This window comes from Protomyctophum bolini (assembly GCF_963924005.1).
Source record: "Protomyctophum bolini genome assembly, chromosome: 7".
Classification (NCBI taxonomy): domain Eukaryota; kingdom Metazoa; phylum Chordata; class Actinopteri; order Myctophiformes; family Myctophidae; genus Protomyctophum; species Protomyctophum bolini.
Window position 1 is genome coordinate 39349241 of NC_137868.1, and position 144179 is coordinate 39493419.

General features: G+C 44.2%; 6 protein-coding genes across 16 annotated transcripts in view; 4 read left to right on the forward strand and 2 right to left on the reverse strand.

Annotated features, from left to right (window-relative positions):
- Positions 1–13980: 13980 nt before the first annotated feature.
- LOC308318063 (serine--tRNA ligase, cytoplasmic-like) lies at positions 13981–15606 on the reverse strand (the record flags this gene model as incomplete). The annotated part of the gene is made up of 2 exons (XM_080767439.1): positions 13981–15192; positions 15280–15606. The coding sequence occupies 2 exons, from the start codon at positions 15604–15606 to the stop codon at positions 13981–13983; spliced, it is 1539 nt and encodes a 512-aa protein (XP_080623565.1).
- A 2143-nt stretch (positions 15607–17749) lies between these two features.
- cops7a (COP9 constitutive photomorphogenic homolog subunit 7A) lies at positions 17750–32743 on the forward strand. 3 transcript variants are annotated; one of them, XR_013964434.1, is made up of 9 exons: positions 17750–17842; positions 22818–22940; positions 25057–25132; positions 25898–25986; positions 27363–27565; positions 28584–28689; positions 28935–29104; positions 31810–31962; positions 32070–32743. XR_013964434.1 is itself a non-coding variant. In XM_080769042.1 (8 exons), exons 2-8 carry the CDS (start codon positions 22818–22820, stop codon positions 32107–32109), a joined length of 807 nt encoding a protein of 268 aa, XP_080625168.1. In that variant the 5' UTR covers positions 17750–17842; the 3' UTR covers positions 32110–32743. The 3 variants fall into 3 exon arrangements, 2 of the variants coding, with proteins under 2 accessions (XP_080625168.1, XP_080625169.1); XM_080769042.1 differs by lacking the exon at positions 31810–31962; XM_080769043.1 differs by lacking the exon at positions 31810–31962 and having other exon boundaries at positions 17774–17841; positions 22810–22940.
- A 20827-nt stretch (positions 32744–53570) lies between these two features.
- LOC308319230 (uncharacterized protein) lies at positions 53571–72154 on the reverse strand. 2 transcript variants are annotated; one of them, XM_080769181.1, is made up of 13 exons: positions 71752–72154; positions 69729–69847; positions 68410–68699; positions 66492–66612; positions 65146–65267; positions 63467–63553; positions 62491–62580; positions 60338–60426; positions 57701–57917; positions 57090–57212; positions 55680–55845; positions 54186–54274; positions 53571–54027 (listed from the first exon to the last, which is right to left on the reverse strand). In XM_080769181.1, exons 1-13 carry the CDS (start codon positions 71848–71850, stop codon positions 53933–53935), a joined length of 1707 nt encoding a protein of 568 aa, XP_080625307.1. In that variant the 5' UTR covers positions 71851–72154; the 3' UTR covers positions 53571–53932. The 2 variants fall into 2 exon arrangements, with proteins under 2 accessions (XP_080625307.1, XP_080625308.1); XM_080769182.1 differs by having other exon boundaries at positions 71936–72040.
- A 317-nt stretch (positions 72155–72471) lies between these two features.
- Positions 72472–86061, forward strand: LOC308319231 (uncharacterized protein). Of its 4 annotated transcripts, none has more exons than XM_080769183.1 (12): positions 72472–72566; positions 72673–72897; positions 74195–74262; positions 74898–75129; positions 75798–75914; positions 78617–78780; positions 78865–78944; positions 79882–80106; positions 83329–83496; positions 83889–83967; positions 85003–85161; positions 85648–86061. In XM_080769183.1, the coding sequence occupies exons 3-12, from the start codon at positions 74197–74199 to the stop codon at positions 86044–86046; spliced, it is 1689 nt and encodes a 562-aa protein (XP_080625309.1). In that variant the 5' UTR covers positions 72472–72566; positions 72673–72897; positions 74195–74196; the 3' UTR covers positions 86047–86061. The 4 variants fall into 4 exon arrangements, with proteins under 4 accessions (XP_080625309.1, XP_080625310.1, XP_080625312.1 ...); XM_080769184.1 differs by having other exon boundaries at positions 72673–72873; XM_080769186.1 differs by lacking the exon at positions 79882–80106.
- Positions 86062–87608: 1547 nt separating this feature from the next.
- gnl1 (guanine nucleotide binding protein-like 1) lies at positions 87609–111457 on the forward strand. Its single transcript, XM_080768681.1, has 12 exons — positions 87609–87803; positions 93191–93347; positions 94566–94702; positions 95653–95804; positions 97697–97768; positions 99222–99414; positions 100746–100844; positions 101965–102147; positions 102673–102851; positions 103995–104205; positions 105566–105706; positions 107582–111457. Exons 1-12 carry the CDS (start codon positions 87731–87733, stop codon positions 107854–107856), a joined length of 1872 nt encoding a protein of 623 aa, XP_080624807.1. The 5' UTR covers positions 87609–87730; the 3' UTR covers positions 107857–111457.
- A 14260-nt stretch (positions 111458–125717) lies between these two features.
- Positions 125718–144179, forward strand: part of ddr1 (discoidin domain receptor tyrosine kinase 1) — a 69895-nt gene continuing 51433 nt past the window's right edge. For 4 of the 5 annotated variants that reach the window (XM_080767661.1, XM_080767663.1, XM_080767665.1 and 1 more), the window contains exon 1: positions 125718–126160. The gene's annotated coding sequence lies outside the window, so the exon portion shown is untranslated. Of the gene's footprint in view, positions 126161–132804; positions 132890–144179 lie in introns of those variants that run through there. The other variant, XM_080767662.1, reaches the window with a different exon arrangement.

The following is a 144179-nucleotide window of genomic DNA, read 5'->3' on the forward strand; positions in this document are numbered from 1 at the left end:
CGTGTTGTGACTGTGAGACTGTATACCAAGTAGACCACCACTAGACCTACTGCACATGTAAACAGAATCTTAAATCTGAGTTTTGTTTGTATACTATTTAAATAGTCTTGAGATTTTGTTTTTGCTATTTGTCCCAAAGTGACTGCAAAACATCATTGCTATTTGTTTCAAGCTTTATAAACTGTATAACATTAACAACACAATGTGACAGTTCTGTCTACAAAATGCAGTACCCCCTCCACCTGTATACTTTTCCCATTTTCAACTGTTTTTATTATATTTTGACACTTGTTTTGGCAATGTAAATGTATGTTTTCTCATGCCGATAAAGCTCCATTGAATTGAATTGAGACTATTCATGTCGAAGAGATAAGGGTGTAGAGTAGACTAGGCAAAAAGGGAGCTATAGGGCCTATACGCGGGGGACTCCGGACAGAGAAGTATATAGCCTATATGAGCTTTAAGTGGTTATGTCACTTCTTTCTTTCTTTCTGTCTGCATTACCCACCTGCCTGCCTCCTTGCCTCTGATATTATTGTCTGCTTTTACTGAGCTGTTCACACTGATCTGTCTGTCTGCTTCAATGCCTGCGTACAGTCCTAAAACGTCCGTCTGTTTCTATCTTTAGTTCAAACTGATTGTGTGCAGACCTGTTTTGCTTGGGTCCGCCTGGTTCTGATTCTGATATTGACTATGATTCTGACTCTGAGACGATTGGGGTAGAGATAGATAAAGGTACATACGGTAGATCTCTCTCATTTCCTGCATCATCTTCTACGTCTTTATCTTTCTCCGTCACGCTATAATAGCTCTCTCGCTCTCTCTAATTACTCTTACTTTATTTTTGTACTACGTGTGCTTTGGACACCTATAATTGGCAATAAAAAAGATAAACCATTCTCTGTGGTCCGCTGGGGGTCATCACATTGAGAAAGCACAAAGTCTATAATTGTGAAATATTCCTCCTGCAGGAGTCGGAGTCCCTGGCAGCCTGGCCAGATAACAGGCTCTTGCTGGTAGGGATGCTCCCTCATTTAAAACAAACACTGCCGGGAGAGTCCTTGGATCATCCATCACCACGCACGAGTATTCGCACGCATGTCACACACGGATACACACACATGTATACATGCACGCACACGCACACACTCACGCTCACGCTCACACATAGACACACACACACAAGCACACACACGCACATGCACGCACACACACGCGCGCGCGCGCGCGCACACACACACACACACACACACACACACACACACACACTGATCGTTTCTTTATCCTCTCCCTGTTACTTTCTCTCACATGCTCAGTCTTTCAGACTATTTCTCTTGCTTACACGAGAACACGCGCAGCTGCGCACACACACACACACACACACACACACACACACACACACACACACACACACACACATACGCATACAGTATGTTCTATTGTTTTTGGTCTTTAGAATGTTTTAGAAGAAAACTTATTTCATGAAGGAGGAAAAAGGAGATGTTATTATTAACCCATTCACTGAAACCATTATCGTCGTTGCCTGTCGGGCAGAAACTAAATGAAAAAGTGCTTCTGACTATTACCTAACTCCAAATCTCCACATGAATGGTTAAAAACCTCCTAACTCCACTTGAGCTGGGTAAAGTCAAAGTGATGATAATATAAAGACATTCAAGTATCTGACAATGTACAAAGTCACCTTACCAACTTTGAGGCATTAATGTGTTGTTCTAAAAACGTTTGGTTTCTGCCCAATAGCAGAGATATAAGGAATCAATTTAGATCTAATTATAGTATTAATTAAAAGTATTAATTACATGACGGAATAAAATATTCCTGCGCACATTACAGAGTTCTATGAACAAAGATTCACATCTCATTTTGCATTATATAAATCTGTGAACTACTGTACCTTTACAATATATATATATGCTCAAAACTAGCGGGTGATATAGATATTTTAAGTCTCGTAGCTGAATTTGTTCTTGAGATTCACACCTCAGATGTGAAAGAGAGTGGATCAGATCAGATAACGCCAGCACCACCAATACTTGCCAAACACGCCTGTCCTCCAGTCCTGGCACTGTTACAGTACATTTGACAGATCATTAAAATAGAATCAAGAATTCTTTATTTCCTTTCATTTATTAAAAGTTGGTTTAGCTGCAGTCATTTCTTTCTTTCTTGCTTTCACACTTTTCAAGCATGGCGTTACATGTGTAGGAATTGAATACAGAGCTTCTGAACAACCACCTTTAGAAAGTGGCAGGCCTCAAAGCTGCATAACAATCATGGACAAAAATAGCAAAAATAGCAGATCTACAAGCTCACAATGCATCGTGCTGCGACTGTACTGTACTGTACCAGTAAGACGCGCAAACGCGGGAAGCGAACGCAGCTCGTACATATTTGGGTTTTGGACGTATAGCTGCTTTGGGGACTCCTTATATGGTTATGGCTGAGTCATGGTGACGTAATCACTCAGCTCCATATATGGGCACAAAAGCGGGACAGACAGACACACACACAGACAGACAGACAGACATGATCTGCTAGGTCTCATAGTTAGTGCTCACTGCGTTCGCAACAAGCCCTCCCTGGCCTGTGTGTGTCTGTGTGTTAGGCTGTGCAACAGTGACACTTGGTGGTGAACAAACGCTATAGCGCTATTTTCGTGCTTGGACAGACCCAGGGACCCATGGGACAGACCCAGGGACACACATAGCTGTCTATGGGAGTGGTTGCACCACTCAAATGTACTAAATGTACTTTGTCAGAAATATACATGCCACGCATTATGCATAGACTTGTTGGTGTAGGCTACTACGCAATGGCATTTGGCCTGGGTCCTTATTGGTAGGTTAATATCCACAGTTTCTCTGTAGCGGTCCGCAATTAACCTATTGTTCAAGCTTCACACTCCAAGATCATATAGGCATGGGGCTTGGGCACTATACCCTGCATCTCTCTATATCATTTGATAAAGGCATATTAAAAACATGACTTGTGCACCCAATGAAAATATAAACTTCACGGAATATATACCACTTCGAATTATAACAATCGGTTGAAGATTATCTGAATATCGCACAAGTAAAATATAAATGTCTTTGCAACGGCCAATGCACTGAGCACTGGCAGTTTACCTATACTTGTGAGGACCTCTGCTTGGACTCATGGTGAGTGTGGCACAGACGATCTGCAAGCTCACAACGCGCTGCATGTGGACGCAACACTTGGAGCTTGTATCCACGGCTTGCTAAACCGTGTATATCCACGGATATCCCAAGCCGTGTATATCCACGGCTTCCGTGACAATTACCTAAACATGAGAGAGATGTGCCATATGGCACGCAAGATGATTCCATTCACACCTCTCTCTCTCTCTCGCTCTCTCTCTCCTCACATGACCATGAAATGAAAAGCAAAATACAGCACGATATAGTTTCACATGCCACGCATAGACTTGTTGGTGTAGGCTACTGCGCAATGGCATTTGGCCTGGGTCCTTATGTTAATATCCACAGTTTCTCTGTAGCGGTCCGCAATTAACCTATTGTTCAAGCTTCACACTCCAATACAAATGAAACTTTTTGAACAAAGGTTGTACACATCAGTGAAATTAACCTCTGGGAAAATCCCTATAATTGAGAGTGTAGGCCTATAGCAAGCGCACCACAGATCATATTGCCTACTGTAGGCTGCATGGCTAACAGGGCTTGGGCACTACCCTATAGTAGGCTACCATCTCTCTATATCATTTGATAAAGGCTTGTACACCCAATGAAAATATAAACTTGACGGAATATTATACCACTTCGAATTATAACAATTGGTTGAAGATTATCTGAATGTCGCACAAGTAAAATACCATGCAATTTCTTTGCAACGGGCCATTGCCAGTGGTTTACCTATACTTGTGAGGACCTCTGCTTGGATTCATGGTGAGTGGGGCACCGACGATCTGCAAGCTCACAACGCGCTGCATGTGGACAGCTTGTAGATCCAAGCCGCTTCCGTGACAATTACCTAAACATGAGAGAGATGTGCCATATATATGCGCACGCACGATGATTCCATTCACACCTCTCTCTCTCTCTCTGCACCCTCTCTCTCTCTCTCTCTCTCTCTCTCTCCTCACATGACCGTGACCATGAAATGGAAAGCAAAATACAGCTCGATATAGTTTGATCTACACAAAGTACAAAGTACATTTTGCAAATCAGTTCACTAGCCTCTGGCTGCATCCTAGGTTTACAGTACAGTATGTGTCTTCTTTGATAGTTTGAAACAGCAGCTGTTGCCAAGTATAGCACTTCAGATTAGGTTCACTTCATCAGTGTCTCTCATATTGATGCTGTTTATTGATTTGCCTTCTGGACACATGCGCAATTTTGTGTGTGCCGTAATTTGTGTGGTCAATGCAGGAATACACAATGCAGCGACTGAACTTGAAATAACTCATTGAAAAATGGCTGTCTGCCTCATTCTCATCTTTAGTAATTCCTTAGTTAAAGCGAACAAGGCATGGGTCTGATGGCTCGAGGCGAGGTAAAATATTTCAAAGCCTACTGTTTCCAACTTGGAATGTTATTATACTATACTTTTACAGCACTGCAACCCTCACGATCCTTAAAGACCACATGACAGTAAAATCAATGTTTTCTTTCATTTAAAGTAAACGCTTTTCTTGTGCTTCACTTGGCCATCTGTCCACAGAAATAAAACGTGTATAGATCGGGTATTCTTTAGCAGAAGAAAAGATTTTTAGAAAACCAAAGTTTTACTTTTATGTAACCGTCTTATGCCTTTTTATGTTAATGCTTTGATGTTTTAATTGTGTTTTATCCGTCCCTATATACACTTGTAGTCCTTGTTTTTACTTTGTTGCGACTGTAGGTCGCAGATTACTATGAAAACCTGCAAAACCCGTCCGTCCGTCTATCAGTCAGGTCACGCCTCCATATATGGTTGTCAGTCCACGCCTTGTGACATCACAAGGTCCATATATGTGCATTCCCCAACGATGCCCTTATAATACAATCCCTGTTAGGCCCATATATGGAGATCCCTGATGTCATCAATAGTAAGCCCATATATGGGAATGTCAATATATGGCCGTATTGTGACAGTCTCATTGCGAACGCAGTGAGCACTTACTATGAGACCTAGCAGATCATGTCTGTCTGTCCGTCTGTCACGCTTTTGTGCCCATATATGGAGCTGCTTTGGGGACTCCTTATATGGTTATGGCTGAGTCATGGTGACATGAGTGTGATGGCGTGGTCCAACTTGTGCCCATATATGGAGCTGCTTTGAGGACTCCTTATATGGTTATGGCTGAGTTAAAAACTTAACTTAAAAATAACTTAACTTAAATATGTACGATCCGCGTTCGCTTCCCGCGTTTGCGCGTCTTACTGGTGGTAACCAGTGTGGGTTGCCGCGACGCGAGTCACACTTGCAAATGAACCAAGTTGGTACAACACATGGATCTCCATATGTGGAGCTGACTATCACACACACACTCTCACAGTCATACAAACACCCACACACAATAATATTGGACAGTAAAGTACCATATATAAAGAAAATAAATAACATCAGTTACCATCCCATCTATGGGGTCACCCTCTAGAAATATAAGCATCTATGTATCATAAACATGAGTATTTGTGTCAAGGATTCAAGGATCATATATTTTGTTTACATTCAGAGAAAAATAACAAAAAACAAAGCAAAAAAATTAAATAAAAGCCAAACATTCTGGTTCCTAGCTCACCTGTTGTTCAGTAGTATAATCAAACCATTTTTCCCATTTGTTTTCAAAAGACTCTCTCTTCAATCTGAAATTAGCAGTCATTCTCTCCATGTCGAATATTTCTGAGACTATCTGGAACCATTCATCTATGGAAGGAGCTAGCTACCTGCAGCCATTTCCGAGTAATGGCTTTCTTCCATGCAGCCAGAAAGATTTTCATCAGATATCTGTCACTTCCCATAAACCAGCCATACTTAATGAACTGGTGGGCATGCCCACATAAAAACAACATTTTAACAAATACTGTACACCTTTTTGAAAAAATTATACCTCCTTATATAACAATAAGACCTGATGATCATGTTATATAGGCTGGAAAAACATCACGGCACTCCATCTTTAACCAACCAATCACATAAATGTAGTTGTTCATGAGATGATGTATGATGATGTGATAAGAGCGCCCCTCACTTAACGCAGGTGTGATGTTTGAGGGGCGCTAGCCCCTCCTATATATAGCTTTTGTCCTTACACGTCTCAATATTTGAAAGGAGAAATTAGGTCAAATGTCCGCCAAATATGACATACATTTTGAAAATGTACGTCATTTGTAGACGAGCAAATCGTCTAACCAATCACATGAATGATGTATGATGATGTATAATGATAAGAGCGCCCCTCACTTCACACAGGTGTGATTTATATATATATATATATATTCCATATTGAATATGCAGCGTCTTTGTGGAGGCTCCCCACATGGTGCCAGCTATACGTCGTATCAGTGCTGCACGGGCGGTGGTCTTTCCCTAGACACTGTCCAGGTGTTGTTTAAAGGACAGTGTTCTGTCGAGCTTCACTCTAAGGTGTGTCAGGGAGGACTGGGACTGTAGCCGGGCATCGTCAACCATGATGTTCATTTCACAGGTTGCTTCCTTGTTGTTGTATAGAGGTCAACAACGGTGGCCCCAGAAAGAAGAATCAAAGAAGCATAAAAAACACTGCTTCCAAGTCATGCCTTCAGATAGGGGAGGAGGACGTGGAAGGAGGAAAAAAGAGCCCAGACAGTGTGGGAGGGAGGGTGGAGGGGGGGGTGGGGTGCGAAGGCGGGTGTATGCAGAGGGATGTGTATGTGTATGAGAGACACGAGGGAGGGAGAGAGAAAGAAAATGCGACCGCTTTCGTTGAGAGCAAGCAAAAGAAAGACAGTAACTCGACAGCGGTGCCCACCAGCTGTAGGAGTGTAACTGAGAGTCGTGGCGGTCCCTGCAATCAAAGATGTTTGAGAACCCAACAACAACAACACGTCACTCAAACATCCTCCTGATGAGATTCTTGGCTAACAATAAGTTGGCCTTTCTTCCACCTGTCGCACGCGAAGACGACCGCGACCAGGAGGATAACCACGGCCATCATGGCAAGGAAGGGCCACAGGGCGCTCGGGTCGCTGGGCCTCCTGAGCGGCAAGGGCAGGGCCATTGTGGTGGGCACCATTGTTGGGTCGGCTGGGCCGCTGGTGGGCACCGCGGTGGATTTACTGTCTGGGGCCACTGCTGTTGATCTTTGACCGTTGGTCGTGTCGACACTGGCCCGGCAAATGCACAAGATGAGGACAAGGACTGTCCAGCATTGTAGCTTCATCATCATTAAATACTATACTTAAATACTATACTACTTACTCTAAAGTGCAATAGAATATGTATGAAAGAGCGGAGAGTGAAATAATGATTGGCTCTGATGTGTTTCGTTTATACTATCTGATCGATGTTCGATCTTATCATCACGGTGAAGTCACCTCGGGAGTAAAGCCATGCCCCAAATATGGGAGTCCGAGGTCATGCGGATGGTCGCGTATATCTCTGTGTAACATTTTTGAGGGGCCCCTCCTAAATACAGCTTAAATGTCCACTAAATCTATATGTGGGTGGTGCTATACGGGCTAGGAGTGTACTGTGTAACTACTAGACAGTGCCTTGTGAAAGTATTCACCTCCCTTCATCTTTTCCACATTTTGCTTTGTTACAGCTTTATTACAAATGGATTAAATAGCTTTTTTTGCTCTGAATTTTACACACAATGTTGCATAATGACAAAGGGCTATTTTAGAAATGTTTGCAAATGTGTTAAAAAATAATCACATGTGCATAAGTATTCGGTATTCACGCCCTTTACTCAACACTTTGTTATAGCACCTCTGGCAGCAATTAGAGCCTTAATTCCTTTGGAGTATGAATGCTACAACTTGGCACACGTATTTTGGGTCAGTTTCTCTCATTCTTCTTGTCAGATCTTTTCAAGCTACACCAGGTTGTGTCGGTGCATGCATGCACAGCCATTTGCAGATCTCTCCAGAGATGTTCAATGGGGTAAACGTCTGGGCTATACGGGGTGAACCACTCAAGGACATTCACAGACTTGTCCTGAAGCCACTCCTTGGCTGTGTGCTTATAGGCTGTGTGCAGTCTGAGGCCCAGAGCGCTCTTGAGCAGGTTTTCATCATGGATCTCTCTGTACTTTGCATAACATTTTTTCCCTTGATCCTGACTGGTCTCCCAGTTCCTTTTTACTAAAAAATATTCACTCAGCATGATTCTGCGACCACTGCCTGCTTTTGTCCATCATCGTGCGCATATATGGCACATCTCTCTCATGTTTAGGTAATTGTCACGGAAGCCACGTGCACTTTCAAGGTAAATAAAAAGCCTTCAAGCCGTGTATATCAATTACAATTACCTAAACATGAGAGAGATGTGCCATATATGCCGACGCACGATGATTCCATTCACACCTCTCTCTCTCTCTCTCTCTCTGCACCCTCTCTCTCTCTCTCTCTCTCTCTCTCTCCTCACATGACCATGACCATGAAATGGAAAGCAAAATACAGCACGATATAGTTTCACATGCCACGCTGCACCTTGTCAGTGTGGAGAGCGCTCTCCGTGGTGCTGAAACCTTTTTCCTGTTGTATTCCACTATTCCAGGAATTTCCTGAATTGTAACGTGTGAGAGATCTGCCACGGGGCAGCGGCAGCCCCTGCCCTTAGACTCTTCTTCATTGAATGGGGACAACAAATGCATTGGAGTCTATGGACTCGCACGAGTACATGAACCACGTGACCGTGCTGTTTTCTGCCCCCTCAATATCGCAACTCTTCTATTAGATGGCTCTGGCTCTACCCCGCTGGGGGGGAGGTGTGAAAGCCTCTGGAGACATTAGCCAATAACATTGCAGGACAAAATTGGTCTTTTTGACGTTAAGTCAGGTGGCCTTATACTTCAGTCAGTGTTAATGTTTGTGTAGGACAAAGTTTGCACACACACACACACACACACACACACACACACACACACACCAGAAGCTGGACATAGGAGGGGCTAGCGCCCCTCAAAAAAAGGTGCAGCCTTAGAATAGGCAAGGGGTGCAACTATATGGAACATCAGACTCTAACTGGGTCTCATTATTGATCACAAATCAGTGATTATTATACAATCAAATCTGATCATTGGGTGCAGCTCTACAAACAACAAGCATTCTCATTGAAGGTGAGTCCCGGAAAAGCAGTGTTTTGAGGGGCGCTAGACCCTCCCATATGCAGCTTTTGTCCTCTCACGTCTCATATTTGCCATTGACAATGACACTAAGGAGAAATTAGGTCCAATGTCAGCCAAATATGACGTAAGTTTTGTCCCCACACGTCTCATATTTGCCATTGACAATGAAAGGACAAATTAGGTGGCATATTCTCCCAAATATGACCTAAATTTAACCAACCAATCACATAAACTCAGTTGTTCATGAGATGATGTATGATGATGTATATAATGATGAGAGCGCCCCTCACTCCAGTTTAGGACACATTTTATTTGGTTCTTGTTTTAATGCTGTGTACAGGCCCCAGGAAGACAAGCTGGCCTTTACGTGCTATGGCAACAGGCCCAGGGATCCTAATGAATAAACAATTAAACTAAAAGGTAATTAAATTTCAGTTCAGCAGATAGATCTGAAGCCCCAACCCCAAACCTACCCATAGATGGCCACCTATACCCTTCATTGTGCCTTCAGTGACATGAAGGCACAATGACGGAGTAGTTCACCCAAAGAAATACTAATATTCTATCTTTAGTTTACACCATGCATGAAGCCTTGAATTCATGGAGGATTTTAGTTTTTGTCGCATTCCTAAGCCAATATGTTTTGTATGACCGTCGGTCATGCATACCAGAGACATTAGAATGTTTCTGCCCGTCTTCAAATGTTACTTTATTTTACTCCTTTTGAACCACTTGAAGCCTTAAGTATATACTTAGATGACCAGTGTCTCCCAGGGCTTCCCTTGTAAGAGCGGAGCCATATGATGTTTAGCATTTTAGTACTCATTTAATGACGTCACCATACAGGCATGGGAAAGACCCAGATTCACTGCATACAGTGCAGGCACACTTTAGCATCACGAAGATGCCAAAATCCGCTCGTGGCAGGCGTCTCTTCCTAGTTTTTAGACAGCTGGTGGATGGAAATGAAGCTCCACCCACGAGGCAACATGCAGCGCAGAAACTCTTTGCAGACGCTGCAAGTTGCCGCTTGGGTGGAGCTTCATTTCTATCCACCAGCTGTCTAAAAACTCGGAAGAGACGCCTGCCGCTCACGGCTTTTGACATCTTCGTGACTCCACTGTCTGGAAGCACCCGTAACCCGTTGCTAGGGTATTTAATGGGCACCCAATCAAGCAGCAGGTGTTGCTGATTGGCAGAGGCGCACTGTTTTTCAACTGCGTTTTTGTAAGAGCTGTCGTCTGTACCCGACGTAGTTTAGCATAGGGCTTTGACACTACACCCTTCCCTTTACACCAAATATCTTTCACAAGTTTACGAGTGTAAAGAAGTGGGTGATTTTATATTCATGTGTGCTCCATCATTTGTAGTTTATTGTACCCATGGTCAAGACGACTTGCTGCAGTTCAAACTGAGCATCAGAATGGCATGGTTGGTGATGTGACCAGCTGCTGCAGTTCAAAAACTGTTGATCTAATGGGATTTCCACACCTACCACCTAGAAATAAAACATTTTGTTCTTCCATATGCCTCACAAGTTGATCACAAACATTTCGGCTGCATATTACACACTGATGGATAGTCGAAATGTTTGTGTATATAAGAATAAAGTTATTTATTTTTTCATCAACACCTCTTCCACACACTGTCAACACCATTAACTTGCCTTTAGCCTTTTTTGCTGTTGCTAAAATGAACTGACAATTTCAATTTCTATGTCCAGAAAGATTAAGTGGTGGCCTTCATTTTCACAACAGAAACATCACATTGCAACTGCATTGACCACTTAAGCTTTACAGAAAATGTCAAAAACAGCTCAAATGTCAGATCTAGATCTGTGTATATGCCACATACTCACACAACCTCAGTGTTTTACACAGAGTGCAAAGCTTTAACCAAACAGACCCGTATACATTTGTACACTTTCTGTCACAGCTAATGATAAATGAACACATGATGATTTTATTGTGTGCATACATTACAGTACATACATTCACTCTTTATGGTATAGAGTTTAGTGTCTTTTCCCAGTCTGGTTATATTACATTATCTGTAGGGTTAGGCCACTCATTCAGAGTAGTCTTATCACCTTATTCAAATCAAGACTGAATCACCCCCTGTGAGCATTGCAATTCCCATTGCCAAAATATGCATCTCATCAATGAGCAAAACTAAAAACTCTGGGTTACATTCTTGCACTTTTGATCGGTATAATGCTTTGCATTTACATGACTTTTTGTACTGGATATACTGTATTGTGGCTGCCAGAAGGTCTGTACTGTCATACAGTATGGCCATACTCAGAGCCTCTGCAGCTTTTTCTATGTGAGAATAGTTGTCTGACACTTTAATTAGATGCATAAGCAATGGGTTTTGTTGCGCTAGGGCTAGGCTGTACCCTGAAGACCCTCGAATACCAACGTGCGTTGCCTGCTATCTTTGTCCGCTTCTAAAGCTGGCATATTTCTCGCTCCAGAAGAAATATGTTCAATGCACTGAACTACAGTTATGGACAGGTGAGTAGAACAAAGAGACTTCCACAAACTATATATTTTCTTGAAATTAAAATGATAATCAGCCCTATATACAGCATATATAGGTTTTCCTTCTATCTAACTCGTTTGTACTTGTAGAGAGGAAAAAGTAGGATTCAAGTATTTCCCAACCCACCAAAAGCAATTTTGGCAGCCACTGCCATAAAGAGATAACAATCTCATCCAGTAGTCTGGCTCAAGAGAAATTACTACTTGGGTTGTGCAAGAACACACAGAAAGAAGTTTGTGCTCTCTGCAGTAGCAGTAACTCTGAAATGGCGTAACCAGAGCACTCGATCCTCCAAACCATGCAGCACAGGTGTTGAAAGTTCCTTAATGAGGCTATACCTCTGCAGGAAGCAGAAGTAAGTTAAGGTTAGGGTAGCCAACGTCTGCAACTGAGGAACACAATAGCCCAATAGTGTGTGTGTGTGTGTGTGTGTGTGTGTGTGTGTGTGTGTGTGTGTGTGTGTGTGTGTGTGTGCGTGCGTGCGTGCGTGCGTGCGTGCGTGCGTGCGTGCGTGTGTGAGAGAAAGAAAGAAAGAAAGAAAGAAAAAGACAGACCATGCATAGCTTACAGTATGTAAATGCTTATGCAAATGTTTGTGCAGTGGATTTATTATGTGTGTAATATGGGTTGGTATAAATGTGTGGTAGATTTGAACAAAAGTTTGTCTGTTTATGTGTATTTGAGTGTGTGTGTGTGTGTGTGTGCGTGTGTGCGCGCGTGTCCGTCCGTCCGTCCGTCCAACCGACCGACCGACCAATTGGTGGCGAGAGATTGATGGCAAGATGCAGAGTTCTGCCGCGGTCCAGTGTCAGACACAAGGATAACTAGTTGCACATTCTGTTTCCTCTGTCTGTTATAGTCAATCAGTGTGCAAGGTGGATGCTCGGCTGGGTGAGCTTGGCTTGGAGCAGAGCTGTTGCTGAAAGCAGAGTTGAAGTCCACAAACAGGATTCTGGGGGAGTCAGGAGCTATTGAATGAAATAGGTTGGCTTTTTGCCAATGTTTATGTACTGTACTGTACTGTACTGCACACAGGTGATTAGCCTATGCAGTTTTACAAGGGCCCTGTTAGTCAGCATTACCTGCATCTGTCACGATGAGGATGTACTGTATGGTTATTATTATTTATTTAAGATATTTTGGTGGCTTTTCCCCCTACTAGACCGGTGCCCACTGCCCTGCTGTAGAGCACAGAGTCTGTAACGATGGATGTTGGAGATCCATGCCCCACCCGGCTATGCAATAGCCGTTGTACCCGTGTCAGAGTACCCGTTCCACCCATTTGTCTGTGTCCCTTTTATCTATTGAGTGTTGTGATGTCAGAACAGGCCAGCTCCATATATGGACCCTGGGCAGAGAGCCTGTCCAGAGTCCAGACATAGGCCTTTTGTGGCGGTTCTGGACAACCATGGGTCCAACCGACTCGACACCGGGCACTGCACTCCCTGTGGGGGTGTGGAACGCGTGTGTCGAATTTGAAGTCGGTGGGGCTAGTTACGTGCATTACAGCCATACACAAGTACGTACAGACAGACGTAGAGAGACATGGTGCATTTATAGATTGATATAGCTTTATTGTAGAGATGGACATGAAACAGGGCGAGAGCAGAAAGACATGCAGCAAAAACCGTCAGGAACGGGACTCAAACCTGCAGTGCCGATTTTGAAATGCATGTACTAGTAGCCTTGATAAATATCCAGACCCATTGGATTCTGAATATTTCTCATTAGTCATTTTTACGGCATGGTTCCTATGGTGCAAATGCATCTAGAAGAGGAGCTTGTGTTGTTAAAGGGTCATTCTACTCATTTTCAACATTTTACTATACAGTATGTCATTAATATACCTTAGAGCTGTTGTGTGGAAATAATAAAAAGTCCCTCCATTCTGTGTTTCCTAGAACTGGGGATCTGAAAAAAAATGAGATTTTTTTCATACTTACAGTTCTAGGAAACACAGAATGGGGGGACTTTTTATTATTTTAACAGTTCTAAGGTATATTAATGACAGAGTAAAATGTTGAAAATGAGTGGAATGCCCCTTTAATGCCAAAGTTCTTGTGCACGCTGCCAGTAAATACTTATCTTACTTTTTAGAACTTTTTAGAATTCCTATTATTTTAGTCATTGACAGACATGTTCTCCATGGCATCCCGCAGGCCATGGCCTCCTCCCTGCTTCTTCATTATTCCATCCTGTAGTTTCTTAGCCTTCTGCTCAACGGGGCTGGCCTTCACAAACTTGATCATCTCCGTCATACCGGGGGGCATGAAGTCCCTAAGCTTCTCTGGAATGACAATGCCATCTTCTGTCTGGTAGTTCTCTAGGATGGCACACATCACACGTGTGGTGGCGCACATTGTCGCATTCAGCATGTGAACAAACCTCGCCTTCTTGGTCTGTCCATAGCGAATGCGGAGGCGTCTGGCCTGGTAGTCAGTGCAGTTGGAGCAGGACACCAGCTCCCTGAACGCTTTGGAACCTGGGAACCAGGCCTCAAGGTCAAGCTTCTTACTGGCTGCGAGATTTAGGGCCCCAGAGACAATGTTGACAATGCGATATGGGATTTCTAATGACTGGTAGAACTCCTCTGCCGTTGCAATCATCTCATCAAACATCTCCCACGATTTGTTGTCATCTGGAGAGGCCAACACAAACTGCTCAACCTTTTGGAACTGGTGCACCCTGAAGATGCCACGCGTGTCTCTGCCATGGGCGCCCACTTCCTTTCTGAAGCAGGTGGAGAGTCCCGCATAGCGAATAGGAAGGTCCTCAGGATTGAGGTGTTCGTCTCTCCGGAAGGCAGCGATGGGCTGCTCCGAGGTGGCAATGAGGTACTTCTCATCCGCGCCGTTGTCTTCCGACTTCTTCTCGCTGCTCTTTCCAATCACGGAGTAAAGCTCTTCATCGAACTGGCTCAACTGAGCCACCTCCTGCATGATCTCCTTCCTCATGAAAAGGGGCGGGGAGAGCATGGTGTAGTTCTTACCGTGAAGGATCCGGAGGGCATAGTTGATCAGAGCCTGCTCGAGGAAAACCAGGGGCCCTTTCAGGAAGAAGCCTCTGCTGCCGGCCACGACGGCTCCTCTTTCTCCGTCGAAACCGTCGATCATGACCACCAGGTCCACATGGGAGTACTTCTTCTGCGTTGTGCAGTCTCCCCAGGCGCGCTCCACCGTATTGCCTGCATCCTCGTCGTTGCTGACGGGTACAGAATGGTGCAGGAGGTTACCGATCTCTTTCTGGTACTCAGAGCGCTCTGCCTCCAGCCTTAACCTTTCGCTTTTGTTTTTCTGCACCGCCTCTTCCACCAGCCCTTGCACCCGCTTGATCTGGGTGACTGACAGCACCGATAGTGTTTGCCTTAACTCCTCGCTTTTGTTTTTCTGTGCCGCCTCCTCGTCCACCAGCCCTTGCACCTGCTTGATCTGGGTGACTGACAGCACCGATAGTGTTTCATCTGTCACAGCCTCTAGATTGTGTGCCTCTTTGGGTAAGGATTCATCCTCCCCAACAACTCCGACATCCGACTCCTTTTTCTTCATCTTCTCTCCAATGCATTCGCTGCATAGATTCTTTGCCCTTTTGAGGTAGTTTTCAGTGAAGTCAGATTTTATCCATTTTGTATCTGCGTCGACGAGTTTGTCCACCAGAGTAACATCTTTAAATCTCTTTGTCTGATTCTCACGAATGACCTTTGGATCGTTGCCCCTGTCGCTTCGAAACAGGTCCAAATCTAACACCATTGTTTCTTGCTTGGCTGTTGATTAGTTCCTCTGCATTTGTAAGTGGGGTGTCTTTGTTGTTCAAACTGAATGCTTTGAGTTCTGTGGGGGGAGTTGTATACAGGTTATTTGGTGATGTAGCGTGAAATCACCAGCTGTCCAATGTCAATGCTCAACACCAGACCAGAAATCTCCATATATGGGGACACATGAGTTGTAGGTTATTTGATGATGTAGCGTGACATCACCAGCCGTCCAATGTCAATGCTCAACACCAGACCAGAAATCTCCATATATGGGCATAAAAGGGATACAGACAGATGGTTGCAGCTGGTACAGTCATTGCATAGCCGGGTGGGGCATGGATCTTCAACTTCCATCGTTACCGACTCAGTGCTCTACAGCCGGGCACCGGACTAGTATCTGCAAATATGCCATAAGTACTGGATATAGGTATCGTTACTAAGGCAACGGAACATCAGTGCAAATCGATGTTGTTAGGCAATGGTTTCTGTTGTGACGTCAGACCGGAGCTCAGTAAGGTTGTGCGTGCTTGTTTGCATTCTTGCACGTGTGCTTCCGTGCACATCTTGGGAAGACTGGAGTTCAGACCATGCTGTGTGGAACAGTGGAACTGTTATGTTAGACGGCCTATCGAAGACATGGTTTGATGTGTCGTATGACCACATCTACAATCATCTATGTCTCTGTCAGATGGAGGTCATTCAGTGCTTGACAGGATCACCATTGACCAAAGAACTGAAAAACAAAACAATTACTGGAATGTCTGAAAACTAGAAACGAAGGAGGATTCATGAGAGGGAATGACTACCCACATATAGTGAAGGATGAACATTTATGGAGACAAATGAAGAGCCATTGCAATAGTCCAGGCTGTACTGTACGCATATGAGATTTCAGATCAGATAATAGGCCAATGTGAAAAGGCCAAAAGGGTGCCATTTCTTCTTACGCCGTGGATGATTTGAGGCATTTTTTCCAAAAATGTGTTTTGCAAAAGTCCACCTGTTGGTGGCGCTGTAACAGGCCAATGTGAAAAGGGTGGGATATATTCCTCAGCCTTCGGTGAACGATTTCACGTAAATTTCACGTAAATTGCACGCTGCGTTCATGATTTGAGGCTTTTTGTTCAAAAGGGGCCAATCCTGCAAACATTATAATAATAATAATAATAATAGCTTGAATTTATATAGCGCCTTGAACCCAAGGGCTGGGCGCTTTACAAAATGTACCAACAACAATCAAAAACTAAATGCCATAAGCCTGAGAGAATAAGTGTCTTTTCAAGGCATGCAGCCTTAAAAGAAAGTGTTGGAGCATGGCGAATCTCTATTGGAAGAGAGTTCCATAGGGTGGGGGCTGCCACACTGAACGCTCTGTCCCCGAAGGTTCTTTGAAAGCCAATGTTAGGATGGAATATGAAATATCGGACAGATCCGTCTTGAACACATGAATATAGAGATACTGTGTAATGTTGCGTGATTTTTTGACAGAATCTGGAGGAGTAATATCCAAAAATGTGTTTTCCAAAAGTCGGCCTTCTGGTGGCGCTGTAACAGGTCGTTCTGGAAAATTTGGGGCAGAGGTTCATCGTTGGCATCCAGGGAGTGTGTGTGTGTGTGTGTGTGTGTGTGTGTGTGTGTGTGTGTGTGTGTGTGTGTGTGCGCGCAAAATTTGGCATGACCGGGTTAGCGGTGCCGGACATTAGTTGACGGAGATTAGCTGATGGACGGACGGACGGACGCACGCACGCACACACACACGCACCACACACACGGACGGACGGAGTGCAAAACATACTCTGAGTCTCTCCCCATGCCTTCGGCCTGGTGGAGACAATAAATACTGAAACCAGATATAATCATTAAGGAAAGTTTATGCATGGACTGCATGTAGTGTGTACTACATTGTAAGCTATACATTTCCCTTTTCCAGTCATTCAGTTGCATTTATTTATTTTTTAATAATTTGGGGACCCCCCAAAATAATTTCGGGACAACCCTCCGGCCCCCGAGGGGTCGCGACCCCCAGGTTGAGAACCCTGCAGTAGACGACATCACCGCAGGGAGGCACTATTAGCAGTATTCCCCTGACTGGCAGCTAACGCACCCCGCCCCCATTCCACTTTAGTCCAATCAGAGAGCACGCTCTGTTGTTGTTGTCAAACGTGCAGCCTGTGACCGTCGTGACAGCGGAACCGAGATAGAGGCTATCAACCACAAACAGACAGAATAAGGTAAAAAATAATATGTTTATCGTCCTCTCTGCATTATATGTGTTCTTTTGAATAAAATGTGCATCCGAGCCACTATCAACGGTCGTTTATACAATACAGCGTTGTGAATATTACCGCTAGAAAAGCTTAAAGAGAGAAGAGGCCCAGCCTTTTGGCTCAAGCCTTTGCGGTACTTGTTAGCCACCGGGCTAATAGGTAGCGTGCATGACACATTAATATATGCACGACTAAACTGTTTTCTGTGAATGTGGATTTGTTACCGCGCTCTGCCTTTTGCTGGTACATGCCTGTTGAAGTCGTTTATTTGAGCAACGTTTGCCAAAAGATATTTCCTAGTACTACTACTACTGGCACGTAAACGCCGGGCAGGGGATTTATTTGGCTCAGCAACACTCACCGAGTCATACATACACCCATACACGTCTCATTTAATTTGACTTCAACGTTCTCTGTGCTCTTCTTGACCATCTGTGACCACTTATTGCAATGGTCTGTTTTTATTTATCAAACTTCACACATTAGCTTATGAAAATGAAAATTAAATGAATGTCTTGGAATCCTGCCACAAATGCTCTTTCAAGATTGCTCTGGTGGCACAGAGCTATATGAATAATATACACTATTAAACTCCACATTTAATGGTAGAGTTTCTGCCTCACATTGTTGCATGCTGATTCGTGGTGGAAATGGAATAAGGAATTGAGTGTAAAATTGCAACTCTATTATTTACATAGTTACACAGTACAGTACACCTCTGTATTGTTTGTTTATTTATCATAATAATAAATTCGCAGTTATTCATTTCTGGAGACTATTGTACTGCTCTTTTACCCTCTTGGCTCTTACACTTACACCATATGCAAATTTTGTTTATCAATATGACACTATGTTATCATGCACTCAGCACTGGCATTCACACTTTCAACTGTCTGTATTGTACTGTATTACCGGTATTTATGATTGATAATAGTAAATCATGAAATTAGACAAGCAATGTACTCATTGTGAGTTTGGGACAATGTAAAACTAACAGCATCACACCCACAAGGTAAGGATTCCAGATTCTGTATTTGATTACTGACTTGGATGGCATATTTTCCTCCTCAACTAAACAACTACCACTCTTTGCATAATGTTGTTAGGACTCTCAGCCAGTCATGCATTTCCTCCTTAATGGGGTTGGTGTCTTCCAGGATGATATTAAATAAGGGCCATTCAGGCGGCTGCCCCAGTGTAACCACAGTGTTTCCAGTCCACTGTTTGAGCAGTTTGAGTGTTGTCAATAGAGAAATACTAGAGAATATACTACCGACCATGACCATGTAGGCCCATTAGGTCTCTGTTTGATCACAGTATGTAGAATGGGTACATTTCAACGAAAGTACAGGTCAATACAAAAACTGCTATGAGGATAAAACCAGAAAAAGCACCAAGACTTGTTTACATCAGGGTCCTCCATTTTTAAGTCATTGAAACATTTAAAGAAGTACAAATATACACACAGACGGTTAAAGAAAGTAAAAGGGAAACACATGTACAGTATGGACTTTTTTACAGGGGCCAGTTTCGAATTGCAGGCATCCGTAAGTGCTCTTTGAGATTGGTAACCTCTTAAGCCCCAATCCCCCGCCGGCAGGGGCAGCGGCTTTCCACCTCATGAACAGCTCTCAGCGGGTAAACGGGGCTGGTCAAGGTCTCAGGTTCCAACTCAGATATTTTTGATTTTCCCTCCTGGTCCCCCTGGGGTTTAAGAGGTTTTAAAGGAGTCTTAGGGATTCACATGTCTTAATGGCTGTTGGTAGGGAGTTCCACATTTTAGTGGCGTAGGAGCGAAATTAATTAATAATCCCTACCCTTGTTTGAGCCTAATCTGGGTTGCACGTTGTTTGTTGGACCTCCCTCTGGTGTTGTGATTGTGGACTTCATTGACAGTAAGGAAGTATTGTGACAGGTAATGGGTATCTTAGTGCAGTGGTCTAGTGGATCTCATAAACCAAGCCTACATGCTTGCACTGTGTGTGTTTGTGACAGGCAGAGACTGTTGTGTTGGTGTACATTGTTCATGAGCCTGGTTGCCGAAGGAAAAAGATGGCTTGAGGCTGCTGTAGAGCTTGCTGTAGCATCTGAAACGGTTCAGGGTTGGAATGGTGCAGTCTTTAATAATCCTATGGGCATACAGTGTGTTGTTTATTTGTATAGCGCTCTTTGAAACAAGGTGACCGGAACATAACAAAGCTGTAACAAAGTTGTCTGGGCTGCAGAAGGCAACAACAACCAACCCCTGGATCTCGGGCTGTGCTCAGGTTCATAGGGCCATAGAAAAGTATGTGCTCTTATACTCAAGGTTTACCAAAGAGTGAGCCAAGTGCAAGAGAGGTCAGCATAATAGTCCAGTAAACAGAAGAAATCATCCTCACACTGACAACATTCTGACGCTCTTTAGATACAAATAGAGAGATGGCTGTACCAATGTACCATCCTTGTGTATTTTTCATAATGGTGTGTGTGTATACTTGTGGAGCTGCTTGCTCCAACTATTCATGGAGTAAGTCTAGATAACTCTTCCATAGTCAGGAGATTAGACGGGAAACGAGGTGGGAGTATAAGGGCGTGAGTGACATGAAGCAAATGGTTCGCCGGGAACTCTCTGCCCGTGAAGCATCATCAGAGCCTATGTAGCCTCGGTGGCTCGGTCCCAGGCTTACTCATCTGCCAAGAGAAAAGCCTGGTCACAACCTAAGGCTGAGACGCTATCAGCGGAAGTGTCTGGACGGAACATCCGTCAGATGTATTTTCCCCGGATAGTTACGAATATATTTTTTCGACCAATCGCAACACTTGTTTCATTCTCGGAGATGTAAACAGATTTGTAAAGCGTCAACGTCATTTCCTTGAGCGGTACTAACCCCCAAAATCCCACAACTGCCGCCACCCCAAAAAATGATAGCGTCGACTCTACAGCGTAGGACGGTGTTGCCTATGTGATGTGGTACTATGCGCTTTAACAATTCGACTGTCGGTGCCCATGAAGCCAAACTTTCACTAATTGTTGATATGGCAATGTTGGATTTATTCCAAATGAATTACTCTATATAATTACTGTATATAATTCCTATATGGATTGGATATGGATTAAACGTAATAACGTATATGTACTCGTGGAGTACGTAGAGAAATCAGTCATCACGACTGATTTCAATAATTTGTATTCCATATGAGCTATTTTCAGTGTGCAACATAGCAGACATGCTCTGCTGTGTTGCACACTGAAAATAGCTGATCTACAAGCTCTCAAATATTAGAGCATTTTAAGTGGTCAAACTAGCAATATGTTCAGAAGCATCTTCCATAAATCTTAACCTACTACTACCCACCTTTGTGTGAATTTGCATCATTTGGATTTTTGCCTCTTCAAAATAAGAGTTGAACAGGGAAGAATTCTGGCAGTACGATGTGAAGTAATTAATGAATCCTGGCGGGTAGTGGGTTATTAGTATCGGATATTTCGTAAAAGCAAAGGTTGAAGCCTCAATCTGTGATTTATTTTCACCTGGTATGTAGAACAACATCATAATTGTACATACTGTGTTAATTGTTTAGCAATCACAGCGCCACAGCGCCAGTGTGTCATACTGTTTCACAAATTGCACATTAGGACTTGGTCATCCAAACATTTTCAGTCATTTTATATTGCATTAATCCATGTGTACTTCTAGAACCAAGCATGATGTGCATATTCCAGTTTAGGCTTTCTTGTGACTTTCTATATAATTTGAAGGTAAAAAGAAAAAGACCTTGGCATTTAGGATTTAATTGTCTGGCATCCACTACATTTGACAGTACGTAAAGTTTAATTTAGTAGACATCAGGGCAATTTTAAGGTGAAAATGTGCATAATGGAAAGAGTCGAGTGGCTCTTAATGTTTCTCTGGTGCATTAACTGAATTCTACAATATGTGTTTTAGTGCTGTCTAAGCTAAGGTCTGGCCTTGGGCTCCTTTTCCAGTGTCCTTTTCTGCAGGGCATTAGTGGTTGTTCAGTGGCTTGGCAAGCATGAAAAAGTTATTACTCACACAGTAATAACTGGGACAGCACACAGTGCTGTCCCAGTAAATCGATATACTACTCAATTGAGGAGTTGTTGGATTGTAGAATGGCTTTTCATGGAATCTCCCATTTTAAGAAAATGTTAAAATACAATAAAACATTAAAAAGTGAAACGGAAAAAGAAGCAGGCTACTTGCGTAACTGGCTTATGGCCAGCCTAATTAACAGTGGATTGTGCCTTCTGCCTGCACTATTCATATGTTTTAATTCGTCATTTTAATGCCAGTAGAAAAATCCGTGATATACACACTAAATCTCATTCTGACACGCAATCCTCACTGCCGTCACTGGTGGTCACAGATTCAGTTGCCACAGTAATCAGAATGGCCATCAACACAAAAGCCATTATTTTCAACCTCCTGCCTGGAGTTTGACATAATGGCTTTCACTCTAATGTGTTACTCTAATGTTTGGACGGATAATCATATGCTATGTGTACTGTACTTTAAATATGTAGATATTTTGTCATTTTTTTATTCCTTTTTTTCCCCCACTTGTCCCCCACCTCTTCTTTTCTTTCTCTTCCTGGAAACGATCAACACGATGGAGCTTGCGCAAAAAAACTAATTTCACCCACTGTTGTGACAATAAAGATGATTCTGATTAGAAAACTGTTATTTCTTCCCCACCGTATTGAAAACCAACACGTTTTCTCGACAAGCTCAACAAGAACATGGTGGAAAGAAAACAGAAATGCCAAGTTTAAAGTAAACCAATCAAGTTTAAACTTGTAATGTTGTACCATAGAGAATATGGCTAGTAAAAAATATCAATCTAACCTCTGGTGGGTTAGCCCGTACAGTGCTGATACAATCTAAGCTGTTATGGTGTATCTCTCTCTGTCCTCTGTTTACCCCCCTGGTGTCAGATGGAGGGCGAGCAACTCTTGTCTCTGTCTGGCCCGGCTCTGGCCCAGGCTGTCAGCTCTCTGCTGGAGACTCCAGGCCTCTACGTCTTCTCCGACATCCTGGAGCTGCCCAATGTCAGAGAGGTGCAGTAACACGCACACACACACACACACACACACACACACACACACACACCCTCATACAGTCATAATCTCCTTCTCATACACACTCGCTATTACTCCCACCACTACCACACACAGTCTGACACACACTCCATTTTCTCGCACACCACTGATCTGTTACTCTCTCTCACACACACACACACACACACACACACACACACACACACACACTAGGGATTGACCCATTTTCAGTCCAGTGTATATAGCGGTACGCATGTATAAAGTGAATGGCAAATCGAGTGGCAAAGTGAGTTTAACATTGTTTAACGTTGGTTAATGCAATCAGATAGGACTTTTCTGTTTGGATGCATGGGCTGTGATTAGGATAGAAACTAGAAAGTAGTTTGTTGCCACTCGTTAGGCATTCCTGCATAAGTTCCGAAGTGCCGGGTTTCATGATGACGCATGATGCGCATACCCTCTATTATTGGATGTAATATTCAACAGTTGTGTAATTATCAGAATCTGCAAATACAATCATGAAATTGTCAATTTAGTGATGCATGCACTCGTACAGCAACCACTCTCTGAGAGAGAGAGAGAGAGAGAGAGGGAGAGAATGATTTAAGTTTTGTGGGTTGAGACTCTTCACTGGTGCAACTCTTGAAAACATGATATCCATGGGCTCTGTTTTCTGGTTTAAACCCCAAACAACCCCAAATAGACAATGTCACAACAAACGGTCTAATGAGCTAGCCTGGCCTTAACACATTTTGACCTGAGATCAGATTCTAAGAATGTCTTCTACATCCTGACAGTTCTCTGAAAAAGCTATGTTTCTATGTCAGTCGTTCTTCGATTTTTCAAAAATAGCAGACCTACAGTACAAGCTCGTAGCGTGCCACCAGCTTGTAGATCTGCTATTTTTCAATAGCTAAAGCATAACGTAATGCTTACACCAAAAGGGGTTCCCGCCCAAAATGGGTTGAAGGAGAATTCCATGCTAGAAGGCTGTCTTACCTTTATTTGTAGTTATGTCTCCACCAAAGAGGTCCAGGTGTTATTTTGTGCAAAAGCGCATTATTGGCTATTTCCCCTACCGTAAGCCCTGAATGAATTGCATTGAATTGCATTGAATTGAATGGGGTATTGGGGTGTATAATGTAAATGGTATCCCAAGCAGCACACTTTACTAATTTCGATGGAAATAAGCGAATTGGCACAAAAACCCAACCCCCATTGAGGGCTTATGCTATGGTATGGGAAATGGCCAATAATGCACTTTTGCACAAAATAACACCTGGACCTCTTTGGTGGGGACGTAACGACTACAAATAAATCTAAGAAAGCCTTCTAGCATGGAATTCACCTTTAAGATAGATTGACCTGGAGGTGGACCGGCAATTATTAAGTGACAGTCAGGACTCTCAGCCTAATGGATAGCATGGCTGTTGAGGCTCTCTCATGTTCAACAAAGCAAGGTTTTGGCCACATCACACAATAAAAAACAAAAACTGGTCTGCCTGGACAGCTGGCATAGGGGACCGGTCATCTAGGCTTCCAGTCCCCATCCTGATGATCTATCGATTGCGTGTCACTCCCCATTTCCTCTTAGTCTACTGTATACTACCAAATGTAGGCCGAAAAAGCAAACAAAAAAAATCTTAAAATTCAAAAACTATTAGGTTTTTTTATACTGTAAAATGTATTATCGGTTATTGGTCTCTTTGATCACTAGTGATCAGTATTGGTATCGGCCCTGACCAAAAAACTGTTTAACCCCTACCCCACACACAATGTGTATATAATCACATCCCTTGTGTCCCAGATTCGAACAGACTTACGCGTACATACACTCTCTTTCTGTCCCTTAAAGTTCTCTCAACCAGACTCGTCCTCGGAATCGAACACGGTGGTCAGAAGATAAAACCATCCGTTCTGCAGTGACCTGACACTGACTGTGCTTCTCTCCCTCCCTCTCCCATCCCTTCTTTCTTTTCCTTGCCCACTCCCTCTTTCTCGTTCCCCTCTCTCTCCCTCTATCACACACACACACACACACACACACACACACACGCACATCTCTCTCACTCTATCCCTCCCTTCCCTGTTTCTCCCATTCCTCTCTGGACCCCAGTTGGAGACGGGTCCCCATGCCCCAGTGTACCAGCTCCTCAACCTCTTTGCTTATGGAACCTATAGCGACTACAAAGGTATGTCAGTGGCACCAGCAGCACAGTGTAAATAAGTAATAGTGTGGGGACCTCCGCAACATTTTTTCGTATTTTTTATTATTAGCTGTGTGTCTCTATGGCTGCCAGGCAGGGGCACATTGTCTCCGAGGTACCAAAAAGCAGGCATCTGCTGAGATACCCGCAGCCAGGTAATTTTACAGAGCCAATCACGGGTGGGTGGGTGGGGGTGGGCAGGTCATAACTCAATGAGTTGTCACCCAGTTGGTTGAGCCGAAACGAGGTGGCAGCACCCCCGAAGGACAACAAACTAATCTCACTGCAGTGAAACCGGTTTCGATATAATATATCATGTAGCTTCAACAGGACTCGGGGTGGGTTATTATTTATAGCTAACTGTATGCTGATAATAGCGATAATAATAATAATAATAAAAGGTAGCCTGGAGGGGGAAAAAAAAGAGCAGAGTGTATTTTGTCGTCCCCCCGCCCAAAAAAAAATCACGCCAACAGGGAGCACATTAATTTTACAACAGCGTGTTGTAGTAGAGCCCAAGAGGAGCTGTCAGAGCTGCCTCCTGGCCTGCTGCCACCGCTATAGTCACTAGAGAGCCCCCATGCTCCCTGACAGCATGCATTGGCGCCCGCGCCCATGCGCGTCGTCATTATTTAATGTCATCCCCTCAAAGCGACGGCCGCCGTACTACTACCGCTGGTCACGTGTGACAGCTCGACACCTCGTAACATATAGCCCGGTCTCTCTGACAGTCTTCTCTCTTTGCTCCAGAAAGGGCCGCCTCTCTTCCTGAGTTGACCCCGGCACAGAGGAACAAGCTTCGCCACCTGTCCATCATCAGCTTGGCATCCAACCTCAAGGTAGGCATGGGAGCTGGCCCAGCGGTTTGAGTGACAGGCCTCTGTAATGGAAAGGCTTCTTTTTGAGGTTCAATCATCGCTGCAGCCCTGTCAAAATGTCCTTGAGGCACTAAAAATACAGTACTCTGAGCATATGAGCCAACTAACTGCCTCTAGGTGTAAATAGTAAGTTAATATCTTCAATTGTTTCTCTGAGTGGGAAGTGTTTCTCACAGAAAATCGATGGGTCTCATCTAAACTCGTTTTTGTATGAATGTTGCGTTTAGGCTTTTTATTTAGTTTTCTTTCTTCTTTTTAGTTTTTGTTTTCAGAGAATAATAAATGTTTCCCAGCAGAAAGCACACATCAAATCCCAATGTGGCTAATGAAAGGCATCGTTATTATTAATGATGCAGGAAACTGCTGTATGTTGCCTTATGAAGTATTCTCTTGATTTGTGTTACCGTTCAAATTAAAAGGAAAGGAATTCTTGTGAGCTCAAGCTTATGATGTCGGCACTCTCTGCTATTTTTGTATCGGCTTGATTGGAACCATGGCGACGGGACTAACCTTTCCTGTCAAGAACCGTGTCTTGGAGGGGGAAAAAAAGAAAGCCAACACGCGCCTTTACTTCCTCTCGTGGCGTCCTTTCTCAGATCTCCTCGTTATCGGCACCTATTCCATCCTGTGTTCAAACACTCAGATCGTTTGCCATGCTTTTTCCTCCCGAAAAAAGTCTTTGTTCTCATCCTCCTCCTCTCTCTGCATTCCCTCTCTTCTCTTGCCCCGCTGCTCTTCTCTTCCTCGCTTTTAATAATTGATTCATTTATTCTCTCCAGCTCCGTCTCCTTGCATCACCTTTAATCTAGCCTCTCCACCAGCGGCCTGCCTCCACCCTTCCTGTCCTCTGTTTTGTTCTGAACATCTCCACATCTTTACATTTCCATGCATGTAGACTCGTATTCCTTAATTGCCCCAATAAGAGCTTATTACATTTCAAAGTCTTTCCTACAATACCCCCCCCCCCCCCACACCCAAACCCATCCCTTTCGGCCCTTTTTCTCTTCGGCTCACTCACTCTCAATTCAAACATACGTTTACTTTGCCAGAGCAATGTCTCTCTCTCTCTCTCTCTCTCTGTCTTTCACAGTGACATTTAGGCAAATGAGCAATTTCACTGCAACAGTTTTATCATTTTCCCGAGGACCCCTCGGAATATAATCGAATTCTCTGCCTGTTTACCGAGGCAATAAAGAGTGGATGGAGATTATAGCCTAATCGTGTCACTTTTTCTGTAGTATGTGAACGCCCGCTCTATGTGCCCGCTCTTCTGTTCGTGTGTGTGTGTGTGTACATGTGTACACACTCGCTCACTTGTGCTTCCCCTGTGTCTCCAGTGCCTGCCGTATTCTCTGCTGCTGCAGCAGTTGGAGCTGAAGAACGTGCGCGAGCTGGAGGACCTGCTGATTGACGCCGTGTACTGCGACATCATCCAGGGCAAGTTGGACCAGCGCAACCAGCAGGTGGAGGTGGACTGCAGCGTGGGCCGAGACCTGGGCCCCAATGAGCTGCCCAGCATAGTCAACACACTGCAGGAGTGGTCAGTGTGTGTGTGTGTGTGTGTGTGTGCGCGTGCATAGACCAACATTTTGTATACAAAGGCTTGTGTAGTCAACACGATTGGTCAGGAACCTGTGTGTTTAAGGGAGAGGAACTGTGTGCCTGTACTGTACTATGTTCAATGTACCCAGGATTAGAGGTTTACATAAAAGGTAACATATTACCAATCGCAAACACAGACAAATCTGCTGTCAGCAGAGTGGAATATTTCACAAAAGAAAACCAACTGTAATAGCAAACTATAATATTAGAAATTTTCCAAAATTCAAATGCATAATCTAGGCTAAAAGCAACACAGTTGGGCACCTACCAAATGCTGGGAGGACGGCTGGCAAGAGAATTCCAACCGTGTGAACGTGTAAATTAATAGGCTTAATATCACGTTTATTTATGTAAGAGGTATAGATTATTTTCCGAGAGAGTGTTATCTTTGTCAGCTTCTTGAGGTGTGAGCTTTTGGCTGCAAGCAATATCAAAGCCATATAACTGTGGTTTTATATACCCATATCATCCTACTACAGAGACTGATTTAGACACTGAAGCCTTAAAAATTGTATTAATGTATTCTTATGGCATTTACAGTATGACATTTATAGCCCTATTCCTTGAGCTGCAGCCCTGGCAGTGTAATACGGACTTGGGAGCAATGTAAAAGCATAATTCCAAGCGCTAAGTAGGCTTATTTCCATATCTTAAGAATACAACAAGTGAAAGGCTATTGTAGGATGATATGGGTATACAAAAGCACAATGAAATGGCTTTGATATTACTTGCAGCTAACCTATCGGTTAGCTGCAAGTAATATCAACTCACTGAACCTACTGACTGCACATCACGGCCATCGTGTTTATCGCTTCAACCGTATATACTTTGTTGTACATCAAATAGCTGAGATAATAGCAAATTCTACGCCTGGTACTTTCACAGACTGTTCACCCAATTTGCTCCTATTATGATGCATGTTTAGCATCTGTCTGTCTCTCCCCCACCCATCTCAGGTGTACGGGGTGTGAGGCGGTGCTGTGTGGCATTGAGGAGCAGGTACAGAGAGCAAACAGTTACAGAGAGAGCCAGCTGAAGGTCAAGGTCCAGGTTGAGACAGAGGTCAGTTCCTTTCTTCAACATCGTCCCCCCAGAGGAAATGCTTGATATAGTGCTAAGATTTTCCCCTCTTCCCTCTCTCCTGATCATTCTTTTTTATTTTTTATTCTCGCCCCCAAGCTACACATGGTATTTCACTTTTCTTCCCAACTTGAAATTGCCTCTTTTTCTCTCTCTCTCTCCCTCTGCTAATGGTTTGAGGGCAAACTGTAATAAAGCATCATGTACCTCGTTCTCTCCTCCCTCAGGTTTCTAATCTACAGAAAACGTTAAAGGCCAGCTCGGCCTCGCCGTCTTCCGGGCCCGCCCCCGCCGGTGCTGCGTCCAATCAGGATGCAGACCAGCCAGCAGAGCCACGGGACCCCGCCTCCTCTCAGGAACCGAGACAACCAGGCAAAAAGAGTTCAAAGGTCAAAGGGTAGGTGGTGTGAATATAACTTAAGAGGATGTGAGCGCTACTCGAGTTTCTTCTAGTGATTTTACTGGGTGCATATTCTAGAAAAGTTCTTTATGAAAGGGAAAGTGTTTCCATTTTCCACTGTATAATGCTAAAGCAAGTAATGTGCCAAAATGCCTAATCTACAATGTTCTGTATGCTGCCTGTGCAAACCAATAAAAATGTCATGATGCATTGCTAGCTTGAACAGCAGTTCTGTGACGAACTGTATAAATGAAACTTTAGCAGCACGATTAGAAAGCATCTTTGACCTTGGCCCTGGTCAAACTACCTGTTGTGTCGGCGCTTCATTGCATAATGTCACTTCAGTACTAAATCGGATTTTCTGTGGCAGTCTGAGGCCAGACACTTCTCATTATTCATTATATACAGTACGTGTCTCTGAATTGAAAAATGAAAACAAAAGACAACATGAATCAACAGTGACGGCTCGATAAAGGCCGGGGGCCTAGACACCGAATTAGAGCCATTTAGTTTGATGTGCTCTTGGAGTGCAATGTCAATTCAACCACAAATAAACATTAAAAAGCCAGCTGCCGCCATAAGTGGTTTATGCAGGCGTGAGTCCGCATAGCGTCGCTTCATTATGAGACACTGCGTGGCTTTGCAGTGGTACAGTAACCCCTGCTATCAGGGTCCATCTCGCTCCATTACACTTTTATCCAGCGCCAATTGCCATGCGTGAATTTCACATCTGTCCTAAGATGTCACTGGGTACACGAACAACTTGCGTTTTACCTAAAAGAATCGTTTCCCATTCTGGTGATTCAATTAAATGATTTGACTGTCAAGTTGTTTGGCTTTTGTTGTCCTCATCACTGGGTTGTCGATAAGAGCACACAGGCTTTTAATTCCCGTTATAAGTAAACACTTGAGGCATCCGAGATGATAAAATTCATTATAGCTTGCCTTAAAAGGCACGTCACCCATTTTCTACCATCTTTTTTAAATAATCGGTCTGTTCTCACCAGAAACACGGTCATTATAAGATGGTGCCATTTCTGTCTATAGTAGTGTCTACTCACTCCGTCTTAGAGGTAGGCTGTGGACAGCTCCGAAAACTGCCTACCGATGACATCATTGGCGTTTGGCCATTTCAAACAAGATTTAAGAGATGCAAGAGAACAATGGCCTCTATTTCAGCATGCCTACTTTCCAGGAAAAGAAAGGCCCATTGATGATGTCATTGGTAGGCAGGTTGCGAACCGAGTAGTCCCAAGGTCTTTTGATCTCGATTACAACGTTGTAAATGCAATCGATACTCAGTTAGTTGACATTCTTCTTTTTTTTTTATATATAAGAGAGTGATGTCAAAGCACAACCAGGGCACACTGGTGACATCATTACTGCGAGACTCGGGGAGGGTAATGGTGCTGCAATTACCAGCATGGTGTACAGAATGGATCCCACCAGACTTAATGGCACTGAATGATCGATCAGGCTAGGTGTAGACTGTAGAGCACTTTGAACCTAGTCGTATCCCAAACCTGAATGTTCTTACAATGATATTCTGTAAGGATAAAAAACATGGCATCTCAGCCTAAACCATCACACAAAATGTCCTTCTAGCTCCAACTGACTTGAGAAAGTGCGTCTCTGTCAGACTGATAAAAAAGAAAGCGTTGTAATCATCACCTCCAACTCATTATGCGTGGATGTCATCCTGAAAACACAAATGTTAATGTGCCACTCTTTAAACTTTTAAAGGAATGATCAGGGAACAAAAAAGGGCTGCATTATTCCTTCTAAGAGTTTCTTCAATGCCACCTCCTCCATCGTCCAATCGGGGACCTGTCGAAACCTGATTGGCAGCTGGTTAATTGGTACATTGTGGCAAACGTAAAATAACAGGATGTCATGCATAATGAGTAGATTGAGCAGATTTCAAAGCTTCCCTATAATCAGACTGACAGAGACAACACTTTCTCCAGTCAGTTTGAGCTGCACAACTCAAACCTGGGGGTCACCAAATTATTGCAACTGAATCGCTGGGAAATGGAAATTAAGAGTTTACATAGTACTTTCTGGTTTAGGTATTTATTTATGATTTATTTTCTATAATTATTAATAGATTTCCCACACTAGGGGGGCGGGGGTTGCGAGACATGGCCAAAGCATTTCCGGGGGGTCCCCAGCCAAAAAACGTTAAACCCCTGGATTTATAAGTGGACATTTTGTGTGCCGGTTTAGGGCGCGGTGCTATCCGTGTAGCACACATACTCTAGGTTTAACTTTCCTTCTGGTTAATACGACATTGAAAATAGCAACACTCGGCACAATCTTTTTATAGAAGTGTGTTATTGGTGTGTACTTTTGTATTGGATGAGCTGTGTGTGGCCGGGTCTTGTGCGTGGTGCAGCTTCAAGTGTATATTATACAGTAGCCTACACTACAGTATGTTGTTCAGTGCTCTATATGGAAATGTTCTGCAACTAATCTCGCCTTAGGGTATGTTGGTGGTATTGCCTCATAGCAGGTTTAGATTGAACTGTTTTGTATGCTATATCATCACCCCATGTCAATGTCATGTTGGTAATACATAATACGTTTGAAGATGTTTTTATAAACGGTGTTATATAAAGACACATGTTGTCTTATGTCTGCTATGATAAATGTAGCCTGCTGCGTCACTTTTTATTTTTGTTTTTGTTTTGCCACCCCTCTAGTTTTTTCTGAAATGACGCCTCTGCAGGACAACATCTTCTGTTGTGGTCTGGAAGACGTATCTCCCACTCTACCCCGTCCCACATCTACATCTGCTCACTCTACTGTACCCCGTCCCCAAATTAAACCCCACTTTAAGTGCCTTTAGTAACAAGGTGAAAACAAACTGTTGGCAGAACATGGCTCTTGTAATGATAAGTAAACAAACGCAGGCATTTCCTTTTCGCTAAACTATGCGTGTCTTTCTGTGGTTTTCCGCCAGGCTGCGCGGCAGTGGGAAGATCTGGTCCAAGTCCAACTGAAGATTTTTTTTTTAAAGGGACACCCAGAGATGAGTCCACTGGTGGACCGGACACACTCACTCACCAATTAACGGACAGACCACCGTCATCCTAATGGATGGACGCATTAAAGAGAAAAACTGATTAATGTGACCAATGTTCAGACGCACACACCCACATGTGCAAAAAGGACAAGGGACACTTCCCCCGGGAACTTACTAGTCATTACCTCCCTCCCTGTCTAAATCACTCTTTATCTCAATCAGATGGATACGCATGCATGCACGCACACACACACACACACACACACACGCACACAGTGGACTCACGCACTTGTCCATAACCTGGCATAGTATACATAAAAAAATAGCCTTTCCAATGTGTACACAGAATGACGAGACGAGTAGAACAGCTCCACAACCACTGTCATCTGGAGAATCACTATAGTCTTTAGCCAGGAGACATTAAAATTAGCAGCGGGTGGATGTTTTTGATGAGTATGTTTGTATCGGAATAATTTTAAACGATGCTTTCTTTCTCTTCAGTGTGAATAACTTGTTCAGTTGTAATATTTTCCTTTTCTTCTTCATTCTCTTTGCTGAGGTGAGATGTGTATAAAAACCCAGGATGTGAAATAAAGCCCCTGTACTTAATGGCTCTGTCACTGGCTTCATATTTTTCTATTAAGCGCACCTCAAAGTGCATCTCTGGAGGGTGCGCCGCTAAATGTTAACTCGGGGCGGGGGGGCTCTCCGTTAGGAGGTCAAGCCATTAATTAGGGCACGTCCCCAAAGAGACTAATGTATTATAGAGCCCAGACTTCCCCTGTGCTCAAGCGGCATGGTTACACATTACGCACACACACACAAGCACTCACACATGGCTGCGCATTGATTTTTCATATCGGTATGTTTTGGCCAGAGCTTCTCCTTCGATGTTAATCACTTAAGCCCTATATACTACTTAGTCGTACGACGAATGGCACAAATGGCTGATTTACAAGCACACAACTGGCACCCTCCCTCGTCCCTTCATCATGCAGCTCCAAATTGCCGCGGTCTTGCCTGCCCCCCCCCATCTATCTCTCCATCCTCCGCTCGGCTGTGTCTGTTCTGTGTCACTACCCTCTCTCTCCCCCCGTCTGCATCTATCCTGGGTGACATTAATGGTGGCAATTAGCTCACCGGTAAAGACAAGGCCAGAGACGGGGAAATTATGAGCCTCTTACACTCCCTCCTCCACGTCCAAGTTCCAACCCCACCTCCCTATCCGCTTGCCCCTACCTCTGTATCGCCCCCTCCTCCACGTCCAACCCCACCTCCCTATCTGCTTGCCCCTACCTCTGTATCGCCCCCTCCTCCACGTCCAACCCCACCTCCCTATCCGCTTGCCCCTACCTCTGTATCGCCCCCTCCTCCACGTCCAACCCCACCTCCCTATCTGCTTGCCCCTACCTCTGTATCGCCCCCTCCTCCACGTCCAACCCCACCTCCCTATCTGCTTGCCCCTACCTCTGTATCGCCCCCTCCTCCACGTCCAACCCCACCTCCCTATCCGCTTGCCCCTACCTCTGTATCGCCCCCTCCTCCACGTCCAACCCCACCTCCCTATCCGCTTGCCCCTACCTCTGTATCGCCCCCTCCTCCACGTCCAACCCCACCTCCCTATCCGCTTGCCCCTACCTCTGTATCGCCCCCTCCTCCACGTCCAACCCCACCTCCCTATCCGCTTGCCCCTACCTCTGTATCGCCCCCTCCTCCACGTCCAACCCCACCTCCCTATCCGCTTGGCCCTACCTCTGTATCGCCCCCTCCTCCACGTCCAACCCCACCTCCCTATAGCCTCTTGCCCCAACCTCTTTACCCCCCCCCCCCCTCCTCCGATCCTTCATTTGTCTCCCTCTTCCTCTTGTCTATAAATAGACGTGTTAATTTCAGTCTGTGTGATTGAGCTTTAGTGCTTCAACAGATTGCCCCGTTGTCAGCGCGTATGTGACCTGTGAGTTGGAGCAGATGTACACCTCATGAGTGTTTGACACGGACAGAGGTGTGCTGGGAAAGGTGTGTTTGTGTGTGTGGTGTGTTGCATGCCCAGTTTAAGCGTTGTTTGCCACTCTCTCATCTGTGATGGTTTATATAGATCGGAGCTGCAGCGTCAACTGGTTTGTGCCTCATAACCAGGCAGTCGTTAAAACTTTAAGAGTGGACTCCAGCCAATCAATTACTTTAATTGATTAGTAAAATGCCCGGAGGAGATGGAAACCACTTGCAGCAAGCCTGCCGAAGAATCTCGATGCACTCAAGTGGCTTTTTCCAGCCTCTCTCACTCATCAGCTGTATTGACGTTATGTATGAGACACAGGAAATTCTTGCTCTTCTGCACACCGTTATCTCTGTTTTAGAGGCGCAGCAAATGCGAATGAGGTATGGATGGAGATAAGGAAATGTAACTTGCGGTAGCTTCCTTATTCATCCTAAACCCTCTTAAAGCTCAAATGTGATTGCCGCATGCACGGCTGAACCAATATATGTTTCAGGCAAACGAGATTAGGACACCAGGTAGCTGTTGAAATGTACAGCAGAAAGAAACCTTATCCTTTTCCATATCCTTTTCCATGCCAGGGGATTCCCATCAACCAATTGGTAAATAAAACGGATGGACACGGGGGACTCAAACATCACTGTTAATTGTCTTTTTATTGAACTTTGCAATTGGTACAGAATAACAACATGTCTACAGGAATGCTACTAAAAAATATCACAATACAGTGTATTGCTGGAGTACTGCACCACCTATATGCATGATGACGTCACCAGCACTGTATAATGGGAATGTTGAGGTTCATATTTCAAAGCACGGGGAGGAAAATGGGTTGACGTTGCAGAACACAAAGAGAAAGTTGGCTTTGGAAGAACTCACTGTTTTGGATATAAAATATACATTTTAAAATAATATTGAAGCCACTTCTATTTTCAGACTCTTATTCTTATACAATATATGCAGAACCACAGGGGCTAGACGGGGCCATGAGTGATCTACCATTTCCTTTGGTACGCTCAAAATGGCTGCCATAAAACATTGGGTTTGTGCATTTTTTTTTACTCACTGGTTGGACAGCACAAGTTTGGAATGTTCATCACAACTGCGACAGCATTTCATATACTGTACGTAACTGTCCAAGGAAACGATGCTGCTGCTACTGTAATACTCACAACGGTGTCTCATGAATTAATTATTCTCTGTGATAATAGCATAATGCTCTCTATGACAGACATGTTGTGCGTCAACCATCCTTTCTGCATTTCTGTGTGCAGAATATTTCATCTCTACTGGCACTTCTATTTAAGTGCCCACCGGGTAAAAATGCCCGGAGGCGTGCTAAGTCCAAAAGCTTAGCACACCTCTGTGCAATCCAATGGCATTAAGACGGTGCCCACAAAGGCACAACAAAGAGGTGAACGTCAAGCCAGATGATTAAGGGGAACATGTGGAGAAATACAAAACTGAGAAATAGAACGCTGCATCTCTGAAACACGTGCAGAGCAAAACAAATCTACACTATTAGCATTTTGGGCGCCCAAAGCGGGGGAATAAACAGCAGTTTTTGGAGCGTGACGTGTTAAACACATTGCCTGCTGGCTACTTCCCCGCGAACCGGCTTTGCGAAATTCCCCCTCCATTCACTGTCGCTGCATGAGAAAGGCTTCTTAACCATTTAGAATCCAAGAACACATGACATGATTCATGGCTGCACAGTGTGGTAATTTTTCAACGAAATAGCTACAGAAGAGAATCTCCGCAAAGGTGGTTGCCGGTTGGGTTTGAGTTTGGATCTGGCATCTCCGGGCTGGTTGAATGCTGTGTGTTAAAGCTGCAAGCTGGAACTTATTTGAATGAATAAAACCTTATTTTTTACCAATCTTGTCAATGCAATATAACTATCGCATCTGTAGTGGTTGGAGGTGGTCCCCCAACTCTACTATTGAAAAATGCATTATAAACCCTGGTGTTGTGTGTAGGAGGACACTTACTGTAATTAAGTAGTACCGCCTGAACCTCATACCTTGTGATTATATGTCCCCTGGCCAGGTGGGGGAGAGCCTCTTTGATGAGTGACCTCTCATGCGGGAGACCAGGCTTCACATTCCGGGTACGACAAAAAGTTCTGTATTGCAGCTTTAAGACTTGCTCACCAGTGAATTAGTCATAGCAGGTAGAAGCGATGGGAGCAGGTTGGAGTTAAGCTGGTCTGTACAGCTCGGGGGCAGTACAGAGGAGACGGAAAACGAAAGCGCAGGGTTACAATGACGGAGCCATATAAAAGGGAGAGAGATTTAACACTGCACTGAGAAGGGGAAGGAGTCGGAGTGAGGGAGCAGCAGAGTAGAGAGATGCGTTTTTTGGGGGGGGTTTAGGCCTCAGGGAAGCCAAGGTGTGCTGCTCACGATGGCTGGATACTTGGGATCCCTGATATCATTTCACAGTCTGAGAAGGAAATAAAAGTGCACCAGGGGCGCTGCCGGCGGGGCTGGCTGTTGATGTTCCTCCCCGTTGCAGAAAATGTTTATCAAATGGAGAGAACTGTCAACTCAGAGGTTCACAACTGGAATCCTGACAGACAAAGAAAGACAAGAGAAAGACACTTATATTTGTGGAAGAGTTCCCGTTTACAGTTTGCTTACACGCTTTTCTTCAGCGTAAGTTGGCATGTGTATCCGTGTCGTATTTTTAAACTGACAGGCAGCGTTGCAGGAATGATAGTCACAGTCATGCCAACAAAGCTCCTTGGAATTGGGTTGAAATGTGAAAGTGGGAAGAGAGGGAGAGAGAGACAACTTAGACAAGGTGGGGGGTGCGCTAAAGCCAATGAATAGAAACGGGAGGAGGAGGAGGAGGATGGCACTGGATACGAGGCAAGACACCAGCAGTACCGAAGTAGAGCAAAAGATGATAGACAGACGGAACACAGGGAGAGAAAGAGGGACAGTGAAAGGAAGTGAGCGGCGGGAGGGGAGGCTTGGGGTGGTGGAGGGAGAGCGAGAACACGGAGAAGAGGCGAGGTGGGCGAGCGGAAAGGGAGGGAGGTGCCAAAGAGAGCAGGAAAAGTGGAGCAGGAGACAAGAGAGACACACACGGGAGGAGAGAGACACAGGAGAGGATTGGGGGAGATTACGGTAAATATGACCACGTTGATGGGAGGGGGTGGACATGGGGAGAGAGAGAAGAATAGAAGTGAAACAGACGAGAGACTGAAAGGTAGAATGAGATTGAGGTGTGTGTGTCTGTGTGGGGGGTGATAGGAGGCTACAAGTGGACAGGGATGGCCCAGATGGGGAGAGAAGAGAAGAGAGGAGCAACGGGGGCCCTAAAACGCAGCCAAGGAGAGAAACTGTCGGGGAGGGAGAGAGAGAGAGAGATAGCAGAGAAGAGAGAGGAAATTGAGGAGAGGTGGAGTATAAAAGCCTATAATTATCCTGAGTGAGATTAACTTGAAATCCCCTCCCATATAAATACATCATTTCATGGATGGTACTCAGCGGTGCCTTTCAACAAACGGCCCCCCCTACCCCGCCCCTAGTGATGACTCATCGTGGGGGGAGGGGGGGGGGTTAAAAAACACTGATCCACGACAGTCCCAGTACAACAGTCCGAACCGTGGCCTCCTGTATTCTACAGAGTTACACTACTGTCCAATTATACTCCAGTCCACACATTGCCAGCACACTGGAGAGATGGGATGACGCTGAACGCAAACGTGCACTCACACACACACACACAGAGATAACGCAAAGTGTGGCAGCTACAGGTAGCTAAACCTGGATTCAATAATGCAGAACCAGTCATATAGTATACTGTACATGCTCATGCACGACCTCAATCCGATGCATGCCCGTGGAGTCTCATTTCTCTCTCTCTGACACACACCCACAAACTTGCACAGCCACAGCCAGTCAAACTTGAATTGAATAGCACACAGAAAATGCTTAATGTTCAAATTTTCTCACACATGCACATACATATAGTGTGCATGGACACACACATACCTAAAATATTATGTGCACAGGTATCCAAACTTAGATGTTATAGTGCACGCGCGTGCGCGCACACACAGGAAGTACACTGGTGGCCCAAATTGAATTAATTTGTGCGCAGTATTAAATAGGCCTACACTCATATGTGTGTGTGTGTGTGTGTGTGTGTGTACACTTTGCGGGGCTGCCCGAGCGTCTCATTACCGTACCTCTCTCTGTCATTGTAGGGGCTACTGTGCAGTGTCTGCCGACTGTCCTCCGAAGCCAGAGAGCGAGGGAGGGCGAGGGAGAGGGGGGGCGCCACGCCACGGGAGAGCGGAGGCGGATGATGGGAACAGCTGCGATCGTAACTGGAAGAGAGAGAGAGAGAGAAAGAATGAGAGGGAGCAAAGAAACGAGGAACAGAGGGAGAGAGAGAGAGAGAGAGAGAGAGAAAGGGACAGGTGGGTGGAGGAGAGGCCGAGCGACAGAAACAGATTGATTGATAGAAGGAAGGAGCAAGGCAGAGTAAAAAAGCATCAAGACAGAGCGAGAAGGGGATGGATGGAGAGAGGGACGAACAAGATTGGGGTGCAGAGCACAGACAGAGTGCAGGTCCAGAGAGAAGGAGAGAGTGACGGAGGGACAAAAGAGAGAGACAGAAAGGGGGACAGAGTCGGGGCACATCACGAGGGAGAGAGAGAGAGCCAGCCATAAGCTCCAGTGAACGCATTACTCTGCCACTGTATGAGAGTTAGAACACTCATTGGACTCATTAAAAGCACTGTCGGGGGTGTGGGGGGGGATGGGTGGCTGGAGAAATGAGAAGTCAAGAGAGACATAATAGATAATAGCAGAGGCAGAAAAGGCGAGGGGAGATGGACGGAGGAATGGGAAAGGGTGGGTGTGGGCCTGTGGGGGAGAGGGTGTAATGAAAGCTAGGAGAATGGATGTGGATGTGTGTGGGGGTCGTGACTCGTGTGTGGGGTGACAGAGGCGTGCGTACAGTACATGGCAGACATGAGGTGAGGTGGGAGGTTATTTTCTAGTTTGTGTGACAAGAGACAAGCGTGACAGTATACACTACAGCACCGGAGATCGTCAGGTAGATTATGTTAAGGAACGCGACAAGAGGTGGGCAATAATGTCCTGCACAATATCACAAATGCACGCAGGGCACTGGAAGTGGGGTGCTGAGGGCGGGGGGGTTAGTTAGTTTTAACCGGCCACGTAGTCAGTTGACAACGGGTGTCGTCGCTGGTAGCCGTGATCAAGCGCACAGAATGCAGTCTACTGCAGTCCTTTGTGCTGTAGTAGACTCTACTGAGATCTGGCAGGTCAATAGACGCGTCTACTGGAGCAGTGAATGCTCTGATTAAACGTGATTTTGTCCCTTTCAATGCATTGATGGCATTCGAAACGGGTGCGATAAACACTTTCTGGCCTTTACAGTCCATTGTTAAACTCACAAAAAAATGCAGCTGTACAGAAAGCTTGAATTATCCTCTTTCTATCTGCAAGGTTTTCGTTTCATAAAAATCCACCATAGACATGTTGGGCGCGTTCGGAAATAGCTGAGCGCTATTTCCTGGTCACCCCATAGCAATGATTTGATTGGCTGTATTGAAGATAAAAGGGCAGAAAAGTGAAGACGGAAAAGTGAGGACGCAAATTGTGATTGGCCAGAATGAGATGATGTATGATGATAAGAGCGCCCCTCACTTCACACAGGTGTGATTTCTTTTGAAGTGTATATATACACATATATATCTATTACAACAATGTATTTAACTTTGGGGAATAAAATAGATGTTGAAAAAGGTGTTTGTGTGTTTTGAATAATATGGGTGTCTGTTGCTCAAGTGGTAGGAACCTTTGTAACCGGTATTGCGTGACACAGGAAGGAACCTGTTAATGGTTGCACCTGTGTGTTACAAACTATTGCCCTGTTGGATTAATTCATGGGGAAAAGGAAGGCACTTTCTCCCAAATATAGGTAAGACATACATTATTGTTAATTGCTGCTGCTGCTTCTGCCGCCGTGCAGAAATAGGGTGTTAAAATGTGTGAGTGTTGTGTGTCATTGACCTGTGTATTAAACTAATCACAGAGGCTAGAGTCTAGCCTCTGTGATTAGTTTAATACACAGGCTTTTTCATTTCCAATACAAGTAACTGTAAAATCCAACACAGACTGTTGGTGAAATAGAACACTGTCTTTGTAGTGTGTGTGTGTTGTGTGTTTGTGTGTGTGTGTGTGTGTGTGTGTGTGTGTGTGTGTGTGTGTGTGTGTGTGTGTGTGTGCATGCTGTGTAACGTGCTAAATAACAATTTTTTACGCCATTGTCTGAAAAACAAAGCTCACTCCCCTTGCTATAAATGCCTTCCTGTGTCCCTGGCATGCATGCACGCATGCGCGCGCGCACACACACACACACACACACACACACACACACACAAACTGTCATATCTTTTTTTCCTCATCTTGTTCACATGCACACACAACATAACCATACAGACAGATAAACACTGCCATGCTCTGTGTGTGTGTGTGTGTGTGTGTGTGTGTGTGTGTGTGTGTGTGTGTGTGTGTGTGTGTGTGTGTGTGTGTGTGTGTGTGTGTGTGTGTGTGTGTGTGTGTGTGTGTGTGTGTGTGTGTGTGTGTGTGTGTGTCTCTCTCTGTCTTTTTCTCATCTTTCTTACTTGCATTCACGTTGACGTAACTAAACACACAGTACACAGACAGTCATACAAAGAGGCAGACAGATAAAGACACACACACACACACACACACACACACACACGCACACACGCAAACAAACGATAACATTAGGCACACTGATGATTGTAGAGCTTGGGAAATGGGAATCACACGGCACATTATTCTGCCTTCCTATAGTGAGTGCATAGTGGAACTGGACCGCGGCCAATTTCCACTATAGCCTATCATTACAGTCCATCTGTACACCCAATAGCCCTCCCATTCATTCCGCAGCACTCCCTGGATGTAACACATGGCGTTATTTACACATTTATGACACCCAAGCACATGCCAATCGATAGCTGCTACACGAGGGACTGCCAGCCGCCTCTGTCATTGGATTCCCTTATTCAATCATGCCCTGAGGTTTTGATCAAAATAGCATCCATCCTCCAGCAGTGGACTTCCATGGGTCCTTCACTGGACTCGGGTTAATGAACTGGCCCCAAGAGATTTCGATCATACTGTATGGCCCAGAGCAGTGCTTCGACTGCGTGGGTAGTTGGCAGTCGGGAGACAACTTTGCCCAAATGTGTAGTATAATTGTGTAATATAATACTTTTGGACGGCTGCTGCAATAACGGGTCAAATCATGGTCATTTCTCTGTTGAAGTCGGAGTGCCACAGGCCTCTTAGATAATGATCACTGGGTATTACTGTTGTTAAATATCCTGTGTTGTTTTTGAGTGGTGCCTCTGCTACATTAGACATCTATGTGTGTCCCCCACGGGGAGCCCCACGCGGTAACTCCGTCATTTCTTGACCGTTTCTGACGCGGTAAGGCTCGCCCCCCCCCCCCCCCCCCCCCCCCACCCCGTTGCACCGCTCAGTTCACACAGGTGTGATCTTTACATGCGCGTTAAAAAGTTGTATTTCTGTGGACCCAACCAACTGCTCATTACTGGATTTAACAGGTTCTGCCCACTCACCAAAGCACTTCTCTCCCTATCCGTCTGGCTCCCTCGCCAAATGGAAAGCAATCTTTTTAAACACTTCTCCTATTAATTAAAAAACTACTTCACAAAAGCAAGGCTGGTGTAAATAATTACATGTAGCTGCAAACATTGCTTTTATGTGTGGATTTACACAGATTATCATCTCACATTATCTTCACTTAATTTACCTGATGAATAGGGAAATTTATGTGAATTTAGTGTGTTTGTCACATAATTCCAGCCAGCAGATTCGGCGCACTGGGGTGTCAAACTCGCACCGGAAATTCTGTGAAATAACATTGAGAGCTGGCTGGACAAGCTTATGAACAAGCACTATTTCTGAACGATTGAGACCTTTATAAAATACTCTGCTCAGGAAAATAAAATAAGTCACATCACACATTGTTTTCTGCTGTGTTGCTTTTCGTACAGTTTTGTACACCGTGTAATTTTATGGAGGTATATAATATAAAGAGCACAAAGTACGTTTCGCAATAGCAAGACTGTGCACCGTTTCCTATCTGGCCACCAAATCTCGCAATACCTCCAAGACAGAAACGATACCTGCCGCTGTTTAGATCCTCAATAAAATGATGTACTGTGTGTGCACATTGAAAAAGCAAGTGATTCGAAAACAACCTTATATTCCTGAAGCGACAAAGTTCGCACTCGTTAATAATTAGTGTTTTTAACTTCACAAGCCGGTCCAGCTGGCTCCATTCACTGCCAATCTGCCATGTATTTCATCAAACTCCCGGTGCGAGGCTTGCCACCCATGAAGCGCCCATGAAAGCGCCATGGTGCATCCCCAGCGTCCAGAACGAACTTTCCTTCAGAATGAGCTTCCTAGCTCTGAAGTGCTGGCCATATATCTATGGTAGTCTGGCGTTGCCAGACTGTTGCCTCTCGCAAATGTTCAAATGCTTCCATCATACAGTCTGGAGAACAGAAGCTCTGATCATGAGCAAGTGATAAAGCGGAAATGTTTGTATTTAATTGCATGTATTGACATTTATTTGGAAAAACATTGATAATGTAGATCAACTCATGGTTTGGTTTGCCTTAGTTTGAGTTAATTGCAACAGTAAGTAAGTAGCCTTGCCAAGCCATGTTGAGGCCCATAGGGCAGGAGCCTATCTCCTGTTTCTGTAGCGTGAGGCAGCTTGATGTACAAGTACACCCCCTGGACATGACGCTAGTATGTCACAGGGACTTAGCCCCAATCCAACCCTTGATGCTGAGTGTCAAGCAGGGAGGCAATGGGTCCCATTTTTACAGTCTTTGGTATGACCCGGCCAGGGATCGAACCCCGACCTCCCAGTCTCAGGGCGGACACTCTGGCCACTGAGCCTACTGTCGGCCAATTGCGACAGTAGGTCACATTTACTATGAAAACCTGCATCTATTTATTTTTTTAGGCTTTCGCCTTTATATTTATATTTTTTATGGAGGGACTGACAGGAAATGGGGAGAGAGATGGGGGGTGACATGCAGTAAAGGCGGTCAGGATCGGGAGTCGAACCCGCGGCCAGACTGGTTTACCAGCCAAGGTGCCTGGACCGCTGAGCCACGGCCCAGGCCGAAAACCTTCATCTCTGTGTATTAGTCACGCCTCCATACTGTATATAGTCGCACCTCGTGACATCACGACTCCATATATGGTCATGCCTCGTGACATCACGGCTCCATATATTGTCACGCCTAGTGACATCACGCATCGTGACATCACAACACTGACCTCATAACCACATGGAGAAGACTGGATCATCACCTAGATCTCCATATATGCAACTCTACATCTGACCTCAAACCCTTAGATCTCCATATATGGAGCTGACCTGTTCTGACATTCCATATGTTGATCTGACCTCAAACCCTTACACTCAAGACACCTGACTCAAAACCCTGTACACTCAAGACACGCTCCATATATGGCCAGTACAGAATTCATTCCATATGTTGATCTGACCCCCCCCCATGCCAAAGCGCCAGCGCTCGCCCAGCAATCTGCCATCACACAGGTGGATGCGTGCACAGGGCGTCCTTACTGGTCGATACAAATAACTAAATCATGGTGTTTGGTTTGTCTCACCTTCTTAAACTGGAGGTTGCTGGTGAAGCGAGTTCAGTTTGCGGCTTGGGGTTAGTGACTTAAGGGATAGAGCTGCTAGGGCCTTAGGCGGTTACAGTTTCTTAAGTCTTGGTTTGTTGTTTTTCTTTAGTTTAGACAGAGCATCAAGGATTTATTTCTCATTTCCTATTTGCTTTGCTATCGTCCAGTCTTCCATTTATTTTTGTATTATTTTATGCCGGCTTGCACTGTTAATAATAACAACACCAAAAACGGTATTTGTGGACCCGTCTACTTTTAGGATTCTTGAGCCATCGGCCACAACCTCAATTATTTTTCGGACTATACAATTAAATGTTCAATAAAAGGTCTATATCGCTTTGCGCCGAACAACCATTATGGGCGGCATTGGGGACCACAGACAGAGAGAACAGGGCTTATCGTATAGCTCGCCAGGCAAGCCGCCCTGGGGAGTATCGCTTGATCTAGCAAGAACCGACAGTTCTGCCAGTGGGAGATAGATAGGAAAAAGTAGCAATGGGGGCTGGGGGAATTGTATATAAACGACAATGAGAAACAGTGAGAGACAATGAGAGAAACAGCTACGATGATGCATGACTAAATAGAAAACTAATAGAACCCCAAATAAAGGAGTGGATTGTATGGATGTGTGGAAGGGGAGCGACGGGGGCTGACAAAAGTCCAATTCCATGAGTCAGTATAAGAAGAAACGGCGAGAGGAGAGGAGATAGAGTGTGTGCCAGTAGAGATAATGTGGACAGCGCGCGAGTTCAAACAAACCCGAAATTAAGAGAGGGAGCAGAATTGAGCTAGACAGAAGGAGACGGCGTGAAAAGGGGGGACAGGAAGGAGACCAAATTATACAGGGAGTCAGGGGGTGAGAAAAGAGAATTGTAGTGTAAGAGAAGGCGGACGAGATGAGGAGATAGGAGAACCGGAGGGAGGTAGAATAAGAGGATAAAGGGAGGGAAAGAGATGATTAGGGGATGGGGGAGAAAGAAGGTTGGATGGGAAATGTGAGAGTGAGTCAGTGAGTCCCCTGCAGCCCTGGGAGAGAACGAAAGACAGGGAAAGCGCAAGAATGATTAGGGGCAATGGGAGAGAGAGAGAGAACGAGAGAAAGCCAGAGAGAGAAAGATGAGCAAAATAGAGTCAGTCCCCACGGTCAAATAAACAAGGTGGTTATTGGTTTGATCAGCAAAGCGTGGGAGCGCTCCACTACATCACACAAGACGCCCTGCCGCTTGTAGCTAATGGCTGTGCATGTGCGCCAACGCACATCGTACGAACCGGGACACTTGTCATAATGTAACAACGCCACGAGGGTTCCCAACTCCATGCCGTTTACATGCTCCAGGAGGTGTAATGGCCGGGACGCTATTAGTGCACATTAATGCTTCTGCTGCTGCTTGTGTTAAAGGAGCATTTTATATTCACGCACATACAAAAACATTACTCAGCGGCATACCTCCACAAATATAAACAGACTTCCATGGCGAGTTAATGAGAGATAATAGCATGCATTTGTTCTCCCAGTGATGTCATTTAGGATGACATTTATTGCATGTAAAGTTAATTAGAACCCCTGTGAAATAATGAAAATAGAAAAAACAGGAGCATGCCCGAAAGTCCCAAAGGGATGCTGCCGGGTTACAGGTTGCAAATTACCAGCTTCTGTGACATGGCTTGCTGTGAAGTCGAGTCCATTTTATTTACGTAGCGCCGAATCACAACAAAAATGTCATCTCATGACACTTTAAGTAAAGAGCAGGTCAAGACCGCACTCGTTAATGTGGATTCACTGTGACATTGCTCCCCTGCAAAACGGATCTTGTATCTCAATGGGATTTTCTCCCATATACGTTAAATAAAAATGAATAATTTAACGGAGACTTGCTCGTGGGAGAAATACTCCCATTAGCGAGTGCTTGACACGGCGGCAAGGGAAAAGAACTCCCCGGCTTTAACAGGGAGAAACTTCGAACAGAATCTGGTGCTAGGTGGGCGGCCAACTGCAGTGACAATCTCTCAGGAGGTTATAAATGATGTTGCCGACTGGGCCAAGTGTACGGTTCAGACGATGAGCAGATGAAACGTACCCTTCAAGATGCTCTCGCACATTTCTGTTGTCGCGGTCTACTCTTTGGTATGCTTCCTGATGTCGATGTTTTATTCGTGGTGATCTTAATGGAGCTGAAATGACACGCTGGCTGTGTCTGCTGTGTCTTTCAGGCATTGTTAAGAAAGTCATTGTTGAAGCAGTTACTCTGCGAACAGTTTTTGGGTGAATATTTTATTATCTCCGCTGTGAGATAAGCCGAAATGACAAAGACATGCACACACAGAGACAGACACACACGCACGCACGTGCGCACACACACACACACACACACACACACACACACACACACACACACACACACACACACACACACACAGCCTTGAAGGGAAATGTAAATGATTGAATCTCATGCTTACTGAAATGTCCTCAAGGTGTTGTTACGTTTCACGTTTTGAAACCAAAAGGTATAACTGAGATCAATGTAGGCTACAGTCTTTTCTACAAGTGGAAGTTGTGGAACCGCCATTCATGCTTTATTTTCATGGAGCATACATTCTCCTCTTTAGCCATATAACAATAACCCTGTTTGACGTGTGGAGAGAGAGAGTCAGCCGGTGGGGTTGGTAGCCACTAGCCTATGTGACCAGATTTGACTGGGAGCCTGCCAGAGAAAAACTGAATTTATTTATATTTTATCAAAAAAAATAGCACAGGCAGAGACTCTTCACATACTAAATTGTGTTTGTTGTCATGATTTGTCACGACAAGAGTTGGCTTTGTACGAGGCTTAAAAGGTCTTTAAATAAATACTTTTTGAAATGTCTATGAGGAAAATGAACGGAGAATCATTTCCTGGGCCCTGGTAGGGGCAATTGTAAGATTACTTAAAGTTGGGGGCCGCAAGACAACCAAAAATAGGTATCTAAAGTTGCATTGTATATATTTTCGGTTACATAGAAGAGAGCACAACATGAGTTTGGAGTGCAGTTCGCCCATTACCATTACATGCCATCTCCCTCTATTGTAATAATTCTCCATCTCATCCATTAGCTTTGACACCATTGTGTGTTTCATCCAATAGTTTCCCAGGCTGAATGTCACGGTGCCCTAACTCTCAACTGATAGTTCATGAAACATCGTGATGAGTCATAAGAGCCTGTTGGCTTGTTGGCCTTGTAAAAAAATATATAATAATTTAATTAATTCTATTATAGAAACACTTCACCATGTCAGCCTGCCCCAATACCCTTCTTACGAAGACGCTTCCGTGCCATGGACACATTGAAAGACCTACTTCCTATTTTCTCAAACTCAAATGCCTGTGCATGAGATGATGAGAGGAGAGGTGAGAAGACGAGAGGTTCTATAGATCAGATGTTTGTGCTGTAGGATATAGAGAGGAGAGGTGAGGTTCTACAGATCAGATGTTTGTGCTCTAGGATAGAGAGAGGAGACGAGAGGTTCTATAGATCAGATGTTTGTGCTGTCGGATAGAGAGAGGAGAGGTGAGGTTCTATAGATCAGATGTTTGTGCTGTAGGATAGAGAGAGGAGAGGTGAGGTTCTATAGATCAGATGTTTGTGCTGTAGGATAGAGAGAGGAGAGGTGAGGTTCTATAGATCAGATGTTTGTGCTGTAGGATAGAGAGAGGAGAGATGAGAAGAGGTTCTATAGATCAGATGTCTGTGCTGTCGGATAGAGAGAGGAGAGGTTCTATAGATCAGATGTTTGTGCTGTAGGATAGAGAGAGGAGAGAAGAGGTTCTATAGATCAGATGTTTGTGCTGTCGGATAGAGAGAGGAGAGAAGAGGTTCTATAGATCAGATGTTTGTGCTGTCGGATAGAGAGAGGAGAGATGAGAAGAGGTTCTATAGATCAGATGTTTGTGCTGTAGGATAGAGAGAGGAGAGAAGAGGTTCTATAGATCAGATGTTTGTGCTGTCGGATAGAGAGAGGAGAGATGAGGAGAGGTTCTATAGATCAGATGTTTGTGCTGTAGGATAGAGAGAGGAGAGGTGAGAAGAGGTTCTATAGATCAGATGTTTGTGCTGTAGGATAGAGAGAGATGAGAAGAGGTTCTATAGATCAGATGTTTGTGCTGTAGGATAGAGAGAGGAGAGGTTCTATAGATCAGATGTTTGTGCTGTAGGATAGAGAGAGATGAGGAGAGGTTCTATAGATCAGATGTTTGTGCTGTAGGATAGAGAGAGGAGAGGTGAGAAGAGGTTCTATAGATCAGATGTTTGTGCTGTCGGATAGAGAGAGGAGAGGAGAGGTGAGGTTCTATAGATCAGATGTTTGTGCTGTCGGATAGAGAGAGGAGAGGTGAGAAGAGGTTCTATAGATCAGATGTTTGTGCTGTAGGATAGAGAGAGGAGAGGTGAGGTTCTATAGATCAGATGTCTGTGCTGTCGGATAGGAGAGGTGAGAAGAGGTTCTATGGATCAGGGGGCGTAACAACCACAGAGAACTATTGATCCGTGCTTGTCCCGACCAACCCAATGTAGTAATTATTCATGATAATGAATTGACCATTAATTGTACGACTGCTGACTACAGAATGTTTTTAATAATTCATCGCTAACGTCCGTCCCCCCCCAGTGCACAATAATAAGGTCATATCTTCAGGCAACATGTTTCAAGGCACAGTCAAACTAATGCCTGCTCTTAAAAGTACATTACAAACATTGTATGATTATCGGCTAACCGGGAAAGCATCTGTGTCATTTTAGATTTTAGCGTCTGCTATTAAAACATTTACATCTACAACAATCTTAAAAGTGATTGATTTAAAGGCATGGATTTAAAAAAGAGAAATTACTTTTAGTTTAAAAGTGCACATTTAACTAAAATATGTTTTTACTTCATTACCTGGTACATGTATTCACATTGCCATTTTTTTTGTTCTTACACATTTCTTTCACCCAGTTGTTAATTATCTAATGTAATCCTGGGTGCTACACTCCCTCTGCCAGCCTGGGGAGAGCAACGGACTGACCTCATGCTTCCTTCAATGCATGCATTTTTTCACCTGACAGGGGGGAGTTTCCCTGGTTGGACGTAGCGCGTGGTAGGAACACGTTATTCCAACCAGTCCCTTTCCCCTCAGTCGGGCATGTCGGGAGGCAGTGTAGAGACCAGGATTACTGCATGTTTGGGTACCGTACTACATGCCCAATTCTACAACCACCAAACACAGTTTGGCTCCTGAGTCTGACCCACACTGTCACTCCCCACACTGTCACTCCCCACTCCCCACACTGTCACTCCCCACACTGTCACTCCCCCCATTGCGGTTCATTGTCTATTCAGGAAGACTTTCCTACCAGAGTTTAGCTGTTATGATGACTGCAGTCAGGATGAGCAGTGAGGAGATGGTCACTGTGACATAGAACTGAGGGTCCACTGTAAGACAGACACGCACACACACACGCACGCACACGCACACACGCACACACACACACACACACACACGCACACAAGTTATCTTTCGGTTGTGACCATATAATTTCTAAGAAAGTCATCAATAATGCATAGCACGGAACTGTAAAACTTTAAAGGATAAATCAAGCCTCCAACACCGATACTGTAACTCCACTCATTGGATTACATCATCCAATGCCTCTATATCTCTATGTGCAGCACGCTCGCGCACGCACACACACATGTATTACTAGCACACTGTGACCACGGCTACTGTGTCCTAAACAAGTGAGTAGTCGTTAAAGTGAATTAAACATGACATTAAAAGTGGCAATTGGAATATACAGTTCCAATGGCATCATCCATTCCATTGTGGTCCCTGCACATTAAAATCCTCCTCTGAGCGTGTAAAAGTGGACCCGCTTGGACCCTAATACACTTACAGGACGTCAACAGTGTTAAATGAACACTGAGGATGTTACCGAGCATGTTTGGTCTGTGTGGAATGACTCAGCCCACCGATTCTCACGACTGATGAGAATTTTATTAAGCCTTCGTCTGACACAGCAGACATGGTGGGGGGGGGGGGGCGTCTTCAATCTCTCCCTGGTGACAAGCTAAGCTCCCTCAGATAAGAGGACTTCTGGTGTCTGTGTGTGAGAGTGGATTCACGCAAATCGTAGCTTGTGATGATCTTCCCATCGGTGTTGATTTCGTCGACTAAAACTAGAGGAAAAATGGTGTAGAGGAAAGAAGTTTGGGAACCAAGTATAGACCCCTGGGGGACTCCGGGTAACTTAGTATACACAGGGTTTAAGTGGTTACTGTGTCCCGTCTCCAGCGGTGGCGTAGTTTTCCACACCCACATGCAGGTATAGCTCGGTTCTCACACGGAATCCTCTCCGTCCACTGTCCCCCTTTATCGACATTCTGCTCACCTGCCTCAATAGAAAAACAAGAAGACGAAGTGGAAGTGGACTCAATGAAGAAACACAAAATCATTTAATGTGTCCATCGATGGTGAATAGGTCAAAGCCCTCTGTCTCCGAATTGATCCTATATATGCCATCGTTGCTGATCCATGTGATCCAAACCTGCCAGTGGCTTCTCTCCCTCCCCCCCCCCCCCCCCCCCCCCCCCTCCCTCCCTGTGCTTCCAAATGTGCTGTCTCACCCTCACACGCTCTACTTTCCAAACTGTGAATCTAAACAAGGGGAAGGAAATGTTTATTCATAGCGCTGCCAACTGTCAGTCATTTGGTAGGTAAAATCCTTCACAGCTGCAGGATTTAAGATTGAATCCTGCCAGCCGGTTCCCTTGTGTTCCATCATGTGCCTCTCGCTTGAATTAGAGGAGAGGACTGGACTTAAAGTCGGTTTGGAAGAAAAGTGAAAAGTAAATCTATTACTGCATATTTTGTATCCCTCCTTTGACTTCCATTCCAAAAGATATAAAACGTGTAGAAAAAGAGAGCGACTTCCTTCGGCACTGATTCCTAAAGAGCCACACTATACAAATCCATTCAAGTGCTCAAGGCTGCGTCCTTCCTTCCTTCTTTCCTTTCTCCTGTGACCTTGTCTGTACCCCCCCCCCCCCCCGTCTGCCTTCTTCCAGACTGTCCACATAAAGAAGAAAAAAAACACAACAGAACACAAGTGATACCACCTGCTACCCCTCGTTATAGAATAAATCCGGTTCCCGGTAATAACAGCGCCCCCCCCACCTTCCTCCGGCTCGCTCTCCTCCGCCCCCGTCCCTCCTCCGTCCAGGTCCAGGTCCCGGGCGTCCACGATGGGCTCCAGGACGTGCTGGGGCTGGGTGGCCCCCGGCGCTCCCTCGGGGTACAGCCAGGCCTCGGCGGAGGACGCCTGCTGGGTCCCTCCTCCTCCGCCGTGCAGGTGCCTCTCCGTCTCCTGGCTGGACGGGAGGTGATGCGTGGTCTCGTCCTCCAGCAGCTGCGTGGGCCCCCACACCACGGCCCAGAGCGGCGTGGGCGTGGCCTGGGCCGTGGCTCCGGACTGCTCCGAGGCGGGCGTGGCGGCGGTGGCGCCGAGGGGGTCCCCGGTCCCTCCCCCGACGAGCGACACCTGGCCCTCCTCGTCCCGCCTCCCGCCGCCGCCGCCGCTGTCGTCACGGTTACAGGTGGAGGGCCGTGTCACCAGGGCAACCAGGAGCAGAGGGAGAAGGCAGCCAAGGGCGGTGAGTCGTGTGGCAGGAGAGAGGGAGCTGGAGGAGAGAGATAGAGACACAGCGCACATTCCAGAGAGAGGGAGGAGAGGAAGGAGAGAGAGAGAGAGAGAGAGAGAGACAGTCGAGGAGACGGAGACAGGTGGAGAGCAGCGATCATGTGAGGACACACAGGTGGGAAGGAGGGGTGAGGCAGGTATGTAGAGGATGGACGGGGAGGAGGAGAGAGGGACAGACGTGCGAGAAGGGCAGAGAAGAGACGAAGTTAACAGCGGGAAATGCATTGTCTTTTCTCCCTCTTCAATCTCTCTATCTATCTCACTCCGTCTAGCTCTAACTCAGGATGGCCCAGAAAAGCTCCCCAACTTGACCCACGTGCCAGCAAATCAGTCCCAATGCCAGTCCGTGTGGCTGCAAATCAGTCCCAATGCCACTCCTGTGTGGCAGCCGCCCATATATCCCTCTCACCTCCGATTCCATCCATCTTACCATCTCTCCATCGCTTCGCTCTGTTCACTGAGCATCCACACCTCCGATCATCTCTCTCTCTCTCTCCCTCCCTCTGGAAGAAAGGACACTGAGGGGGGTGGTTTGTTGGGTGGGGGGGGGGGGGGTGATAGACAGAGATAAAGAGTTAGCGATGGATAAGGCGGCAAAAGAGAGATGAGATGAGAGGCTGAGGGTGGAGGGAGAGAGAGAGAGAGAGAAATGGGGGTTGGTTCTAGCCTTTTATACGGGCAGATAAAGAAAATGTAAACATAGTTGGCAGCGATGCAATTGGCAGATTTACCCCCTACCTTCTCTCTCTCTCTCTCTCTCTCTCTCTCTCTCTCTCTCGCTCTTTATCATCCACCTTTTTCACATAGACAAACACACACACATACCGCTGCAGGCATGGGGATTATATGGTCAATTACACACCACATGGTTATACAGAACACAACACACATCTGGCATGCGTGTACGTACACACACACACACACACACACACACACACACAGCAGAGGAGCACACTTTCATGCTTTTTCTCACCACATTAACATCAAGGCACACTTTTTCCTCGCAGGCACAAATACCAAAGCACTGTGGTAAAAGCGCTCTCATCTCTCTCTGACACATGTTTAAACACACACACACACACACACACACACACACACACACACACACACACTGTACACCTGTGTATAAGACATCATTGTAAGCATCATGCACAGAACCAACAGGCTAAATACAACTTTCAATGTAAAGTGCTGACACAATTCCACTAAATGTCACTTCGGACACAGACACGCAACGAAGCAGGCACGGACACAGGAGTGCGTGCTCGCACATAAACACATGCAGACGGACAAAATATGAGTTCGTATATGCCTACCTCTGGCTGTGGAGAGAGGGAATGAAAGAGGGAGATAGAGAGAAAGGGGGAGATGTAGAGAGAGCGCGAGTGGTAAAAAAGCATTGGTTGCCTTAGCGACTGAGACAGTCGGAGAGAGAGTGAGAGTGAGAGGGAAAGAGAGAGGAGGATAGCGAAGGGAGGGGGTGGTGGTAGGGAGGGCAAGAGACTGTAGGAAAGAGATTTAAATGCTAATTATGTTTTCTTTTTTCTTTTTTTTTGAGGGAAAAAGAAACCGCTCAATTAAATGGATGCAAAGAGGAGGGGAAAAAGAGATGGATTTGCAGATACAAATAAGAGGAGCACACTGTAGCGGGGAGGGACGACATTAATACGCTCATTTTGGTCGCGCTCTTGACAGCAGAAATAACTCTTCAATTATGTTGACCAGAACCGCAAAGACACCCCAGAGAGAGAGACAGAGAGAGAGCAAGAAAGGGGCGAACGAGGAGAAAAGGGACGAATTACATGAAAGAAATTACATTAAGATAACATTGACATTTTCTTTAACAGCATAATGTCCCTCGAAACTGCAGCGGGTCAAGTCAAAAGAAAAGAAACACACATTATTCAGAAAGTGAGAGAGTCACACGACCGTGACAAGCTTTTTATTACAACATACTGTACATGTTAAATAACATTTACACATAGGGAAAACGACAGTGTGTGCACTCTCTCGCTCTCGCTCTTGCACTCTCTCTGTCTCTCTCTCACACTCGCTCTATTTTCCTCTCAATTGCTTCCCGGCGCCGTATGCTCTCTCGCCGTCGCTGACACTCACTCAATCTGTCACTCTCTCTCTCTCTCTCCACCACCACCACGCAGCTCTCTCTCTCTCTGAGCTGTCACTCCCTCCTTTCCTCTTCTCTTCCTCCTCATGGCCGTGGGGCGTCTTATAGTCCGTGTGTGTGTGTGCGTGTGAGTGCGTGCGTGTGCGTCTGTGTGTGTGTGTGTGTGTGTGTGAAAGCATGAGACTGCCGCTCACTGAAGAACACAGCGGAACCAAGAGGCAGACTCCGCTGCATTGTGGGATTGGTAGTCTTTTCCTTCATCGTTGGCACCATCCTCATCGGAATCTGGGTGCAGAGGATTGTGGGTGTGAGAGTCGGTCACACAACACACAACAACACATATCAATCAATCACCTCTAATCATTTTTCATTTGGTAATGACAATCACAGCTCGGACATTGTCGGTGTGTGTGCGCGCGTGTGTGTGTGTGTGCGTCCTATACCTTCATCACTTTGCTCCTCATCTTCAGTTTCGCCCTCTGACTCTAGTAAGTCCTCCAATCGGCTGTCTCGACTTACCGTGACATCACCCCTGTGACAAGAAGACACAGTTAATTAATTACAGACTAAATATGTTGTTGAAAAAACAAACAAGAGAACAATAAATGCATTTTCCCCTTGACCCATTAATAACGGGGAAGCAACTGTGTCATTTTACATTTCAGCGTTTCAGCAGATATACAAGCTCACATCATGTCACTTTGTGCCATGCTGCGAGCTTGTGCATCTGCTGCTATTTTTTAACATGTTTTGAAAATGTTACATTTTTGAGAGGCGCTAGCGCTCTGATGCATGGCTTTTGGAATTATGCAGCCAAGTTTATGGACTTCGTTTGTTTCTTTAGAGCATTTTTAACAAATGTTGTTTGCCAGCTAAATCTATGGTTTGTTTAGGGCACTAAGTCCCTCTGGGCACATATGAGCAGACAGCCGTGGACAGAAGAAGCTGCGTTTTACGTCATTTCCGAGCTTTTAGACAGCTGGTGGATGGAAAAGAAGCTCCACCCCCGCGGCTGACTGCCGCGACGGACAGATTCCCGGAAACGCTCTCCTCCGCGACACCTAATCATAGCAACACGAGTTACACTTTAACTCACTTCACACGGGTGTGATTTCTTTTTTACATTTTGAATAACTTTGTCTTGAATTTCTTAGTGAAAAACGTTTGAGAGAACATTGCAGTTTCCTATTCTAGTTAATTGGATTCAACTGCTATCAGAGGTTTTAAGTTATCCCCTCATCATAAAACTAGATTGAAAAGCAGCAGCAGTACTCTGGCCTCCTCAGCCCTGGAGTGGAACACCACGCAGATGAAGAGGATTCACTTTGTAAAATATTCATCATTTTTCCAACGGAGGATTTGTTTTAAATTAACCACTTAAAATGAAATCAAATAAAATAAATAATTGGCATTGGGTTCATTCACGCAACAAATACAATTACGTGCTTCTTATTTTGGCAAATGGGACGTATCCTATTTTAGAAGCAAACATTCCCCCAAAGGTATAAATGAGCACAAATTAACCACCAGTTAACCCATTTAGGACTGAGACCAATTAAAAGAAAAACGCCCTCTAAATCATGACCGAAAAACTTCAAATATTTATTAAAGATTTACAAAACATTTATGTTGCTATATAAATATATACTGTACCAAAATTGGTTCCCTTGAAAAGGTATGGTTACAAAAAGGGGTTTCCGCCCATATGTGTACATACAGTACAGCTATCATGATGATTTCTATCTCTAGAATGACATATGGAATCCAATCTCGCGTGTGGCTCCTATGAACCGTCTCCCTCTCCGCTGTCTTACTTATCTATTTATGGCCTCAATAAATAGGAAATACCACGGGGCTGCTGTTGAGTGCCTGTATATTAACTATATCATATATATCCGAGAGCGTAGAGGTTGACGGGTCATTGGCGCGCCGCCCACCTCTGTTTGCCAGATTTGGGAAGCTGCTCCCACACGATGAGGTTGTGGCCCCCGGTGACCCAGCGGTGACCTCCGCTCGCGGTGAGCCATGCCGCAAAGCAGAGGATTCTGGGAGCTTCTGCGCTGGTCAGCGAGGCCAGGTACCTGCACTGAGGAAGAGAGAATACTGGAGGGCGAGAGAGAGAGAGAGACAGCAACAGAAATAAGTACAGAGGCAGAGAGAGAGAGAGAGAGAGAGAGAGAATGACAGGCAAAATTATGCGTGGGTGAGATGAGAACTCAGCTGAGAACAATTCTGTTTGATTTTCTCGTGTCGTTGTCAGTTTGTTTGTGAGAGATGTTTGTATAACTAAGCCCCATGGGCTTGTAAGGGAAAGTCTGAAGCCATTTGTATCTCATTTCCATTACTGTGCACTTTTTTTCCCCTGGTTTTATTTCCGTGTGCTCTAATATCGTTCGAACTTAGATAACTCCAATGTGAGGTAGTGTAATGACCCGTGTGCTGGTGTCAACGTAATGGAAGCAGTGTTGCAGTGGTACTTTTAGAAGTAAAAAAACTTAAATATTTTAGACATGGCGTGTCCCCCCGCCCCCCGACTACACCACTGAATGAAAGCACAAGCCCACAAGTCACGTTGCAAGCTTCTTATAACTACAAGGGCGGCCAAAGCTGAATGGCTAGAGGCCATCTGAGAATCAGAAGGTCCACGGTTCACCACCCAGTCCGCTTAGTTTAAGTGTTGAAGTGTCCCTGAGCAAGACACTGAACCCCTAACTGCTCCCAGAGGCCTCTGTAATAATAGCATCCACTGCTCCTAATGGTTTAGCATGGGTAAATGCAGAGGGCACTTTTCACATGTGCCAAATGTACAGTGACAACAAATACCCCCAAATGAGTGGGGACTAAATCATGAAATAAAACAAAAGTTAACGGTTTTGGACATACGTATATTTTTGAAGGTTTCCGCCCAACAGGGACACTATTGCTTCAGGACAAGAGTTCATTTACAGTTTACAAAAAATAACAGTGGAGGGAAACAAATTAAGGTGGTGAACTTGGAGAAGGTCCAAGGCAACTCTGTTCAGTTCAAGTAGAAAATCCTTTCGTGTTTTGGCCTGAGGCCTTCATCAGGGGACGCGTAGGTCTACAGCGTTTCTAACTCTTGCTTTTTATGGAATAAAAGGATTTTCTGCTTGAACTGAACAAAGTTGCCTTGAACCTTCTTTGCGTTCACCACCTTCATTGTTTTCCACCGTGATTTATTACCAAAGAAATTGGACTCTTGTCCTTGTCCTGTTTACCGTTCTATATTTAAGGACCCACAACACGTTTCTTCTTCTTTTATCTGATCAGGGACAATATTGTGTGTTTAGACTGTGGCTTATGTTGGCTTACTCTGTCCTACTCACAGTTCAGAGCGCTCTCCCCATTGGTCAGATCGTAGCAGGAGCCAATCAGAAGGCCTGCAGTCTGATGCACACAGTCTGTTACCCCGGTGTTACTGCTGTGATTGGTCAGTCTGGATACAGCCCCTGTGTTATTGGCCAGATGTTAATGTCACCGTTCACGGTTTCTTGCTCGCTTAATTTGAATTGACAGTTAAACAAGTAACATTGAAAGAGTTAAATATTAAGTCTTATAATTTATACCTGACTTCGACTCTCTTCATTATTCTTTGCAGCAATAAATACAATAAACTTGCAGACCATCAGTTCATCAAACAATACAGCATAATTTATGTATGATTTACTTCCTTATGGGTTCAGAAAACATTGACTTTTCCATACAGACAGGCTTCCAATTACTGTAGAAATGCAGCAGCACTTTGCAAGTTGCTTGGCATTAGTGCCCCTCTCACACACGCACGCACGCACGCAGAGAAATCCAAACACACTCAATGTCTTGTTCTTAATGATGTCTGTGTCACACACACACACGCACATACGCACACACAAAATCATTCTCCTCCCACGTGAACAATCATCCCACTCCCTCCCCCGTGGCGGTGCCACAGACTCACCGGTCCTCCAGTGGAGTATCCGGACGCAGGCTCGCCCGTGGGCCACGAACACGCGGTCGCCCCGGGGGCTGAGGGCCAGGCGGGCCCCTCCCCCGCAGCCGGTCACCTGGGCCGTCCAGTGGTGCAGCGGGCGGAGGGCCTCGCGGTCCGAGTAGAGGCACTCCCACACGGACACGCCGCCGTCGGCGGAGCCGCTGAACACCAGCGGGCCCTGGCACTGTGGGAGGAAAGGAAACATGTGGTCCCACAGGGGACACGTCGCAGTTGTCATGGAGATGGGACATACTTGGAGCTTGTTGCAGATGTGCGTGCGTGCGTGTGTGAGGGGGAGTGTGTACAACTCTTTTAAAGCCCCTGCTTTCAAATGTGTGTGAGAATACAAGGGAGAATTCGCGTTTTCGCGTGTAGGTGTGTGTGTGTGTGTGTCTGTTTATGTCTGTTTATACACATGTTTGTGTTTATGAGCGAGAGACAGAATGAATATGAATATGTAATATGTGTTTGCGTGCATGAGCTCTGTAAAAATACATAATTTGTACATGAGGGACAATTGGGTAAATGTGAATGAACTCATTTGTTGTTGATGTAACAACAATGTTGTTGATGTGCGTGCTGTGTGTGCGTGTGTGTGTGTGTATGAGAGAGAGAGAGATTGTTTGAACACACCATGTCTTCAAACGAAAGATCAGGTGTGTATGTATTTATTTGTGTAAATGTACATTTGTAAACTGTGCGTGTGCGTGCGGTGTGTGCACGCACACGGCTGCGTGCATGTGTTCATGCCACTCCAGGTCATAAATGGATTTGGGGCTTTTTGCATGATAAACAACGGGGCGGGTGAGAAGCCGTACATATACATGTGCTTTGATGATTGCAAATTGCAAAATATGTGCATATGCAGCTCCGGCTTTCAATAACCATAAAAACCCTTTCCTCGCTCGCAAATTGCCTGAGCCGCCGCGCTGCAAAGCATCACGACAGATATCTCTGAAAGCAGTAAACAAGGACCGTCTGCTTGAAGATAAAAGTGGAGCAATAAAGCTCGTTTGATTCCTTCAGAAAGAACAGCCTTTTTTTCTCCCTTTTCTTTTTACCTACTGTAAGTCCTTTGCAAACCACCGAAATATAATTAGGTGTGTTAAAGCGGCTTAAGGGACTCCTCCTAACACGCGGAAATATGTTGGCTGGCTGGCAGATTTCTGGCTTTCTTCCTCATAATAGAGCTTAAAAAATTGGGCCGTCACTAGTGTGTGTGTGTGTGTGTGTGAGAGGGGGAAAAAATGCTGATGACACACAAAATTAAGTATGGTTAAGGGTGCTGTGGCGACTCATTTAGTACACTTTACTGTACTTTACAGACACACCAGAGTTGTATTCAGTCCCATATCCCTACTCCCTCTCTCAAGTACTGTACTTGAGTTACAATTTTGAGGCATGTGTACTTTGCTGGAGTATTTCCAATTTTCCAATACTTTTATAGTTTTATTTCTACTCCACTACATTTCAGAGGCAAATATTGCACTTTTACTCCACTACAACTATTTGACAAACTTTACTTAGTTACTACCGGTATTTACCGAGTACTTTTTCCACCACTCTCTTCATCATACCGTCAAAGAAAAAAGAAAACCACGTGTTTTCTGGTGGCGCTTTGCGACCATAGCAGATCTACACGTTTAGAATGCATTGTGTCTAGACTAGAGATGCTCCGATCACCGATTGTTTTTCTCATGATTGGCCGATACTGATACCGATCTTGTGCGTAAAGGGGAAAAAAACTATATTTCCAAAATTACTATATCTCAAAACCCACGTCAGAGAGGGGAGAATGTTTAAGCCTATCACAAAGATGCTAAATGATATTATACTATATATCTGATTGACATTTATAGCACTTAAATGGTGTAAAAGACCGGTTTCTCCAGATAGGGTAAATTGCAGATCACCGATCAAGTCATTTTTGGCCGATCCGGCCAATCGCAGATCGGTGGCCGATTAACGGGGCATCTCGCATTGTGGGCTTGTAGTTCGACTATTTTCAGAGAAAAGATTAGGCGAACTCCAGTTAATGAAGTGAGGCATAAGTGGTTAAAAAACTGAAACCTAAAAAGGAAGAGGCTCCTGCATTTAAGCATTGGCTAAATGATGACTAGTACGCTTCATCTTGAGAGAATAAGGTATTTCCTGAGGAACGGGGAGAGACAATTTGATAAGGTTTGGCTGCCCCTTGTCCATTTCTTGAGTGGAAACAATTAATAGACAAGATACCACTGATATGGTTGACTGTACGCCATTTTCTTTTCGGATGTTTTCCATTTTTCAAATTATTATTACTATTTTATTCTATAGTATGCTGTGTCACTGAGCAGTATGGGTGGGAGGGTTGAGGGTTTTCTTTCTCTTTTTGTTTTTCTATAAAAGAAAAATGTAATTATATCAAAATGTTTAATCTACAACAATTTATAATCTGTTCTCAATAATAATTTGACACAAAAAAACCCAGAAACCTAAAACGGACATAAATCTCAAAGACGTTTGAGAGCCACTGCTCTAAGCGAGCATAAATAATGGTTGGAACACAAGCAGCTAAGCTGCTCTGCATGGGGACAGACAGATGGCTGTGTGACCCTAACCCACCTGGATGGAGGTGACCGCCTCCTGGTGAGCATTGATTGATTGACAGTTCTCCAAGGTGTGCCAGTTCCAGGCTTGAACTTTGCCGGCGTCTGTGGAGCGAGGCCGACGGTTCGACACGGGAGAGAGAGAGAGAGAGAGAGAGAGAGAGAGAGAGAGAGAGAGAGAGAGAGAGAATTAGTGAGGGGGGGAGATTATGTGGGGTAGAGCCCAGGAGGTAGAGCAGGTCTTCCAATGATCTTGAATGTTCGAATCCCGGCTCCTGAGTTGGTCGGTGTAAGCTTGCCACCATTGGCGTGTGAATGTGGGAAGTGAGGACGCTGGCGTCGACTGTTCGCCACTTCACCTCCCAATGTATGAATGAATGAATGGACCATTGTAAAGTGCTTTGAGCACTTGGAAAAGCGCTATAAAAATGCAATTCATATATCCGCGTGAGCCGATATTGGCCTACAATATACTATAATTGGCTATCACAGATAACAGCGTGTGTTGTCCGATATTCAGCAATATGTTAACATAATCTAACATATTTTGTTTTGTATTTCGATTTAGAGTTATAGCGTTGCTGTCATGGAAGACACCTTTTATCTCCATACTTTAACCTTTTACATTTTTTTGTAAATTAATTTGTCATGCTACAGTAGTAGATCTACGATTTTTTCTTTTTTTTTTTAATCGTGAAAAGTAACAGTTCTGGACTTCCGAGAGCAACAATATATATATATATCTATACTGTATATATTAGCATTCATAAAAGATTGTGTCCATATTTGCATGTGCATGTTCTCCCCGTGTCCCCTAGGGTAGGTACCCTCACAAAAAACATACAGTAATCATAGCCTCTAAACTACCTCCCCTTGGCCAGCCCGGGGGCGCCGCCCTGATGGAGGGGAAAGGAACTGGTCGGACTAACATTTTCAGACCCGATAACTTCTTTCTTATACTCCATAATATCGGTATTGGCCACAGAAACCCAGCGTCCGCCGGGCTGTATTGTACAGGCAGCAGACTGGAAGTGATTAAGTGATTACTAGTGCCAGTACTGGTAAAACCCCCCCCCCACCCCCGCCTCCCTCCCTCCCCCCCCCTCGCCACCAGAGCTGTCCATTCCTATTGCCGTGAGTCAGCCGCTTGCTCCACTGGCCTGTGTGCCTGAAGCACTCAGTCGCTCACTCTTCGCCCCAGACGGAGGCGCGGTGGCAGACGCTGCCGGCTGCCTGCTGCCCACACACTGCTAAAAGGGGGCTCGCTCGTCAACATATGGGAGCAGCAGACGTGCAAGCGTACGTTTGTGTGGATGGTGTGTAGTACACACAAATGCATGGGAGCATATATATATGCATGCACGTGCATTCACAACACATGTGGATTTCTGTTTGCCAGCATATGTATGTACACACACACACACACACACACACACACACACACATGCGCGCGTGCATGCATACACACAAGCACATATTTATTGAGTGCACGCACGCACGTTGCACACACAGAAACACACACACACACGACAGATGGAAAGACAGACACACAGCTGCCTAGAACATTGTGAATTGTTCTAATTACTCTCTATGCCCTCTACACTACTCCTCCCTACACTACACCTACAGTACACAATCCCCGCACAAGCACGCACGTATGGACGTGCACACACACACACACACACACACACACACACACACACACACACACACACACAGATGAACCCGCTGTTCCAATTATTTTCTTCTCGCTGTTTGTACCAATGACACCCTTTTTTGCGCGTGCGCATGCACACACACACACACACACACACACACACACACAGAGCGAGCTAATTGCATCTATATCTCATGCAGGTACACAGACAAGCATGCATAAATACACCCACATGTAACTATACATACATACTTCACAAAATCAATACACCCCACACACACTCAGAGACATACATTCACATAAACTGTCCACTCTCCACACACACAAGATCTATACACCCACTTGCCTTTCTCACACGCATGCACGCGCGCGCACACACACACACACACACACACACACACACACACACACTATACACCCACTTGCACGCACACAGACAGACAGACAGACAGACAGACAGACAGACAGACAGACAGACACACAGACACACACACACGGTAAGTGTTGTGTACCTGATCCAGTGATTATGTAGCCAGGACCCTCAGGCACAAAGCAGACAGCAGTAACAGCGTTGAAGGTGTAGATGGACTTTATACAGTGGCCTGAAGGCAAGAGAAGAATGTTCATCATTAGACTGTCAATTTACCACAAGCTGTGTGCACAGACTGGTACACACGTGACACGCACGCACGCACGCACACGCACACACACACACACACACACACACACACACACACACATGCAGTACATGCAGAACCTCTAACTTGAGCCTGGAAGCTGTGTGTCCACACATGGGCTACACACTGTGACTATGATTTTAGATTTTTTTGATTGTTTATTTTATTTATTTTCGTGTCATGCACACCTTGTGCCCAACCCTCATGGGTTTATAAAACACCGTTTCACATTTGTAATTACAGCATGTTTTACATTACATAATTTATGCATTTTACAGCATGTTTACATTACATAATTCATTATATTACACCTCAGATGTATACCAGAGTTTCTTTCCCAAGCTTGACAGATAAAATCTGCTACAACGAAAGTCCCTTTGGCAAAACATATCTCCATGTTTTCATAGTCATTTAAATCTAGGAAATCCCCACATATAGAAGACATCTTATTAACCAAAATATCCCTTAAGTCATCGTATTTAGGGCAGTAAAACAAAAAGTGAACTTCGTTTTCAATTTCATCTAGATCACAGAACAAACCATATCTCTCATCTTCAGGGGTGGCATTAAACCTGCCAGTCTCCAGTGCTAATGGTAATGTTCCTGAGCACAAAGAGATCGTTGTCTTTTGTTTAAATTATACTTCACATAAGGTTGTACAGTGTATATGTCCTTTATAAGGCAATAGGTTCGCAACTTAGGTTTGTGCCATAGGTCCCTACACCAGTTTTCTTTGTATCTGGAGAACATGCGTGCGTGCGTGCGTGCGTGCGTGTGTGTGAGAGAGTACCATGGTGTCAGTTCTCCTTACCATTGCTTATGGCCCAGATCTTCACACAGCAGTCCACTGAACCACTCAGGATGAACCTCTCTTTCTCTGATAGAGACAGGGACCGTGCTGCACGACAGACAGACAGACAGACAGACAGACAGACAGACAGACAGACAGACAGACAGACAAAGTATAAGGCAGTCAGATGGTTGGACTTCACTGGGGTACAACAGAAGGGGAAATGAAAGGGAACCGTTTTGAAAGGAGGATCAGAGATAGACAGAGAAGACAAGACATGGGGAATAAATAAGTGATGGTGTAGAAAATCTGAGAAGAGGAGAAGAAGGGGAGATGGCCAGAGGGATGCCAGAGGCAGAGTGAGAGACAGAGACACACAGAGAGAGAGAGAGAGATGGAAAGACTGATCGAACACACATGATCAAAAACAATAATCAGCATTATCCAAGCATTAAATTAAAGTGCGTTGCTGCTGCCAGTCTGAGTTATTGTTGGTATGGTTCCAGTATGTACTATTGTTCTGTATGGTTCCAGTATGGACTATTGTTCTGTATGGTTCCAGTATGGACTATTGTTCTGTATGGTTCCAGTATGGACTATTGTTCTGTATGGTTCCAGTATGGACTATTGTTCGGTATGGTTCCAGTATGGACTATTGTTCTGTATGGTTCCAGTATGGACTATTGTTCTGTATGGTTCCAGTATGTACTATTGTTCTGTATGGTTCCAGTATGTACTATTGTTCTGTATGGTTCCAGTATGGACTATTGTTCGGTATGGTTCCAGTATGGACTATTGTTCGGTATGGTTCCAGTATGGACTATTGTTCTGTATGGTTCCAGTATGGACTATTGTTCTGTATGGTTCCAGTATGTACTATTGTTCTGTATGGTTCCAGTATGTACTATTGTTCTGTATGGTTCCAGTATGGACTATTGTTCTGTATGGTTCCAGTATGGACTATTGTTCGGTATGGTTCCAGTATGGACTATTGTTCGGTATGGTGGTCCCATTTTGTTCTGCTCCACAGTATTTGGACTGTCTCTCTCTCTCTCTCTCTATGGAACTCTCTGTTGTTCAATAGAGAGAGATAGAGAGAGGGAGTGGGAGGGAGGGAGGGAGAGACCGGGAGAGGGCGTTAAAAAATGGAGCGATAGACGGTTGGTGGCTGGAGACTAGAGAGGGTCAGCCCAGGTTGTCTGTTGTCTGTCTGTTGTCTGTCTGTCTGTCTGTCTGTCTGTCTGTCTGTCTGGCTATTCTCTCTTCGGGTTTGATCTCATGAACCAGCTCTATAATTATCACACCTGGAGATGGACCACATCACTCAGTGCTATCTTGATGCACGCGCGCGTGTGTGTGTGTTTGTGTGTGCGTATATGTCAGTATCCTCCAAGGTTATCTCTCTCTGATCTGATGAGCTAAGTACTGTAATTATCAGACCATCACCATTAATCTGCAGTGTGAGTGGCTCTGTGTGTGTGTGTGTGTGGTTCTCTGTGTGTGTGTGTGTGTGTGTGTGTGTGTGTGTGTGTGTGTGTGCGCTCGCGTGCGTGCGTGCGTGCATGCACATCAAAGGGTAAGCCAAAATCCCCTTGTGTAATGTAATGTCGCTAGTGAGCTTGTTGATTTTCAGTGCAATAAATCACGCGAAAACAAGCATAAATCAGGCATTACATTATGTGTGCGTTAGCTTACCGTACCTAGCCTCTTACAGTACTCAGGGGGAGGGGCTGACAAACAGGTGACCCCTCCGCCGTGACCTCCCAGGTTCCTCTGCTCCGTCGCCGTGGGGACATGCCACACTTTCACTGTCGTATCTCGACTAGACAGACAGACAGACAGACAGACAGACAGACAGACAGACAGACAGACAGACAGACAGACAGACAGACAGACAGATATACAAGTTACATAAGTTAGATTTCCCTCCGTTGCATTGTAACAGCTCTGTGTACACATCATTTCTATTCCCTTTCAATTGTACATAATTAATTGCATTCTTAATGAATTGCATTTTCATAGCGCTCTTTCAAGTGCTCACATTCACACACCAATGGTGGCGAGCTCACACCGACCAACTCATTGGAGGCAATGTAGGGTTCAGTGTCTTGCTCAAGGATACTTCGACATTATTTTGTTTTGATTGTATTGTTTCAGTTCCACTTTTGCTTTGTGTTTTATGTTTTCTCATGCCAATGAAGCCCTTTGAATTTAATTGAGAAAGAGACAGAGGCACGCACACGCACACGCGTGCACACACACACACACACACACACACACACACACACACACACACACACACACACACGTGCGCGCACAGAGGTGAAGCACCTGTTATTACTCATCAGTAGGACAAAAAGCCCTTCGAGATTATCCATTATCGTATTCTTAAACACTGAAATCAAATTTGCACTACTTGTCATTATACAGAGACCTCTGTAATGAATTATTAATGCAGGCTTTGTGTTATCACGTCAGTGCACGTTCAAGTTCAAATTAAGAGTCTGTACATATAGCAAAAGCCTGGGTGTTTTAATGGAGCCAGTACAGCCAGGGATGTGCCACGCCGCGCAGAGCACACAGAGGGCCTGCATTTGTGCCATGTGTTTCGGGCAAAAGGTACAGCCACTTTATTGGAGAGATGGTGTGAGGGGACCTCACAGAGGTGAGAGAGAGAGAGAGAGAGAGAGAGAGAGAGGTTAAATGCATTCAACCTGAACCACTAGACCTCAGCAGAGTTATCAGTGTACGAGGAATTTACTTGTCAGGCAGAGAGAGAGAGAGCAGGAGGGAAAGAGACAGATGCAGAGAGATGGGGATAGAGAGGGGCGATAGGGAGAGAGAAATAAAATAGAGTGATGGGGGACAGAATGAGAAAAGTGAGAGAAAGGGAAAACATACAGGGAGACAAGACAAACAAGACAGGAAGTGAAACAAAAGAGAGAGCGAGAGACATACTTATCGGCATTATTCATTCTGCAGATCTCTCTTGTCTACCGGAGGCACCCCTTCACCCCCCCCCCCCCCCACCCCCCGCTGCACTTACCTCCCGGAGACCACCAGGTTGTCAATGGCAACGACGCAGGTGACAATGTCGCTGTGACCATGAAGGAATCGGAGGCGGAACCGGGCCTTTTCCCAGAGGGCCTGGAGCGATGCAAACGTGTCTGAGAGAGGGAGGAGAACGTGAATGGAAACTAATTTGCGCAGTTAGTGGTATTGACACATCGGTGACTATCGTTTGGGTCCCAGACGGTGTGCAGAGACACACTGGTGTCGTGAGATAAGTCCAGGTGTGCTTTGGGACAACAACACATTATTACCTCAATACAGTATACTGAGTATACTGTATAAGTTATGAATTATCTTTTAATTTACTATCAGCACTCATTTCCAAAAACAGACACAAATTCTAGTCTGTCCCCGTTTTGGGCATATCATTATATGCGGAAAATCTGCCATTTAAAATACATAATGTATTATATAATACATTTGCACCTATTAGTTGATCTTATAATTGCTTTTCCTTGATGTATTATTTAGCCTTTCTATTTCCATTTTGACATTATCTGACATTTAAACTAAAGGAGTGATGTCACATTGAGGCGTGAGCAGACTGATCCGCCGTAGGTTGAACAGAAAAGAAACACATGTCTCTTGAGTTGATGTGTGGCAGAGTTGTGCTCTGTGCATTTGCCACAACAAAGATCCATGTCTCATGAATGCCATGTCATATCAGTGTTGTGTGGGGAAGAAAGCTGAGCAACCAGCTCACACATGATCCATTTGGAGCTTCGAGATTGGCTATTTCCTATTTCGATGTGTCACTTGTGACACCTACAATGAAGCTGGTGGTAATGGCATTGATAAGAATTTTGCATGGATAAGAATACAGGTGTAAAAGAGAAAGAGAAAAGAACCCACACGCTCATCTGCTCCAAAGGTTATCGAACCAAAGGCTCTTCATCTGGTCAAACTCCTTTGTTTGACCAGTTTGACCAGATGAAGAGCCTTGGCTTGGTTACTTTTGAACCCAGCACCTCTACCAAGTGATGTGCGCATTCTATTAGTTTTTGCAAGAATACAGGTGTGCCTTTGAGATTTGGGCTTGCCCTTTGATGTGCTTGGGGCACAACACGTTTTAAAACCAATGCGTTTGCTTAACTGAAGATAAAACACCTCAGTGTTCCTCAATGTGGATGATGATGATGTTGCCGTGAAGCCATGAGTTAATAATATGGCTCAGAGGAAGACGGAAGTACACGCCGTGTCCCTCAGGGAGGCAGACACAGACTGAAAGGTCAGATCGGTGTTGTCTTGTTATGTACGGTACAACACCCTTCTCTCTCTGCAGTTTCATCTTTAATTTTTTCACAAATGTATAAACCACAGACAACAACAGCCGAGATGTTACTATAATTATTATTAGTCGTACTAGTGGTAGTAATTAGGAGTTGTAACCGTGGCATGTTTACACCCCACGTGAAAATGTGCTTCCATGCAGCTGGAAACACATGTTGTCATGTGTATTTTTGGTTCAAACCTGCTGCCAAGCCAAAATAAAACAAAGCTATGGGGAAATTAACTGGAACAGGAAACAGATATGCCACCTTCTAAAAATTGGGACTGCAGTAATGAAAAGATCGAGTCAATAGTAGAGATATATCTATGATTTTATTGTTGTTATTTTATTATTAGGTTCGAGGAGCAAGTCCACTACAGTTATCGTACTTCTTCCTGGGGCTGTGATGTCATGTGGGTCAACCAATAGGAAGACAGAAGGAGGGGGGCTCAGTCTGAATTGCCATTTGGCTCTGTTGGTCTAGTTACATGAGACACACATGAATAGTTTGCGCCCGGGCGGTCGGACGCTGTCCGAGTTTTGCCAGGGACACATTTTGTGTGACACATGGTCATACGTGCACATACACACTCACATATACACGCACACGCAATTAGCCCACCTTCTTGCTCAAGTTGCTGTGTTTCCGTCCTGGGTTCTGCACTGGCAGCCAGGGCTGGACAGTCCTCTGACAAATCTGTGCGGTGGCTTGACGATTTGGCTGCTCCCGCTGTATCTCGCCTTCTGCCTGTCTCTGATCTCTCCCCCTCTAATCCCACCTGGATCTCCTCGGTTCCTATGTTTGTCTGTGAGCCAGCCAGCGTTGGCCGCACAACCTGGGCACTTGGTTCCCCCTTGGGGATCTTTGAGGCTGGAGGCATCTGTGATGGAACGGCCCCAGAGCTGTCCTCCCTGTGCTCAAGCAGAACGGGTAAGAGGAAAAAAGAAACACAAAGTCACGGAATGATCAATATGCAAAGGGCCGAGGCAACCTCTGTGACAGCATGCCTAACTGTAGAGTAGAATGTTTTTAAGGGCCCTTCAACACAGAACACACAAGTGCTAACCAAACAGCAGGCATTATGTGAGACAGATTGAGAGAATGAGTTGGTCAGAGTATGAGAATGGAGGAGATTCATAAAGACAATGGTCAGCAGTGAGTTCATGAACCACTTTGTCCTGCGAGTAATAATCCATGTAGACTGTAGAGGGAGAAAGATACAATAAAAGATACATAAGGATATATATTGCAATTTGACTTTACATAACTACTACAAGCTCTGAACTACTGGCAATCGAACAGTGTTTTAGGGCATTTAATTAATGAAATTTATATTTATTTAATGAAATCTGGTAGTTGTTATAGTTGTAGTCACCTGTGCATGATATTGTAGAAGTAAAATAAAAAAAATGCAAGCATGAATTATTATATGCATGCAACCCAACAGAGGAGCAGAACATTTTAAAAGCCCTATAGAGCAAAAATGTGTAGACATTCTGTGCATGTAAAATATTATAACCATAGTTATATACCGCTAGTTTTGTCCATAACAGATGGATTCAGATGGGTTCACGCTGAGATCTGCATCCAGAAGGTCCTCCAAGGGGCCGGTGTACAGGGCTGGAAACCCTTGGATGAGGTCTATACGTTGTAGACCTCATCCAAGGGGTTCCAGCCTCATCCAAGGGTTTCCAGCCCACATCATGTAGACTCTACGTGATGTGGTACAAAACCCAGGAAGATTTGTTTTAAGGCAAGCATGACATGATTTGACCCCCAGAAGAAAAAAGATCTGTTCAAAGCCATCAAAGGGAATGTTAATGCTTTTGAAGAATTTATGCCTCGCGCCATCTGTCTGGTGCCCACACCTATCCCCTCGTTTATTCCCCGTTTCTGTGACCCTCTCCCTCCCGTGTCGCTTATTATCCCTGCCTACTTACACTTGTCTTTTCATCTTCTCCTTATTTCCTTCTTCCACAATCCCAGGAGTTTGCTGTGGGCCAGAAAGCTGCAGCACCAGTCCAGCCAATCTGGAACGTAGCTCCGCCTTCCTCGAGATCTAAGGAGGAGAGGAGGCAGGTGATTGGTCGGCCACCCAGGCACATTTGGCTTGTTCATTATGCATAGAAACATATTCAGGTTTTCTTTATTCATTAGTCGACAACTTGCAACTGAGCATCGATTGAGCGACAAGATGTGTGTGCACACTACACAGTACACCAAGGCAATGAGCCCGCTGTCAGTTTACAAGCGTGACATACTGTAGGCTGTAGCCTGGTTCACTTTATTCATTAACTTCAGAGGTGGAACAAGATGTAAGGCAATTGCGGTACTTCACTAACTCCATGGGCAATTAGGCATGGTCAGTATAATCTGCCTTGCTTTAATCATTGGGTTGTAACTTGTAATATGCACTCATTATGCCAAGCAGCTTTTTGATGCAGAGGTTCAGGTGTGTAGTAAGTCTGTGAGTGAAGGATAGATTGAATGAAGGAAGGAATGTTGAATGTGGGTCTCTGGGGCTAAAGCAGAAGAGTACAACTGAACCTGTGATGTGATTAAGATGCACAGTCAGCGACTGGGTAATGTAAAGGCTGTTGATTACGTTTTCTCACCAAATAACTGTAGCTCATTAACTACCTTAACTGGATTGACTGCTATGTTGGGTAGGCTACATATTTAACAGTCAATCTAGTCAGTGAATATAGATTGTCTATGTGTACACTTTGACCACTGTTAATTCAGTTGACTTTGAATACATTTACACTTTACAGTAGTAGAATATTTAGGGATCTTTAACAAACAACTATTAAGAATCCAGTGTTGTTGATATAATATTAGTGGACTTTGACTACATTGATACAGTGGTGGTAGAAAAAGTACTCACATGTAAAAGTATCAATACTACAATGTAGAAATACTCGGTTATACGAGTAAAAGTACAAAAAAGCAGAAGGTACTCATTATGTCCCATGTCACAAATCTAGGCCTATACAATGTGAGCTTGTAGATCAGCTATTTTCAAATGGACGAAAATGTATAAGGTACTTCATTCCTAATCTCTTTGCATTTAATACTACCTGCTTACTCTTTATTATTGTTATTTTATTAGCTTTTATCTGTCTTGTGTTTAATAATTGCCTGAATTTCACCAGCAGAATCAATAACGGTTGGTCTGTCTGTCTATCTTTGTACTGCTATTGTCGGCTTTAATGTATTCTCAATCGGTACACTAAGTTTTTCACATTGAATTTATGATTAACTAATAATTTATTGTATTTATGTATTTTAATTATTATTATTTTTTGTCTGGTGAACTCTACTGCAAGTATGGGTTTCTGAACTCTGCAGGGCTGTCAACATTATGTATTCAGCAGCAGCTGTTATTATTAATTCATGTTAATCACATATCCTTCTGTTTGTGTTACATCATCACTGATTACATTACATTTTCACAGGAAACTGTTTCTCATCTTTTTGATGCATAGAAGTGCCTTTCATTAAACCAAAAAAATGGATTAAGTCTGTTACAATACAATATCTATATATGTAATACCTAAATAATAGCCCTATATATCTACTGTAGGCTACTGTATACAGAATATGCAGGGGACGAAACATATGGGTTGATTGTACCCTGTGATAAATCCAGTTTCACTCATGTGAGTGATTGTTGTCGCCAACATGTGATAAATCCAGTTTCACTCATGTGCTGTCTTTGAATACTTTATTGACAGTTTGTAAACAGTAGATTGGTACGATGATTGATAAAAGGAATCGGATAGCACAGGGACTTGTTGTCTACATTGTGGTCCTGGACGGTCAATTCATCAATTCATCGTGTTGTGACTCGATCGTGAAGCAAGATACTCGAGTGAGTTATAATCAGTGCATTATTGCACAAGCGGGGAAAACCTATCGAGGATTTACAGAACCACAAGTACATGATGAAGTCTTCGGTACCTTAAGTCTTTCCTCTGGGCTGAGAGTGATTTTGATCTCCAGATTCTCAATCTGTCTCAGTTTCTTTTGCAGCTTCCTCACCTCCGTGACCTCCTCCATCTGATCTGAAACCTGTAGCCTAACTAAGACCTAAACTAAAGGAATGGGAAGGAAGGAAGAAGTGTGTCTAATATCTACAGCCTACCAGTGGCACCACGGCATTCCTCTTTACGGGAAGTTCAGAGAGATAAATACATTTGTTTATGTTGTTTCAGCTCCACGTAGTAGAGTGGAGTTCAGTTCGGTTGAGTCGAGACCATAGACTGGTCGAGACGTGTCGCTGTTGCCGGAGCCCGGATGTTGATGGTGTGGACTATATAGATTGTCCTTACAGTACAGCGACATCGTGTGGGCCGTTGAGGGCCTGTGTGTGCTGCTGGGTTATTTATATGTTATGTACTTGTAATAACGGTTTGTAATTAATTTTGCATAGTCAAACTCAAAATGTGCCTTTTTTATTATTGGCATAAAGTAACTCGTGCAACACGAATCATATATTTAGACAGGAATGTTTTTCCAGGATGCAGTCATGCAGGTCCAAGTCCAACAGAGTGTAAAATGTTAAAAAAAATATCACAGTGACAAGCTGAAAAGCATCTAGGATAAGAAACTGTTAAGTAAAACGAAATGTAGGACAGACAGGATATTAAACTAAATCACTCCTCTTCTTTTTCTTTCAACGTGAACATGAAACAACATATGTGAGACTAGGACTTTTACAAGAACCGTGCAAGAGATAAAACATTCCAAGTGTACTCCATGCTGCTATAACGCAGGTATAAAACTATGATGTGACAATATATATATAAAGCTGATTCTTTCTGAGTAAAGTCACTTAATTTCATTCTCCTTCTAAAATGAATTGGCCTCGCTCGGCGGAAGTGACGTCACCCTCACGCATTCCTTTGTGTGACGACCTCAGTGAGAGCAGACAGACAGCAGCTCGATCCGCCGAGGAAAAAAAGGAAAAAAAATACAACAAGGGGGAGAGAAAAAAAACTCGTCGATCCCCCCACTAGAAGTGGACAGATTTGGGGGTGAGAGTTTCCAAAGTGTCCCGGGGCCGTGGGACTTCCGGGGGAGGTGAGACGGGAGCCGTTATCACCGGTAAATAGCCAGTGTTTGTGTTGCACGACAGTGTTTTTTGTGCTAAAATTTTTGCGCCGATTTTTTTCTCCGCCTGCCTGCTCTACTCTACGCCCGTCGTCTCCAGACAGCCGGAAGTCTGCGAGATGGGCTTTTGGTTTTTTTCTCTTCTCTTTGGTTTTTTTAATTCTTTCCTTTTTTTTCTTTTTTTTGCTCTCTCTCTCTCTCCTCTTCTTCTTTGCTTGTTATTTTTTCCCAAGCACGAGTACGCTAGTAGCAGGACACCTCGCTCTGTCTGTACTCTGGACCATGTGTGTCCATTAATTACAAAGTCTGGCCTACCGTATATACATTTTTGCTGTATGATATGTTAGCATTGCCGACTGAGGACTCGAAATGGAGTCGTCACGCCGAAAGGATAAATATATAGTGTGATTGTGTCGTTTCTGCACGGCACCAACGTTCTGCAATCTACTGCACACAATCTGTGTAGGCTAAAAGCAATAATAAAAAGGGTTTATTGTTTACAAAGTGTGTCGATCTGATCATGCACCACTAGCTACACTCTATGGTGGTCCGATTTATAAAATCCATTCCATAATGGGTTGCATTTGCAACAGAGGTGGTCGCCTCAAATATGTGATTCATGATATGTGGCAGAGAATGACAACGTTTTTTTTTTTTTAGTAAACAAAATGTTTAGAACAAACACCCATTGACATGCTTCTTGTTGTTCACTACACACTCACACACAGACATCATTTTACCCCCGTCAGTTTTATTAGCCGTACACCACACAGTCCAGACTTTAGAGATTCCGTTTCAAATTCATAATTTGTCACTCAAATGAACAATTGGCAAATACATTGCATGCCAAATTGCCAGTGTCACAAAATGTAACCGCTGTTGCTTTTGCTCTGTTGGATGAATATTATGCTGTTGTGTAGATTGGTCTTCTGACATGTAAAATGGTTAATCGATTTCGGTGTGTGGCTATTATTGTTTTAATAGTGTATTTATTAATAACTAGCCTTATACAAACTGAAAACACTATCGTTTACATTCGTTTTAGGTAGCCTACTTGTTTAGTAGGACTACCACAAGTCCATTAGGACATTGACATGTCTTTTATTGCTTGATTGATTTACAGCCATCAACTTTTGTTGTGTTTCTGCCATGTCTAGAAACCCAATAATTTCACTCCCTTTATAGCCTACTTGTATGGGATGTAACAATGGATAATTGTGAGTCTTCAAACGTGTCCATATAAAATTGCAATTAGATGGACTAATGAAATGTTCTTTCTGTCCCTTTGAAGAAATGATGGATGAATCCCACTTTAATTCGTCCTACTTCTGGTCCCCCGTTCAAACTGTTCAAGGACAGGTAAGACTGGACCCATCTTCAAACGGCTTCACTGTAATTAGTTTGTGAAGGTTAAGAAGCTTATTTAGTTAATATAACTGACTCTTGAGTTTATTGTTGCATATTTGGTGAGAGAGACTATGCACTATTGCCTATGGTCTACATTATTGCTGAGACTGGCACCGCCCTGTTATACTTTTATTACTTTTATAAAATATGCAAAAAGGTTAAAAATAGAATGATGGCATGGCCTGGTGGTCCGGGCACTTTCTCTCACCATTTCCTGTCTATACTGTATATACTATCAATAAAGGCAGAAAAAGCCCCACAAAAAATATCTTAAAAAGATAAATAGAATGATGGAAATGTCACAGGAGATACTAGGAATCCAAGGAACATGCTTGAATTGAACGTTATTTTGAAGGTCAGAATAGTGCTTAAATCTTAATCTTAATTTGCGTCATCAGAAAATCTATAGCTTAGTTATAGCTCTTGAAGGCTCTTGAAATACACAAATTAGAATTCTGAACTCCTCCACGAACCCTGTATTCAAAAAAATATTTGATGCCTGCATACCTGAGCGTGACACACGTATAAAAATAGACCTGGATATAATTTTTCCGTGCACTGTTTGTTCTCTACTCCACCGCTGACAGATTGAGAATGCCATGTTCCTCAACAAGATGAAAGAGCAGCAGGAGAAGACCCCCACGACCCAACACTACTCCACCCCCCACTACTCGACAGCTGTGCTCACAATCCCTGGCACCAAGGGCGACGGTGGGGGCCAGGCCGGGGCCGGGGGACACCACCACCACCACCACCCAACGCACGGCACCCAGAACATCACGGTTGTCCCCGTCCCCTCCACCGGCATCATGACGGCAGGTGAGCCTGGGTGGAGTGTGTTGCGGAGACACACATGATATATAATATGATTCTCAATGTCTGTAACGGCAACACGTATTCACCGTTTAAGGCCGGAACATTGACATGTATAGAGATTATTTAGATACACTGTCTGGATTTGTTATAGTAAATGGTGCATTTATATAACGCCCGTTATCCAAGGCGCTTTACATCGATTGTGCTTTACATTCACCCATTCACACACACATTCACACACCAATGGCGGAGGAAACCATGCAAGGCACCAACCTGCACATCGGGAGAGTCTTGCTCAAGGACACTAACTCTGGGGGAGCCCGGGATCAAACTGGGAACCTCGCGGTTTCCATGCGGCCACTGCCTTGGCCAATTTCCCATAGCCAGAAGATCATAGATCTCCGCCTACTGGCTACTGATTTGTCTGGTGATGTCTAATAGGTATTCTTACACAAGCCAAGTTTACCAAGGCAGCAAGTGAGCCATTATGTCATTAGGATTGTTAGTTTTGTTCTCTCCTTCAGATGTGTTTTGGGGTCACTGAAACATCACGGTGAGCTGGGTGCATTTGACATAATTAGTTCTTAATTTGACAGGAAATGTGTTAATGGCAGCTGGAACGAGAGACGGGTTTATCATGTTTCATTCTGTCCGTCTGTGTCTCTGTGTAGCTGGTCTGGTCATCACAACGCCTCAGGGAACGCTAGTCTCTCCCACCTCCTCCCAGTCTTTTGTCGGCCATCCTACCACTACCATGATTGTCTCGGCACTCCATGCTCCTAATGCAGGTAACACACATGATGAAAATTGCGATGAATGATTTTGATCTCCTTAAAAAAATTCTTCAAAGGCCTGGGACGTGTCTCAGAGGTCCAGGCACCTTGGCTGGTAATCCAGTCTGGCAGTGTGCCGCGGGTTCGACTCCCGATCCCGACGGCCTTTACGGCATGTCACCCCCAGTGGTGTAATGGTGGTTTTTTGGTACCACAGCGTTTTAATGACTTCACGTTGACGTCAGCTGACAGTGAGTCAACTCATGACGAGACCAGGAATATCTTCTTAATGAACTTACTTAAAATTGATTAATATTATAGTTTACTGGTGTATAAATATTTAATAGTAGTAGGAAACTTTGGGAACTTGAATTAAAATGTGTAGGCCATAATACAAAGAAAAACTATGTTAACACAGTACAATGCACAAACAAAAACGATGTTTTTTCTAACTCTAGTCTTGCATTTGCAGATTGCATTTGCGTCTGAGTTGTAGGAGGCACGGCTATAGTAGTAGCATAACTAAAAAGTTTGCTTTGAAGGAATCTTTTCTTACTCGGTGGAGGACGAGGACGAGACATTCTTAAGAACACCAGAATGAGTAATGGAGTAAACTTACTCAACTGTGTTGCCTTTGTGCAGTGTATGAGGACGTTCATGGTAAACAAATACTAATGATTTGATTCGGGTACTCATACTTGACACAGTGTAAATCTGGGGGGGAAGTGTCGGCCGGGGGGACACTCACTGCCAGCTAGAAACCTGTTATGCAAGTAGGCCAATTGACCAAAGGATTTTTGTGTACAGTGTGTCTATGTGGGGGGACGCGTTCTAGCGTTTACGCGCATGCACCGTTCCGTTCCGTCCCTGCGCGTGCACATCACAATTATTTTGGTTCTACGAGCATGACACCACTGGTCACCCCCCATCTCTCTGCCCATTTCCTGTCTGCCTACTGTCTGTCCCTCCATAAAAAATATAAAATAAAGGTGAAAGCCATAAAAAACATTTTAAAAATCTCCTTCAAGAATCGATTACCACCAACATTGTACAAAACCTAAACTGGTGACCATAAGTACAAATTCTCTGGACCAGAGGAAGAGTAGTAATGGGGATCCAATTAAACAACATCTCTCTGAAGGTTCCATTGTTTCGTAAACTGGTGGGTTTGAGGAGTTAGTGGTATAAATCTGTTTTGCTGGGTTCACCTAATTCTTTTCTGATGCTACTGGCTTTTTGAGGAGAGGAAAATCAAAAAATCTGGCAACACCACTTGTGCTGTTTTTGCAACCCATAAAGCTGCAAAATAACCCTGCTTTTCTTGTTATTGCTCAGTGACCAGACTGTGTTGGGCAACAATCTTTTTTATTTTTTTTATTTGCACTTAATGTAATTTTGAAACGAGAAACCCCAACGATCATTTGACATCGGAGTGTAAGCTGAGCACTAGGAGCTGAATAAGAGATGGCCACTATGGTTTTCTCTGTAACTTTACACAGATGTTTGTTCTCTGAGTTGTTGCCTTTCCTACTGTATGTCCATTCCAATGTATCCAAAGTATGTCATTAATTAACAAGAATGCAAGGCGTGAAGGCCTAAAATCCGCCTAGTTTTCTTATTTGATACAAAACAAGAGATACATGACAGCTGCATAGGTCTGTGCTTGTATCCAACTGTGGTCACATGCTCTTCGGAGATGGTTACATCATGAAGCATACAAGTTCCTTTCTGTCTGTATCAAGTATTTCAGGAGGATTTAAAAAACGAGACCAGGCTGATCAGGTGAAAAAATATAAAAGCCTTTATTTAGTCATGGCTGGGAAAGATTTTTGAAAAGCTCAGTGTTGGCTACTAATGCGTTTTGGCTGACATCGGGGTCCACCTGTGTGCCTGGATCCCGTTTATAAGTTCTCCTGATACAGTGTTTCACTGTTTCTACAAAGGAAAGGAACTTGTTTGTTGCCCATTTGCTAGTTTGACCTGTTGGTGGCACAAGATGAAGAGTCATGTGTTCACCTCACCAAGAATCAATGGACCTTTTTCACAGAGGCCATTTGCAGATAATAACATGAGTGTTTCATAACTTTAATTTACTGTATACGCGTCAGCTGTGCTTACTGCTTATCTGTCAAAATGGCCACCACGAAAGGGGTCTATAGGTTTCTGCCTCTTAGGAATGCTTATAGCAAATAAGGAGGGTTCAGGAGATACATTGTTTATTTTAATAATTTAAACATTGGCCTTATGGTGGAGCTGGAGGGTCACGGGGTCACCAGAATGAAGAGGTTTCGTCCTATAAGGAGCTTGAATGTGCACAGTAAATTTCATGGCAATCCATCCATTAATTGTTTGCAATACATTGCTCAAATACAGACAGTGATGAAAACATGAATCTACGTCTTTTAGGTAAATTGTTTAAAATGTTTTGATATGCCTGTACAAAGCATTTTCACTCTCTGGGTTCCACAAGTTTAACAAACATATTTCTCAATATTCATATATCATTAAAATATATACAGTATTGTGTTTAAAATGGCTCATAAATATACAGAAGCAGTCACTTGTTTCTAGTTTATTTTTCACAGTGCAAGGAACGTTCCCATTCCAGACACATTACACAGTGGGAATTTGGTGAAACCTCCACCTAACGCAAATGCAATAGTTTTTGGCGATGCATTTTCTCCTGTAACCATGTAATGTTGTTCTTCTCCCATTAGACAAAAAAGATGGCAACGGGATGTCCCATGTGGTTGTCATGCCGACACCGTCCAAGCGAGGCAGGAAGAAGAAGGTGACTGCGTTGGTACCTAGGATACCAGGCCACCCCCTCTCACCAGGAAACGAGACGTTAATACTGGCTCACCTGACCGCCGGGGGCCAGGTAAGAAATAGATGCAGAGTTAGGTCCACAATCCCAACCGTTTGCTTGAAAAGAATCGACTTGTGACAAGTTGCGTCTTTGCAGCATCATGTCGGCGATCCGTATGACCTGTCGAACGAAGACGACGACCACGTGGTTAAGGAGGGCGGCACTAAGACATACAGGTACGGACGGAAAGCCCTATAGTCTGCATCCCTGCCCTGTATTTCCATGTCCTAGCAGTGGAATGCTAGCACACCTGTAGCCCTCTGTCCTGTCCTGTCTTAAAGTTGGCTCAGTGATGCTAAGTTCAAGGCTTCTGTGGATGCACTGGCCATAACTGGATGTCCCGGAAACTCACACATGCATGATGCGCTTCACTGCATGTTGTGGGGGCGGAACACTGCTGCTTTTGTAGGTGAGGGGCATTAAAACGCCTGCTTTTAGATTTATAGACCAGGCTGTCCCGGACACAATGTGAGCTCTCTCTGCTGCTGTTCAGTTGCCTCTCTCTGCTGCTGCAGTCTATACACACACACACACACACACACACACACACACACACACACACACACACACACACGCACACACACACATGCACACACACACACTCGCACGCGCACACACACACCTATCACACTGCTGTCCTTTCTCCTGTTCCTTTCCTTATTGCATGGCCTTTTAGTCTCAGGATCTCTTTGGCTGTCTCTATTTTTCTCTTGCTGCTACAGTAGCTCCCCTTTAGTTTTCACTGACCCCCCCCCCCCCCTCGCCTCTCCCATGTGTTAACTCACCGTTTTTTAAAATGTTTTTATGTTGTATTTCTTGCCCTCACTTTCATTTCACACCTGTTATTTTGGTTATTTCTTTTCATTGGTTTACTGCATTTCATTGTGTGTCTCGTTCCTCTCTGTGGGTTATCATCTCCTTTCCAACAATCTTCACCTTCATTTTTATTTTCCCATTTTACTATTTCTGTTCTCTCTCTTTTCTCTCTCTCGTCTCCCTCCCTGTTTCCTATCCTTCTCCATATTCTTCCTTCCTTCCTTCCTTCCTTCCTTCCTTCGTCTCCTTCTATTCCTGTCCGTGTGTCTGTGTGTCTGTGTCTCTCCGCCCCTGTAGGTGCCGGATGTGTGCGGCGACCTTCTTCAGTAAATCAGACATGCAGATCCACTCCAAGTCGCACACAGAGGCCAAGCCTCACAAGTGTCCCCACTGCGCCAAGTCGTTCGCCAACTCCAGCTACCTGGCGCAGCACATCCGCATCCACAGCGGGGCCAAGCCCTACACCTGCTCCTACTGCCAGAAATCTTTCAGGCAGCTCAGTCACTTACAGCAGCACACACGGTACTGCAGACCAAACGACCCACGCTACCCCGCTACACACACACACACACACACACACACACACACACACACACACACAAGCCTTGAGATATACCCATTATGTTTAGGCTGGTGGTGGTGTCAAGATTTGAGTGCCTTAAACTCTCATGGCTGTGGTGTGATCACGATCCATCATGACGTTCGCTTTTATGACATCATGGTTGCAAATGATTAATTAAAATTAGGATTAATTAAGATTCACACTTCATTTGGACCAAAACCCTCAGGTGTCGTTTAGCAGTGGTTATCGTGATTATGCACAGGAAAGTGCAATGTGTTCCAATGGGAAGTTAATTATGCAGAAAACTTGCGGCACTCCTTGTCCCCTGTGTGTCTCTCATCTTGACCTTTCATTGTATAATATGATAATAATGCCCCCTCCTTCAAACAAGATCACAGATTCCCTGTAGACCCCCCATGTCCAATTGACCATTTGATTATTTTATACTCTATTTGCTCTTACAGTTTCTGGTATCAATAAGGAAAGAAGAAATAGGCCATGCAGTTGCTAAACATTGATTCATTTCTCATTTATAACATCTAGTTAAATGGTTGTAATTGTTGAACGCTCTTTGCTATAGGTCTCATCACAACACAAACGGATTAAATATGAAATAAATGCAAGAAGATGTTCCCATTCATTGATAAACAAACACGGACATATTCACAACTATATATCAGCAAAATAACAACTATATAACAAATAAATAACCAAACTATCTCTGTGATAAACAGGACAGGCTACCTGAACTCACTAAACCTGACTCCCTAAATTAGAGATGTAGTCTGTAGTTGTGTTTCATCCCATACTGCACTGGGCTATATTACTTACAGTATGTGCAATGTCTTGTGATATACACAAAGGAAAGAGTGCAGGCTCTAAGGGGTCATGATCAAGTCTACATCTCATTGAGAACATCCAAAATACATAAAACAACAAGTGTCAGTAATTTATGACTTATGAGTTTGTCCGTTCGATTGTGTTTGTCTGTGATTGGTGCTTCGCTGTTGAGGATACTCTGACAAATGAATAGCTGGAAACCCACCAACTGCACAAGCATAAGGGCACAGGCTCTGATTGTCTTCCGCTCCCTGTTAATAAATTGAGCCGTTGTCACTAGCCGTGCACAGATGCTCCACTCGTGCACGTGATTTTTTTCTTCTTCACATGCAGTCTCACTAAAATGTACTGACCAGACATCCCGCTGTGGCCGGATTTGGTGAGGACAGTCGCGCACATACCTGTGTGTACAATACATTTGTGTGAGCGACGCCCCTTTGGCTCTGCTTGGCCCTGCTGGAAATCACAGAGTAGCATCCAGAGTAGTTACTGTGCTATGGAAAAGTGACTCGATTTATTCCTGGATCACGAGTGTGTGAGAGTGTGAGAGTGTGTGTGAGTGTGTGCGTGCGTGCACATATGCTCATATTCATCCACTATGTGGGTGTTTGTGTGCGCGATGCTGAGTGGTTTGATCCAACAAGTGACCTTTTTGAGAGAAATTGTTTTACATTGAAATCCAAATTGCACCCTTTGAGTTAGACCCGTTTAAAAAATAAGGCGTTGCATAATTTACAAGGTAATCAGCAACAGTCATTTAAAATGCATGGAGATATCGACTGGTATAATGTGAATTTCTACCCTTTTTTTTTCTCAGCGTATCCACTTGTTTGCAACGCATGCTTGTTTTCTTACTGTCGTACACTTCCCTTTCTTTGTATGCCCTGATGTGCTGCTGTTGGGTTTTTTGCATGTTCTGTCATTTCTTCTAAATCTGCTGCCTTTTCTGCTTCCAACATGCATACTGAATACAAACAGACAAACACATTTGGGAATGCATATTGATGTTCCGATAGGCAGACTTTTTTGCTTTTCCATTCAACCCCGCTCCGTGTGTCGCTTTGCATCATTACCCCCCGCTCTTCATTGAATGACGGCCGAACACATCTTCAGAATGGAAATGAAAATGTTTTTTATTTTTTTCTGTTCTCACTGTTTCCACTCATTATCCCCTACTGCTAATGTTGTTTGTATTTTTTGTTTATGCTTCATACCTTTATGATCATTACTGGAGATACTATTTAATATTTGGGTGTATTCGGAGTAACTTGTTAGCCCCTATAATTATGTTTAAACCGATTTCATCTACCAGAAACGAGTATACTACCAATGGCTTGCAGTTATTATGACCCTATTAGTCTCCATTGTTCAGGGAGCCAAATTATTGTTGCCGTTTATGACCACAGCAAACATACTTACGGTAATGATAAGGGAACTAAAATCACAGCTTACGATTCAATGTGCGACCTATATTATGCAAATATTGTCCCCTTTTGTTATGCTATGATTGTTGATAGAAAGTCCTTGCTGACTGAAAGCTTTTTTCAGGTACAAATCAGACTACAGGGCACTGACTGCAGAATGTGAGAGCATGCTTAGTTTATGCTGTACATGTTTTGTATTTTAACGAGCTTTCTTTCCCTGGAATGACCTCCATTCCTGACAGGCTTGGACAGATGTTGCTAGACCTGTTGGGCCAATTTGTTACACATGGAATCATACCATCATTTCCCACCAATCCCTGTTCTGTTGATTTCAAGAGGGTTTTATTTGTCACTATAGTTCATTCAGGTACAAGCAGCTAAATGTTCCTCAAGACTGCCAACAATACAATATAACAACAAGATAGTGATAATACTGGATCTAGTGACAAATACAATAAAATAAGGAGAATAAAGTTAACTTAAAACATGAACTTGCCAAAAGTACAGGAAAACCATTTTTGCAACATTGGGGAACGTGCATGTGTTACAGGGCTACATTTTCTCTAAAATGATTATGTCCTAACCATGTCCTTACCGCTGTTTGTGTTTTATTATCTATACGATATTTTCGTTGCTCCTTAGTGAATTTTCTTTTTAGCTCTTTGAGATTCGCTTTCATTAAAGGACTACTTTTCAACCTATCTTCATATAATTGGTCCTCGCTAATGTTCATGATAATATTGTGGTATTTTATCATGAACATTAATGAGACCAGTTCAATGAAGATGGGTTGAAATGTCCCAAAGTGGTCCTTTAAACTGTGCATTTCAAACAAGGGATGTCACTACTCGTATTTCGCTACTCATTCACACTTCCCTTCCTTTCTCTCTTTCACCGACACTTTGTTTTACCCAAAAGCAACCACACGGAGTCAAAACCCCACAAGTGTCCCCACTGCACCAAGTCGTTCGCCAACTCCAGCTACCTGGCGCAGCATGTACGCATCCACACGGGGGTGAAACCCTACACCTGCTCGTTCTGTCAGAAGAACTTCAGACAGCTCAGTCACCTCCAGCAGCACAACAGGTAAGTGACTCTTCAAGGCTTCGGCTTTCTCAGGTGATGTCATTACAGGTGATGTCAGTGGTGAGAAGCACAGGAGGATAGGGATGCATGGTCATGCTGTCTATTAATTAACCAAAATGTTTTGTTAACTGATATAAGACAATCATTTTTTGTATTATTTCATACTGCATTGAGAGAAATGTATTTTTTTGTATTTTGTATTTTTTTTGGTGTAATAAATATCCCTACCTACGTTAGGTAGTTAAAGTCATCTTGTTGTGTCATAGCTCACAGAGTTCATGTATGGAAAGAAAGAAAGAATTCATGTATGGTAATCATATAATTATGATTGTGTGTGTGTGTGTGTGTGTGTGTGTGTGTGTGTGTGTGCGTGCGTGCGTGCGCGCGTTCAGGATTCATACGGGAGACCGACCTTACAAATGTGTCCATCCAGGATGTGAGAAATCCTTTACACAGCTCTCTAACCTGCAGGTAATCATTTCCCTAATTTTGCAGTATACGCTCTATGCCTTTTTCCATTCCCGTTTCCTGTTCCAGGTCAGTTTTTCATGGCTACAGTTGATTGGCTCAGCAGTAGATTTGAACCAGAAACAAATGAAGGTGTTGTGGGTAACTGTGTGTAGGTACGGGGGCAGACATGTGCGACAAATTGAGTCAGCTGGTCGTCGCAAGCCCATGCTGCACTTCCGTCTTCCGGCCATTTCTATCCGTTCCTTTGATATCTTCCGGGGCTTTGGGCAGCTGGTGGGCAGTTTCAACAAAGTGTTGTTTTTCCGGATGTGTAGTTCTTTGACCGGTTCCAGAGCCATACTGGCTCTGACTAGTGCTATTTGTACAAGTGAGGACAGAGGAATGCACACTACTCAAAATGAAAACGTATGCCCATTATAAAATATTATTATTATCCAATATCCATATTATCCAGCAATATGATAATATGAGTGGACCTCGACAAGATTAAAACACCATTACATTATTAAGAATAGCCATTACCATTAACCACATGAACCCCAGCATGCCTATTCTGCGGGGAACATTGTAGATCACATTTATTGAAATACGAGTGCATGTGTTTTCTCTGGATCGTCTGCCTTGCATTTGGTGTGCTGGATCCCTGAAAGTGAAAACTGTCCTGTGGAGTGAACGCAGGCAGGACGCATCTGTCCCATTGGTTAGTGCCTATCACTGCTGAACCCGATGTGTCAGACTTCACATTTGTTGGCACGTACCAGCTCCTTCAGTATCATAGCTTATATATGAACATACAGAACATATGGTTCGTCACATCTGGCCGTAGTATTAATAAATATCAGATTTAGTGTAGTCTAGATTTTTATCTCTAGCACCGTGCATGTACGTATTTATTGTTTGCATGTGCGTGCTTTTGCACGCACTTGCATTATGTAATGTAAATGACACATTATGTCATTTACATAATGTAAAGGAAACATAATTGAGACAAACAAAGCTTTCGGTGATTATTTTACCACCCACTCTCTCTTCCAGTCCCACCGGCGGCAACACAACAAGGACAAGCCATACAAGTGCTCCAACTGTAACAGGGGATATACAGACGCAGCCAGCCTGGAGGTGCACCTGTCCACACACACGGTCAAACACGCCAAGCTCTACTCCTGCGGCCTCTGCAACCGCACCTACACTTCGGTGAGTGTCTGTCGAATGCCCCCATCTCTACGTCATAGACATACACTTTAGCCACTAGCCCAAACACTACATGTCATTAATAAAAATTACATAAACCCATTCAGATCGTACGACGTGTGGGAACGTCATAACTAATCAAACCCACGGATCCAAAGGACGTGTACACATGTCCTAGCATATTTTCATTGATATCAAACGAGAGAAAAATATTCAGATTTATTTTTATTTTTATTTTTTAGTTGGCCTCTCCTTCTGCACCATACTCCTTGCTCTTCGCGCATGCACGTTGCCCGGCGCTGATTGTGTTAAGCATTAAGCATGTGTGGGGTGCGTACCCCACTCATGGCCACGAAACATGGCCTTATGCTGTGAAAGTGTCCAATAACAGAAAGGTCCTAATTTCAGTGCTCACCTCAAACATCTGTTTTATTGTCCAGTGTCTGACAACATTTATTTTACAAATCATTGAATGACAATCCCCCTCAGGAGACCTATCTGGTGAAACACATGCAGAAACACAACCCAGACGCGCTGACGGCGTCAGTCGTGGCCGCAGCACAGCGCACGGCACAGAGGACCCAAAACCAACGGGCCCAGGTGCAAGCGAGCCTGGCAGCCGAGGCCGCCGCTGCTGCCGCTGCCGCTAGCGGGGCGGCCCAGCCTGGCGGAGGTGGCGGTCGAGGAGGTGGGCAGCAGGGGCAGAACCAGACCTCGTACCCGACGGCGGAGCAAATTGCCTGCCCCTTTGACCTGCACCAGTATAAGACAGTGGCCGCTGGCGACATCCAGTACAAACAGGTCACCATGGCGGACCTCGCCGCCCACAAGGACCTCTGTCTCACTGTGGCGACATCTGCTATTCAAGTGGAGCACCTCAACTCGTAGAGGAGGCAAATTAACTTGGGGGGGAGGGTGGGGGTTGAAACGAATCACGATATGTAATGGAGGACGGTGCTTGATTGGATAAAAGCAATACTGAGGTAATAGAGGAGCTTTGCACTTGACAGTGCCTAAACTATCGACTGATGGATGGAGACGACAGAAGAGGTAGAAGATTTTTGGATTATATACCATGGACTAAATTTGTTTTTAAAATTAAATTAGTCACTTTTTACTTTCTCTCTGCTCCGTTTGATTTCCCCCTTTATAGTTTTTGCTCTGCTGTGTTGTCTGACGAGGCGGAGCTGCATGTAAAAGGCTGCAATAATGTCTGTTTCAGTCCATCACAGTGATGGTGTTATTACGATAGGAACAGAGAATACGCTAAAAGAAAAGAACCGCTGGTTCTCTTTAAATTATGGTCTTTTCTAGCCTTGTGTTCGTCCCCTCTGAATACAACAACAGTGGTGGTGATCACTCTGTTAATAAAGCTGACAGGTAACTGTGAAGGTATTTTTTTTTTTACTTTCATACAGGCTCGTTCAGTTCTTTTTATATCAGTGTTATTACAGTACCTCTACCGTTGTGTAAAATATATGCCCACAGGTGATATTTTTCATGTTATTCTTTAATTTTTTTATGTTTTACTTAAAAGGGAAGCAAATTGATATTACCATTTCTGGAAAGCAAAACAAAAAAGAGCAACTACAGTATATATATATATATATACACTTTGTAACAGTATACAAAATGTTTGTGTGGTAATCTATATACACTATTGATCATATCGCAGCTCTTTTTTACTTAAAACATTAAGTGATAAACTGGTTAGTGTTTTATGTAATCTTTGTATTTCTTTTTTTTTCTGTGTATATCATAAGAATTACATTGTTATCCAAATGCATTCTTGGTACTATACTTCCACTGCTACCAATGTTTATAAATAATGCTCGTTTATAGGCATACTGACATACATGAGATTAGTGGGTTATTATGATACAATAAAATCTCACTGAAACCTTGGCTTTTTGACATTGTTCTATTAACTGGGTTTTTGTATTTATTGTGAATGAATGGTTTAATTCTCTGAATCTAGAATGATACTTATTCAAACAGAAGCTACGTATAGCCTATTCACACTTTTCTCTGAAAAGCTAGGAAACAACGTTTTTATTTATTTATCTTGAAGTCTACATTTAATTTTATTTAAGTAAATATTTCCCTAAACTCCTCCTAACCACCGAATATGCCACTGTGTGCTGGAATGTGTGACATGCAAATTTGTGAGGTGTTTACAAAGAGGACTGTACCAATAACATGTTTATTCCGTTTGATCATAGGCTGCCTTTTGCCAATATAGACTGAAAGTACACACAGTGCATACATTTTAGTTTAAAATTAATACTTGATGTTTAGATGATCACTCTGAAGGTATATGATAAGTAGACGCCACTAAAAACAAACATGTTCGTGGACACTGGACATAATGGTTTGCTCCGCCGTTCTGCAGTCTGCAGTGGGTTGCACTATGGTTGCATGGCGTCACAGAAAAGTGGACGAGTCCAGAAACTTCACATCAATGTAAATAATAACGTTAGCGCCCTATAACACTGTAGATACCCAGGTTAAACGTACAAAAGTGAAATCTGACAACATACAAACTAGTTTCGTTGCTAAATAATTTGTAAGTATGCCTCGGAAAAAGCCATTCAGCAATAAACAGAAGAAGAAGCAACTGCAAGTGAAACGGGAGAGAAAGAGAGGTGAGAAGAACCTTAACGTGAGGCTACGTTGTAGCTTAGCTTCAATGCTAACGAAGCAGTTAGTTCAGCAGTTGACAATATGCGCGCGTGCGTAACTGCGTGTGTGTGCGTACATGTGTACGTTTAGAAACATAAATTGTTGTTTACTTGACTTGGACTGAAGCTGCTAACGATATAGGCTATATCTAATAGACAACAGATACGTAGTTGGAAAGTCCGACATGATGTGTAAACACAGTCTGATTTTGAGTTTTTTAACGACACTTATAATGCTCTAATGACAATGTCAGTCAGTGTCACCTTTGCTTGTGTGTTTTGTTTGTTTAACAGTGCAACTAGAAGATGCCTGGTCATTTAGTTTATTTGTGTAGTGTAGAACCTTTCATAGGCAGTGAACTGCTGGACCAAAGAGACATGGTAATAATAATCATCTGATCATCATCATCCATCATCATAAACCTTTATTTGTAAAGCACAAATGCAAATGATGAAGCTCAGTTGTGCTTTGCATTCATCAGGGTACAGATTAAAAGAAAGAAAATCAGTTATTTCATCCAAACAAATAAAACAAAGCAATAAGAGTACAAGAGTAAAGCTAAGTTATCAGTAAGATAAGTTCAATGGAAATCAAATTAATCAAAAATGGCAATAGAAATATGATGAGAAATCGTACTATAGCCTATCTATGTATTCAAAGGCCAGGTTAAAAATTTAGTTTTTTTTAATGTATCAAAGATTTCAACAGAGCCTACCTATCTAGTAATGTCTCTAGGTAAAGTCTACCTTTGGGATCATTCATAACAGAAGAAAACGTCATCTCTGGGAGTCTGTGATGTAGGTCGGCCCTAATCCATAGAGAGTTTTGTAAACCAGTAAAAGCACTAGAATATGGACCCTGGAAAAAACAGTGAGGGAACCAGTGTAGTGTAGCTAAGACTGGACTAATATGTTTTCTCTATTTTTATGTAGCTAATGTGTTCTCTATTTTTGTTAGCAGTCTTATTTAGCAGGAACGCAAAGAATAAGCTGGAATCATTTTAACAAAGAATTGCAGTAGTCCAACCTACTTGAGATAAAAGCATGACTTTGTTTTTCAGCCTCTTGCTGAGTTAGCAGTGGTTGTGCTTTGGCAATATGTCTGAGATGTAAGAATGTTTTGGTCCTGGTATGGGTTGGAATTAAAACACAGTGGCTCAGGGGTAGAATGGCGTTAGAGTGGCCGGATGAGAACCGCAAGGTTCACAGTTCGATCCCGGGCTCCCCCAGAGTTAGTGTCGAAGACGAAGTGTCCTTGAGCAAGACTCTGAACCCCTATTTTGCTCCTGCTGTGCAGGTTGGTGCCTGCACTGCCTTGCATGGTTTCCTCTGCCATCGGTGTATGAATGTGTGTGTGACTGTGAATGTAATGCACAATCTATGCAAGTGCTTTGGATAAAAATGCTATAAAATGCCCCATTTACCAATGTATAGTCTAAAATAATTCCTGAAGAAGATCCTATAAGTGATCGAAACGTCGAATCTAATAAACCAGTGGAGCTGAGTTTCATACCAGTGTTGCAGACTCTATTTTTCATATAGTCTAAAATAACACATAGGCTTGTTAATTCTGGTCTCGTGTCTTTTAAAGAGCTGGGTCTCCCACTTTGTTCTGGGCCCTGTGGCCAACTTATAAGATTTCTGTCTAATCCTTGTTTAATTTTAGAAAGATATTACTCATCCATTTATTGATTGTAAACAGACACAGCCAGCCAAGACAGCCAGTTAGAAGCTAACATAATATCCTCTAATGTACAACAGGTATACAATGTAAAAAAAAAACATCCATCCACACATTCACAAGACACAGCATTTATAACCTCCACAACAACTCACACATTAGGTCAGCGCTATGTCAGATATCCAATCTACGCTTTTATTGATTACTGTCAGCTACAGTACCATCACAGTCTAGTAAAGTCATCAATTTGTCCTGCGTACATCAGAGTGTTGCTCTGTTGCATTACTGTTGTGAATGATGTTAATAGAAAAGTTGAGGGTAGCAAAATAGGTGCAGGAGAGACAACAATCAGCTAGAGACTTTATAAACACTGTACAGAAAGCACACGTTAAGATTTTCATAATAAAAATGAAACATATCCACCATTTAGGGGGAAGACCTGGCATTGTTACAAAAGTATTGCCTTTTCTTGTAAACAACACGCTCTGACTAACTAGTACAGCAGGTACGCTATCCAAAAATTGTCAGTGATGTTACCCATGTTTTAACACCCATTTAGGCCCGAGGCCGATTCTAAAAACGCCTCTAAATCCTGACCTAAGTTTTCTGAAAAACTTCAAATATTTATGTAGCAGCATCAAAAAAATTACATTTTTGAATACTGTACATACTGTACAGAACCCAAAATTTGGTTCCCGGCCAGAATGGGTTAAATGGAGAGAACCAAAGTGGAAGTACATTAGGTTTAAAAGATCGTTTGTACCAGCATCAACTAAGATGTTGAACGAGGCTCTGAAACAGCAGTGACTGTGAAAGGTAAAGGTTAGATTAACCATACTCTATGTGTGCACTTGTGTAATGTCGTGTGACTCGTGTCCCCCTCCGTTATGTATTTTTAGTATGTTTTGTGTGTGGCTGCAGCAGTGGTGAAAGCCCAAGACAAATTTACCTTGACTTTGATCTACACAGTTTATAACAGGTAATGGGTCGCACACAGTGGCAAGAGTCAGTCTTCTCCTTTTATTTTCTTTACAGCAGCATAATATAATACAAACAAACTTTCAGTTATCCAGCCTTCGTCAGTGTGGGCAAAAGTATTGCTGCCATTATTATTATTATTTTTTTTCTTTTGTGCCTCGAACACGCAGCGTGCTGTCTGGCCAGAGCCTATATGCCTATCCACACTTTTCCTGGGCTGTGTGTGCTCCAGTTCCTGTCGATTTGATCCAATGAAAGCCAATGAAATCAACAGGAACTGGAGCACACACAGCCCAGGAAAAGTGTGGATAGAGCGTCACAGTCCAGACCCGGAAAATAAATCCCCGTTCATTTTCCTCATAGACTTTTCAGAAAGTATTTATTTAAAGACGTTTACGCCGCAGACAAAGCCAACTCTTGTCGTGAGTCGTGACAAATCATGACAATAAACAGATTAAACACAATGTTTTGGGCCAAACAAAGAATTAGAAAGTAGAAAAAAACGGCAGGTTACAAAAAAAAAATTCCTTCTTCTTTGTAATTTTTTGTTTGGTCCAAAATATTGTGTTTGTTGTCATGATTTGTCACGACTCCAGACTCCAGACTCATACGACGAATGTCTATGGGAAAAATGCATTGGGATTAATTTCCTGGGCCTGGCGTTGTCATGAAAGGGGGTAATTAAATTATATAATAATTCATACTATGGTATGTCAAAAGCATTTCTGTTTCACAAATGCACAGACCCTGGCAGCAATTATTTTGTAAGAATGGTTGGCTTCATATAGTATGTGCTTTTGTGAGTTATGCTTTTTGAGGTTTAAGAAAAATAGGTTACGAAACCTTTCACAAGAAGTTTATATATAGCAAGTAGTAGTGCTGCAATTATCGATTACCGGTATCTTCTTAGCGATGTATTTATTCCTTTTTTAATTAATCGAATAATCGAGAAGTGTGCTTTTTAAAAACATTTAAAAAAATGGATTAACCAATAACCAATTTTTTAAATACTTTGTCACACAGGTGTCATGCAGAATCAGATCCACAAGCTTACACACTGTGATCAATGTGTGATCTTCAAGATCTGCTATTTTCACTATTCTTTCCATTTTTGCCCATAATGAAATGCCCAAAATAGAGATTGATTAACCATTAACGGTTGCTCTACTACCAAGTAGGAACAGTATTTTGGCATCATGTATGGCACTGTATAAATCATGACAAATTAACTTGAGCATGCATGCACTGTAACGGTTTCCCCTTAGGCTGGTTAAAGGTTTTAGGGGTGCCAGGTAGATCTTGTCTAGCAGAGAAATGTTATTTCTCCTTTTGATTGAGTTCTTCCTCATCTGGGTTTAACCATACGTGAATGTTAAAATGCAAACCCTTTTACACCAAGAAATAAACAACACAAAACACTTGTCAACTCACACGTAACCTTCACTCTCAAACCATGATTTCATGTCAACCGTTTGCAGTTTAGTGAGTTACCGTGCGCAGTTCATAAATAAATAAACTATTGGTATTGTTCCAGATCCACGCAACGCAGACGCAACGTGAATGTTAGGTAAATTAAAGTAGTCCGTCTGTCCGAGCAGAGCGGCTCTTTAATAGTCTCCAAAACAACAAAATAATAAACAAAACAAGCGCTTGAAATAATAGGGGGGAAATCAAATGCCACCGCCACCGTGCGTGACAGCTGAGCCAAGGAACAGACCAGGATGCGGAGATCCTCAGTTGTGGTTTATTGTCGTCCGTTTGGATGGTTACTTGTAGCTCTGTAGGGTTTGATCAACGCCCGAGGCTACGTCACATTACGGACCAAAACGGCACAGAGAATCGAGGGGCTAACTTCCTCGTTCACATGACAGGTCCAACGTTCTCTCACTCTGACTGTCTGCCTCCACACTCGCACTCGCACAACGGGGCAATAGGCGGTTCCCAGGGGTGAGTGACAGGTGTCACGAACAGACGGCTCGGGGACCATTTCGGGCCGTCACAGCACACACACACACACACACACACACACACACACACACACACACTCATTACGTGCAACAATGCGGTACACATTCACACTCCCAACAGCGGAAGCAACCATGCAAGGCACCATCTTTCTCATCGGGACCAGTTAGGGGTTCAGTAAAACGTCTGGGTTTCCGAGGCTAGGGGTTCAGTCAGTGTCTTGCTCAAGAATGGAACACTTTGTGAAGCATGCAGGTATTGAACCAGGAGCCTTCAGACTCCCAGAAAGCCACTCTATCTCCAGATCCACTGCCACGTGGCGTCTTGTGTGGAAGATCATGGCTGACCCCGCACGCCCAGGCCACAGTCATTTTGCCCCGCTTCCCTCAGGCAGGAGGTTGTGTTCCCTAAAGACTATGAAGGCCTGACATTCAAACAGCTTTTTCCCCACGGCTATCCGGCTCCTCAATGAGCCGGATGGTGTCCCTGACCCCCTTCTATCCTCCCTCCATCCCCACTCAGAGTGAATATGGACTGACTTGTGCTGTCTGACCTGAACACTTGAACTCTCTGTCCTGTTTTGCACTTGTCCTAATGTTGTAACCTCACTCTGCTGTCTCCACCAAACCAAATGTCTAACATTTACATGTCATGGCAGTTAAAGGCTTCTGTTTCTGATTCTGATTCACATAATATGACTTTGACCTTTTGGCTCTCTGTCTTCCAGGCGACACAGGCCCATGTGACGGTCCCAGCAGTCGTAATGCCAGCGTGGAACGAGGGGGCGCGAGGCACTCGGACACCTCGGACAGCGAGACCACTGATATCAGGAGAATAAACCAACAGCCCGCCAGAGACCGAGACGGCAGAAATGAAATGAACAGGTGAGTACTTCTAGGACTGTCGTGAAAGTGAGGGTCTTTTAAAAATGTTGTCTTCATTAGAATCTGGGTATATGCTAATGAAATCCTGAGGGACAAAGGGGGCTCTTTGTTGAGTGTCAGTGCATCATTTCTGAATAACCAGTAAGTGAGTCATCACCATGATTTCTGACACTGTGCGCATGTAACGCCTAAAGATGTTGACTGGTAGGATGTGCATAGATGAATACAAATTTCTATTAGGGCTTCAAAATTATGGCTAAAAGCTTGCGTTCACATGATTGCTCTTCACTGGTTTGGAGTATATTGGTTCATTAAATGATAAATGTTGCGTTTATATAGTGCCTTTCTCCAAAGAGGCACTTGTACATACAATGTGCTTTACATTTACATACACTGGAAGGATTATTATTAATAAAGGACACACACAGCCAGGAGGAGCCGGGGATCAAACCAGGGACCTCCCTATATCAAGAAGACTGCTCTACTTCCTGAGCCACTGCCGTCCTGATGAGATTCAGAACTGAAATAAAACAAAAATAAAACGTAAAACTGAGAAATATACCAGAGGTGTGATAAATGATTATATGCTATTAATCATGCAGATTTATACTGGTCTCATAAATGTGTCCTTAATCATGCAGATTTATACTGGGTCTCATAAAAGTGTCCTTCATCTCTCTCTCTCTCAGTGGTGATGATGCGGTGCCTGGAGGCGCTGATTGCATGCTTGAATTGGAAATGGGAGCTAATGTTTGAAAATTCTAATTGGAGCAATGTGTGTGTGTGAGCCTGCAGACAATAAAAGAAGGAGGTCGCATATGGCACTGAGGATTTTGAGATTCTTGTATGCCCGTGTTAGAGATGCACACTTGTTAGGGACTGCTTCTAACTTCTGCACAATATTAATATGTATGTATCTTTCTTCTGTTTTTAACTTTTTTTTTTACGTGCTAATAAATAAAACCTAAAGGCAAAGCGGCCTAAAGCAACTGTCAGGGCTTTCTTTGGAAACTGTTCAGCTGAGGGTGAAGAGTGCACAATATTGTTAATGTACTTTATTAGCGGAAAGTTCTGGAAACCTTTTTAATTGCTGGCTAGCAATTAATCTGGCTCTTTTCAATCCCGTTCTGTAGTGCCTGGCTGCACTTTAACATGAGACACCTAATTGAAGATAAACCCGTTAAAAATAGGTCATATTGACTTCCTTCTGCCAATCAGGTTTCGACTGCACTTTGAGAAGGAGAGTAAAGAAGAGGTGGAGAAAAGAAAGAAGATAGCCAGAGAAAAGGTTCTGCAGCCAGTGTCCGACAAAGACCTCGAAGTGGACATTGATGACATCTACCCCTCAGAGAAAGGTGTGTGGGGGGGGGTGGGCTTTGCATGGCGTCATTCTTTGCATAGTTTGGTGGCCGGTGATTGATTGGGGACCGGTTAGTAGTCAGATTACTAAGCAACCTGCACCACATACATATTGAAAGATGGTGGTCCACTCTTCTCTCTTAAAAATGATATTATTTATTGTACAAACCAGTCTTATAGCTGCTACCTGATTACTAATCAGTAGTTGGCTACTATACCTAAATAAAGCTTGTAGGTTAACTAATGTCGTTATGGCTGAACCTGAGTTCAGCCATAATCGATAAATTCCCTCACCTCTCATATACCATATTTGGAATTATTATCCAAGCAGACATACTAGCCTCTTTACTAGTAGCCTGGATCCAGCCCTGATAATCAGGCTACTTTACTGGGCTGCCAGCATGTCGATTAACCTTTTAACCTAACTTGATCACAGTCCCCTTGGGCTGTCCATACTTTACTATCTATACTTGGTCCACTTATGTTTTTCCATATACTGTACATACACCGAACCTCTTTGCCAAAAATCTGCTATTCTTGTCAAATGTTTGTCCCAGAATATGGAAGCTAGGGTTCATGTTGTTAAGTTAGCATTAATGGAAATGTATGTAAACAAAAATGACTCAAATGGCTTCAGTACCATGGTTTCATACTGTATCGTATAGAGATGCAAAATACAAACGGCTAACTATGGGTCACTGCTTGACAGCCGACCTCATTATTATGTTATGCTACATAGAGTGTATCGTTCCTGTGCCTGTCATCATACAACAGGAGTGTTGCACAAAAGTAGTGAAAATAGCTGACCTACAAGATTGTCTTTTTATTTTCATAATGATAAAAAACGGAATAGTTTTTGGACATACAGTACAAGGTCTCTCTACCCAACAGCGATGACATAATCATTATAATGAAATGACTGAACATTGCGGTTGTTGAACGGCAGGTCTTGGTTTCCCGAGGAGGCCGTCGTGGAGTTACGAGATGAAACACGAGGAGCTGCTGAGGAAAGAGGAGAAGTCGTACCGAGACTACCTGGACGACCTGCACTCCAGGAACCCAGCCGGCTCCCTCAGCCACTTTGAGCACAACCTGGAGGTGAGCCATTAACGGCGAAAAAAATATTTATTTTCTGAAAAACCTTTCTATATCCGTGGTGCTCAATATTTCATGTCAAGGACCCCAAAAATGTAATATGCCTCCACCCCCCCATCTGAAAATATGTTGTTCCAGGGACCCCCCCAGAAGCAAAGATTTGAGTTAAATCCAAATTTGCGACCACATTTTCACGGTTAAAAAAAAATAGCAGACCTACAAGCTCGTAGATCTGCTATTTTTCAATAGCTAAAGTATAACATCAAAACACCAAAAGGGGTTCCCGCCCAAAATGGGTTAAGGTCCAGAGAGACACGTTCAAACCTTTTTATGTCAGGATGAGTTGGATTTTGAACTCAACCTGATGCTGCCACGTTTGGCTCATGGCATGGCGGTGCATCCCTGCAGACTAGTGTACACCCTCTTTACAACTTGTTCTTGGGTCTAAAGAATTACAAAATGTCTCAAAATGACCTCAAATAATACATAATCTAAAACAAATAATATACACTGTATACACTTAGGAATTCTGTTCTTATCGGATGCTGAGCTATCGGTAGAGACTGAGTGAAACGTGTGGACAGAATAGACATTTTTATTGCACTCTACATTCATTGTACTGACTTAAATGAGATAAAGAAGAATGAATGAATTCCATGCAAGTTTTTGACAAATAGCATACATATTATACTCAAACGTATTTTCCCAAATTAATACAATAACCTATTTATGAGATATCGCTCTACACTCACTCCTCTCATCCATCTGCCATTTTTCGCAACACATGGCCAAAGCATTTCTAAAGGTCCCCAGCCAAAAACGTTGAGAACCCCTGGACTACACCACTGCATATAATGCAGTTGTTTAATGTTATTGACCATTGGTTGTACACTATACTTTTCACAATGCATATTGGCATACGATGAGACAACTATATATAAGGTATATATATATCACTATACATTTGGGCCGAATTGCAAGACGTCAAACTCATTTTAGACGACTAAAAATAAACTGACTTTTGACACATTACCCTTCAAAATCAGAAACGGATTTATTGTCACGTCACAGGTTTACAGAAGTTAAGAAGTGGGTGAAATTCTTTATTTGGTGCATCGTTCCCATCGCATCGTTTCTTTCCATAGAGAGAGAAAGGAGGGGGAAAGATCAAACAAAATGCAAAATATCTACATATTTATTACATGGTACCTTATGAACATTCGTTAAGGTGCTAGAAAAACATCTTCTATGCTGAAGTAAGGCCGCACTGGGGTTGCTAATCCATCCTTTGTAGGTGAGTTACATGACTCTGTGCACTCCGTTTTCGTCATCACTTTAACATCAGCTTCAGCCTGGAGAGAGGAAGGCAGCCTTTGTGTGTCTCCTGCAAACCGTTGATGACTTGGGCAGGCCTGCCATGTCGCGTTCCATCTTAAAAGACCTAACCCCCTGAACATTAGATTGAAATTGAATTAGATTTTATTGCCTCCCAACCAGGGGTGGTGGGGAATTGCTTTCGGTACGGCGTGACGAAATGGAGGTGCTCTGTGCGAACAGAGAACAGTCGTTTGAAACGCATTTTTCTAGAATAATACAGCACAATGATCATTCACATTCAATTGGGAGAGAGATTAGAACTCCAGATAATATTGTTATTTTTGATTTTGTAAAACTAAATAATGTGGTGAGATCCAAAGATTTTGTCCAGGGTCGTCTTTTTATCCAGATTCTCATGTGAATGTATTGATACTGTTGTTTCCTGAACCAGGGTACTTAATCAAATGTATTGAACGGATGCACTGCTACACTCCCACTTTACTGCTATACACACTCTCTCTCTCTCTCTCTCTCTCTCTCTCTCTCTCTCTCTCTCTCTCTCTCTCTCTCTCTCTCAGACGTGGAGGCAGCTGTGGAGAGTGATGGAGATGTCTGACGTGATCCTGTTCATTGTGGACATCAGGCATCCGGTAGGTCATGTGTTTCTTTTAAGCTTAGTGATGCCATGGTATTGTTGTGACTCCCTGGGTGAGCCACTAGATGGAGACAAACAACAAGACAATCAACAACTCCTTGAGCGGTAGCACTTTAAACAACAGAGAACAGTATTTTGACTCTCCTACACACACACCTATTTTCTTCTAGAATAGCACAATCAATTATCATATTCATAATCATGATTAAAGACTTGAATATAACAGAAAATATTTACTATGTGTAAAAGACATAATCATCATGACTAAAGACTTGAATGAATAAAGAACTAGATAAAGTGCCCCTCGGGGCACAGATCTCCACCAGGGCAGGTCAGGTTGTGGCCTCCTGGTGGCGCTATAATTGGCCAATGTGAAAAGGGTGCCATTTCTTCTCACACCTTGGATTGGAAGATTTGAGGCATTTTGTTCCAAAAATGTGTTTCGCAAAAATCCACCTGTTGGTGGCGCTATAATAGGCCAATGTGAAAAGGGTGGGATATATTCCTCAGCCTAGTAGGAAAGTCTGTGAAAGATTTCACTTAAATTGCACGCTGCGTTCATGATTTGAGGCTTTTTGTTCAAAACGGGCCAATCCTGCAAACTTTGAAAGCCAATGTTAGCCAATCAGGATGGAATATGAAATATTGTAAAGATCCGTCTTGAACACATGACTATAGAGATACTGTGTGTGTGTGTGTGTGTGTGTGTGTGTGTGTAACGATTTGTAGGAGTTTTGGACAGAATCTGGAGGAGTAATATTAAAAAAATGTGTTTTACAAAAGTCGGCCTCCTGGTGGTTCATTGTATGACATCCAGGGAGTGTGTGTGCCGGGTTAACGATTAGCTGTACACAGACGGAAGGACACACACTCACACGCGGACGGACGGACGGACTCACACACACACACACACACACACACACACACACACACACAGACAAAACATACTCTCTCCCCTTGCCTTCTGCCTGGTGGAGACAAGAATTCATATTTTAGATTTTTTTTAAAGCTTAAAGCTAATATGAAATAATACTACCGGTAGGTCATATTAATAACATTGAATGTCTACTAATAATAGTGGATCGTGTACCGAGTAGCGACACATTTTCTCATTTCTAATATTTGTGTCACCGATATTTTGAGCGGAGAGATGACTCACCGCCTCAACAACGAGTTTCCAAATTTGACCTAAATTCAAGAAGAGCAAAAAAACGGAATAATCGTGTGTTCTAGTTACTACTTTTGGAGCTAGATGTGTTGGAGGTAGAATTTAGCCCTGTACAGAAAGCCACTGTGAAAAGAAAGGTGCGTTGTGTGTGTGTGTGTGTGTGTGTGTGTGTGTGTGTGTGTGTGTGTGTGTGTGTGTGTGTGTGTGTGTGTGTGTGTGTTTGTGTTTGTGTGTATGCATTCCTTACTTTAAGTGTCGTGTGGTGTGTAAACCCCCCCAGGTGCTGCAGTTCCCCCCAGCTCTGTATCAGTACATCACGGCGGAGCTGCACAAACAGGTGGTCCTGGTGCTGAACAAAGCGGACCTCTGTCCACCGCCACTGGTCATCGCCTGGAAACACTACCTGGCCTCCAAGTTCCCACACCTCAACACTGTGTGCTTCACCTCCCACCCCGGACAGGGCTACAGCACAGGTGAAGAGAAGGATGTGTACTGTGTGTACTGTGTGTGTGTGTGTGTGTGTGTGTGTGTGTGTGTGTGTGTGTGTGTGTGTGTGTGTGTGTGTGTGTGTGTGTGTGTGCAGGAGGGGAGGGACGTTATTTTCTGAGGCTTTATTTGACAGTTATACATTGGAGAAAGACAGGAGACACATACAGTAGTAAACTGTGTTTAGGGGAGTGTCATGCTGCTATCGAACCATTAGAGCCCATGGGCTCCATTTTCGTCAACGCTAAACCCCTTATCCCTAAACTTCTTTGCCTTTTTTTTTTACTATTTTGAAAAACATTTTTGAATTGTTCAACTAGCCAATCTACATTGACACGTTGTGAGCTTGTAGACTGGCCATTTTAACTATTCAAAAATGTTTTGCAAAATATTAAAAAAGGCAAAGAAGTTTAGATATAAGGGGTTTAGCGGTGATGAAAATGGAGCCCCATGTGTTATGTGCCGGAACCACTCGGCTATCGGGTAGGCCCGCCACATTGTGAGCTTGTAGATCATATAGTTTTGCTATTCATCGTATGATATATAGTATATAGTGGTAAATATGGGGCGGATATATCTCTAGGTACATGATGATTGCCATGATTCCGATTCAGAGCTACGATTCCATTATATATCGATTACTGATGCATCTCGATTCCAATAGGATTTATTTCCCCCTCTCACTGTGTGACTAATAAACAAAGTGCTTTCTAATGATCCATAATGAAAAGATGATTACATTTCGCACTGCTGTGCCATGCTACGAGCTTGTAGATTTTTTGAAAAATCCTGAAAATGTGGCGCAAATCTTTGAATACATATTCTTTCAGAGCGAACGTTTTTCTGGAGGGTTCCCTGGAACAACATATTTTCAGATGGGGGTTGGCAGCCAATTACATATATTTATGAAAATGTTTGAGAACTGACGTAGAAACATGGGTTTTTCAGAAAACTTAAACTTTGATCAGGTTTTAGAAGACATTTGTAGAATCGTCCTCAGGTCTAAATGGGTTCAGGACGGCACACGACCTAACATGTTGTTGAGGCAGCGGTGGCCGAACGGTTTGCGGAGCGGTCTTGATATCGGAAGGTCGCTAGTTCGCCCTTGAGCAAGGCATTGAACCCCTACCATGAAATGTTCTATGAGCAGGGCCTGGCTGTAAACAAGTTCTTGAGCTTAGTCCAGTTACCCTGGGTAAACATGGTAACTTTGCTTTGACCTGTCTGTCTGTCTGTACACAGTCCTCCAGAAGAAGACCTAACATGTTGTTGAACTGTGCCCACAATGACCTCCGTCTGTCTGTCTGTCTGTACACAGTCCTCCAGAAGAAGCGTATGAAGAAGAGACCTGGCTATGACAAGGCTGGGGGTCTAATAGAAATCCTCAAGGCCTGTCAGGAGATCACTGCTGGTAAAGGTATGCCTCAGTCTCACTCCGTTCTTATCCAGAGGGTATGCGCATGCATAAAGTGAATGTCAAATCGAGTGTCAAAGTGAGTTTAATGTTGTTTAACGTCGTTTAATGCAATCATATTGGATCTGTTTGGATGTATGAGCTGTCAATGCTAGAAAGTAATTTTTTGGCAGTCAGTAGGCGTTCCTGCATAACTCCCTGGTTTGATGATGATGTCACACGCATACCCTCTATAGAGGCAGGACTCACTGTCTCTCACTCTTAAACCAACTAAATGGAAAAAGTTGCTTGCAAGACTGACTCAGATGCAATTTCTCATGTTTATTTGAGAAGAACGCTGACGTGATTCGGCAGTAAGCCGTCTTCAGAGCTGACTCTGCTCTGAAGAAGGCCACTGCCGAAACGCGTCGGCGTTCTCAAATAAATGTGAGAAATTGCATCTGAGCCAGTCTTGCATCTTTTATTTTGGGAGTGCCGCCTTTTCCATTTAGTTGGTTTATGAGTTAAGTTTTATTTTCAAAGCTGAGCACCCCACTGCCTTCAACAAAGGGCAGTTTCCAGAGGGAGCGCACCTGTTTAATCTTTCGCTCTCACTCCGTTCTTTGTATTTATCTCCGATTTGCATTAAAACGTCAAAGTGGGTAAATTAAAATCCCGGTCTGGGTTTGACAACAGAGGCCCGGCAGGCATGTCTAATTGACTGCCACTTATATCAACATTTGTTGATATATGTTTATTGACAATGTTTACATGTACAGAAAAATGCACATACAGTTATACATCACTATCAAAAGGATAATTATTTTATTTCCATTGCAGTCCCTTAGTTGAAAATGAAACACAACTAATTTGTCTTTCGTTTATATTAATGGCTGTTTTGCATGAATCAAGTGTCAATAGCAGGCTATAAATTCCTATGTAAAACTTTCGGAAAAGGTTTTAATTAAATTTACAGTATCCAATGATGAAGGTGCTTATTGCTGCAGATGTGACACCACATTGAGAATGGTCTATATTGTATATATTTTATGTTTAATATTACAGATTTGACCAAAAAAGCCTTCTCAAATGTGAGTCGAGTGAAATTGTCACACCATTTCTGCCCCCTCTTCCTCCACGCCAGTTGACCTGTCCAGCTGGGAGCAGAAGATCCAGAGAGACACGGTCGCCCAGCAACGCGACAGGGACCCGTCGGACGAGGGGGCGGAGTCTGTGCTCATGGAGCACCAGAGCGACGCCGCCATGGAGATGAGCGGCCCAATGAAGGAGCTCTATAAGGACGGGGTCCTCACATTGGGATGCATAGGTAGATAATCCATGTCCAGTCATTTATGACGGTGGTTCTCAACCCTTTTCATATCAAGGCCCATTATGTATTGGGCATTTGAGCCACGGACCACCATTTGATGACATTTAGCCTCTCGGACCCAAAACTAAAGAATATTTTGTTGTTGTTGGTTGTTGTTGATTCTTTTCCCACAATTCCATGCTGTGTTGATGTTGGTAGGATAGGATAGATAACAGGCAAAATAACAATTATACTACATTCTGTAATTGTGCAGACGTCTCTGTTTAACAATAATTTAACTCTTGAGAATGTGAAATGGAACCAAAATGTACCCATAAGGGTCCATTTGGTTTCATTTTACGCTCTCAAGAGTTAAAGATTTATAAGGGTGCATTTGGTTACCAATTCTCCATTATTTAGCTGGGGGACCAACAGGAACCTCTTTAAGGACCACTGGTGGTCCCCGGACCACTGGTTGAAAACCACTGAGCATATAAACGCATATAAAAAATAATGTCTTGTCTGTCTCTCTCTCTCTTCCAGGCTTCCCCAACGTCGGCAAGTCGTCTGTGTTGAACAGTCTGGTTGGGAGGAAGGTGGTGAGTGTGTCTCGAACTCCAGGCCACACCAAATACTTCCAAACGTACTACCTCACCCCCACAGTCAAACTGTGTGACTGCCCTGGACTCGTCTTCCCCTCCCGTGTCATTAAACAGCTACAGGTACGTGTGTGTGTGTGTGTGTCTGTGTGCGTGCCGTGTGCGTCTGTGTGACTGTGTGTGTACACTTGTGACCTTTACTGCGTGTGTAGACTTGCATTCGGTGGCTTGACTCTTCTAGAATAGCGCGCTTTATCTCTCTCTATCTCCCTCTCTCGTAAAGGAAATCCTTCTTGGTGTTTGGATTATTGATGATATATTTCAAAGACTGTTTATTTGGTTGCTATAGTGATTTGTATACTTGTTTCTGCTTTCCTTTTGATCTGCAACCCTACCTTATACCTTTGATCCTTCATCTACAGTACAGTACACCATCTTCATGCTTAGTTAGATGTGGGCCTTACCTTTGATCCTTCATCTACAGTACAGTACACCATCTTCATGCTTAGTTAGATGTGGGCCTTACCTTTGATCCTTCATCTACAGTACAGTACACCATCTTCATGCTTAGTTAGATGTGGGCCTTACCTTTGATCTTCATCTATGCCATCCTCCTGCTCATTCATACAGATGTGGGCCATGTCCTATGTGTACACTACAGTGTTGATTTCGTAGACTAAAACCATGACGAAATATGTTCGTCGACTACCGTTTTTCACTGGGGAAAACTAAATAAAAGCTAAGCTACGATGACTAAAACTAAGACTAAATATCCTGAAAATTCTGTCAACAAATAAAAACTAGGCTAAAATGTTAGGGAGGGACTAGTGGAGAAGAGATCCAGTAGAACTGAAAGACAGATCTACAAGCTCACAACACGTCGCAGCATGGACATACACACAAAGCTGTGCATAGGAAGGGCTAGTGCCCCTCAACAAGTAAACTGTAGGTCTTAATTCAAGAAGAAAATCTGGAATTTCTATATGGGTGAATGTTTTTAATTCACACTGTACAAATTGTGTACAATTAGGAGACAATGTGCGGACAATGAAGCTTTCTGTCGTAGGCATGTGATGCTATTTATTATGAAATCCCGTGTATACATTTCTGTTCTGTACCATAACTAAATGTAGTTTAATGAATAGTCTCAAATCTCAATTCTCAAATATTAATTAAAAGTAAAACAACGTGATCAGAAACGTGGCAAGGTGTACACTTGTCTCTCCCCTGCTCTCACATGTTTGCGTTACCGTCTCTCCGCTGTAGATCCTGTCTGGTATCTACCCAATCGCTCAGCTGCAGGAGCCTTACACAGCGGTGGGATACCTGTGTGAGAGGACTCCCTTCTTGTCCGTGCTGAAGCTCAAACACCCCAGCCTCCACGACGTAAAGCCACATCTACAGCAGCAGATGCAGCAGGAGGAGGGGGAGGGCTCTACGAAGCAGCACAGCTGGACTGCTTGGGACGTCTGCGAAGGTATATCGGGTCTCTTCTCCAAATGTGTCTCTGCTTGAGGGTGTCTGGGTGGTGCAGGGGTACCGTGGAGAGACTGGGCTTTGTATCCTCCACGGTGCCTCCATACTTGGCCGGGTGCTCCAACGAACAGGCTGTGTTCACACTGCAGGAGGGAAGCCGGATGCAGAGGGTGATCTCTGTCGCCGCGATAGTAGCCTGAGCTAATGTGTTAGGTTTCTGGTCTATAGAGGGGCGGGTCGCGGCAGAGATTTGCGCACGCCCTGATTGGATCTCACCGATCTGTCAGTCACCCCCGGTCCCTCCCCCCCCCAGTGCAGCGCTACGTCATTTGGAGTGATGCCCACCCGGATGGGTTGACTCCCACTTCTAGCCCAGAGCGGCCAATGCCTTCATTCATGGTACCGAGGATACTGCAATAGTATCTCCTACAGGTTTGTTGCGGCGCCTGTTCATTTTCAAATGTCCATAAATCGTAATCCAGGAGAGCTGTCCTTGGTGGATCTTCTGCCATCCAAGTTTCGGTTTTTAATTTGTGCCTTTTGTACCGCGACGCTCCGCCATGTAAAATCTTCTGACCAAAGTTAAACAGTGTGTGCTTGTGCCAATGATACTAAAGTGTGTGTAGTGAGTGAGGGGGGGGGAAAACTATGACTCTCAAACTGAACGCATATGGTGGCACCTGGAACTAGCATTTATGGCGAATTTAACAAGCTTTCAAAAATAGGAAAACACAATTCGATGCAACGCGCTCTGAGCTTGTAGATTGTCTATTTTCATTGTGTGATACCATTTTACAATGAAATATAAAATATAAAAACTCCAATAAAATCACATTCCACACTCCTACTGTATATGTGGTGACGGTCTTATTATCTCCAATTGGACTCCAATCTGTCTGTTTATCCACATGCAATCTCTTACTTTAACAAGAATACCGTGGGCCACAAATTGGCCTTCATCGAACATCCATTGACGGAGCAAACAAACAATTATTTTAGTGATGGAGAAATATAAACAATCGAAAATATTTTCAGTTCTTTTCATTACCTTTATTCTTCTTTTTCTTATTATTTTCCAGCATTTTAGTTTTATTGCTGATAGTTACAGTGAGAGAGATGGAACCCAGCACCACAGGAAGAATGGTTACTGCAGTGATAGCTACTGGGTATCCTAAAGACAGAAACAAAGAGAAGGGGGGGGAATCACGTCGCCTCAGGGCGGAATCGAACCTGGACCAGCTTTGGAAAGTGATTCATTGTGATGCTGCACTCTTACCAGGCGAAGCCCCCCCCCCCCCCCCCCCCTTTTTAGTGACACTTTTTATGTGTGTGTTTACCCTCTCCTCTCTTTTGTCACGCAGCCTGGGCAGAGAGACGAGGCTATAAAACGGCTAAGGCGGCTCGGAATGATGTCTACCGGGCGGCCAACGGCCTCCTAAGGCTGGCCATCGATGGGAGAATGTGCATGTGTCTCCGGCCACCTGGATACAGCTGCCTCAGAGGTAACTTGTTGTGTTGAGTTGTGAGTGCTTGACATTTTAGAAAAGGGTAACGATGTAAAATGCTCTTTACGGTTCAGACGAGGCTTCTTCTTGTTCTGCATGGTGTTGGAGCGCAATGGATATAATGGACTCCACTCATGTATGCTCTGACTGGTTCAAACCCCATTTCCGTCCTGAGCCCCGTTCATTGCAGATTATTATAATTATTATAATATTATTATTTCAACATTCCCCCTATACTGGCTACACAGAGAGTTTGACCATGCTCTCGTTAACTCATTCTGTTTGCATTAACCATTTGCAAAGAAAGTATAAAAAAATAGCACTTGGTAACCAACCGTTTCAAGCCCATGAGCACTTTTTATTCCCTATATGTAAGCCAAGTTCTACCACTACAGTATATTCCAAAAGAAAACGACCACGTTTAAGACCATTGTGACAGGTTCAATGTGCATACAATATACTGTACACCCATCAATCATGTGATCAACATACGGAATGTCAGAACAGGTCAGCTCCATATATGGAGATCTAAGGGTTTGAGGTTTGCGGTCAGATGTATATGCAGATCTAGGTGATGATCCAGTCTTCTCCATGTATGGTTATGGTTATCCAGGGTTAGATGAGGTCAGTGTCGTGATCTTCATATATGGAGATGGCCATTTATCGGTGGCGTGACGTGTTTCGAGGCGCGAGGCGTGGCCATATATGGAGGCGTGATGTCACGAGGCGTGACCATATATGGAGGTGTGATGTCACGAGGCGTGACCATATGTGGAGGCGTGATGTCACGAGGCGTGACCATATGTGGAGGCGTGATGTCACGAGGCGTGACCATATATGGAAGCGTGATGTCACGAGGCGTGACCATATATGGAGGCGTGACTGACCCGACGGGAGATGCAGGTTTTCATAGTTTATTTCATTTGGACACAAAATGTGGTGCCAAAGTAAAGCATTTAGCTTAAGTGCACAACCAGTAGTTACTTCTCTCTACTCACAAGTGACCAGAAGTCCTCCTCTTTAGCTCTGGCCTTCAATTCAATATCACATTGATATTCAACAATCTCCATGTCAACATCTGTAGCTCTTCCCTTGCAATTCTTGGTTGAGATCGTTGAGTCTTGTCCAATAAACATGGTCTGGGGCCGGTCCGTCCCAAGCCCAAACAGCCGGTCATGGAAAACTCAACGCCCGCTGAGTACACACTGCTTTACTGAGATCTGATTGGCTCACAGTTTTAGGAATCAATGAAGGCTTCAAGCCACACACAGTGTTTGCTTGGCAGACAAATCTATTCAGGTTTTGATCGGTTGGTTACCCCTGTTATATAGAAACTACAATATTAATGATAGAACGGATAATATTGCCCCTTCTATTTATGTATTTCTTCTTTTCTCTGCAATTCTACAATTCCCATAATGGTTTTGGTTGCATATCAGAGACACAGAAAACTGCTCTGTGTTACTGTCATGGCTGCTAATGGAGTGTTACCCTACACCAAACAGAGAGATAAAATCATGATTATACTTTCCTGTTTTCCAACTGGCACAGTGTTTCAGGTCAATAGGGACATTCTGTCACCCTGTGTTGTTTAGACAGCAGAAGTCACTTGAAGTAGATATCTTTAGGATAGCAATTGGTTTCTTGAACTCCAAACACCCCTGCCTGTTTCTCTAATTACACGCGATTGGGTAATGTCTTCTAGCCGACCTTACTCCACAGCTGAGGCAGCACTAACAAAGTGTAATGTCTGATTTAAACTTTGTTAATAGAACAAGGCAGGTCATCGTACAAAGTATAGAGCAGCCGCCCCGGGTAGCGAGACCACCCCAGGGAGAGCTCACTCAGATGGGTTGATTGATTGATCCACAGAGCACTGGGAAAACCACCCCGACCTGCCGGACATCCTGGCCATGCAGGGGCGGACGGAGGCGGACGAAGGGGCGGCCGAGAGGGACGAGGAGGAGGACGGGGAGTCCAGCTCCGAGGCGGAGGAAGAAGAGAGGGACAGGGACGCGGACGATGATGACGACGATGGTGACGACGAGGACGAAGGGTTGGGAGGCCCGGGGAGGAAGGACGACGCGCCGTCGTCATGCCTCTCCGTCAATATGTTCGACATTCTTCAGGAAAATGATTGCGAGTGATGGCGGACGGACGGACGGATGTATGGTGTTGTCTGGCCAGCGAGGAAGAACAAGGGCCTCTCTTCTCTCCTCAGCGTCTCCCTGTCCACCCACCAGTGCACTTTCATTCCTTGTCATTTTTTTTTCTCCTTTTCTTTTTTGCATTCCTCCCTCACGTCGTCTGTCTCCCATCATCAACACTCCCATCTGTCCTCGTCGTTACTAACATCTCTGTACATTAACATTAGTTATCTGTACATTAACTATAAATTGACCCTCCTTGCCCCACCGTCCCCTCCATTTCATCCTTGACTACGTTTACACGGGCACCAGTATCCCCTTTATATTTGCAGGCATGACACCCTCATCCTCCATCCATAGTGTTAACCCATTCACTGATTTATTTCGCCCCCTATTCTCCTGTTGCCAAGGTCTTTTCAGACGGATATCTTAACAGCTCATTGGCCTAGAACTGGAAGTAAAATGTTCTAGCAATCTTTTCATCAGTCCGTTATGAGCCGTGAACATTGCCGTTTTTGATCAAAAACTCAATCTGGGAAAATAACCAGAGATAAAAAGGGTTTTGAAATTTCAGTTAGCATTGAAGTGGACGGAGGGCAAGTCTTTCACCGACGGACCATTCCCTGTTTAGCGATCGCCTAGCAACGGAAACGCTGCTAAACGGTGATCTGGGCACTGAATCAAAAACATTTGATGCCGTCCTTGGCAGTGGGGTCCTTAGTCGGGAAAGTTGTCCTTGGCAGTAGATGAGTTTGAGATAAATAAGTGTCCAACTTTGAGATTATATATTTCTACCAACCTTGTATTTTCAGTGACTTCTAACAGCCAACGAGCATCCAAAGTGATGGCGGAATTCCCTGGTTGCCACTAATATCTTTATGTTGTTATCTTTACCTTGCATCGCTAGCTACCAGAAAATTGGGGTAAATAAATATAATATATTGAATATGACCTTAGTCAGGATGATGCGTTAGTATTGGTATACTGGTGTGCATGTAAATATGATATCTTCCATAATGTAGAGAGACCAGTGTATCTCTTCCATGCCGTACCTTCTGCTTTGCTTCCTTATCCATGCAACTCATAACCTTTTTTTCCCCCTCAGTATTACTATTACGACGATTAGGTTTGGTTTGGGTTTGGTTTGAGGAATTGTACCTGCATGCGGTTTGTTTAAAAATAAAAATCTCCTTTCAGCTCATTATACAATCATCCCACTGTACAATCCAATCCATTCAGATGTTCAATCTGTTCAATAATAAGTGACCTCAAAGCTTATAATGCCAAAGTTAAAAAGGCAACTCAACTGACTGTGGTGTCAGTTACCGAGGGGGGGTGGTGGTGGTGGGGAGGCAGTCATGTGGCTTCCAGAGGATAGAACCAACATTTCACACATTAAGCCACGTTTTGGGTGGTTAATGGAGTTATTGGACCTGTGTTTGGTTTTTGTCCCTATCCAGTTGTATCAGCTTGGTTGTTATTATTTCAGTTAGCATGATTCTACCTTCTTCGGTGGTGTAGTTGAGAGTGTGGGTTTAGAACAGTGGTTTTCAACCGTTTTCATATCAAGGCCCATTATTTATTTGGCATTTGATCCACAGACCACCATTACATGAGAGATTTAGCCTCGCAGACCCAAAACAAGAATATGTTGTTATCGTTGGCTAAGGTTTTGTCCAGAATTCAATGCTGTTGGCAAACGTCGATCAAAATACATTCTCTAATTGTGTACACTTCTTGTAAATGAAGTTATGCAGATGTTTAACAATGATGTAGCTCTTGAGAGCGTAAAAGGGGTCCATTTGGTTTCATTTCATGCTCTCAAGAGTTAAAGATCTATAAGGGTCCATTTGGTTACCCCCTCAAGGACCACTGGTGGTCCCCGGACCACTGGTTGAAAACCACTGGTTTAGAAGGAAGGAAGGGATACGGATCATTTATGTCTGGACAAGATTCCATTTTCAAGGCTCAGACAGGAACGTTCTATGACTGTGACTAAACGACTAAACTCCTTTAATTCAGCAAGCCATACAGAAAGAGAGAGAGAGACCAGACTATTTCACACATGCTTTGTTACTAGTAAGTCATGGTAATTTTCTCACAACAAACATCTTCAAAAATATATATTTTCTTGGCTGTTACACTCCATCTACTGGCATGTTTCCCCCAATCTTCTCACTGCATATAATATCATTATTTCGCCGCTCTCTCGCTTTTGAGAACATGGACAACCTCAAAAAGCCTCTCTCTCTTTTTCTCTTCCTCCTTTGACATGTTGGCTCATTGCTACAATCCTGGAAGTGCTGTAGTTATTGTGTGCTGGCATTAAACATTTCACTCCAAGGGGAACACCGTCTACAGCACAGCGCTGTGTTACTGTGTAATACATCACTCTGCAGCCAGCCACACCATCGGTACTAATCTACTGTATAATGTTAAGAAGTCATTCAACTCTACCCTGCTGTCTCAGACACGGTCGTGTCGCTCTGGACTATTGTGGAAAACCTTTAAGAACTGACATGTGAAGTTTTGGAGAGCTTTTGGTTTATTGTGTGTATGTGTGAATGGTTTGAGTGCACAGTGAAATACGTGTTCATTTATCCTTTTGTAACTCTTAAGTCAGAGTTAAATTAACACAGGATTTTACTGTGTACGAGGTGTGTTTTTCTTGGACTATTTGTTGCATTCCTCATTTCATTCCATGCCTATTGACATTGAACTGGATTGCTCTTTGCAATAAAGAATAGTCATTTAAACAAACTGTCTCGGTATTATGAGGAGTTGGAAAGCACTCTTGAGGCTATTATGTTTTTTTTCTTTCTCTTTCTCTTCTTGCATTTGCACAAGAGCCTTGTAAGAAATAGTCTGCCGTAACAAATATATTGCTTAATGTGCAAGAGAGAGCCCATTCACCCATGCCAACACAATGGCTTGGACACATTTAATTAGATGTCTAAGCATGAAAGTGGCCTTTATATACTTGGAGACTCCGAGATGTTAATTTATCCTCAGTAAGAATAGAACTGTATCCCAATAGCTAGGCTGTAATAATGGAAGGGATTTGCAAAAGCTACAGCGATTGTAATGAAATGTTATGAGCTTGGAACAGCACTGTTCCCAAGGCTAATTAAAGGCCTCCATAGCCTATTGCTAGGTGACTTTCCATGCGGTCACATATTTCATCATTTGAAGGCAGATATCGTAAATAAAACATCATAATATTTTTTTCTTTACCAAAAACAAGCTCAGAGCAAATGCTATGAATTGACTCAAGCAAAAAACCATTGCTCCCTCAAACTAGCTTCAGTATCTTAATTAAAAAAAGACTCACTTTAAAGATAGATGCAGTTTGTGTGTACACGTTAATGCCATCATCTCACGCACATGCAATGTATTGACCTCTTCAAGATGACGTCTCTAGTCATGATCTTGTCAGTCAAGTAGTTTACTATTAGATGCTTCGAAATTTATATTCCATTCGAGACCGTATGGTGTAACTCAGTGTTATAACTCTGTCGTTATGTCAGCTCGCTCATCAACCACCCATTTGTTTGAGGTCCGCCCATAGAAAACACATTAAATTGGTTTAACAACTATGAAAGTGTGGGCTGTCTTAAGTCTGTTAGTTGGAATAATGACAACCATTACAGAGAATTGCAATAACTATTGTTTATGCACTGGAAGTTGGTGGAAATCCCTTGCCTTGCATAATGCAGACACTGTGCCAAATTGTATTGTACTTGTAAGCTTTATTTGCTGACTAGATGAACCAAGATTGGAGTGTGGAGATGAGTTTTAGTAAAGAGGAGGAACTCATCTGGATTTGTTTCCGATTGACAGACATCACCATGAGCTGCCTGATTTCCTCAAGCTCCAGTTTTAATTGCGATGTGAGGTAAAGCCTGTATGGTAATAATTACAGCCAGACAAAGACTCCAGATTTACTGGCTCGAGTGACACCATAAATTTAGAAGGCTGTTAATTAAATTCTGGTGTGTTGAATGTTTTTCTTTTTTTTTTACTACAGCAATGGTCTCGCCAATAATGCCCATGTGGTTTGAATTTGGAACAGTTTCTTTTCTTTCTCTCTCTCTCCCTCCTAAGGACTCATTTAGGGAAAGCTTTCTCATGACGTAGTCAGTTCCTGCTAAGGAGCTATACCCCCTTCACCTCTACCCCTGCACCCAGTGTGACCCCAAATAACATGTGGGTGAGACCCTTTTCTAGTAATGACACGATTTCACATGAGAGCCAGAACACTGAGCAGACCTGAAAAAAATGTCTGGTTCACAAACTCCCCCGGGTGTAGCATGAGAGGGCGCACATGTAGGCACATGCACACGTGCGCACACTCACAGGTGATGCAGCTAATATATAGGGCACCTGGGAAGCTGCAATAACTCTTTCAGGAGGAGGGAGAACAACACAGGTGTGTTAGAACCAAATTAAAAGGAAAACACCATGGATTACAAATGTCCCTCTTGGCTCTATTATAGCTAGGCGGAGGTTAGAGGTTAGTCTCCATGAGCCAATATTACAGTTGTATATCTTCGCTGGCATGTACACCCATGTGGTCACTAGATGGCTTTCAAGGCCAGCACGAGTATGATGTCCATGGACTACAGTTAATGGTCAGGTGCACTTCGATTGATTGTGCGCACAGGCGTCTCATTTGTGGTGTTTACAGTGTTGAATGTGTGCTATGTGTTACCTGATCTTGCAGCCATGTTCATGTTTTATCACCCTGGGAAAGGTGGGTCACACACCGTGACAAGTGTGGACACAGAGCCGCGACTCTTTCTTCTCATTTTCACTCCGCTGTCAGACGAGTTTGCGCTCAACTTTCCTATCTATGGAGACTCTGGAGAGAGAAACGTGTACTGTCATGGTCATGTGCTTAATAGACCACACACACACACAGATAGAAAAGGTCAATAGAATTCACACATCGCTGGCATTATGCACACACATGAATGAACACATACAGATTTCATATGCAAAAGATCAGCTCTCGACACTGCTGAGAAAAAACACATGCAAAACATCACACTCACTTATATGCAGTATTTCAATGCTTATATTGGCAGTTGGCTACTGGCATTCACATGCATACACTCAACCTACACAGTACATACATACCGGCACATGTGCTGTACACACTGCTTTTATATGGGTCGTTTTCATAATATCCCAAGCACTGCACAAGGCTACAACACACACGCACAACACAAGTGCGTGACATAGACCAATAGTCTCTCTATCATTCTCACTTACACTGCTGAGACCACACACGCCAGATCAAAACACACACATACGCACGCACACGTTCATCCACCCACCCAAGTACACGCACATGCGCACACATAGTACAAACACACGCAACACGCACACATATTGATTTATTGCCTAGACAAAATGTCTCCCAGTCTGCCTCCTGGTGCCCACACTGGGGGGGTGGCGAGGCTTCTGGCCTCGACCTCGTCTCAGGTTTGTTTCCAATACACAGCCGAAGAAGTTAATACCAAGATCTAGCATGAGTTCAATGGACCTGAACCTGATCGCATCATGGATGCATGAAGGTCGTCCACACCTTAAGCCAAGGGAACTGTAAAAGTCTTGCTTTGTGTAATAATCCTGCATCAACACAGGACACACTCAGCTATCGCAGAAGCCCCCCCTGCTCCCCCTTCCTGCATTTACACATGGGTATAAAGTGGTTTCTGATTCTATAAGGCCTCTAGCTATACACAAGTAGGCAACATAACAACCCTTATGGGTCAATTGTCACACTTTCTGCATTAAATTGGCACTCCTGATTTAGATTTTGTAGGCTACTTCACATGACTAGAACCAAGTGGTTATAGAAATCATTAGTGTCTCTCAAGCGAGCTGTATCAGATGAGTCCTTGTGACTTTCTACGGTGGATAAAAAAAAAGAGGTGAAGTGTGACACCGTTCTGTGCATTTCTCAAAAGTGGGACTTCATGCACGTTGCCTGCATCCGCTAAGTAACGGGTAGACGCATTCTGATGAAATATTGGCACTAATCAAAGACATGCCATGAATTCTCCAGGGGAATTGGCTTTCACCTCCCTGTCAAGTTTTGAGTCTGAGTCGGCCCAGATGTGGTTAGAGGTACAGACAGCTGAGACGAGCATTTCCCAGGCTCCTGCGCCAGGCTGAGGTTTTAGCAGGGAGCAGCCAGTATGCTATTATCCCCAACAGAGCTCATCCAGGTAGACTCACCACACCCATGTCTGATAGGGATGACTGTAACCAGAGAATAGCACCGAGTGGTTTACAGCCACCTTATTCCATATGTATTCCCCTACGGAAAAGCACTGTACCTACTGTGCAAGCCAACCACTCCCTATTCTGGTGTTAAATGGTGCATTTATATAGCGCTTTTATCCAAGGCGCTTTACATAGATTGTGCATTACATTCACCCATTCTCACACACATTAGGGGTTCAGTGTCTTGCTCAAGGACACTTCGACACTAACTCTGGGGGAGCCCGGGTTCGAACTGGGAACCTTGCGGTTCCCATGCGGTCACCTGAGCCACTGCCGCCCCTAACAATACAACAGCAGAAATGGCATATCTACCATTCTCACAAGATAGAGAGTTGCAGCGTGTTGTGAGCTTGTAGATCGGCTATTGTCAGTGAGGAGATTCGGTGCAGAGGGAAATAATAGAGCAGACCTAATATACAGTAAGGCCCTGTGGGACTCCGGTCTACATAAGTATACAGGCACGCAGTGGTTTAAAACCATGCTATGGCTGTTGTATTTTACATGTACATGTCCTTTTATTGATGTACGCTAAATAATGCTGTTACACCTTGTATTGGGGACACTTTCACTCAGTTTGTTGTAATTAAAACAGAGGTTATGTTAATATCCTAGATTTAAGGACAGTGTAAAGTTTCAGCTAGAGAAGACTGCCAGCTCGACTGGGGGACGGATACCATTTATATCAGGTGACTGAAACTTGGCAAAGTGTACAGCTGCCCGCATGTCAACTCAGGGCTAAGACAGGAACAATACCTGCCACAGCGAGCATTCAACAGGCTGTGTACCGAAGCCGCTCTACCAATATTCTCCTCAGACAGGAACACAACAACGCAGCTGGGTTTGTTTGCTCACAGGGTTTGTGCTTTTGGTGTGGAAACAGCCATAATGCTGTTGGCACTGAGCTTTAACAAAACAAAAAGGAAACGGGACACTGACTGTCAGTGTAGATGGCTTACATGTTTTCCGGCTCGGCAATGTTTAAAATAACGACAGTTTAGACAGTTTCTTATTTTCTATTTATAATTTTAGCAGATGTATAGCAGATCCAGAGAGACTTGCAATGCGCGAGATGAGAGTTAAGTTATGGTGTGCTGACTGACACAGCTGTGTTTATAATATACTGTATGTCATTATGTGTTGAATGATGTCTGTATTTCCTAGTGTATGTCTACTTTTACCTGATGTACGAGATCTCCCATGATGACTAGATTGGGAGAAGAAACATAATTGGCTGGTCTAAATAGAGTACAGAAGAAAGGTAAAAGTATGCTGTGGGGCCACCGGGACAGCTTCAGTGCCAAGTTGGCATACAGGTCTCTCTCTGGAACTCGACTGGAAGAAACTGCATTCTAACAAAATATATTTCCTCGTCATCTGGTGTTTAGTTGATGGTGGTGATGGAAGCTATAGTTTTCATCGTCTCTCATAGATCTTTTTCGTTTGCCATCTTGATCTGTGCCGGCTCAGCATTTTTATATACATGCCACGGAGCATGACAGGATGTTAACTGCTTAAAGATGGAGTGCCGTGATTCCCCCCCCCCCCCCCCTAAAACATCATCAGGTGCTATGATTAATGATTATACTAGGAGGAAGATTCTTTTCAAAACAGTGTACAGAAAGTGTTAAAATTAATGTTTTCATGTGGCCACACCCACCAGTTCATTAGGTACCTGGTTTTCACCTTAGCACCACCCAACTGAACTTAAGCCTCGCCCACTACTGTTGTTGTATGATAATGTGGGAGGAGTTAGGGTTATGATGTCACTAAAATGGTGTTATTTCGATTGGGCCTTTTGAACCAAAGGCTTTCAGCTTCCAGGAATTAATTAGAGTCTATTAGAGTAATGCAAAACTGCACACCATCTTTAACTATAATAATGTCGTAGACCTGTAAGGAAGCAGATGCATTTGTTATGCGGGGGGGGGGGGGTGTATGTGTTGTGTTTGTGTATTTCTTTCACCTAAGTGTGTCTGTCTACGCCTATATGTACAATAAGTATGTATGTTAGTGTGTGTCGGTGCTTCAATGAGTCTCCTTCACACGACGGCTTGTGTTTTTGTCTGTGACCCTGTTTGCGAGTCCCCCCCCCCCCCCCCCCACTCCCGCCCATGTGTCAATAGGTATTTTTAGCACCGCCTCTCACCGCGAAGCAATGGCACTCATTTGCACCCCTCACATGCCCCCCGCCGCCACCTCCCCTCCCCACAATCCACCCCATGACACCCACCCCCTCTATCCCGAGAGCCCGTCCAATCTGCCACTATTCACTCTCACTGGAGGCAGCCAGCAACAGCCTGGCTGAAAGTTTTAAAAAGGAGAAGAGATGAGAAGGGAGGGGAAATGGGCGGCGATTCAGACCTGGAACTACAGAAAAGGAGTTCAGGCATAGACTGTGGTTACCATGGAGATATAAACCTCGGGCCATGGCTGCCCTGGGGTTTGGGGGAGTGTTGGAATTTTCATTATGTTCGTTAAATCAGTCAGAGTTCTTATGTGGCGTTTTATTCTTATTTGTAATTTTTAGCCATACGGATACATGTGCATATTACCTTACCTAGCACTAATACACACTTGCACAACACACAAAGTACACTCAAATATCACACACACACACACACACACACACACACACACACACACACACACACACACACAGGCAGACCACCATGAACACATACCGATGGGAATATTTGAGACAGGGAGTAGCTAAGCGAAGCTACTGTTCAGAAAAGCATGGGAGTGGAGTGGACAGAGGCTGAATGAAAGGATGAACATATAATTGGTAAAGACAATGGCTGGAGTGACAGGCAAAATGAATCAGGGCACATTCAATTGTGCTGGTTATGGGAGGTAATTCCCAAAGAGCTATTGTTAGCCCCACCCGAGTGCTGAGAAGAAAGCAAAGCCATTCTCATTCACAGAATGGTGGCTAGGACGTGTGAAGAGTGTTAGGGGGGGCGGGGGTTGAAATCCCATAGGGATTGCTGTGATATAGCATGATGCTAGGGGGTGACAGTTGTAGAAGAGCCGTCCAAATGCCAAAGCACAGCATAGACTGGAGCCCTTGACACTAGGGGATGGCTGTTTGATAAATGGGTATTGCGTGTGTTTGCGTGTCTGCGTGTGTGTGTGTGCGCACACGCGTGCCTGTGTGCCTGCTCTACATGCATCCGTGTGAGTCTGAGAGTGTTCGGTATTCATGTATGTGTTTTTTGGATTCGACAGGTGTGTGTGTGTGTGTGTGTGTGTGTGTGTGTGTGTGTGTGTGTGTGTGCGTGTGCGTGTGCGTGCACACGTGTGCGCGCGGTGCGCAGCGTTTAGGGATGATAGCAGTGGGGATTCTTCTGACTAGAGGCAGAGAAACCAGACACCTAAAAGATGTCTGTCTGCCCCCTCCCAGTCTGCCAGAGGAAAGAGGGGACACAAGTGCGCTGCTCCAGCCGAGTACGTCTCCAGGGACCTCCTGACTGTGTGAGGGGTCATCTGGAACGCCCGCCTCGCCTTACAGGCCCCCCATGACCACCACGCACGCCCCCCCCCCCCCCCCCCCCCCCCCCCCAAGAAAATCCCCTTATCCTGCTCACCACCATCCTCCCTATACCACCTCCCTCCCTATCACTTCAACCCTCTCGCTCCACACATTCCCCCTCGGCTGCACTAAGCTCATTTATCACACCCACCTACCGAGCATCCCTCGCGGCCCCCTTCAAACATCCCCCCAAAAATGTGCTCCCTTCTCTCCGCTCTCCCTTCCTCCCCTCTCTCCATTAGGCCCCCACCACATCACCACCGCATGATATCTCTCCTCTCCTCTCCTCTTCTCTCCCTCAAGCCTCACCCCTTCCCTCCCTCCAACATTACATGACAGCGCTGAGCTCATCCTGCCAAGCCGAAAGCCACGGCGCTCGGATCCGTCCCCGTGATCACAAGAACAGACACTCCCGGCATGATACTATTTATCCAGGGCCTAGTAATAATGTTTATGAGACACAGTGTCACCCAGCAAGAATTAAAATCTGTACAGTGGGCCCCACGCTTTTATATAACTTCCAAAAAAGACACGTACCCTGGCCTAACCTTTTCAAAGTAACAGGCACAGCTCGCATAGGCGTGCGTGGTGTGTGCGCGTGTGAAAAGTGAGAGGAGCTGACACAACCTCTTTCCACATTTGACACTTAAAAGGAGCTCTCCACGGTGACCCCCACCCACGATTCTCCCCTCCCCTCGGGACGGACGGTGACCCCTCGACCCACTGACACCTCCACCACTCCCAGATCGTCCCCAGGGACCAATCAAACACAGCCCTGGCCCAGGTCTCTGACACTGATACTGACAAAGCACAGACAAGAAGTAAACACAGAAGTGTAGTAAGTGTATAGTGTGTTGATGCATAAATACACCCAGTGTTTGGTTTGCTGGGGTGGATTGATGGGGAGGATATATCCATGCCTCTGTTGATATCCCCCCTCTCTCTGATCATTTGGGGATATGTTTTATGCCTGCTTCAGATCAACTGAATTAAAATACATGCATTTTCTTGTAAAAATATATATAAATAAAAGTATTCCAAAAATAGTAAAGACACATACAGTACATGGTGGCAGTGTACAGGACACCATAGATCCAGTTACTGAAAACACCAGTTTCAAAGACGCACATTTTAATACTTTGTCTTTTTTGACGATTTTCAGGTCTATATTGCAGGTATTCTTTCATTCTTTCTATCTCACTCACTCACTCACTCACTCACTCATTCACACACACACACACATACACACACACACACACACACACACACACACACACACACACACACACACACACATACACACACACACACACACACAAGCACACGCACACAGCACACACAATCGAAGATATGCAAAACACGTGCTGTTTCTATACCACTGATCCACCTACAGTACAAACAAACACACACGCTCACAAATCATAATGTACAATTGGGGGCACAATGGCAGATGCTTTTTCTGGCCACATTCTCAAACCTGCTTTCTCTCTCTGAAGGAGACATGTCCCATGACTTGTCCCTTCTTATCTCTGAGGGACAGAGGACATTGTTGACATCCTGATGTTCCTGACATAGTGACAGGAATGATGGACTGCAGACCGTCACAAAGGAAGACCAATAGCTCGCAGCTATGGAGATGTTTGCCGCCTGCGGTTCCAAACAGCCATTGTGAATGTGAGACATTGACTGGGTTTCCCAGTGAAAAAGACACTAGAGGGGGGACTGGGGGGGCGGGGGGGCGACGGGGTGGTAGAATGCGTGGTATGTGAGTCTGTGTCGGTTCCCAACATACTGCAGGCCTGGCATACTAGAACTGAGCTGTGTTGTCAGACTTCTACAGGCCCCTACAGCTGTCAGAAAGAACGACAGGGGGTGGCCAATGGGGGATATGGGTGCATGTGCGTGCGTGCGTGCTTGCGCGCGTGTGTGTGTGTGTGTGTGTGTGTGTGTGTGCACATGTGCGACATGTGTGATTGAGAGTAAGTGTATTGGCATTTTGCATGTGGCTTTGTGTGCGTGCGTGTGTGCGTGCGTGCCTCTGTGAGAGCATGTGACATGTGTTTATGACTATGACTGTCTGTCTATGATGTATATGTGTGTCCGACTGTGTCTAGTGTGGGTAGTGGGTACTGTGACTTGCGTGCGTGCGTGCGTGCGCAGACACGCACATCACATTCATCTGCTCTATGTATGTATATGTATGTGTGATATTTTCCCATGAGCTTTGAGGGAGACACTTTCAATTCCATTTCATAATGTTCCCCTGATTTAGGTGCAGTTAAAGAGGTGATAAATATATACCATGTATTCAGGCTGACAGGCAATGAATCATCTGTCAAATCTGGAGATTTAGTATAGTTGCACTGAAGACATTTAGCATGACATTATTTTATTTTGTTTTTCTAAAGAGCCCAAATTCCACTCTGAGAGACAGTAGATACAAAGCGTTTCGTTTCAAGGTGTCTCTTTTGTGGCCGCTTTTCTTTTTTTGAGAGGACTTGAAATGTTGTCCTTCAGTCGGCTGTCCGTTTAGCCATCCTCTCCTCTCCTCACTAATGGTGGTGCGATGATTCATCAGGGCTTCTTCGTTTACCGTACCTGAACTTCTCAGTTCTCTCTCACTTTCTCTCTCTCTGTCATTCCTTCTGACTCACAATGCACTCTCTCTCTCTCTCTCTGTCCGTCTCTCTCCACCTCTTGGTTTCTCCTCTCCTTTTCTCCACACCTCCCTCCCTCCCTCCCCCCCTCCCTCTCCCCCCTCTCTCTCTCTCTCCAAATGAATTCCTCGCAGGATCAGACCTGCTTTTTATGCTCCATTGCTTCTCCCTCTGTAAAGGGAGAGCAGGGAAAGGTAATGACAACAATCTGAGACGGTGTGGCGAAAGTGCTGTTTTTTTTGTTTTTTTAAGAAATGGAAAGAGAAGAAAAGAAAAGAAAGGAGATATCATTTCAGCGAGAAAAAAATTGAGTGGTGGCAAAGGGAGACAAACACACCCACATGCACACATACAAAAGCATGGGTGAGGAAGAGGAGGACGAGGAAGAGCAGGCACACGGAAAGAATGGAAATAATACCGAGGTCATAACTTGGTGCCAGGGGGATTTGCAGTTGCCAGGACAACCAACAAAGCTGAGCCAGTTGGCTGATCAGCAGAAAGAAAGAAAGAAAGAAAGGAGAGAAAGGGCTGTTCCAAAGAGCAGGAGCTGAATCATGTCTCCCCTCCCGGGCAAAGTAACTTTTTAGGACATACTAAACTATTCGGTTTCTGTTTGCATAATAATGCATAATTGTCGTCTTTTGAAGGACAGATAGATAGATACTTTATTATCCACACAGCCAAGGCCGGTGGAATTACATTTTGGTACAGGTTGTACATTAAAAGCACATAACACACGACAGCAAGCAACAAAGACATAACAGATTGATGCACAGAGTGATGCACACAGTACAAAATCCACAAACAAAAACGAAGTGTGACAGTTATACCACAATTACTTACAGTATGACATAATGTTGCTGTGAACTAGTATAATACCATACTACTATAAAACACGAAAAAGTTTATCACAACAACAACTCAGATCTAAACTTGAATCTGAACTTCTCTATTGACCCTTTCTTCTGTCAACAGATAAGATCAAGCTTGTGTGTTGTGTAGGTGGTAGCACTATAGTCACTGCACAAATCTGTGTTGAAATCTGAGAGTTTCATATTTTACTCTATTACACTCATTACACGTCATAGCCTCTATACATTTGTATCAGATTGTGCGAGTTAGACCCTATGGGGATCATTTGCTGTTTGCCCGTGAACTGAAACCCTGAAGACCACCGCAGCAGTTGCGCAAGCATAGGAAACAAACCCCGGGAAGATTAATAAATCAAGTTCGTAAAGTGACCAAACAGATTAGATGGAAGAGGGAGAACTGGGTTCATGCTGAGCATTTCTGAAGTGGTTTATATGAACTGGGACTCTGGGAGGAAGGAAGCTTAACCATTAAACAGTGCACATGAGGGAGAGAGGGGGGGGGGTTGTGTATCATTGAACAGTAAACTGGTGATACAACGTTAATACTATGCAAAGAGCCCCGGCCAGACCAGATAAAAGTGTAGCTACACCCTTCACAGACCAAAAGGGCTACAGGGTGATGGAGAGATGGAGGACAGCATGGGGTTATGGGAGGGGAGGGGAGGGGCCGCTAAGGAAGTGGCTTTGGCCTCTGTAGAGGAGCAGAGATACGACAAAGCCCATGCAGTGCTAGGAAGAAATCAAACATTAACCCGTCAAACAGAATAACTGGTTGTAGATACAGTTTAATGGAGTCGGTTTATTTGTTTATTATGTGGGTCACAACTGTGTGAAGTGTGTGTGTGTACTGTAGGCTACATGGCTGGCCTTTATGGTATTGCTTTGTTTATTATATATGCCAGTTTAATAACATAATAACAGATATGGGACATAGGGAGACCAGCTGTCACACACACACACACACACACACACACACACACACACACACACACACGCACGCACAGTCGCACACACACACACACACACACACACACACAGTCACACACACACGCGCGCACAACACACACACACACACACACACACACACACACACACACACACACACACACACACACACTAAAGAGGCTATGCCAGTAACGGTGTTCCTCTGCTCCTGTTTGTCCAGGGGGCGGCTCAGAGTTTGTTAATGACCTTTATTGTCCCCGGCTGGTGATTGAGCGTCAGCTAAAGTTTCCCTCTCCTCAGTCAGACGAACAAGTACTGACACATTCCTTATCAGCTGCCTGTTGCCTTCTCCCTCTCTCTCTCTCTCTCTCTCTCAGCCTCTCTCCCTCACTCTCTCTCGTCTTTAACTCATACTCCTTTTTATGTTATGTTGATCTTTAATTAAATTATCCACCTTGTGGCCACGCACGCACGCACGCACATACGCACGCACGCACGCACGCGCGCACGCACACACACACACACACACACACACACACACACACACACACACACACACACACACACACACACACACACACACACACCATGATCATGCCTGTATTGTTTTGTAAAGAGAGGGTGAGTGGGCAGTGTTATGATTTGTCCATGGCCATGGCCATCTATGACGTCTATATACTTAGATACAGCTTGTTGTTGTCCTAATTACAGCATGTTCATTATTGATATGTGCATCTGCTATAGTAGATGCCGACAGTAAAGGTCATCCTTACTTATCCTGTTGTTTTTATGTCTCTTATCTTCTGGTCCGAGTGTAATAGTAAGAGAGTGGCGACACTAGCGTTGACTCCCATTGTAACAATGGAATGCGGAACTGCTCATTCATCTCAATGGGGATAGTTCCAATGTTTGGAACTATAGCCCATAGGCACCCGCTTTGCGGCGAGATCAAAGCATGACGCCACTCTCTTACTATTCCACTCTGTTTCTGGTCACGTCATGATGCGTCCAGAACTATATGACAGACTGTAAAAAAAAATATGGACAAAGCGTTCTCCGGGTCTGATATGGACGTAAGATGAAGCCTGTCAGTAAATCGCCATCTTTCTAGATCCGTTTGGGCCCAGCTGGCCATTGGCTGGCCCAGACAACGAGACGGGACTCAGAACATACTCGACTTTATGGTCATTCTTTTAATAAATGGGACCATAATTTTCCAAAAAAAGAATATTATGACATGAGAAATGAGACTTTAAACTAGTGACTGGAAGCAGAAAGTATTCATGACCATGTTTATTAAGGTAATACAGTCTAGGTGAAGTTGGGCCCAAATACATGGACCTCTATGGAGCTATGGGGTTTTTTTTGGCCCAATGACATTAAGTTGGAAACATTGGAAACATGACATTAAGTGATGGTGGGGGCTGCATGTGGCCCCCGGGCCGGCCTGGCAGTTGCCTATGTATGCTTTCTCTGATCATTACTGTAAGGACCAGACCGAGGGTCTCCTAAATCAGGCAGTACCTCTCTCTCTCCTCTCTCTTTGTGAGTTCAGAAAGCGGAGTCAGCAGCATAGAGAAGGCATTGGAGAGGAGGAAGCTTATGGTGGGATTCTATCCTGGCTTTTTGATTGATTGATTGAAGTATTTATTAACAGTTTGCAGAATTACAGTACATTTCAAGTACAACTCAATACAAAACTGTTAACTGTGAATGGACGACACCATAAAGTATTACACTTGTTTACAAGAAGGTCCACCATTATCAACTTATCATAACATTTAGAGACGTACAAATATGCACTTCTATATAGCCAAAATATAGGAAGTCATCATACAGTAGGTAAAAAGGTAAAAAAACATATACAGTGAGGGGGAAAAGGGGTGCGTGGGGGATTCAGAATTTACGGGGGCCAGTTTCGAATTGCAGCCGTCCGTATAGGTGCCCTTTGAAAGCGGTTTTGAAGGAGTCAAGGGATTCGCATGTCTTAATGACTGTTGGTGGCGTTGGACGCGAAGTGAATTTAGTCCCTTGTTTGTGCCGAATCTGGGTTGCACATGGTTTGTTGAACTCCCTCTGGTGTTGTCACTGTTGTGGGTGTGGCCTGTAGTTTGTGGAAGGGAGTTTATACCACCATGATGTCTGTACTGTGGACAAGCACACTGACTGCAGCGTGTTTGAGTAGGAACCCTTCAATCTGAGTCATTACAGCCCAGGGCACTAATGGTATACAGTTACATAGAAAAAGGTGCTCTGTAATAAACTCACTTTGACTTCAGAGTTAAACACAAAGACATAATCCTGAAAGGTCCACTGTGGATGAAAGAAGTGAGGACAGATTGAAATACTGACCTGCTGTAAAATGTTAGAATATATAGCGTAAGTTGATAGAGTCTGGTGACTTGTGTATGAGTGTTATTTATGCCCTATTTAAATGGCCTAAAAGTCTAATATCTCCCACAAGTCATAGGGAGTTCCCTTTGGCTTAGTGGTTAAGATGTTGGCTTTCCACATGGGAGACCGGGGTTCAAATCCCAGGTTACGTTATCCCTGTGTGAGGTCAAAAGGTGGGTGGCTCACAACCTCAGCCTCATTGACTAAAAGTCTAATATCTCCCCCGAGCCATAGGGAATTCCCTTTGGCTTTAGCTTTATTAAAAAAAGGAAAGAAAATAAAAAAGTGCTGAACACAATTTGAAGAAATTAGAAGTAAAAAGCACAGCCCCCCTCCCCAGGCCGTGACTTGAGTTTCAAAGCAGTTGAGAAACATTTTGTTACATGCAAGGAGTTTTTAGGGTGAAATAAGTCATGAATCCTGTCCGTGTGTATCATATGTGGTGACTTGTGTATGTTATGCCCTATTTTAATGGCCTAAAAGTCTAATATCTCCCACAAGTGATAGGGAGTTCCCTTTGGCTTAGTGGTTAAGATGTTGGCTTTCCACACGGGAGACCAGGGTTCAAATCCCAGGTTAATGGTAAGTATCCCTGTGTGAGGTCAAAAGGGGGGTGGGTGTAGCAGAGTGGCTCACAACCTCAGCCTCATTGACTAAAAGTCTAATATCTCCCCCGAGCCATAGGGAATTCCCTTTGGCTTTATTCAAAAAAGGAAAGAAAATAAAAAAGTGCTGAACACAATTTGAAGAAATTAGAAGTAAAAAGCACAGCCCCCCCTCCCCAGGCCGTGACTCGAGTTTCAAAGCAGTTGAGAAACATTTTGTTACATGCAAGGAGTTTTTAGGGTGAAATAAGTCATGCATCCTGTCCGTGTGTATCATATGTCCTGCTCCCCGAGTCTGGGCCGCTCCTTCCTTGCAAATAAAACCCCCATTCTCCCAACGGGATCACATTGAATTTCCTTCTAAAACAAGCGTTGTTGTTAAGGTCACCGGTCCCGCCCACGAGGGGCTCCGATTGGAGGGTTCGCCCAGGCGAACATCCGAACAGGCACCTTGCTCCGCGTCGTGATTGGCCGCAGCCAGTGCAGTTATGTTAATGAGCACCTGGTGGGCCGGCGGCAGGCGGCGAGGCGAGCTAGTGAGGCTGGAGGAGCAGCGTCTGACAACACACAGGGACCACCGACGGTCTCACGCGCTGCTGTGATTCTGTTACATTACTTAGTTATACATTGAGGACAACTTCCCCCCGTGTTTTTCCAAATCTGACAGTTTGCCGACTAACTGTAGGCAACGCGTAGTCGAAACAGTTTCGGAGTATTTTTTTGTTTAAATAACTGTTTTTAATTTTAACAAACGCGCAGCCGCGCACTAGAGCGCAGCAACTGTTGTGTGTGTGGTGTGGGTGCCCGTGTGGATTACAGAGACGCTCAGTGGGCTGCTGAATGTTTTGAAGGACAGCTGCAGGAAAACAAGAAGAAACACTCTGTTTTAGCCTCTCTTTGTAGAACAGAGACAAGAAACACTGTTTAACACCGATAGAGTCGAACTGAAAAGACTCGGGATCGGGACGGGACTTCAAAACACACTTCTTTAAAAGTGTATGTTAGGTAAGTGGTGACACTTTGATTCAATCCGTTCCACCCACACAGACAGACACACCATATCTATCAATGTAATTTAAGCGTGACCATTGGCTTCGTGCCATTACTTGGTTATTGTTATGGCATTTCAGTCTATCTGTGTGTATGTCTGTCTGTGTGTAGTGTGTATATCTGTCTGTCTGCCTGGCTTGGCGTCTTCAAGTCTCGCTGTCAGTTGGGGACGGCTGGCTGCTTGGACTGCAGCCATGAGAGACTGTGACACACACACACACACACACACACACACACACACACACACAGCGAGGAGGAGGTGTAACGTTGCGCCTGTTTGTATAGTTCAGTTGCTGCATGTATGTCCACCTCACTTCAGACATTTATACTAGCCTAAATGAACCATATTTATAGTGGGGAATATTTTCTAAGGCTTTTCTAAACTGAGATGAATGAATGGGGACCCTTTAGATTTGAGCTATAGTTACAATTTAGGCATTTAGCAGACGCAAAAGCATGGCATACATCACATATATAAAAAGTAGCAGCGTTGATTGATATGTATTGACACAGACGACAGTCTGTAATTTAAGTTAATTTGACACGTACAGTATATGCTTCGCCGTTTATGTAGGCTGCTACTCCTGTGCTGTATAATCATTCTCTCCATTCCAAGAATCACTTAAACTGTTTGCAACGAGTCCAACATCGCAATGTGGGTTTGGTTTAACTTGTCAAAATGTATTCCCTATTTAAATAGGCTAAATGAGAAGGCTAACCTGTACACACACACGCCAAGAAGTCCACTGTGTTTTTAAGACGATACATTCTTCTTAAAGTAAGACTTCAACCCGCGGTTAGATGAATGAGTCAATAAAATGGACGATGTTTGCGATGACCTCATGTCGCCCAGGTGTCCATTATCACACCAGGACGGAACATGGAGCTGTTATTAACCTGCTGACCCTACCCGCACCGGGCCGCACGGCAGGTGACCACCGTGACCTCAAACGGGTCAAGACTTGCTCTAGTTTCCTCCCTCTGGAATAAACCTCTGGCCGTGTGACTGTGTGTGTGTGTGTGTGTGTGTGTGTTGCGTTTGAGAGGGAAACAAACAAGTGTGTATTTGTCATGTACAGTAAGTGTGTCCAGTAGTATAGTGTGTGAGCCTGTCAGAACAGAAGCATTGCCTGTGTTGATACAGAAAACATTGTCTGTCTCTCTCTCTCTCTCTCTCTCTCTCTCTCTCTCTCTCTCTCTCTCTCTCTCACCAAAGCATCTGGACTTTAAAAAGCAGTGCATACAAGGAAGACACATTTGTCCTTGCCTTGCGGTTTGATTAGAGTGACAGGAGGTGATGATAATGGTACCATCATGTGCTGAAGTGGATTCTCCCTTGGCTTGTACTCGGTTCACTTCAATACAGTACAGTACACACAATATTTAAAACCCAGAGTGTATTGTCAATTTGTACCCAGGACTTTGCTGTGTTTACCCACGAAGATTTGCGTGCATATGTGCCTCAGAAAGTCGAGAGCAAGAGAAAAGGCATGCACAGGCGGCCATAGCTGAATGGGGTTAGACCTCCTGGGACATTAAGTCAGAGTAGGTTGTCCAATGATCTCTGGGTCGGTGGTTCGAATCCCGGCTCCTCCTGTCCACATGTCGAAGTGTTCTTGGGCAAGACACTGAAACCTACATTGCCTCCAATGAGTTGGTCGGTGTGCCACCATTGGTGTGGGAATGTGGGAAGTGAGGACGCTGGCGTCGACAGTCGACAGTTTGCCGCTTCACCTCCCAATGTATGAATGAATGAACCATTGTAAAGCACTTTGAGCACTTGGAAACGCGCTATAAAAATGCAATTCATTATTATTATTATTATTTAAGCAAATACAGTGACAGATACCCCAGTTATTGTGGGCTCCAGTAGCGAGTCCACTGTTGTTATCGTAATTATTCCAGCCGTTTCTGGGCAGTGATGTCATGTCATGTGGGTCAATAGGAAGACAGAGGGAGTGGGGCTGTGACGCCATGTGGGTCAATAGGAAGACAGAGGGAGTGGGGCTGTGACGCCATGTGGGTCAATAGGAAGACAGAGGGAGTGGGGCTGTGACGCCATGTGGGTCAAGAAATACATTGAGTAGAGAGCTACTCGAGCCCACCCCGTTTCTTCGTTCCTTTTTTGTTTTTGGCTTTTTGCCTTTATTGATAGTAATTAGTGAAGACGGACAGGAAAGTGGGAAGGATAGAAGGGGAGAGACATGCGGCAAAGGTCGTCATGAACGGGACTCGAACACACGATGTGCTGTCAGGCCAGAGCCTACGTATATGTGGCATGATGCGCCTGGACCACTAGGCCCAAATGGCGGAGACCCCTTTTTGTTTTGCCAAAAATCCGCCATTTTAGCAGTTTTGGCAATTCTGTGGTATCGTTTTTCACGAAATGTGTTAATATGGTAGAGGGCTGTGAGGATCCCTTAGGAACTGAAGCTCACACTCATTTGTCAAAAGACCTTTGACCTTTAGATCCCTCGATGAGTAAATTGTTATGATTTACTTTTCAGCCTTTTTTTGGCCGCGTCACAGAAATTGCTTTTCCATCCATAGCATGCAAAGGGAGTCTGGTGGAGGTCCTCCATCGTCTTTTACTAGTGGGTAAAACGGTAGATAAAAGAAATGGGTCCGTATCCGTATATCTGATAGCGGTGGTGGGGCGGGCCAGGGGCAGAAGGGATAGTGCTCTAGGGCAGTCGCTGCATTGTTTGGTTGTTTGGATGAAGGGGTGGTGGAGGGGTGGCTTTGCTGGACCGCCTGTGGTATTTGCCAATAGATAGTGAGGCAATAAAAGCCCATTCTTGCTGCACTTCCCTCCCCTCTTTGTGCTCTGACTGACATCATTGAGAGTGGAAGCTATGAGTGTCGGTTAGACAGTCCCTCTGGGCCAACGCTGACCTGCCTGCCGAGCCCCGTCTAATGGGCATTTGCATGCTAATTGACCCCTCCAAAGTCCCACAAGGACCGCTGGCCTCGCATAGCTGTGCCCAATCAGCTGCGTAGAGCAGACACGGAGAAGAGCACGCTGTGCTTGCACTCACTTTGGGACTAGTTATGTGAGTATAATTTAAATAATTTAGACTTTCAGAGAGTATAGAGAGATCGAAAATCTATGGTGCTAGATAATTTTACTCTTATTGTCTAATGAATTGTATAATTCATATAATTATAAAAGCTTGAATCTCGAGAAAGGGGAGACATGCAAGACATGATGGGAGTTGGATTCAAACTTGTGTCAGAGGGAACATATCGTATCTATCGACGCCGTCGGGTGGAAACCTTGTATATCCAAAACTGTTGATTTTCAGGAAATATATATTCGAGAAAATAGAAGATCTACGCAACACATTGCATCGATTTGCAAGTAACGCTTTTAGATTGCCTATTTAGTATTCTATTGACAGTATTGTACATTAGGACATTAATCTGTAAAAAAAAAAACGTGAAAAGTTGAAATATATGGAGTGGACATATGAGGTTTCTGACCAACAGCAGTGATATGGTGAGTGCACTAACTGGCTGAGCCACCAGACAACCCCCATGAGACTATATTATTGTGTCTGTGTGTCGACATTTTGGGGTGTTGTATTGATTGGGCCTTGTGCTGGCAAGAGAAAGGCAAAGAATGAATTGCGCTCGTAAGACTAGGAACTAGGAGACTAGGGCATTATTGCAGTCAACGTTATGGATTAGCACGTGTTTTTACCAGTGTCCACGAAACTGTCCCTGGTTATTTGTTTCACTCCCTTCTGACAAGGCTCAGAGGAGCCGCTGCCCAGAAATGATGTGTTGCCTACTTTGTTTTTGTTGCTGACTAATAGAGGGGAAAGAATGACTGTGAGGTTTCACAGTACAGTATTTACTGATCCTCCTCTTTATGCAATGCAGATTTTTGCTTACATTTATGACACATGCACATACTGTACTGCACATCGCACGCACGAACAAAAACTAGTCTCTCGATACAGGCTGTTCTGCAAAAGGAGGGCGCTGTTTTTCCTTCATTTATTTTGATTGCACAAACATTGACTCATTCACACACGTGCACTGCGTGCAGAGTGTGTATACCGCTGCCGTTTGAGATTGTTTGGTCCAGACTCCAGTCTCCTCCATGGGAACAGTTTGATGGCTGGCCAGGTCTGGTTAATGACTGAACCCAGTCTGTTGTCCTCTATCTGGGTCATTGTTCTGACACACTGGAGAAAGACACGCTCTGTAACTTGACTGACTCTGTGTCCTTTTGTGTTTCTTTACCGCTTGTTGATCGTGTTGAAAAGACTCACACATGGCTGGACCTCTGTACACGTTTTGAAAGGCAAGGTTCAACATTGTTGGAACGTCTTTGAGCGATAAAGTTAGTCCGAAAATGATGCACTTGTACACTACACTACAGCATACTGTAGGTACAGTAACTTTCTCCCAAGTTTATTTTTTATTTGTCAATTTAATTGGCTCCCGGCAGACAGTGAGTTGGAAGAAACCCGGCAGCCCAGAGGAAGAATTAAATAACCGTGAAAGCATGACAGTTACTCCGTCAGATGCTCTGTCTCAAACACACAGAGCATCCTTTTAAAGAAAAGAGATTTTACTGATTGAATGGAGAAGTAAATTGTCTATTTGTCAGGCTGTCAGCTGTGGTCCTCCCGTGCTCTGCCACAGCGAGAATCCCACATCCATCATGCAGTTGGAGGCACCTGCGCACAGTGCGCAGACAGCTTAAGGAGTAGACCCTTGAACGCCACTTTTGATTTGATTACCGTTCTCTTCGTTTTCCATCGCCAACCGATCACTCCCCCACTCTCCTATAGCACTCCACCACTTCCCTAATAGCACCCCCCACTCTTCTATTGCATTGACCCCCTCTCGTATAGCACGCCCTCTACTCTACTAGAGTCACTCTCCTTAGCCCTCCCTCATAGAGGGTATGCGCATGACATCATCATCATACCTGGAAGGTATGCGCAAAAAACGACTTTCTGGCCTTGACAGCCCATCCATCCAAACAGAAAAGTCCTATCCAATCTAACTCTCTTTGCCACTCGATTGCACTTTATGCATGCGCATTGCGCATACCCTCTATACTATAGCACTCTCCAACTCTGCTGTAGTGCTTCAGTGCTTCCCACTCAGCCATTGCACACCCCACCATTATATGTCGCCATTCTCTTATAGCACTCCTCCACTCCCTACCTAAGCCCCTAACCACTCTTTCCAAATTCCCTCTATTTTCCTATACAGCCTCTACCTCTCCCTCCCTCTTTCATCTAGTATACCTTTGTCTTGTTGCCATAATTGATCATTCTGCCAGTCTCTCTCTCTCTCTCTCTCTCTCTCTCTCTCTCTCTCTCTCTCTCTCTCTCTCTCTCTCTCTCTCTCTCTCTCTCTCTCTCTCTCACGCACACACACTCTCTATGACTCTATCCCTCTCTTTTTGTCTATTTGGAACACGAGTTCTCTGGTTTCATCTTCGATCACTCCCTCGCTCTCTCTCTATTCTCTTTGTAGTTCCTACCTGTACCATTCATCATTCTCCCACCCCCTCCTATTAGCACCCGCTTGAGAGCAGACAGGAAGGATTCATACACCCATAACTTATGACATGACTAATAAATTATATAACTTTCTAACTCGCAAGTATCCGCTCTTGCCCTCATCCTCACCCTGAGTAGGATGACATAAAAGCAAGTTCAAACTTCACGCAATGAATTTGAATCCTCCTTCGTTAACCAGAGCTAACAGTACTCCTCCTCCATTAAGTGTCTCTCTCTGTAGACCTTCACATTCCTTAACTCAGTTTACTTAGCCACAAAGAAAACTGTGATTGCGGCGCATTCGTGGAGGACGTACAGGTACTGTAAAGCCATTCAAAATGTATTTTTCACTGGGCCAGTGTTCGGGCTTGGCCTCTTTTCCCCTATTGTCGCCACTGGACTTGAATCTGGAGTGACAGTAACGGCTACTGGACAGTTGTGTTTAATGTTTTCATGCCATGATTGATGTGCTAGTTGGTCGGTTGAGTCCAAATGTAACTACCGGTATTTATGTATTGGGTTTTGACAGGCGTGATTTCGTCTTCACAGATTAATGTAACAGATGACACCTGCATGGGTGTAACTAGTTGCGTCATATAATGTTTTTAATAATGGGCTTATGAAATGACTTGGGATATTTTCTTTATCATTTTGGAAATAAATTGTATTAAATCCCCAAACTTTGCAGCTTTACTCACTTACCCCTGCATGCAAGCTGCTCAAGTACGGTCCCCTAGGGACCAAAGATCAAGAGAATCAACGTGGGTTTATTTGTCACTGGCTGGGAACCAATTTTGGAATCAGTCTCTCATATGCTGCTTTCTGTTTCTTCGCCCTGATGTTTCTCCGTTCAAATCGACTCACCTCCCAGTGTTTTCTGCCCCAGTCAGCTAGTAAACTCTCATGTCTCATAATATGGTACCATACACCCACCAGTAATTACTCATGGCTTCCGGCAAATTCTAAAGCTTTTGAACCCTTGTTAGAAGGGGGGAGAGAGAGCCGACAAGGTGGAAGAAATTAAATAACATCAAAGCTTTTCTTTTTTTAATCTGTGTTCCTTTCACGTACAGTAAACTTCTGTTGAGCGGAGTGTGTATGGATGTCACTGATGTGGCTCGCAGGGGTTCGGGAGGGACAACATTAGGACCAGGAAGTAAGTGTGTGTGTGTGTGTGTGTGTGTGTGTGTGTGTGTGTGTGTGTGTGTGTGTAATTTAGCTGCTTTTTAGGAGGCTGGTTTGCTGAAGGGGTGGGGGGGGGGGGGGGGGTGCTACAAAGGTGGTTAGAAGTATCAGCCCAAGCCAGAGGGTCCTCATAATGAGTGGGTGTAGTTGTGGGTGTATGGACATATAGGTAGGAGTGGGGGTGCGTGCGCAATTGCGCATGGATGTATGTTTGTGCATGTGTATGTGTTTGTGCGCGAGCCCTCGAGTGTGTCTCATAGAGTCACAACCAGGCCCATACATCATTAGGAGAAGAGCTTGCTTTTATTTTTGCACACAGTGCACGAAGAGTAAAGTTCCTTTGTGACTCTGAGTGTGTTTTATTTAGTATTTACTATCATTCATGTGCATTATATCAGTGTGAGCCCTCATCCATTAAGAATGAAAGGCAGTGAGGCTCTGTTTTTCTCGGTTTGACTCAAAATGCTGAGTCTCAGTCAACACATTCCAGTTTGACCTGATCTCTCGCCCTCTTTCTCTTTCTCTCCCCCGAGCCATTCCCACCCTCCATACTTCTCACTTTCAGACGCTCTCTCTTTTCCAATAGCTGGTCCCTCGCTGAATAATTCTCACCTTTCTGCTGGCAATCATGGCTGTCTTCATTTCACACTACTCTGTATTTCTGAGTCGGACACATTATTTCATGTTATCATCAAGCATTATTCTTCCAGCCTCTCGCTTTTGCTCTCTCCCTCGGTCTTCCGCTCTCTCCTCCTGTTATTGGCATGGCTGTTAAAAAAGATGTGTCCTTTTATGAAAGGCCCATCACTCTCCGTCTGTAATATCTCTCCGTCTGTCTCTGTGACCGTGACACACTGTCTCTGTACGTCTGTATCCACCTGTCTGTGTCTTTACTTCTGTCTGTCTCTCTCTAGCTGCCTCTGTCATCATCATCAGGTTGTTTTCTCTCTGCTCATTGTGAGAGTAGCACAGTGCTGTCACATGCCTTTCCCCACACACACACACACACACACACACACACACACACACACACACACACACACACACACACACACACACACACACACACACACACACACACCCATTGCTGTGACAGGTGGTAGTGTGCGGGATGGTGTAAATTGAATTCAGGGAATTGGTCTGTGGCTTTGCTGTCACACCACTGTTCTAAAACGCACCCATACGTGGTCAGTTGTCACTTCACTTCAAATGTTTTTACGGGCCGTGGACATAATGGTCAAAGATTTGACACAAAAGTGTGTAAGATGTGTAATATCACATACACATGAACACACATACACTTGTGTATGAATCAGTCAGAACTGCACAGATGCGCATAATGTTCATTTGACTGTGACTATACCATGTATGATACCTATACCGGTCATAGGGTAAACTCACAGACCATTTTACCCACGTACACATTTTACTGTGTGCATTCTGCAGCCTGCCTCTATCATATTACCATGCTAATGCTACTAGAGAGCCACTACGTTCCTCATAGCTGTGACAGATGCTCATCATGAGTGTTAACAGCCAGGCTCAACCTCGAAGCTCTAGTCTAGAATAACGGTGGGCAACCAGCCAACCACCAGGTGACACTTTTTGGACTTGAGAGCTATACTTTCACAATGACCAGCTCAACAAGGTCTACTCACCCAAAAAAGTATTATCCCATTGCTGAAAACAGCAGCACTGGCGTTACATACTATGAGACAAACACACTTGGAATGGGAAATAGAGAGAGGAAAATGGAATTCGTAGTTACTTGTATTTGTATTGCATTTGTATTGTGTGTTTGAGCTGAAAGGCTCTTAATCAATCAGTCATCTTAATTCAAGTAGGTTTTTTTAATGATATATATTTTGGGGCATGTCATGTGGTCTACCTGCAAAGCCTTTGTGATCTACTGGTAGATCGAGATCTACCTTCTGGGCAGTGGGCACCCCTGATGTAAAGGATCAATATACTGTAGTGCAGGTTTATTTACACTAAACAGACTAAATGGTGATGTAGGGGGCATTTTACAGTGTAGGAATGAGCCGAAACACCTGAATGGTGGTCCTAAAAATGGGGGCTATTAGCCTATAATCAGGCACTGCCTGAGTGAGCACACCGCAGCCTTGGAAAACGGCTAAGTGATCATTATGTCCAAACAGGTTGTCCATCCGTGCTGTAGCAGTTCCTTGTCAAAAAATGTCATGTCTGTGCCAATGGTGCACAGGTTAAATTTGTAAGCAGCAGGCAACTTGGACCATTAAAAGGTGACACAAAGAGCTAATATTCATTTGAAAAATGGAAAGTGAACTTAAGCTTTTACCAGGCCAAATGGGTTACACACTGTAGAGCAATATATAGAGAAAAGGAGATAGGGACTGGAGAATAGGCCCTTCCCTGAGTCTACGTGTGCTGACAAGTCAAAGTAATATAACTGTGTGTGCAATATGCAATGCTCCTCCATGCGTGTCATGGAGGAGCTCTGAGCCGTGAGAACCGAAACCTGGCGGCTGTGGCAGTTTGTTGGAGTTTAAACTAGCTTCCCTTGGGAAAGCACCAGACTCTGACAGACAAGTGTGTCTCTGCTACCTTACAGTATACGGGGAGATATATGGCGTCACGCATTTGCCGGCTTAAAACTTACAACTTACTATGGTTCCTGTCAGCTCCCAAGCTGCTTACACTAAGCAAGATAGGCTATTTGTCAAGTTTATGTGGATTTATTTCCATAGTATGCACCAATGGTGTAATATATATATATATATTATATTATGCTGTACTATAACATAACATACCATAAATTAATGTATCATAGTCCAGGGGTGGGAAACTGGGCAACCGTGTCTTTTATCAATCCAGTGGAACTCTTTTTGTTGGTTGTGGAATTTGCGAACCCGGATGATTTTTTTCTTCCTGCAATCCTCACGTTTGCTGGTTTGAATGTGAATCCCAGCAAATCATATCAGGGGAGATGTGCAGCATGAATGAACACAGTACTGGCTGGTAGCATGTAGTTGGTTCAAGTGTGTTGCCTGTTTAGTACTAGGCTGCAACTATTTTTCAACCACAATTAACGACACAGCAGTATTGAAATTGAATTCAGGAAGAGAGGCACTGAGACAAAAGATATACAATGTCCAGGCAGACAGAGAATATATTTTTTTTACATCATGTCGTGTGAAAGATATGCTTGTCTCATAAGCAACAACTGTAGTGATGGCAAATACATGGAACTGTGAAAGACTTTATAGATAAACCACAAATAATTGCAAGACCTTTCCGGACGACAAATTAACTGAAATCAAATCATATAGGCTACCGGTATGTATTTGTGCTTTTCCATTACTTATTTGCAGATACCTGTACCTGACTACCTCTTAAGACTAAAATGGATTAACTCAAGGGCACTATCTAATTTATGTACACAGTCACGGGTAGGGGCGCCGCCTAGACGTTATTATTATTTATTATTATTTATGGGGGAGACGACATCATGACTCACATTGTTGTTTATTATCCCGTCTGACACCTTGATCAAGTTGAGATTAAGAGCACTTATTTACTGCACGTATGCAGCCAATACACAACGAGTCAACGACTATAGAGCATCGCAGTCCTGCCCCCTTTCAGGAATAGTAAGAGAGTCATGGCGAGTGACTGGCGACACGCTTTGAACTCGCCGCAAAGCGGGCGCCTATATGGGCTATAGTTCCAAACATTGGAACTATCCCATTGAGATAGAATGAGAACTTCCGCGTTCCATTGTTACAATGGGAGTCAAGAACGCTAGTGTCGCCACTCTCTTAATAGATTACTCTGGAGTGGCCCAGGAAATTATTCTCCATTAATTTTCTCCATAGGCTTTTGAAAAAGTATTTATATAAAGACGGTTACGCCGCGGACAAAGCCAACTCGGATCGTAACAAATCATGACGACAAACACAATATTTTGGGCCGATCAAATATTTAGAAGATACCGTCTTTAAATAAATACTTTTTGAAAAGGCTGTACGAATGCGACACACTATTGCACAGCTAAATAAAAATAGACCATGGCATGCACCAGCGCCGGTCGGGGAAAATAAATAAATAAATAGACCAGGCATGTCCCAATAGTGCGGGGACATTCAGAACCAAATGACCTATTGTCACGGGTACTACTAATACAGTGTGTTCTACATTCACAAGTTACTGTACACATAATATAATGGATTGCATTTATATAGCGCTTTTCACTAGCGTTTTACATTACCATGTACTAGAACTTCTAGAAGGCACCAACCTGCTTATTGGGAGCAGTTAGCCGGGGTTCAGTGTCTTGCTCAAGGACACTTTGAAACTTGGCCAGTAGGAACCGGGAATCAAATCTGGAACCTTCAGATTCCAAGACGGCTGCTCTACTTCTTGAGCCACTGCCGCCCATATAAACCATATAAGCCAACATCAGACACATGGCCGGTGGGTACAAAAGGAAATGAAAACAACATTTTGTATGCTTCCTGACACACTGTGCTGCCAGCCATACTGTATATATTGTTTCGGCCGATTGATGGCCTCACTCCCACCTTTGGTGATGAATCACCAATTGGATCCTGTCTGCTGTGCACATTATGCTGAAGAATGTGCCATCGCTGTAAGTCTGAAGCTCAAGCTCGATAGAGAGGACCAGGCAGGAGGGCCTATACTTCCAAAATTGACAGGGACTCGGGGACGGGTCCAGGGAAAAAGGCGTTTTTCCTCCTGGTTATGATTGATTTCGACTTGGCTATGCTGCGCGGTAATGAATCTAGGTTTATTGCAGACATTCTTTACCCATGCCACACTCCCCCTAAGCCAGTGCTTTCATGACTGTTATTATGTAAATGTGTCCCGTTAGTTGGCGGGGAATGGGATCTTTTAAGGGGCTGTGTTGTTGCACGCCGCTACTTTGTAGTGCTGCCATGCTGTGCCTGTGACTGAGCTAGCCGGCACTTATAGTTGAAGTTGTGAATTGTTTTTTTTTCTTTTGGAGAGTAATGAGTCAGTCCTCACTCGGTAAAGAACCATGCTATTCATCTTTTCTGCACTTCCCTCCCCCCCCCTTCTCTTTCCCTTTTCCCCTTCTTTATCTCCCACTCTCTCTATCTCTGTGTGTCATTCACTCCATCTCTTTCACTCATTATCTCCCTCCCTCTCTGTGTTTTTCTCCTTCTCTCCGCTACTCTTATCTTTATCTCTTGACACCCCCCACAGCTACGTCTTCAATCACTCTCCAACTCAAGGCTGTTTACTCTCGTTTTGCCTTTTTAGTGAAATTGGAGGCAGCTTCCTTCCCTGCCAGTACCATTGTACAGTTTTCCCATCAGCTCTCCTCAAGCCGTGACTTATCCTTTGTGTTCCCTTTATCTCTTCCTTCCTCATCCTGTGTGATGATACTCAACTGGACCCCATTGAGATTCCACAGTCCTGACTGACACTTCCAGCTATTCACCAGTAGCGTGACTCACCGGTGTACGACTGGACAAACATTACTGGAAGGACCAGTAGTATATCCCTTCATAACATTTTAGTTGACAAAATTTTAGTTTTAGTCATCATAGCTTAGTTTTTTATTTTGTTTCCATTTAGTGTTCGTCAGTGGAAAAAGGAAGTGGACGAACATTTTAGTTTTAGTCGACAAAATCAACAATGACCAGTAGTAGTAGTAGTAGCATTCAGCTCCCCTGACTCATGGAACTGGCATTGTGTGTGTGTGTGTGTGTGTGTGTGTGTGTGTGTGTAGATGCCAGATGGCCATAACAACAAAGTGTGACTAACAACCCCTGTGCTTTCAGCTCTGAGACCAACACTTGCACCTCACAGATGTATCAATTCAATTCAATATTACAGTGCCAAATCAAAACAAGTTGTCTCAAGATACTGCACGTGAAGACTAGAGCAGAGATCAACGTTTCACGCCTGAGCAAGCACTTGGCCACAGTGGCAACTTGAACAAAACCTTGAACAAAACCAGGCTCTAGAGAGGGCAGCCATCTGCCTCAATCATGATGGGTTGAGAGAAAGAGAGAGGAGAGGAGAGAGGGGGATACAAAGATGAACAACGATAATAACAGTCCGTAGCCATTGTTTTGGGAAGTTTGATTCCATAATCTTTCCCCCTCGAGTGTCGACTGTAAGCGAAAATGTACATGGAGATTTGGAGGAGGACTGATTTAATGCTTTAGTGTAGCTTAGTATAGAGGTTGTCTGTTAATCAAAAGGTCACCAGTCTCCTCCTGCCGGTCTATGTGTTGGAAGTGTCCTTGAGCAAGACAATAAATCCCTAACTGCTCCGCTGAATGCTCAACTTAACCATCTGAGCAGCCATCGGCTGAGTGAAGCTGAAAATGAACTCGTATCCAAAAAGGAAAATGGGAGTCTAAACTAATGGCAGGTTACAGTTCTGTTATGAGCTGCACTAAAGTGCATCATTCCACACCCCGCCCATGCCTTCCTGACAGCTCATAGATACCCAGAGAACTAATCACAGTCTGGGTAATAACTCAGTTTGATACCATAGTGTGACACCTCACACATGTGAGTCAGTGTACTGGCTCAGCAGTCAGCCTCTCTTGACTCAGGTCACTTCAATTAAAGTGTTTTATTTTCCTCCAGGCTACATCAATTCATCACTTATTATAATTCACCAACATTGGTTGATAACGCTAGAGTGAGGCTCAATTACACTCAACTAACGTGCGAGATAACAAACGAACATGAGACTGGTGCAGGAAACTTGTCATTTACCCCAGCTGGGACATATACACAAATGTACATTAGTTTCAGTAGAGATAAATGAGCCACTGGTAATCTGGTCTCCTTACTTACATCAGTGGATATAGTGAGGTAGTGTGTTAGTCACAGCCATTGGAAACATTACACCCAAATCCTAATGTTTGTAATGAAGGAGACTTTAAAGAAGGTCATAGGAAATTCTTTGGAGCTGAGGGATGACAGCGTTGCCAACCCAACTTTACAGCCTTACTTTTGAAGCAGGTTCTTTATGGAGACATGGAAAGACTGGGCCCTGTGGGACGAGCACTTCCAGTCTTCCACTAACAGCACGCACGCACGCACGCACGCACGCACGCACGCACGCACGCACGCACGCACGCACGCACGCACGCACGCACGCAAGCTCATAATTCAGGAAAAACAGCATCGTTTCCGTGGATATACGCTCTCTCAACCCTTGAAAGTGTTGGGGGGGACGGACGACGACACACACTTCCTTTTCAGAGGGGACTAGTGTCCCTCAGTACACTGACAGGAAATCCTATAACAAAGAGCACAGAGCTCCCCTCATCCCCTGGCGAGGCTGGTGGACATCTGTCACGACCGAGACGCTTTCAGACTGGTGTATCTGTGGCAACATGTGAATGGCAGAGTGACAGATTCATGCATCTATTTATGTGCTATCTCTTTAGTAACTGGCATTGTCACAATTCAATACTATACTGGGCTATATTACTATGCCCTACTACTATAGTATACCACACCACGCTGTGCTGTGCTATGCTATACCATACTACACTATATGCTGTGCTAAGCTGGACTGTACTACTGCAGGTAAAATACAGTTTTGGAACCAGTCTGACAGACTAGACGTAAACTTAATTGAAGTGGTTTATTCATAGTAGGTCTTGGTTGTCGTTGTTGGTCTGACTCCTTTGCCAGCTTCCTAACAGGAAATCCAAATCAAAGCGCTGACTCCTCTCCCACTCCCTCAGTCTCCCTGGTGGTCATTCGTCATGTCTGAGTCAATCAGGCTGCCGCTCAATCTGGCCTCCTTGCTAAACTTCACACGTCGCTGGACTGCACAGCACGAGTACAGCGGCCATTTATACAGTGAGACGGGGACAGACGGCCTTACATCATACGCAACTTCTAAAAGTAGAAAGGAGGGGGGGTGAATGTTGGTGCTCGGTGCCAGCGTCTGTCGGGGCCGCACTCTAGGCAGAGAGGCGAGTGCGCGTGGCTAATGGAGACGGCGTCCTCGCCAGGTTTGCACTGACTGAAGCAATCTAATTATAGAGAAAGTTTGGCAAACTGTCTATCTATGATGCAATGGGAACTCACTGTGAAATGACTCCCGTCCATTTGCTGGTCTATCTGTGTCCGTTTCTCTCTCTCTCTCTCTGCCTTTTTCCTATCTTGCTGACCTGTCCCCTGCGCGCACACAGTCTCTACTTCCGCTGTCAGTTGTATTTTGCAGTGCAGGACAGACAGAGCCAGCAGCTGCTCATAAGTATTCATTAGGTCCTGCTTTTGGATTACCGTGGACAGATTGTGATTGTGTGAGTGGAGAGCAGAGAGAGGAGAACACAACACACACACACACACACGCACACACACGCACACACACACACACACACACACACACGCACGCACACGCACACGCACACGCACACGCACACACGCACACTCTCCCTACTTCTCTCTCTCCCTTTTATATGGTCTCCAATTTCTCTTCCTCAATTTTCTCTTCTCACCCACTCCCACTCTATTCCTCCCTACCTCTCTCTCTCTCTCTCTCTCTCTCTAAATATCATTTTCTCCCCTTACCAATCCTTCGCTCAGCCCCTCTCCTCTCCTCTCTCTCTCTATCCCTCCCTCTCTTCCTCTCCTATAAGCCACCACCTGTTGAGCACCACTTGCCTCCAGTATCAACAATGTTCTTGGACACTTATGGACGACTCTGTTTCGCTTGCACTCACCAAAAAAAACGTCCCTGCTGTTTTCCAAAATGTCTCCGGCTGCGCTGTGGCCTTGGAGCATTATATGCTTGTTTCTCTTCTCTCCTCGCATCACAGAGTATTGGTCTGGTGGAAGGAATTTCACAGCTGTCTGCACATGGCCAAGAGACCAATCATTGATAGCTAGGACACGATCTTAACTGTTCCAGGTGCTACTTAACATGAGTAGCTTTTTAAGAAATGTAGCTTAGAGGTCGACTCGAAATAGTTACTAGTTACTACTTTAAAACCCTGAAAAGTTGAGAATTAGTTTCTCATGGTATGGGAGTTGCAGCAGGCGGCAGGCGCCAATACTTAGTAAACTTGACCGATACACAAAACCTCTTTGCAGGATCTAGAAGCTCACGACGCTTTGCAGCGTGAGGTGTTGTGAGCTTGTACTGTAGATCTTGCTATTTTTGGCTAAGGTTCTCCTTAGAATAGGGATTCTATCATGCTAGGGTTAAACAGAGTAATCTAGTAGGAGAGTGGCGACACTAGCGTTGACTCCCATTGTAACAATGGAATGCGGAACTGCCCATTCGATCTCAATGGGATAGTTCCAATGTTTGGAACTATAGCCCATAGGCACCCACTTTGCGGCGAGATCAAAGCGTGCCGCCACTCTCTTACTATTCCACTCGGGGGTTAAAGTGGTTAATGCAAAACAAAAAAACAAAACAAAGATCCTATCACACAAAGATGTGGCCCCCTGTAGTAACTCTGAGGACCCCCTGTTGAAGGCCCCTGCTGACTTTATACAAATGCAGACTTGAAATAACAAAGATAGACTTTTGTGTTGTAGCTGTCCGTAAGTGCCCTTTGAGAGCGGTTTTGAAGGAGTCAAGGGATTCGCATGTCTTAATGACTGTTGGTAGGGCGTTCCACATTTTGGTGGAATAGGAGCAAAATGAATTTAGTAAAAACTTTGTTTTCATATGTACAATATTAATAAACATGGACATTTTACAGATATGCACCTAAACAGAACACGGTAACGGTATAAATCTAATGTGTATATGTCAGTATATGCAGTACGCCCGGGTGGCTGTTGGCTCTGTGGTTGCGGTGGCGTCGTCATGGTGACTGACTGTGTGTGAGGCCTACAGTATAATGTGTGGACCTCGGAGATTGTCGGTGCCGGTTCTGCATGCTTAGCTCCACTGTAATCCATTAAAGCCCCTGTTTCAACATGGCGTCATCTGGCATGCGTGGACACACACACACACACACACACACACACACACACACACGCGCGCGGCGTATGCATGCACTTTCTCAGTCGATTGGCCGCCCTGGGCGTTTTCTCAAAATACGCTGTCACTCTCAGTCTAACTCACTCATGTTGTTTCGCTCCCTCACTCATGACCCTCTCTCTCAATGTCCTGTTTCCCTCTTTATTACCCTTCTTACTTACTCTTTCTCTCCCTCGATCCCTCCCCATCTCTCTCTCTCTCCCTCGATCCCTCCCCATCTCTCTCTCTCTCTCTCTCTCTCCCTCTCTCTCTCCCTCTCTCTCTCTCTCCCCTCTCTTGGAACACTGACTGTGTGTGTGTATGTGTGTGTGTGTGTGTGTGTGTGTGTGTGTGTGTGTGTGTGTTGAGTCTGTCTCTCATTGAGGACAGCTGCACTGGCTGGCTATCCCTGAAATCTCTTCTGTGCCCGAACTGCCACATGTACAGGCGTGTGTAAACACACACACACACACACACACACACACACACACACACACACACACACACACACACACACACACACACACACACACACACACACACACACACACACTCTCTACAAGGCAATAATTCAAATTCTCTTTACATCACCTCCGTTCTGCTCTCTGAAACACAGACGCACACACATGCGCTAAGATGTCATCACGGCTTCTCTTCCATCGCTCTCTCTCTCTCTCTCTCTCTCTCTCTCTCTCTCGTGTCACTACAGCTGTGCGTCAGCTGCTCGATCGCACCAGTCTGCTCAGAGATGAAGCAGCAACACAGAGGGTCTATAGGGAGAAACACACACACACACACACACACACACACACACACACACACACACACACACACACACACACACACACACACACACACAGCTGTCACCCCTCCTTAGGCCTCCTTATCTTAAGTCCTCCCCGTTGTTGTCGTCGTCATGGAAATGCATGGACAACTTTGTCTCCCTCAACACCCTTAAAACACAGGCAGTGTGTAGTGTGTACAAGGGATTGGAGGAGTTGTGAGATGGAATGGAAATATTTTGTGTTACAATTAATTAACCGTGTGTCCGACCGACTGGACTGCACTCCCTGTGGAGCGCGTGTGTCGAATTTGAAGTCGGTGGTGCGACCGGTTCTCGAGTTACGTGGATTTCAGACGTACACACGCACACACAGAGACTTGGTGCATTTATAGTTAGATTTCCTAGATAGGGTATATCTCTGGTTTTTAAGACTCATACAGAATAATAAGCAGATTAGGAATGGCCATCGTTTTAGTTTTTTGTCACAGAGGC

What these genes read in the sequence shown, in the direction of transcription:
- cops7a (XM_080769042.1), top strand. Translation starts at nt 22,818, where the DNA reads ATGGAGGGCGAGCAACTCTTGTCTCTGTCTGGCCCGGCTCTGGCCCAG. An exon ending in AGGTCCAGGTTGAGACAGAG is followed by an intron (nt 28,690 to 28,934) that starts GTCAGTTCCTTT and finishes CTCCTCCCTCAG; the next exon opens with GTTTCTAATCTACAGAAAAC. An exon ending in AAGAGTTCAAAGGTCAAAGG is followed by an intron (nt 29,105 to 32,069) that starts GTAGGTGGTGTG and finishes GTTTTCCGCCAG; the next exon opens with GCTGCGCGGCAGTGGGAAGA.
- gnl1 (XM_080768681.1), top strand. Translation starts at nt 87,731, where the DNA reads ATGCCTCGGAAAAAGCCATTCAGCAATAAACAGAAGAAGAAGCAACTG. An exon ending in CATCTACCCCTCAGAGAAAG is followed by an intron (nt 94,703 to 95,652) that starts GTGTGTGGGGGG and finishes GTTGAACGGCAG; the next exon opens with GTCTTGGTTTCCCGAGGAGG. An exon ending in CCTCACATTGGGATGCATAG is followed by an intron (nt 102,148 to 102,672) that starts GTAGATAATCCA and finishes TCTCTCTTCCAG; the next exon opens with GCTTCCCCAACGTCGGCAAG.
- LOC308319230 (XM_080769181.1), bottom strand. Translation starts at nt 71,850, where the DNA reads ATGGAGGAGGTCACGGAGGTGAGGAAGCTGCAAAAGAAACTGAGACAG. An exon ending in GCCCAGAGGAAAGACTTAAG is followed by an intron (nt 69,848 to 71,751) that starts GTACCGAAGACT and finishes TCTCCTCCTTAG; the next exon opens with ATCTCGAGGAAGGCGGAGCT. An exon ending in ACAGCAACTTGAGCAAGAAG is followed by an intron (nt 66,613 to 68,409) that starts GTGGGCTAATTG and finishes TCCCTCTCTCAG; the next exon opens with ACACGTTTGCATCGCTCCAG.
- LOC308319231 (XM_080769183.1), top strand. Translation starts at nt 74,197, where the DNA reads ATGATGGATGAATCCCACTTTAATTCGTCCTACTTCTGGTCCCCCGTT. An exon ending in CACCGGCATCATGACGGCAG is followed by an intron (nt 75,130 to 75,797) that starts GTGAGCCTGGGT and finishes GTCTCTGTGTAG; the next exon opens with CTGGTCTGGTCATCACAACG. An exon ending in CACTTACAGCAGCACACACG is followed by an intron (nt 80,107 to 83,328) that starts GTACTGCAGACC and finishes TTTACCCAAAAG; the next exon opens with CAACCACACGGAGTCAAAAC.